This window comes from Ochlerotatus camptorhynchus, unplaced genomic scaffold, assembly GCF_037179485.1.
Source record: "Ochlerotatus camptorhynchus isolate MF236.1 unplaced genomic scaffold, CSIRO-AGI_Acam_v1.1 ptg000062l, whole genome shotgun sequence".
In the NCBI taxonomy this organism is placed as follows: domain Eukaryota; kingdom Metazoa; phylum Arthropoda; class Insecta; order Diptera; family Culicidae; genus Ochlerotatus; species Ochlerotatus camptorhynchus.
The window spans coordinates 12,642,038-12,786,216 of NW_027040552.1; the positions used below are offsets into that span (position 1 = coordinate 12,642,038).

At 40.6% G+C, this 144,179-nt stretch overlaps 1 protein-coding gene and 1 pseudogene across 1 annotated transcript; one reads left to right on the forward strand and one right to left on the reverse strand.

The window, feature by feature from the left end:
- Positions 1–313: 313 nt before the first annotated feature.
- LOC135717620 (uncharacterized) lies at positions 314–59,678 on the reverse strand. Its single transcript, XM_065239746.1, has 5 exons — positions 59,583–59,678; positions 57,433–59,516; positions 38,571–38,827; positions 13,509–13,691; positions 314–381 (listed from the first exon to the last, which is right to left on the reverse strand). The coding sequence occupies exons 1-5, from the start codon at positions 59,676–59,678 to the stop codon at positions 314–316; spliced, it is 2,688 nt and encodes an 895-aa protein (XP_065095818.1).
- Positions 59,679–85,733: 26,055 nt separating this feature from the next.
- LOC135717566 (splicing factor U2af 38 kDa subunit-like) lies at positions 85,734–86,664 on the forward strand (annotated as a pseudogene).
- Positions 86,665–144,179: the final 57,515 nt, after the last annotated feature.

A 144,179-nucleotide genomic window follows, 5' to 3' on the forward strand; every position in this document is an offset into this window, starting at 1 on the left:
ATGGACCGCTTTCGTGCTAAGGCACACGAAAACTGGGATGAAGGCTTTGAGAGCAGCTGCTCAGTTACAGCAAATGCACGAGTGGGAGATTTACGAGGTTTTGACAGTTGACCAGCTGGCTGGGATATAGGGACAGGGTTGCTTCGAAAGCAGCGAATGCAGTTTCGGAAAGTATAAATTGCAAGTGCCTTACCCCGTAACGGCTAGAATTCTTGCTGTATTTGAGCGAGCGTCATTCGGGGGCCAGAATGGAGCGACAGGTTATGGTATGCGACAGCTACCTGTCGCGAGAAAGAGTGGCTACTAGGGATAATCATGGGGTGTCGAACGGCGAATCGGCGAGATTTAGCCGGCTACCAACGCTAACTATGTCTTGCTGATCTAGGAACGGATGGTGCAGTTTCAAGGGTAATCCGCAAGAGTTTCCAATAGCACGACTAAATATCAAAAAAAAAAAGGGTAAGGTTTTGGGCAACCCATCGCCACAAAGACGTTATTCGTTTTCTCCAGCAACTCCTCCGATAGTTCCTCGAACTTCAAGTTTTGTTCGGTATTCAAATGTTGATCAAGCAAGGATAATCAGGGTGGCCCATGGAACAAGTGCTGCATATGGATCTTTTGGCATTACTCCCCAAGATACAAGATTTGCTGGATTCTCCGTGCCTTTGACATGGTTCCAGCGGTGACCTTTCGTCAGCTTCGGAATATTCGAAACACGTTCGCAACAAATGTTGGATACACGTACGATGGCCGCTTCAATAACGATAGTACAACTTTCGAATCTGACCAGAACCAAGCTTCGGTTCTATCCATCCCGAGTGCTTTGACGGTCGAACCATTTAGTTTTGCTGCTATGGAGGTACCACATAACTCTAACCTTGTGAAAGTAGTCTTCTTCTAACTAGCTGGACGAGATTTGGCCGCCAACAGTTCCAGCTTTATCTGCCCCTGATGGATCTAGCATAAATACACACACCGTAAAAAGCTCGAGTCGAGTCCTTAAATTGATATGGCCTCGTTAGATCGATTCGTGATGGTGCCGATTTCTGCTGGTGATTTGCCGGTCATGCTGTTGATCTTCCTTCATGATTGTATTAGTAAGCTTCGTTGACATACGCTAGCTAAACAATGCCACTATGGGCAAAAATGGGTCCAAAATTACCCAAAATTCAATATCTCAACAGCACGCTGAATTCCGGCCATGAAAAACAACTTTTCCGAAAGGAAATCGTCCGGAGAATCGATTGCACGTAGTCCCATAGACCGTAGAGCCTTGTAGGTATGTGTTTTTGACCATTTAACCCCATTTTCCCCTACGTTTTGGAGGAAATGTTTTTTCACAGCTCTATTTTTCGTAAAACATAAGCACTTTATGCATGGTTTTAGAATACTATGTCTTTAAACAACAGTTCATGAGATGTTAGGGGAATACGGGGTACACTTTATAGGGGAGTAAGGGGTAAAAGTGAAAAAAAAAAACAATCAATGTTTTTTAATACAAAATCCTTTTTTTTTTAATATCTTAATATTTTTTACTTAAAAAAACTTTTAATTAACTTTCATTTGGTATTTTAAGTTCCGTCATCGGCCAAACAGTTCAAAAGTTATAAATTTTTGAAAAAAATCGAAAAATTTTTTTTTTTGACCGTCCTAATATATAAATAGTCACCCTAATGACAAAATAAAAAATAAGGGTCGAATATGTTGCGATTAGGAACAAAACTACCAATTTTTACAAAATTCTGAGAACCACTATATCGTTTTGCTGTATACAGACAAAAAAAGTGAAAACTCTTTTAAAACAGATAGCAGTAAATTAAAACTTATTTAACACCAATTAACCTTAAAATTTCAAAAAAAAATCTTATTTTTGCAGGCAACCTTTGGGTTCATTCAAACAATTGCATCGTTCAACATTTTTATGAATTAAAATAAATTTAGCGAGGGTTCACTTTTACCCCTTACTCCCCTATAAAGTGTAACCCGTATTCCCCTAATATCTCATGAACTGTTGTTTAAAGACATAGTATTCTAAAACTATGCATAAAGTGCTTATGTTTTACGAAAAATAGAGCTGTGAAAAAACATTTCCTCCAAAAAAGTAAGGTAAAATGGAGTAAAATGGTCCAAAATACATACCTACAAGGCTCTTCGGTCTATGGGACCACGTGCAATCGATTCCCCGAACGATTTCTCTTCGGAAAAGTTGTTTTTCATGGCCGGAATTCAGCGTGCTGTTGAGATATTGAATTTTGGGTAATTTTGGACCCATTTTTGCCCATAGTGGCAATGGTTGGTCCACAAACCTTTGCAGCAACATCGGGGAGAACTTCAATGCGAGCGCGATCGCCGTAGTACGCTTCTCAACATCTTCGCCACCCTTAAATGCTGGGATTTCTGAAAATAAAAAGAAACCTACCCTTCTCGAACACTGAGCTGTTGGCAATCTAGACATCTGGAAGTTGATTGAGAAGCTCTCTTGACTCAGCATTTCTAGTTGGGAGCACGCATATTTTCTCAATTGGCCGCTTCAAACTGCCAGACACCGTTTTGATGGTCACAACTCGAACTACTCCGTCAGACCCTGGATGTACTTTGAGGATCCGACCCATCCACCAGTGGATCGGAGGAAGATTATCATCTCGCACGATAACTAATTGACCAACATTGATCGCTAGCGCTTGGTTCTGGCCTGCAGTTGGGTTAAATATTCCGTTTGCCATCTTTTCAGACGGTTTGTAGGTATATCCTGGTAATCGAATTCTGGTAGCTGTTCCAGAGATGACCCAACCAGAAAATGACCTGGTATGAGGGGTTCCATATTGTTTGAATCATCGGAGAGCGCTGTAATTGGTTTTGAGTTTAGGCAAGGCTCTACCTGACAAAGAAGAGTATTCATATCCTTTAACGATACTGGATTATCGCCAAGAACAGTCTTGTAAGCGGTCATGGTAGTCGACACATTTTCTGTGATAATCGACTGCCTTTGCCTCCGACACTTGCAAAACAAGCTATCATAGTACAGTACCAAACTCAAATGTCATTTGACAGCCTCTGTCATACGACACTGTCGCCGAAGACCGTCACGAATGTATGTATTTTAGTTTTTCTTACAATAAAAGCTGCTGATGTTGTGCTTGTGTGAATTCTGAATTAGCAAGCAACGATGTCCTAGTAATAACATTTTTGATCAGAAATGGTTTAATTTACTCCAAATTGAGGATTTAGAACGAAATCACACATGTCATATGATAGTTATTTGATAATTTTATTTTTGCTAGAATGTTATTCTACCGGTTGTGTTGTGTGAGAGAGACGACGGTAGAGCATGAGTGTACGAATACAAACAGACTGTCGCGCACGACAACACTCGGTACACGGTCAATCATACCTACTCAGCTACTGAGAATAATTGACTCAGAGAATTTTCTTTACTCAGATTTGGAGGAAACTGGATCCGATTTGGAATCGTTAAAGTATTGTGGAGCGAAAATTTTTAAATTTTGCATCACTCTAGTACACACCTTTAGGCAATCCGATCGGATATACTATCCGGTACACTCCCGGCCCGGGTCATCTCGAGTTTCAAAAAATAAAACAAAAACAAGAGTCAATGTCAACATACCGGGTTGCCAAAAAAGCCAATATTCACAAGCAAACAAACATCAGTTCAATGACTTGCTCCTCAGCACTGCAGGCACAGTTGAGGCACAGTGATGATGAAGACGAATATTGATGTTGACAAGAACAGACGCGATACTGGACATCCAGCCACGAATGAAGAAAACGAATGTTGTTATGTCAAAATTCAAATTCATCCAGATAGTTAGTCTATCTGCTAAGATTTTTTTTTTAATTTTCAGCTAAATTAAGTCTAGTAGAAATGATTTTTATCAGCACTGGTTGGGATCTACCCAGGATTGAGCGATCTTCGCGAAAATACCGATCTGGGTGGATTGATTTGATTTACAGAGATATTATTGATCCATCAATTTAACCGTTACCAAAAAAATCGTTCTCGGCGGGATCGATCTTTTCTTCATAATGATGAATTATATGCCGACAGTTTCAATGAAACAACAAAATGAGCATAATTAACTCAACATCAACGTTTACTCGTATTTATTCGTGAGATCTGTTTATATGTCAGAAGAAACTATTTCAATGTTCTCTCGGCTGTCGACAGAGCAGGCCACTCTTGATGTGTGTCACGCGATCGTCTGTTTACTCGGCAGCAACCATTGTGTGTTCTTCCTCATTGCTCCTCATGAGCAGTTTTTTTCGGTCAATGGAAAGCAACCGTTTCGTGATGAAGGTGTGAGTGATGACCACGTTTTTCGTCCATTGCTGCAGTAGAAGCGCTCTAGCCCCCGTTGGCGGTACTGCCATGGGGGGGGGGGGGATAAAGTGTTTATTGTGTTGTACCTTTTAACTATAGTTTTACGATGCACTGTATATTGAGCAAGAATCTTCGGCTCTATAAAGTTAATTCAATTGAGTCTTAGCAAATAAATTAATAAACAACAAAAAGAAATTATTAAGATTCAGTGGTTAAGAGAAGAAAAAAACAAACGGAATCAAAGGAGCAGGATTGCCGAAAAAGTTATAAAAATGTGACGGCTGTAATGCGTAATAATGAAAGAGATTATCAAACTTAGATTGTCAAATCAATTATGTTCAAAAATAGGAGCAACAATGCTGATGCTGATTTTTAGTCTATGTTCATTTAGTTTACCAAGTGGTTTGGAGCTTAAAGAAATAGTTTTTGTTTTTTGATGCACACTGAAAAAAATTGTAATTCATTTATATTTTTGAAAACAAACAATCGATCCAAAAAATCCAAAATCAAGATGGAATAGATCGACCTACCAAAGATCGATCCAAATCGCCCAAGTCTAGCCTCCGAAGAAGAAAGGCGATCGCGTATACGACATTCAGCACCACCGGCCATCATTAAGAAAATAGAGGAGAATTTTCATCGTAAAACTGCTGCAATATATTTGTTTCAACTTAACCCCATTGTATGGGGTTACACACAGTTTCCTTATAAAAGTTTAAGTTTCTGCATTTATAATTATAATTCAATATTTTTTCATGATGGAAGGCGCTCAAAGTACAACTTTGAAAAAAAAAAACCGTTTTAACGTTTCCCCTGTATATTTTTTATGTATTCATTCGATCTGAAGACCTTACAGTCCAGCTATATTGAGCTTCGGCTAACGGCTAACATACTATCGTTGTTCTAATGGCATTTGCAAAATATATAAAGCTCTAATAAATAACGAGGATTATGTTGTTCAGTCGGTCTATCGTGCTCATCTGAATAGTCAACGTGTTCATCAATAATCAATTCCATAATTTTTCCATAGCTATCGTATTGCCTTTCAGATTTGAAGACATTTCATATCACTTCGTCGCTTTACAGCTCAAGATTCACTTTGCAGATTATCAGAAAAATATGAACTTTCCTTCTACGAAATCTTTTATCCATATTCATACGCCCAGCATTGACGTCGTAGATTTTTTTTGAATCACCTCTCCAAACATTGGTACCATCCATTCAAAAAATGAAAATCTTTTAAGAATCGGTGAAAGTTTACCACTTTCCCGGCAATGTCATGCCGGCGAATGTCGCATAAAACGGTGTAGTTTATTTGCGGATGAATAGCGTAAAAATCGAAGAAGCAGAAACCGTTCGCCACATTTAAGAGAAGAGCCTGTTGCTTTTTGTCGGTGCTGGGAAGCATTACATGAATAGCGGAATCTTGGTTCCGGTTTTTCTTTTTCCTTTCCTGCTGAAATGCACATAAGAAAGGATATGCTTTTAGGATATTAAACTTCAACCTCACCGTCGTCGTTGCCATTGAAAAGAAAACTCAATGGAGGTGCCTCGCAAATCATATTTCATGATAAAAATGGAAAGTTTGAGATAAATTTTATATTTGAAAAACTGAGCCATGGTAGACATCCTTTCATAGCGCGGCTCGAGCACTCAGTGCACTATCAACGAACGTGGGGGAAATTAGTTCGTTAGAAATGTAAGAGGGATATTTACATAACAAGATTTGCACTTTGTAAACTGTCCACTTCAAAAGACAAGCACCGGTTTATCTTATTTCCGTCGAGTGTGGGTCCGGCGTAGTCCACATCCTCTAGGTCCAATCACAATCTGTCGGTCGTGCTACTCTGAGGACAGTCTAATTAAGTTCACGTCAATGCTTCTCAAGCAGGACGGCACAGCCCAAGCGCGTGAGGATGTTTGATTTACTGGTGCTGGCTAGTGTGATGCAGTCAGTGCCAAAATATCTGAAGGCTGAATTAAATTAGCTATCCGTAGGCGCTTTACAATCCAGCGAACGGGGTTTTTCTCCGTGGATCGGATTCACCTTGGGACGACGGCTGGTTGATGGCATTGTGCTGCCCGCACTGCACCGTTGCTGTTATGCTGTTGGTTCGACTCACGCTGAGTGGCTTCCGATAAGCTCATGGTAGTTTCACGTTTGTTGTTCTGTAGCCCTTGTGTGTTTGCTTTTGACTGAGTATGTGCGAAACTGTGATGGTCCAGTAAATTAAAAGTCATTAGCAGCTCCCCCTGATAATGGGTACAGGTATTCATGGAGTAGAATCTGGATGATCGGAAGCTGGAGCAGGATTTTGCTCTGATATTTTAATTTAGGTGCTAAACATAGCTTATCATCCACCTGTGGGAGCTGTTATTCACGTTCAAATTCTGCTATCCGACCTTGTAGGTACCGTAATCCGAGGGCAAATTGATTTCCAAAGATTTTCAAAGAAATTCCCTACATTTAGGTGCACCTGTGCATTTCAATAAGGTACACCGGGGCAAGTTAAAACGCGTGGGGAAATTGAACCGGTACCCGTACCTCTAAGCGGAAGTAAATTTTCACTGTCATTTTTTTTCAGAGGCATTGTGTGGTACCGAAAACTACTAGATTTGAAATAATCTCAGTGATTATTTACTTCCGGTAAGAGATACCCTACCGTTTGAGGTGAAAGTGGATGGGTTCAGAATGACTCACTTCGTCGATTTTTTACAAAATAATGCAACGCTCAATCGATAAAAAAAAACTCTTCCGTGCAAAATTAGAGAATTAAATTTTATATCTCTAGCGATTTTTACAAGATTGATTTATTGTACATATTTTCTGAAAACTATTTTCTAAGTTCAATTTTTGGATCACAATCGAACCACAAACATAGTGGTCGCCAACTTTGCTCATCAATTACACAAGGATTTTGTATGAAAGGTCAACTGCTCGAATTAAATGGTTAATTAGCAAGAAAAACCACCAGTATGATCAAGCTCGCGCGTGACGTTTTTCGTTAGCAATAATTGATGAAGATTGTAAAATATCTTTTGGTATTTCAATTCGAAATGTTCTGCGAAAACGATCGATAATTGAAAATTGATGTAATAACTTCCCTGATTTCCAAGAATTGAAATGGCTTAGCTTCTCTGAACTTCGGCAGGACTTCTCTGAACTTCATCAAGACTTCCCTGATTTCCAAGAATTGAAATGGCAGATCTTCCCTGAACTTCAACTGAACTTCCCTGAACTTCAGCAATACTTCCCTGAACAGGACTTTCCTGAACTGCGGCAATACTTCCCTGAACTTCGACCGAACTTCCCTGACGTTCGGCAAAACTTCCTAGAACTTCGGCAGAACATCCCTGAACTTTGGTAGGCCTTCCCTGGACGTCGGCTGGACTTCTCTAAACTTTGGCAGGACTTCCCTGATTCCCTGAATTTAAATGACAGAGCTTCTCTGAACTTCGACGGGAATTCCCTGAACGTCGGAAATACTTTCTTGAACTACGGCACGCCTTCTCTGAACTTCAGCAAGGCTTCCCTGAAGTTAAGCAGGACTTCCCTGAAGTTAAGCAGGACTTCCCGGACCTTCGGCAATACTTCCCTGAACTTCAACAGGACTTCCCTGAACGTTGACTGGACTTCTCTGAACTTCATCAGTACTTCCCTGATTTCCAAGAATTGAAATGGCAGAACTTCTCTGATTTCCAAAAATTGATATGGTAAAACATCTCTGATCTTCGACAGGACTTCCCTGAACTTCGGAAATACTTCCTTGAACTTCGGCAGGCCTTCTCTTAACTTCAGCAGGACTTCCCTGAAGTTGAACAGGATTTCCCGGACCTTCGACAGGCCTTCCCTGAACTTTGGCAGGACTTTTTTGAACTTCATCAGGACAACCCTGATTTCCAAGAATTGAAATGGCAGGACTTCCCTGAACTTTGGCAGGCCTTCCCTGAATTACGGCAGGACTTCCCTGAACTTCAGCAGGACTTCTCTGAACTTCATCAGAACAACCCTGATTTCCAAGAATTTATATGGCAGGACTTCCCGGACCTTTGGCAGGCCTTCCCTGAATTACGGCAAGACTTCCCTGAACTTCGGCAGGACTTCGTTGAACTACAGCAGGACCTCCCTGAACTTTGGCAGGACTTTCTTGAACTTTGGAAGGCCTTCCCTGAACTACGCTAAGACCTCCCTGAACTTCAGTACGACTTTCCTGTCCTTGGAGTCTTGGAATTGAAGTTGTCATTTCAGAAATAGAATTAATATAACTACACAATAATATTGTATTTGCCAAAAATTCAATATTTTTCCATTTTGCGAAATTGCAATGCTTGTTTGTATTGATGCATTTTGAATTTGGGTGTGGTTCGAACGAGTATGGAGTCAGTATCAACGGAAAAGCCTTAACTTTCACCTTAATAAGTAGTGCTATAAGCGGTCACCGAAGTCGACGCATCATTCTGGCATTCCTTTGCTTCCGACACTTGCAAAATATGCTATCAAAATACAGTACCAAACTAAAATGTCATATAACAGTATATGTCGCCGAAAGACCGTCTTGTATTGATGTATTTTATGCCGTTTTAGTTTGGTGAACCAGGTTCGAAACTGGGTTAGTTTCTTCTAACTATCACTCGCGCGGTGAACTGGGTAAATTGAAATGTTGTTTACATTTATGAATTCATGAATTCGATTTTCATTCTAATTGCATGAATGGTAAGATACAAGCTTTATAAGCCATCATGACTGCAAGGAATCGGCTACAATCTGAAGGATTTGGGACAATGGAAATCGACTGATCTGCGAAGAAATTTCTGTAAAAATGTATACTTCTAAATTATAATAAGCGAAGTTAAAAAAACGGAGATTTAGAATCATGTTCATGATTGGACCACATTTACGGGTGTTTGGATCTTCTGGAGACTACTTATCTTGGAGTAATCGGTGTCTCATATGGTTCATACGGCATATGGCCATAGAGGTAACTCTAAGACTAGAAGGTCCCGAAATACCGTGCTCAACTTTTTGGTTCAGCTCTGGTACTCTCTTAGGTCCCAAGCTAATCGATTCACGCCTCAAAAATCCACTAACCCCTCATGTTATCTGTCAAACTTTCATAGCGAATCAAAACAAACATTGTGTAGTAGTAGAATTTCGACCAGAATGGGGTACGATGATCGTTTGCTTGGGACCAATAGGCTAGTCAAGTAGTGAGCCAATTTAAAATCGTTAGTTTCGTATTGATTGTTGATATGGCGCAGCATTATATTATCATAATATGGATCAAAAGTATATATTTTCACAAAAATTTCTTTGCAGTACAGCCGATTTCCATTCTCCCGGACCCACTCCGGATTGTAGTTGATATTTTCTGATACGTACCACAAAAAAAAACTCAACATTTGAGCTTTGGCGGAGATTTCCTTTCGTCCACCTTTTTCCTTTACTCTGTAAAATTCGGATCCTTCGTATTTCTGGGTTAGCAACACACCAAAAAATTATGATTATTAAATGAGACGTAATCGAAAAACGGACTTAATATTGCATGACGTAATTATAAAATTAACTTAATTTTACGTTTCAAAAGACGCACACAAAATTAGCGGTCATATCAGTACTAACATTTGAAAACGGCACAAAAGCCATTTGTAAACAAATGGTTTGTGGGCCCTTTACTCGCTACCCGAAGAACGCCCACGCAAACCAACAGCATCGTAAGGAAGGGGAAAATTTCCCCTACCCGATGTTGCTGTTGTGTCGCGTGGGTGTACTTCAAGTAGTGAGTAAAGGGCCCACAAACCATTTGTTTACAAATGGCTTTTGTGCCGTTTTCAAATGTTAGCACTGATATTATAGCAACTTTCCATCATAAACCTCACAATATTACTTCATGACATATAATTTTACATGCGTGTACTCAAAATTATGCGGGCACACTTTTTTTTCGGTGTGGGATGACTTAAAATTACACGAACGAACGCTGGGCCAACGCAAGCGAAAACTTCAACGTCGTCGGCCGTGAGTGGTTCGTTTATGTGAAAAATTGTGTTAAAGTGTAAAATGTGTGATGTGGCTACCGAAAATAATGATTTTTATATTAAGCATGTTCGGTTGCATAAAAATAATAAACATTTTGAGTGTCCCATTGAACAATGCACGGTGGTTTTCAAGTCATTTGCGGCATACAAGATGCACCTCCGTCAGCGCCATGTTGGTCGAAAAAAAGACGTACAGATGGAATGTCCGGATTTGTCATGCAGTTTTGAATGTTTGGAATTCAAATTAATGACAAAACACGTCATGCGGCATATTTCAGAGCGACATCCGGAATTTTGTCCGCTGAAATGTCGAACCGGTAAACCATTCGTCACAACCAACAGTTTAAAAATACATAATATGTATTATCACCGGAGGATTGCAATGCAGAAAGATCTTCCAAAAGTTCAACTCCCTCTGGTGCAGGAAGCATATCCTGAAATCAGTGCTGACGATCCGGTTCCGGAATCGTCATCAAGTGCAAAATAACTTGGTGGAAAAATTAATTGAAGTGCGAAAAAGCATGGAAATGGTGTTCGGTACATTGTTTCTAAAACTAATTTCGAAAAACCAAGTCACCGGATGTCGTGATCCAATAAATAGTGGAAGCTCTATAAAAGATCATTGGTTACAGAACTTAATATTAAATTCCATATTTTTTATATACCGGTGTTTTCCATTTTGGAATATTTTTCATAACATTAGTTTACATGAGTTGATTTATAATGTAAATGTAATGTTAGCAAGAACTCGACTAATAAAAACTTCAACATTCTAAAGCTAAAGTATGTTTATTCAAAAAATAGTTTGACACCTTAATTCTGTGGTTATTTTGTGTGTGTATTTGAATATCTGAAGTCCCTTTTACTGTTTGTCTTAATTTTTATTTTAGGACTACTGAATTCAAGCGCAACATGTTAAAAAGTCAATCAACCATACGTAAACAATGACAATGAATGTCGATTTTTCACGGATTAAAACTAATTCAGGCAAGCCGACATCAGCATCTGGTAAACGAAATTTACTTTACCAGATCCTGCTGTCGATTTTTCTGAATGAGTTTTAATCCACGAATCATGGACGTTCAAAGTCATTGTTCACAATTTATTCCTTGCATCTTTTCACAGGTTGTGCAGGAATTCGAAATTGCGGATTTGGTTAAATCTGTAATGTAAATCCCTTTTCCTATAGCCATTAGACGGAACATTCCGTAGGCATCTGAAAAATACGTCTCATTATAATTTTACATGTCAACAAACTTGAACGCGTAAAATTACAATTTTGCTTCATTTTACGACATGTAAAAATACTAACGGACGTAATTGTATGTCATTTGAGTCGCTTACATGTGTCGGTTTTAGGAGACTTAAAATTACATGAAGTTTTCGAAGTGTGAACTCTGCAGTACTCCTGTAGACGCGAAAATTACAGCGGAACTGCAATATAAGCTGATTTAATTCGATTTGGTTTTCATTAATTTCCTACCTCTTCCTCCGTATACTTGTCCACGGCTTCCGAAATGAAATCCGCAATCCTCCTTTTGTTTACATGAATTTTTATTTCACCATCGTGTAAGATACCGGCCAATGTATCCGCGAATTCGAAATGGAGCTTCATTGGGTTCTGAGATGATTTTGAGCTTCACTGGTTTAGTTTTGTGTAAAAATGGTACGTTAAAAAAATCAGTTCAGACATGAAAAAGTTTTTGTAAGAAAAACTTTTTTCCTTAAAAGTGTCCATCTCGCGATGTATTGACGGTTGGTAGTAAACATAATAACCTATCTTGAGGCAAAGTTTCATCCAAATCAAACATGGCCATTTTTTTAAATCGACTTTAAATTTTAAAAATCATTTTTTTTCAGTGTAGGTCTCAAATGTTTTTTTTTTCGATAACTTGGACGATTTCCTAAAAGTCATCCATATAACACATTTTTGTAGGAGTTGTCATTTTTCCATAATATTTTTTTTTTAATCGGCAGAAAAAGTTTGGCCCTTCTTAAATGTTAGTCTAGATAAATTTTGGAAAAACTAAGTATGCAAAGTGGCATATTTAGTCAAGGTCCACACATCCAGAAAGTTTCATTGAAATCTGAGAGGGTGCTGCCAGTTCCGAATACGATTTGGCGCGAAATGCGTCTTGAGTTGCTGGGGCTTTCAGAGCTGCTCGAAGAAAAGCATGCACAAAGTGCTTCCGCAAATATATTATCCATTTCTTTTTAAATTTCCTTTTACCGCCTTGAAAACAAAATTCAATCACAAACTTGTTTTATTTCCACAAGACTGTTGTTTTTATCCAAACACAACACTGATTCTGTTGTTGTTTACCTTTTTGACATTTCGCCCATACCTTAAATTTTGAATGTATGCGTGAAACTGATGAACCTTGAAAAAAAAAATCGGCTTTGAACCAAGTCGTTTTCCAGGTTGCTTGGTGGCGCAGCTAGGTAGGTAACTGGCGTTCAAACCTAAGAGAAGAGGTGACAATTGGCTTCTTCCTCTTTTATTTCTATCTCTATCTCTATCTTTATCTTACGCACATGAAATCGACCAATCAGGAGCTGGTTCACGTTTGACAGAAAATTGGTTCATTTTCGCCCTCGTATTGTCACCTCTTCTCTTAGGTTCAAACTATCGGTTTGACAGCTCTTAGTTTGCAACCCAGGTGAGGGTTCGCTTCAAACTAAAACGGTACATAATAAGAGCTGCTAACGTTGTGCTTGTGGGAATTTTGAAAATAGCAAGCAATGAGGTCCAAGTAATTACGTTTATGCTCAGAAATGGTTTAATTTACTCAAAACTGAGGAATTAGGACGAAAACATACATTGTCATATGATAGTAATTTGATTTTTTTCTTTTTGCTCGAATGTCGTTTGTGTTGTGTGAGAGAGACGACGGTATAGAATGACTGTACGAAAACAAAAAGACTGTCGCGCACGAAGCGAGCGAAAACGTCAACCATTTCAACCTCTGGTTCTGCATGATTACTTATCCATGATAAGTAACCATGCAGAACGTCCGGAGATAAACCATCGTCTGGGTGAAAATCTTATTAATAACGTATGCATTAAAAAAATGAACTAATTTCTTCTTCTGGGTGAATGCCTGCTGCTCAGAAACGTTTGGCCTCGACTGACGCTTCCACATAACAATAATGGCCATCTTGACCCTGTACTTCTTCACCGTTTGGCCGGTTGTTTCTACCCTTTGGTCCAAGAAGCGGAACGATGAAGCCACCTTATCCTTGGTCTTCCGCTTCAGCTTCTGCTGCACTTTACGGTCGCGCAGCACCCAGGCGTCCATTCGACGCTCTCGCCTTTCTTCGGGAGAGGATGTTGTAAATGTCAGATCGGTTATATCCGGCGGACACGAAGTGCCTCACGATGTCCAACTTCTTCGCTCCGGGGTGGAGCTGACAGTACGAACAAACCTTCAACCGTAGTTGCTTGACTGTTTTCGCCATGGCTGCTGCAAATCAACTGATAACGCTGTCAATTTTTTTGTACACAACAGGGTTGCTATGATTGGCGATGCATAGGTGCATTCTCCTCCAATCGCATGAAAAATCGCTAAAATCAGTCAATTTTTGTTAATGCATTCGTTAAAGACAACCTACCAAACAACCATGTAGAACGATAGAGCTCTCATAGCTGCAGATTTTAATATATCTAGTTCATCCATGTACATATAGCGGCGCCGGTTGTGTAGTGGTAAGCGCGATTACCTCTCACCCCAGCAGGCGTGGGTTCAATCCCAGTCGGCGCCGCCGGGATGTTCTGAGGCATAATATCTCTGATCACGCCTTTCTCGGTTCATGAGTTTATGAGTCCTCGGATGAGTCGATAGGTAGGGTCCAGGTGTGGGAGCTGCCTCCCTGGCGTCGGTAGCATTGGTGCTCAGCACGGAAAACAAGATAGACGGAAAACAAATCAGAGGAAAAAAAAAATACTTATTTATATTAATTTATTCCAATATTTACGTTAATAAGTAACTAATTTGCCCCCGGCTTACGGTACTAATATGAAACTGCATGTGCTGTGATCGCATGATGGTTTACGAGGGTGAGAATATCGCTTCGAGCAGCGTCTATGGGACAAGATAATGGTCTAATCCACGTGTGCCTAATAAACGAGACGATACAATGGCTGTCGATGCACTGCTACATAATAAAGTGTTGCTGCAGTGTGATGTAAAAGCTCATCGGCTCATTGAGTGACTCAACTAACGCGTTGCAACGGCATGTAGGCAGCATATTGTTACAATATAGATAGACAGATTTAATAAACTTGCAGACCGCGTGAAGATAAGAAGATGGAAGGGCTTTGTTTGTTTACCAGTTGATCACTTGTGGGTAAACAAATTAGTAATTAGAAGATTTTTTTCAAAATATTGTTCCACGACAACGATCGAGTGGTAGGAAACGTCATTTTAAACTGCTCCAGTGATGAAATGTTGTTCTACTCTATAAAAAAAATTCTTGAAACAAAAATCCATCGAATTAAAAATAATGTGTACATAGACTCTAGATTTTAACATCATTACACGTAATTCAAACATTTAAATATATTTTTTTAGACATTTTAGCGCATGATTGGATCAACCTTGTTTACGTGGTATATATCAGAGAACTTCGAGGCACTCCCGTTAAATTTAGAAAAATTTCAGGTACTTATTGGAAGTTCTGGGGAACTCCTGGGAACTAATTCAGGGAACTCCTGAAAATATCAGGGAAGTTCAGAGCTTTTAAGTTCACCTTTGAAAACTTCAGCGATGTTTCAAAAACTTTAGGAAAATCCGTAACATTCAGAGATCGTTCAAAAATTTCAGAAATGTTCCAAGAATTACAGGAAAGTTTGGAAAATTGAGGAAGTTTATAGATCCATAAGGGTAAATTCTGTAATATCCATAAGCAGAGATCGTAATTTTTGCCTTCTTGAGAAGAGAAACGTAATTTTCCATCTGCTAGAAGAAATAGATGAGAATGTGAGAAGCGAGAGATTATTATACGCTCCTAGCAGTTTTCGCGAGAAAAAGCAACAGCGATTTCTTTCTTTTTTTGACAGCATGAGCTGCATGAGATTTCATAAATACAAATTCGATATCGTACGGATGCACCAAACTTCACCTCCCTATCAAATTTAGCTTTCCAAATAAGTTGTTGAACAATTGAAACCACTAGAAAAATAATCCTAGTTGAAAACGGTTTCTTGTTGATTTTAAGCACACTCTTTCGGCAATCAATCTGTTGATAACAAATCATTGGATAGAGTAAATTCAACTGCAAAACGCTTGCCAAATCATGGCCTTCTTCGTGAACTTGTCGGCAAACACGAACTTGAATCTTCTTGGCACATCCCCACGTCCAGTCTCGATGTAAAACTTTTGGCAGGGAAGCTGCTTGAAATCGAGTTTGACGTATGTTTCGTCATCGATCATAGTGCAGCCCTTGTGTTTCGTCACAGTCGTACAAGAGCCTTGCACGCTTTTTGGCCATGAAATTCTGCTTCATGCGCCGGTTCGAATGTTTACTGGCTTTGTACGACTTGTATCTTTCCCTGGCAAGGATGTTCCGCACCGTTTGAAAGCTGGCCACATCTCGGATTGAAAGACCGGGATTGGCTTTAACGTACATCAACACCTTGCTGCGCAGCTGACGATCCTTGGTTCCATTTTTTTTCGTAGGTCCGCTGATTCCTTTCCTCATTCAGGGTTTCTTTGTAGGTTTTGAGCACTCGACGATCTGTTGTTTTCGGCATCTTCAGCATTTTAGCCAGCTTGGAACCGAACCACTCCGGATTTTCCAGGTGTTTGTGCACAATATTTTTGCTTCTTTCGAGTTCCATTTGACGTTACTTCTGAACGCGATAGACTAGTTTGATCAAACTTGCACTAGTTGTTCTCTATTCGCCTTGACACCAGTGATTTTTGACAGCTCATATGTGTGAAGCGTGACGTAAACAAACCGCGCATAAAGTAATAGGTTTTTGGCAGAGCTTTTGAAATTTTTTGAACTTTTATTGAAATAAATGGTAAGTATTATGTGTTAGAGTAACATCTCTAGATGATTTTTTATTAATCGGCATCAAATTTTGTGTATTGCTTTTGCTTTATTTTTCTATTTTTCCAAGTGATGTTTTCTGAAATAAACAAAAATGCTCAACGTTTTTCACAAATTTATGAAAAAAAATATCTGTACTTGATTGAAAATACGGTTTCAAAGTATTGCTAGAAGATGTGTTCATAACATGTTAGTGGAATTCACTTCGAGAAGTTTATTCCAGTCAAGTAAAATAATGATTTTAAAACAATATTTTTAGGCTCTACCTGACGATCTCCAGTCCGAAATTCGCGTACAAGTGCAGCTTTTTGATATGTTGCACTATGCTTCCGGAGGCAGCAGATTGATCGTCGAGGGAGAAAGAGTTTGCAGGGCTAATCATTTGCTGCTGGTAGGTTTTCAGACTGTGTACGACGATGGATTACAACTGAATGCATCGTGCCTGAAGTCATCGTCGCCAAGCTCGGAGCCTCACAAAATCTACATTCGTACTAGATGTTCATTCGAAAATTGGACCTTCCAGTGCTCGTGCAAAGCTGGCTTAGGTAAATGCAAGCATGTAATGGCCGTTCTAAATCATCTATTCATGTAAGATAAAATATGTTACTATTCCAAACATTTATTAACAATTTTATGTTTGTAGGCATCCTTCCATCCCTATTCTGACTGTTACAGATTTGCAACAGAAGTTGGGAAAGGTAGCGTTGAAGGTGGCAGGAGATATGTACAAGGCCACAAGGATTAGTGAGTTTTGTCGTAAAACTCGAAACAGTTCTGGAAAGGAACCTGAAACCCCAGGAGATCCAAACAAAGTGCATCTCGAAATACAATTAAAAGAAGATGAAGCGGCTTCAATTTTGGATTCTTTTTTACAAAGTTTGTCAAATTATACAGCATAAAATTAAATTTTTCCATAGATACTTTTTATAGAGTTTCCTGATAGCAGTCCATGCTACGAACTAAATGGCAGACCTAGGCCTCAAGAGAATATTGAGAACTCGATTAGGGATGAAACTATGAACGTTAGTTTGTTAGATGAGTTCTTAGATCTTCAGGATACCGATGCTTCAATTTTAACTAAATTTTTGAAGGCAACTTTCTGCAGTGAATGGCATACTCCAACCAACATTGAACATTTGTATTTTATTGATTCATTGGATGCACACCTCAGCATCTTCTATGAGCTTCAAGTTCGTGTGTCAGAGAGTGAATCCATTCAAATTTGTTTGAATACAATAGATCAACGTATTTCCCCAGTTTGAATGACCGAAAGAACACGTCGGATTACAGCTTCTAACGCATATTCTCTGTAAACGTACTATTCATCAAATACCGAAAAGCTGAAGAATTGGAGAAAAAAAAAATTATCAACATGGTTGTGCCAAAAGAAATACACACATTTGCCATTGATCATGGTATCCGTTGTGAACCATTGGCTATAAATGCTTACATGCGAGATTTTAAAAAGATTGTGACTAAATGTGGATTCACAATCCCACCACATATTCCCTGGCTTGGATGCTCCCCTGATGGGATTATAATCGATGAAACGAAGGTCATTGAGGTTAAATGTCCAGTGGTTGGAAATACCCTTTCTCTCAATGAAACCTTAGAAAAATTGAAGTACCTAACAAAGAATGAAATGTAGCTCGGCGGATTTTATAATTTACTTTGAGTTTGAAGACAAGCGTTATGTTCAGACGATTCACTATGATGAAGAATATCTACAACCAATTATTTGTTTTCTTAAAGAAGTTTACTTCAATGCCTTCTTAAAAATATTGTATACGTCACATAATACATCTCTTGGAGTACACTTTATGTACATAGTTGTTATTTTATAAAAAGAGAAACAAAACAACCATTTTTTGAATATGCTGAAACCTTTATTCAATACTTTTCTAAAATCTTTCATTTGAGAGGATTGGCTTGGAAATATTAGCAACTGCACAAGCAATGATCATGACATCATCCAAAATAGGCAAGAAATTTGTATCAATTTTGTCGATTAGAATATCAAATTGCTTGATCCGCTGAATTGCTCGCTCTACATGTACTCTTGCTGCTGCTATCGATATGTTATCTGTAGCATCATGTCTACTCAGTTGTGTTTTTGGGGAGGTTAAAAACGGTGGCCTTACTAATTCCTCTGCTCCTGCACTCATCGTCAATCAAAAATCCTTTGTCAGTCATGACTGCTTCACCTACATTTAACTTTTCCAAAATTCCTTCCTGAATAACTACTTGTTTGTCGGAAGCCTTTCCTCCGTACCCACGACTAATGAAAGAGATAGTACCGCCAGGTGTGACTAAAAAAAAAATTAGTTGTGGTTAAATTTGTTTCAAATACACTACATTTTAAAACAGCGTTTGTTTACGTTTTCTCACACACGCGTGAAACTAAAACAGATGTCGCCACCGTACTGTTGTCAAGGCGAATAGAAGTGTAAAGAAACCACTGTCAAAGATTTTCGATTACCAACACTAGAAGCGTACTAGCGCCGCGCGAGGGGCGTACCAATTTACTTTTAGTCAGCATTTACCATTGACCGAGGAGCTCATAGTGTGGGGCTTCAACATGAAAATCAAGCAAGTCGATAGCAATTCAACTTGGGTCCAAGTCAAACGATCTGCAAGAAGCCGTTTAGGATGGGAGACTTTCACTTTCACGCATTTTTTAAATAACTCTTTTGAACAGCTCAATATCAAATATATTCAATGACAATTTTATTCACTCCTACTCTCTATCACGAATTAGTCAGGTATGGGGTACATTTGTTTAAACCAATAACGTATTCAATTCTCTCGGTACGTTTCGACTAGAGTATTTTCGATATGTTTAAATTAATGGGTTAGTAAGTCTTCTTGCCACGCAGTGGGCATCCTTTTCGGATGCAAAGGGTTAAAAGTACAAATTAAAATATATCTTATATTTAGTTTATTTCAAAATGTATGAGCCAATAGTAAAATCATTATATTTTACAGAAAAGCGGATTTAACGGTATAGATTTATTATATTCCTCAGTTTTCTTCTTCTAATTCTTAAAGCAATTCAATCCTTGTCTTGATCCAATGACTTTGCCAGTGCTTTTTGAACGAGGTCCTGGTTTGATCTTATTTTGAGAACATTCTCAGGGTTAGTTCCAATGATGCAGTTTCTGACCTTAGTGAAAACTAGATTGAATTGACTGAAATCTCGCTCTACACTACATTCTGTAACCGCTGCTCCCAGTATTACAATCAACAGTTTCCAAATGTCTGGATCATCATTGCGTTGTTAAGTCCAGAAATCAATAATTTTGACAATCCTCTGAGAAAGGAAGTCATTCAGGCTGAACAGACTAGTAGACGTGGTCGCTGCGTTTTCATTTGAAAAAGAGGTTGGTTGTGGACAAGCCACTGGTTCCTCAATGGGCTGGATGGAATTGGTAGTGAGCTTTTTAAAAATATTTACGAGAAAGCTCTGAAAATTTAATATTCATTAGTAAAATTAAAACCTTATTAAAAATATTGCTTACAATAATGCTTTACTTCCGCTGTTATGACACATGCTTGACGCATTGTTGCCTCACCGCTCTGTTTCTGACGCTTGCTCGGCGATCTATTATCAAAGCAACCAACTTTGAAGACAAACGTTGCTGACCGAAGGGATATGGAGACAACGTACAAGATATCTGAAGGGCGAAGCGTCTTTATAAAATTCAAGTGCAAAGCAGTAATGAAAAAGCGTTGGTGAAAAACCCAACGAAGCACACTTTCCATTATTCCAATGGAAAGTAGTGGATGTGTCGATGTCAGCTGCGGGGGGCAACATTCGATACGTGCGTGTGTTTGATCTGCCGCCAGCAGTAACAAATTTGGATTTACCACGACTGATGGAGAAATTTGGAAAAAAAAATAATCGATTAGAGCGCGAGAAGTGTCCAGCAAATCTTGGGTTGGGTCATCTGTTTACTGGTGTCCGTGGAATTCACATGGACGTCAATAAGGATATCCCATCAATTCTTCGATTTGCCAATCGGAAAGCGAGGATCTTTTATGAGCAATTGAAACTGACTTGCTACTTGTGCCAATCGGATGGCCACCTGAAAGCAGCTTGCCCGATGAAAAAAGCGCGTCTGGGCAAGAACACAATCGAACAACAACAATCCAGCAGTAATTTGTGTGCCGTTGTAGTTAATTCTGCTTCGTCACACGAAAACAAGTCCGAAAAGAACCTGTTATTGAGGTGTTAGAGGATGGAAAAGAAGAAGAAATAATCGCAGACACGGATCTCGATAAGCAATCGCACAAGTGGCAATATCAACAACAAAAGCAAACGGTGCTCCACTATAAAAAAGCCACATAGATACGGAAACTGAACCGAGTACGTTCAGCTACATACGAAGCAAATGAAAGAGTAGCAGAGGATACAGCAGTCTACTAATGAGATTCACCTCTTTCGGGCAGCAATTCCAATTAATTTGTAACAAGTTGTATATTTGTTATTTAGTATTTTTGCTTCGTAGAGTATTTTAGGAAAAATAAATTAACTAGAAAAAAAGCTTCCACGTAATCTTCAATTAGAGAAAGAGTAAAAAACATCCATATTATATACATACTTAAACATTGCTTGATAATAACAAGCTGACAGTTGAATATTACCCACATACTCTACCCACTCCCACACAACACTAACACCATTAAGTTACTCGATACTGTCCTCATATTCCTCTTCTGACACTGTTTTCTTTTCCATTAAGGATGACATCTTCACCATATTCTTACCGTTATATATGGTAATGTTCTGAATTCCCCTTGAATTCTTCTCAGTACTAGCTTCGAACGCAAATTAGGGCTCCCTTGAATAACTAAAGGTTTGTAGTCATAGCTTAATTGGACTTCTAGGCGTTTAACGCTTCTGTAGCAAGTCTTTTTTTTTGGCTCTCAATTAAGTGGTCTAGATGCAAAGTAATTAATTTAAAGCTTTCTATGCCAACCAATGCATCTGAATTATAACAAGCACAGTAATACTCTATGCCCAGGGAAGTTGAGAAAATTTCCAACCTGGGAATGGAACATACTGAGTTCTTAAGGTGATACGATTCAGCGCCCACAAATCATAGGCACTTTCACTGCCACTTCGCGTTTTCTAGGGAGTTAATCTCTGGAACTATTGCGATTTCAGGCACTAAATTGTCATCACAGTTTTGTTATTGTATATTTTCCGGTAGAAGATAATGGACTCCTGGAAAAAGCGAAGTGGAACCAGAGCCCGGGGTTCTGGATCGTATCACCTTAAAACAATATCTATGTTCTGCCTCCCGCTTTTCATTAGTCCGCCAAAAGATCCCTTCAGACCTATCGCATTTGTCATAGTGGTCTTTGGTTTGATCCCGTTAAAAAAATATGGGACTTTGAACAGTTATCTGAAATCTATGACTTGGAAAATTGGTAACTACACTGCAATGCTCATTTCTGTATGTCAAACTTTGTAAACATATCAAACAGAAATGAATAAATAGTGTATTACTGAATTATAAGTGGGGATGGCTGGCATTCACTAGCCCGAGAATACCCTCCAGATGCTAGCCTCTTTACCCACCATACATCAGTACACACTTATCGAGTCAGTAATTTTTACCGAGTTTTTGAATTGCGGAACTCTTAGGTAAAATTTAAAAAATCTGTGAAAAATTCAAAGTTGAGAAAATGTGTAACGAAAATTTACAGACTTACTTCTGTTAGCCCCGTGTAATGATGAAAAATAAATTTTGTCGATTTTATCCAATCTTTACGAACCATCCCTCTCCAAAGGGGGAGTTTTGTAAAAAGAGATGATAAAACCGATTTGTACCTTCCTAAAAAGTTGTCCTAGATCGCTACTTACTCTCTATATGCAATTTTCACACTGCCGTACTCTAACCGGAACTATCAATTCTATACTTTCATCTCCTCATCTATCGTATAAAAATTATCACTTTAGTCTGTTATTGGAAATTAGCATCTTCAACTATGTAAATCGTTGACTTCACGCAGAAGTAATAGCACAGACAAACAGACGTAATACTCACAATCACATTCATCGCAAATAATCTTTTAGTTGGGAATGTTCTTGCATTTGTCATGGTGGCGCCACTGAAGCATTGAGCAAGCCACTACTTTTCGAAAATCCCTTTTCTCTTTTGTCAGATGACGAGACTGACTCTGACTTGGCTGCCCAACTAACAATTTTAGCTGCAGACTAGCTTACACAGCCGAAAATTGCCTTATGCAGCTAATTTTTGTCTGTATAAGCTGATCTGCAGCTAAAATTGTTTGTTGGGTGAGGAGGGAACTTCTTTCCGTTTTTCTGCATGGAAACGAAAACGCATCCGTTCGCGGAAAGTTGAGAATGAAGAACCCCAAATCAGCTTGCCCAAATCAAGGAGTGGTAGAAAAAAAGAAGTTTCAACTCCTCCTGGTTTCCGCAGAATTGACTATAACCAGAATTTTCCATCTCTCCCAGGGACATCAAAGACCCCTGATGGCCCATTTTTAAGAACAGAAGCCCCTTCTTCATTTGGGTTGTTGTCATTTGATAAAATTGTGGACGATATTCTCAAGTACCTCAATATTTCTGATCCTCTCAAAAGCATTGTTCTGGCAATGCTTCCTTCTGTGAAGACCCCCTTGAAGCAATTGACATTGAAGTGGCCCCTCATTGCAGCAATCATTTCCTTCGATGGATAATTTTCCAAACGAGGTCGGGGATTTGATCACTATTCTATAGTGGAATTGTCGAAGTCTCATTCCTAAATTAGATTCTTTTAATCCTAAATAGAGATAATAATAATAGATTCTTTTAAGTTTTTAGTTCACAACAATGATTGTGATGCATTTGCTGTTTGTGAAACTTGGCTCTCTTCAGATATCGATCTTCCTTTTTATGATTTTAACATTATTCGACTGGATCGTGAGGATTCGCGTGGATGAGGGGTATTTTTGGGGATCAAAAAGTGCCATTCCTTGTATAGAGTGAATCTTCCACAATTTCCAAGTATTGAAGTTGTCGCATGTCAGGCTATTATTAAAGGTAAGAGCCTTTGTATTGCTTCTGTTTATATTCCTCCTAGAGCCGTTGTTAATCGAAAACAACTTTCAGATATATGTTCCGTACTTCCTGCTCCACGGTTGATTATGGGAGATTTTAATTCCCACGGTACAGGCTGGGGGGAACTGTATGATGATAACCGTTCTATTATGATGGAGAAGTAACACGTCTGGCTGGTCCATCCTCAAATGGAAGTAAATTAGACCTCACACTTTGCTCTAACTCATTATCGTTGGATTGCACGTGGAATGTGATCCAAGATCCCCACGGTAGTGATCACTTGCCGATCAAAGTTTCAGTTGCCAGTGGGTTCAATCCGTCGGAACCCGTTAACGTCACGTACGGTCTTACCCATAATATCGATTGGACAAAGTTCAAGGATGTGATAGAAGATGCCCTAACGTCGGTAGAAGGGCTTCCACCGTTGGAGGAATATAACTTCCTCTCCAATCTGATCTTGGACAGCACGCTTCAAGCTCAAACTCGGCCGGTTCCATGAACGTCTTTCCGTAGGAAACCTCCTTCCCCTTGCTGGGACCTGCAATGCACTGAGGTTTATCGAAAAAAGTCCGACGCGTTTAAGCTTTTCCGGAAACGTGGAACACCCGTACATTTCGAAGCGTACTCTGCTCTTGAACGCGAACTCAAGAGCCTCATCAAAGCCAAGAAACGCGGATACTGGCGGCAATTTGTGGACGGATTATCGCGCGAAACGTCGATGAATACGCTTTGGAATGCGGCGCGAAGGATGCGTAACCGGTCTTCGAACAACGAGAGCGAGGAGTACTCGGCTCGTTGGATTCTCAAGTTCACGCGAAAAGTATGCCCTGATTCTGTGCCGGCATAGATGATTCCTCGCGAAACGACGAATTCGGTAGACGAGATCAGCCAGTCTTTTTCAATGCTGGAACTCTCACTCGCGCTCCTTTCGTGTGGCAATTCGACTCCGGGGGTTGATAGAATCAAGTTCAACTTGTTGAAGAACCTCCCAGACGTCGCTAAGAGGCGCATATTGAACTTGTTTGGTCAGTTCCTGGAGCTTAATATTGTTCCGGATGATTGGAGGCGGGTGAGAGTTATAGCCAATAAAAAGCCTGGAAAACCCGCGTCAGATCACAACTCGTATCGTCCCATTGCGATGTTATCGTGTATTCGAAAATTGTTGGAGAAAATGATCCTTTTTCGCTTGGACGAATGGGTTGAGACGAACCACCTACTCTCAAATACTCAATTTGGTTTCCGTAGGGGCAAGGAAACGAACGACTGTCTCGCGTTGCTGTCCACAGAAATTCAGTTGGCTTTTGCTGAAAAAGAGCAAATGGCTTCTGTCTTCTTGGATATTAAAGGGGCTTTTGATTCAGTACCGGTTGAAGTCCTTTCAGACAAACTCCACGCTTGAGGCCTTTCTCCATTAATTCATAACTTTTTGTACAATTTGCTGTCAGAGAAACATATGAGCTTTTCTCATGGAAACTCTACAGCTTCTCGATTTAGTTACATGGGTCTCCCCCAGGGCTCATGTTTAAGCCCCCTTTTGTATAATTTCTACGTCAGAGAAATTTACAATTGTCTAAGTGACAACTGCACGTTGAGACAACTTGCAGATGACGGCGTAGTGTCTATGACAGGGCCCAAAAGGGTCGACCTGCAAGGACCCTTACAGGATACCTTAGATAATTTGTCTACTTGGGCTATCCAGCTAGGTATCGAATTCTCCACGGAGAAATCTGAGTTGCCACGGAGAAATCTGAGGGTAAGCTGATCACTTATTCCATGTCTTTCAAATATCTCGGGGTCTGGTTCGATTCCAAATGCACCTGGCGATCACACATTGAGTATCTGAGACGAAAATGCCAACAAAGGATCAATTTTCTCCGAACAATTACCGGAACGTGGTGGAGAGTTCATCCCCAAGATCTTCTAACGATGTACCGGACAACCATTTTATCGGTTTTAGAGTACGGTAGTTTTTGTTTCCAGTCGGTGGCTAAAACACATATCATCAAACTGGAATGGATCCAGTATCGCTGTCTTCGTATTGCGTTAGGATGTATGCACTCGACTCATACGACGAGTCTTGAAGTGTTGGCTGGCATGTTGCCACTCTCTGATCGGTTTTCGGAATTGTCCCTCAGGCTCCTCACCCGTTCTGAAGTTATGAACCCACTGGTAATCGAAAACTTTGAGAAGCTTCTTGAGCTAAACCCACAAACTCGTTTTATGTCATTGTTCTACGTGTAAATAGCACTGGATGTCAGCCCTTCACAGCATAATCCTCATAGTGTATACTTCTCCGATCATCTCGATACAAGATGAACCTCTCGACTCACACGAACTGTCACGCGACAACGAAACGAGAATTACAGTCTCGATTCGCGCGACGAGTGGAATAAACGGAATAAACATAATTACCTTTCGTCTAAAGCTAGACAAAACATTGTGGAAACATACACGCGAAAACAAACCTTCTCTAGATTTCGAGAAAACAAGGGGGGTCAAAATTAGACCAACAATTGAAATAGGCGCAACAAAAAACGTAAACAATGGAGTAATGAAATTGGGATGTTAGCGGAACGCTTTAAATAAAACAGCAAAAAAGGTTATCTTCCATTTAACTTAAGTACTAATCCCCTAGGTAAACATGTCAAGGTGGTTATGTTTTGATAAGTTTTTAGTGGGAATGACAATGATGAAGACTGTACATTGTAATCGAAATACGAATCTGTCATTGATACCAAAATTAATTAAGTGGAATTAAATAGAAAATAACCTTTTTGCAGTTGTAAACAATGATTTTAAACACAAAATTATCGAAAATCAAAACACTCCTACACAAACTAACAAATCCATTCGATAAACGAAGTTTGCTGTTAGATTGCTTGGATCTGCTTTGATTCTCGAGGAACTTTCATTTAAAGCCATTGTTTACGCTTGGTTGTTCTGCCTATTTCAATTACTGGTCTAGAAGTGTCCCTAGGGATCAAGTGTGTCCAGTTGCCCCTATAGAATCTGCATTTAATTACTCAATCTTATCCTGCTTTACGCATCATACTCAGGACCTAACCAATTTAGTTACCACCAAGCCCTCTTATGTTTAAATGAAAGCATTCCGTCGTTTTGAGAAACTTCGATATTTTGTCTTGTTCCGCTGCTAGCTTGTCGAGCGACCTTTCAAAGTTGAAATGCGCATCTCTTCTCTCGTTATCTGCGGTCAATTGTGACATTCAGTCAAGCGAAATATTTTCCCTTCAATATCATTGGGCCACGAGGTTGAACAAAAAACTTCAAGTGGCACTTTCGTTGCGCAACCACCACCGAGCGACAACAATGGCAAAATAGAAAAGAATATCTCCGTAACGACCGCTGCTTGTTCTTAAAGTTTTCCAAAATGCAGAAAACAACAACAACAGTCAATTGTGGCAGTGCGGTACATCACGCGTGAATGTTGTTATACAATTGCCATTATATTGCATGAGCTCTGCTCCTTTTCCTACGGTGGCGGAAGCAGTACTGGTACAAACTACACAACTTGAATACGAACCAAGTAATCCCACAGAGTGCACTCGTCGTTGGTTGGATTCTTCTGTTATGGGGTTTCTTACAGATTCTCCTGTGTAGTAGAACAAAAGTGTGTGGTGGTACCACAGCCAGTGTGGGGCAGAACAGGGAAGGAAGGATACAAGGGCACAGCAACGACGACCAACAAAACAGGATTTGTAAACATTTATTTTTCTCGAACCACTTCCGGTCGCACGCTGCATTCATGGTTGGGCTCTGCACTCCATGCATACAGGGAAAGCGGTAAAATTGCGAGGATCCCTGGGAGATTGGAACGCAGTCGGAGTCAGAGACTCGCGCGTCCAAACAATTGTTCTTTTGCGCTTGCTTTCCCGCGATGTACTTTTGTTTGGTCTGTTTGCGAAAGCGTTCCGAGAAGGGCCGGGAAGAGCTCCATTCCTTTCCAAAAACTCCAAGTACAAACGAAGTGGAATGCCCGTGCCCGTGCCCGTGCTTCCATTTCGCAGGGAGTGTTGTATTTATGGGAGATAATTTGTATGAGAAAGTGCTTGTAGGAACACAATTGTCTACGATTTCCTGGCTCCTAGTTGGTGTAGTTTTTGGTTTTTGCCGCTTCCTTCCGAATAGGGCAACATATTTTCTCAAAAGTGCACCCAAAGTGCTGTTGATTTATCTGTTATGGTATGATTTTTCCCCGTTTCGTAGTTGGTTCGAGTGGTCATTTATTACACACTGTTTTTCCGACATGCTCCACGAGCTTAAGAGTTTGTAATTAGGGCAATAAATCTGGCTATTAAACATCATACCAGTCATGTTGTGCCATCAATACCGGCAGGGTACGAATATGTCGGAGAATATCGAGAGATTGAATCAAAGATGACCTCGTTGTTACTTTCCACAAATCAATCCACCTAGGATAGCTTTCAATCGAATTGAGTTTCGAAATGCCAGCTGGAAGCAGATGGTAGTTACACAAAACTACGAATTCCACCCAAATTTGATTGCGTTCCTGTTAAGCGGGAAAGGAATAATCAAACAAAGCGGATCAATGTATGAAATTGAAATGATGTTTACATTCACCGGGCTCTATATTTGCTCAAGCTGTTTGATAGGCGGGGCTCAATTTGTTGAATTATTTTCCTACCCCAATCATCCTCGTTACCTACTTATTAGTGAAATTGAATCTGGGAAGGGAGGAGTGGAATTGACTGAAATTCAAACAACATTTATTGGTCAAATACTCCCAAGGCAGACAGTCAGGTAATTTATATAGATTGCATTTCGTTTCCCACAAAAAGATGGATTTTTGTAAATCTTCGTTTGTTCCAAATTCAAATTAAATCACATTTCATTTTAATCTAGGAGCTCCAGCTACTACAGCAACTTACCAGACTTAATTGTTAATTGTCATCTTAAAACTAAAAACTGAAACTAAATCTTATCTAAATATAAAGAGAATTAATCGTTTCAATTGAAGATTGCGTCGATTTTTGCCGGAAATTATTAATTATTTTGTTGGGCATTTGTTCTAAAGTCTCACAATTCGAAATTCTTTGTACCTCGGTAGTACTGTACCAGGGAGGCAACTTCAAAATCATCTCCAGAACTTTGTTCTGAATCCTATGAAGTGCTTTTTTCCTGGTAGTGCGACAACTAGACCATATTGGCATAGCGTAAAGCATGGCCGGTCTAAAAACGTTTTCCTGTGTATAAGAGGAAACAAACATTTTATAAATTTGTTACATTTGGCTTGAATGCACTCAATGTGATCTGTTAGAGTTAATACATTAGAATTTTGAATTTGTAAATAGCAACAGTTTTAAATGACATGGATTGTAGTGTTAATTGTATTTGTGAGCACACAGAGGGAGAGAATCTAAATTATAACGACGATAGCCGATGGTCAACATTTGGATAGGTAGATAAGGGATCTGCACAATTTGTTAATAACCAATATACACGTTGAAAAGCACAGTACGACCTGTTTTGTGTCTCATTTTTTCTTTGGTCCTTCGATGACTGAATCGGTGCATTTGAACGACAAAGTCCTTCCGAGAAAAGGGACTTGGAAGAATTTTGTGTGATTGGTGAAGCACTTCTAAAGAGTGCATTTTTCGGTGCTAGTTCACTCGGCTAGTGAAGAAAGACCTTCGAGTACGGCAAGGCGAGTATCGCCAACATTTGGTCCTTCGAACCGGATCGAAGGCAATTCGGACCGAGAAGTGCGCCTCGCGATGGTGTGTGAAATGACCAATCCAGAGGCGTCGCGTGCCTCATTTGTTTACCTCTGCACCAAACTTTGTTCGTTATAGTTTACTACCACATATTACTTTTTGTTTTATTTTTCAGTGCTCCATGAATTCGTGGGACATATTCTCAATTACACTGGAGTCGCTTTTTACGCGGGGGATACGTGCCGCGTAAAAAAAATCGCGTAAAAAAAATCGCGTAAAAAAAACTACCGAGATTTTGATTTTTCACATGCTTAAATATTTTTTTATAAATCGGATGTTGATGCCATTCGTTATTATAGCATGCTATGGTCCATATAGACATATTTTAGAAACTTCTGTATTTACACCAAAAATTGTGATTTTTTTAAAAGTATGCCATTCGATTACCCATACCTTGAAACGGATAATGTGATTGGAATCAAGTCGATAGGTTGTATCGTTGTTGAGAAATCGTTAAAAACGTACCGCGTAAATTGCGACTAAGCGGCACTAACCGCGTAAAAAAAAACCGCGTAAAAAAAACCGCTTAAAAAAAACCGCGTAAAAAAAACCGCGTAAAAAGCGACTCCAGTGTACACTACATAACGTAACATTTGAAGAGCATATCATCTTGTGTAAACAAAACTTATATGGCCCTTTGCGCGCTAACCGAAGCAGGAGGAATTGTAAAACTTAACTAATTCTCGTTTTTATCACAATGCTAACTCGTTCGACTGAAGTGTAATGAAGAATATCCGTCAAACACTTCCGAAAACATTTTTTGTCAAAATCTAGAGAAAATTCATGAAGTCCCCTGGGTAGCAAACTTGAATTAATCAACTCTTTATTCATCAGAACAACACTATCAGAATGAACCAGGGAAAGCTCATAAGTTTTGACAGGCGCACCGGTGCAACCATCGGTAATTGAGAGATTTACAACTGACAAGGCAGTGAGAGCGAGCTTTTGCGCTCACTTTCTCCATTACTCTCTTTGCCTGCAATCAGATATCCAAGTGCAAAGAGAGAAATGCACGCTATAGGCACCAATACATCACAAATGTTCTTCTAATTTAAACTCACACATTCAAACCGGTCTACCAGTATGATACACGTCCAAAGCGTACCAGACTGCTGTTTCCGTGTTGCTCCCGTTTGACGCGTGACTGCTGAAATTTTCAGTTACAACTAGTGGTGCAAACCGCCATGTATTGTGGAATATTTGTCGTATGTTTCAAGAGGTGATAGCAGGTCTGCTTGGCTTACATCAGGCATTTGCACATTCACAAACTTGCCACCCGCCACCCAAAAAAGCTCGCTTTTAGGTGCACTATTTAACAAGCTTTGTCATGATAGTGATATCGACATGCTTAGAAATCAATTCATTAGGGATTAGGCAGACCATCCGAACTGAATTTAATCCTTTTTTTAAGCAAACAAAGGTCGAAGATTTAATTGAGCCACACTATAAAATAGTGTATTCATGGTCACTTGTGGTCTGGAGTAAAGAAGTACAGCCATAATGTGACCATAATATCTATAAGAATCTTAACACATTTTTTGAAATTATTTACACCTGTGTCGTGCACAGGTTGCACATGTGGACGCGACGCCACTGGACCAATCTGACCGAAAACGCGGGTCAACGGGGCTGCCATTACATTGGCGAAAAACAAGTGCGATAGTGCGACAAGGTTTCTACCACGTCGGGTACACCTCAGTGTGGGAATTAATTAAATTCAATAAGCACTATCCTGCTGTGTGTGCTTCGCGTTGACATAGTACCAAGACGGGTGCTATTCGGCAGCCTTAGTGTGATAATTCGATCACTGATATCGATCGCGCTACAACGGTGAACTGAGTGAAGATAGTGTTTATCGCTGCTAGTGTCGCAGGAGAAAAGCAGAACGATAGATATACGGTACATTTTCGCCGTCGGTACTTAATAAGTGCGTGTATTTTGTGCGGAACAAGAATATTGCGCTTGAGAGTGCACTAATCTGAGTGTTACTCTGTTGTGTGGAGAAGAAAGGACATTGTGTCTTGCCATTGTGGATCGTGGCCATTACTGGGAGGAGGTGATCAACCCTTCACGTCGCTGCCATTGGATCAATTTGGTGCAATACCGTTGTGTCTGGAGGAAAGCATCATATCCATTAGATTGCTCCCGATGAGTCCGTTCCAAGTAATTCTGCATGTGGCTAGCAGTAGCTTTTATAACGTAAAAAAGGTAAGAGGTTGTATCCAAGACTCGACCATAAATTTGACGTAGGATTACGTGCTCGGTATCAATATTTGGCGACTATGTTAGGGAAACCACTTTTTGCAGGCAATCGGTGATAATTTTGATAACCATTTCACAACAGTTGGACATTTGTGTAATTTTCAATAGTGACCTATTGAAAATTGATGAATTATTCAATTTAGCAGCTTTGAAGAAAAATTACCAATCAATTGGCTTGTTTAGAATTAAAATCCATCCGCTATTGACAGAGTTATAAGTGGTCAAAACCTGACCACTTTTGGTAACACGGTCGATTTTGTTTTTTTGAATTGCATCCCCAATATGTTGCCGAGAGACGTAATCCTATGTTAAAATGTAAAATTAGCGGGAGACGATGTCATAACACTTGAAAGCAATTTTGTGAAATATGAAGTGAAACAAATCCTCGTTCTGCATGATGATTTTGTTTGATTGTATTTATTTGTAAAGTCGCCGGTAAATACCAGCTAGCGAATTTTTTTTTTTTTATGATACCTCCTTACTTGAAAACAGGCAAAAACTCACACACAGGCTGCTTTTTCATGGTATATAGAGTGCTAATTCAATAATCAATTAATTACCTCAACATTATGCCCCTAATTTTGGCTCATACATAAATTCAGCAATCTACTAGATTTTCAAAAGCAACCAAAAATATCCATAAATAGCAGATTTTTAGCGATGGGCCCAATCTTAGATCCATAGGCCAACATTAGAGCCATTTCCCCTACAAAAATTCTATAATCCATATTAAACTTCCTATGTAAGCGCCGATCGAAACAAACTTTTTGACGTCACTGGGTGATTGAGTCAAAAACAAACCGTGCGAAGCGGAATGAAAGCCGAGGGAAAAACGGATTAATCATTTTGTCAAGCTTCTGCTTTCATGTTCCATCAGATGTCACTGCTGTTGTTGGCGGTGGCATCGATCGGAAACTACACATAATTTGTTTTCCAATAACTGTTGACAGAGGACAGTGTAGTGCAAAATATGTCTGGTACCTCTATATATGCATTTAGATTAACAACCGAAGTCCCTCCTTCTTTACACATTCTGCACTCAAAATAGCTCACCCCTCACAGGATTTCCTTCCGAATTGTATGAATGAGGCGGGGCAGAAAGTATCGTTTGAGCAGAATATGTAAAAAAGGAGGGACTTATAATGTTAATCTAAATGCGGTACTAGACATGTTTTGTAGTGTCATATATGGTTAACTACCCCATTTCCGGCTTATTAAGCACAACCCGCACTTAGTCTTTCTTATTCTAGCGCAGTTTAGCACCAAACGGAATGTTATTATTACTGATGGCTTTCAAACTTATTTACCTTTCCATACGTAACGTTGATAAAGAGAAACCAATCGTTGAGATATTGTCAAAAGTCTAACACTGCTTCTTGACGCCAAACTCGGCCTACGAATTCTTAACTCGGCCTAACGCATTGAAACGCCATTGAAACGCCAATGAATTCACTTCGGCCTATCGGATAAAGAAAAAAAATGATTCGATTGGAGAACTTCTTTTGTTTGTGGGAATTATGGGTACAAACCTTCATATCACGCGTTCTCATTGACTTCTTCTTCTTCTTTCCTTTATTTAACGTCGGTCTCTATTCCGTAATATAGTGACAATCACCGACGGACATCGATTGCCATCCATTGACGGCAATCGAATGTGCAGGAAGGCAGCTTCCACATCTGCGTAGGATATCGCACCCATTCACAACACACATGGGCCGGGACCAACGGCTTTACTTCCCTTCCGAAGCAAGACGTGACCAGAGATTTTTATGCCTCAGAAAAATCCCACCGACCTCGGCTGGGATTGAACCCAGACCCATTGGGGTGTTAGAAAGCAGTCACGTTTACCACAACACCACCGTCACCGGCTTATCATTGACTTCATTCGGTAGCTTATTAACTAACTTATTGTACCAAACGCCTAATTGACTTGTTAACTCTGAAATCATGGATTTATTTGAAGTTTTCTGCTCGATAGGCCTAAAATCGGCAATTAGGCCGAAGTAGTTCTCTACCATACTCTATTTTGTAATCTATGAAAGAAAATCACAAATTGGGTGTCATAAAAAACATGGCAATTGAGAGATTGAGCTCGTAAGAGCTAATTTTCTCACAAATTTGAATTTTTTGGCTTTCTGGGGGTTTGTAGTAAAGCAGGTAAAACTGTATGAAGAAAAATCATTTATATTAAACATAAAATATTTTCCGGGAAAACAAAATTTCATTTAATGATTGTCCCTGACTAATTAATTTAACTTGTCGTTCACTTTTTTACCGGAATATGCACCTAAAGCGAATTATTCCCACTTCTTTCAAATTCTATATGTGGATTTTTATCACTTCCTACCAGCGGAACAGCGCCGTCTCTGGAAAATGGCCGGACGATATGATTAATCTCACCAATACAATCAGGCCTACAATTCCACACCTTCTATAGACAGGTTGAGCCTTGATAGCTAGCTGGTTGCGGGAACTGATGAACTTGACAAATGTCCAAATAATACTCTTTAACAAATTTGTGGTGGCCCGGAAAAGGACCGTTTAGTCGTGATGGCTGAGTAATGCTGAGCTAGTAGGGTGTTCAACACGGATGAGGCTGGCGATCTGTTAATTGTTTGGAGCAAGGTTGACGCGCTAGGCATTGATGATCCACAGCTACTTACACTGGCGTGCACAGGGTGGGGCAACTGCCCCACCTTTTACAAATAAGATTTTTATTTCCACATTTTCCAAGTTATAAAAAAGTTTCTAGATTTCTTGATAACTTGATTCGAAGGTAAAATTGAAACCCTTTTATTGCGTCAATTCCTTTGAGATGGTATCTGAAAATTGCACCACAAAGGTGAATGAAGGGACAAACTTCAATGAATTTTTTTGATCAAAAAATTGCACCACATTGGTGAATACAAAAAATTTCTCTTGTAATTTTTTTTTAAAGAAAAGATTAACTGAAAATTTCTGGTGGAAAGTTCGCAACACTGTGGTGAATGTAAAAGCAAGGATTATTAATTTTTCTGGTGCATAGTTTGCGTCGTTCTGATGAATGCAAGCTTCATTTAAAATTTATGGTGGAAAATTTGCACCATTCTGCATGAAGAGGCAAATCCTGAAAATAGAACCACAAAGGTGCATGGTGAAACAAACTTCACTGACAATTTTTGGTGCACCGTTCTGGTGAATGGAGGAGCCTGCTCTTTTGAAAATTTCTGGTGCGAAATTTGCATCGCTTTGATAAATGGAATGAACAAAAAATTTCTGGTGGAAAACTTGAACTAGTCTGGTAAATGAAGGCACAAGCTTTATTTAAAATTACGCTAAATTTAAAATTTCTGGTGGAAAATCTGCACCGTTCTGGTGAACGGATGGGCTAGCTTTTCGGAAAAATTTTGGTCTTAAATATGCTGAATAGAGAAACATATTTTAATAATAATTTCTGGTGTAAAATTTGCACCATTCTGATGATTGGAGGGAAGCTGCTTTACTGAAAATTTATGATGAAAAGTATGAAAATAGGGGTAAGCTTTATTTGAAAATATCTGGTGGAAAATGGAAATCGGCAACAATCAGAAGATTGGATAAACTATTTTTATTGAACATTAACGGTGGAAAATTTGCATCGTTCTGGTCAATTAAAATTTTCTGGTGTAAAATTTTCTGGGAGCCTGTTTGTATTGAAAATTTCTGGTGTATGATTTGCAACATTCTGCTGCATGGAGAGGCAAGCTGAATTGAAAATTTCTCATCTAATAATTGCACAGTTCTGGTGAATGGAGGGGCAAGCTTTATTGAACATTTCTGGTAGAAAAACTACTACTTTTTGGTGAATGGACAGACATATTAAACTTGATTTCCGAGAAGAACGTAAAGGGTATTGAATTCTGAGGACAGTTTCAAAAGAAAAGATTTCTGGGGATGATTTTATGAAAATTCTGCGACTAATTTCTAGTCAATCCTGCAGATAGTTACAAGACAATTTCGAAACGAATACCGAGAGAATCAAATATTGAATGAAATTCCAAAGGGATGTTGAGGAAAATTTCAAAGGAATTCCGAGGATAATTTCAAGCTAATTCTGGGAAGAATTTCTGGAGAATACAGAGGAAATTCTTCTGAAAGTTTAGGGAAATTTCAATTCCAAAGTGTTCTGAGAAAATAAAATAAAATATATATATAAAATATTCCGAGAAGAACCTCAAAGAAATTGAATTCTTAGGACAGTTCCAAAATATTTCTGGCGAGAATTCAAAGAAAATTCTACGGATAATTTGTAGTGCATCCTGCGGATAGTTCCAAAATAATTTCGAAAAGAATACCGAGAAAATCAAATTTTGAGTGAAATTCCAAAAGGATTTTAAACAAAATTTCAAGCGAATTCCGAGGATAATTTCTGGCTCATTTCGGGAAAAAATTCTGAAACTCTAAAGGAATTTGAGTTCCAACGTGTTCTGAGAAAAAATCATGAAGAGATCTAGGCATAATTCCAGTGGACTTCTGAGAAGAATATCAAAAGAGCTCGTAGGAGAGTTCTAAAAAAATCCGCGAAGAACCTCAAGGATATTGAATTCTGAGGACAATTCCATAGTATTTCTGGGGAGTATTCCAAGAAAACTCTACGAATAATTTCTAGTGAATCCTGCAGATAGTTCCAACATAATTCCGAAAAGAATACAGAGAAATTTCAATTTTGAGTGGAATACTAAAGGGATTTTGAGAAAAATTTCAAGAGAGTACCGATAATTTCTAGCTCATTCCGAGAATAATTTCTGGATAATACTGAGGAAATTCTTCTGAAACTCCAAGGGAATTTTAGTTCCAAGGTGTTCTGAATAAAAGTCAAGAAGAGTTCTAAAAATAATTCCAGAGGACTACTGAGATGAATTTCAAAAAAGCTCATAGAGTTTTAAAAATTTTGAAAAGAACCTCAAGGAATTCTGAGGATGGACTTTTTTGCAACCGTACAAAGTCTAAAGACAGCTTTTGAATTCCTTAATTGAAAAGTGGATATTAGTATTCGCTGCAAATTTATTTATTTATTTCGTCAACCAACGTAGACTAGTACATATTAGAATACAGTTTTGTTTTCTTAAATTTATTTATTTATTTCGTCAACGCGGTCGCGATCTTCTTCAGAAAATGTCGTATAGATTTCTTGAAAAATTTTTGCAAATAGATTGCAGTTTTTTCCGAGCTATCACCGACATTTTCGTCTAGTTGCATTATTGAAGGAAAATTGTCAGATTTTAATTTGGTTTTTACGTAATTAAAGAAGTTCTTTGGACAGGACTTTATTTCATGTTCTGTTTTTGCATTATATTCTTCAAATGCAGTACTGATAGCTAAATTCAGTTGATCGCATAGATCCAAATAAATTAATAAATTATTGCTACTATTGTGTTTTTTATAAATTTTATGTGCTTTTTGCTTCCGATTTTTCAAGTTTTTTATTTGTCTGTTATACCAGACTGGATTTTGTGTGTTTCTGTTGCGTATTTTTTTCTTCAAAGGAATTTCTTCCGAAATTATTTCTGTTAAAATTTTGTAGAACACGTCTATACCAATTTCGACATTTCCTACATTCCTTAAAATTAATTGCCAATTGACACTGTTTAATTTAAATTTTATTTTTTCGTAGTCTGCTAATTTGTATTCAAAGACTTCTTCGTATTCGCAGTCGTTGGGTCTTTGGTTTTCATGCACAAATAAAGAATATTCAATTGCTGTGTGAAACGCTTCATTTTTCCACAGTGGATTTAGTGATTCGGTCACACAGAAATCTTCATAAATATTCGTTAGTAAAAAGTCCAAATAGCAATTTTGTTGGTTTTTGATGTGGTTAATTTGGTTCAGTCCTAAATTAGCAGTTTTGTCAAAAATGAACTGCAATGTTTCATTATCCCCAACGACTGGGAGTAAGATACATTCATTTTCAGAGTCCAGAATGAAGTCAGCATGGCGTTGATTAAAGTCTCCATAGATGTGAACTTTAACCTCAGGAGGAAGGTCAGATAGAATTTGTTCAGCACTTTGGAAGAAGGCTTCATAAGTGCTTTTATGAGCATGGTCTGGTGGAAAATACACTGAGGCGAACACGTGCGTTTCACCGGCTATGTGTGATTTCACCCAAATATGCTCAAATTCTGTAAATTTTGGTGTAATGATGAGTTCTGAGTTAAAATTGGTCGAAAGAGCTATAAGGACTCCACCGCCTGACTTCTTCTGAGTTGCATGAAAATTTCTGTCGTCTCTGAATACATTAAAGGCGTTTCCAAAGATTTCTTCACTTTTCACGCTTTCGTCCCAGCTTGTTTCAGTTGCCGGAATGACCGAGAAGGATGAGCATAATAAATTTTGATAGATTTCCTTCATTTTAGCTGGGCTTTTCATGCGATTGAAATTTTGACAGTAAATCAAAATTTCAGCCGCATTCTGTTTATGTGAAGAAATTGTTGGAAGTACGTTGGTTGATAAAATATTTTCATTATTATTATTATTTACACTTACATTTCCATTTTCTTCTGAAAGTGTCCGAAGAGTGTTGTCGTTTGATGAGGTTTCTTCCGAAGTGTGCGTCAATGTCGAGGAAAATTTTGGGTGCTGTAGAATTTATATGCGGCTTCCCGTGTGTGCTGCAGTCGTTGTGTGCGTTCACTAGATAAGAACGCACGGTGGGATTCCAGGTCTGCCAGGGCGTCAATGCGTGGGATTCCAAGTTCTTCGTGGACGTCCAGAAAAATTTCGCGCAAAAGTTGTGTGTCCGTTGGTAATCTTTCGGCTGCTAGCATTAAAGTTGAACTTGTTTTCGTTATTCCGCGGACACATACTGAAGGCGGTTGGTTATGCAGGAAAGACAGATAGGTTCGCACAGTATCCATGATTTTAGGGTCCCGCAGGCGTGCCTTCAAAAAGCGTCTGTCGCCGGCTGCAGATTGTTCCGTAAGCCTTACGACAGGCGGGCGCATAGGGTCTAGGAGTGGTGGGTTAGGTTTTTCTATGCGGTAAGAGTTAATAGTTTCCCCTTTTTGAAAATTTATAAATTTCGGTGTACTGTCTTTACTTGGTGGTCCAGAAAATTGTATGCGTGCTGCGGCTAATAATTCTTTGTCCAGGGGTAATGATGTCCATGTGATATTTCCATTTCCGTTGTTGCTGATGTTGTTGTTGTTGTTGTTGTTGTTGTAGTAGTTGTTGTTGTTGTTGTCGTTGTTGCTGTTGTTGTTGTTATTGGTGTTGTTGTTATTGTTGATGGTGTTGTTGTCGGAGGTGGCGTTGTTGTAGCGGCTGTATTCATTTCCTTGGATGATGTTTTTGGTACTGCTGGTGTGAATTGACCAAGTTCAACGTACTCGCAACGGTAATAGTTAAGTGTGTAACTACAACAGCATGTAAGGGCTAACAAAACCTTGAAATAGTCAAAAATAAACTGTACCCTTCAAAATATACAAAAACGTCCCTCACAAAATTTCAGAAAGGTAACTGCCTAAAAGATGATGCCAGTACCTTGAAGAATATATTTTCTTTGGTTTATATTTTTAACCTGTAAAGAAGAGCATGCTGCAAAAAATTATTTTAACGATTCCTACAGGGTTCAGAAATTGGAAGAAAGCGACCGAGATGCTGGGCAAACACAATCGCAGTAATACCCATGTTGGTAGTATGGACGCATGGAAGAATTTCAAAATCATGAAGGGTATCGACGAAGAACTGGACCACCAAAAAAAGAGGTATGATTGCTGCTAGTAAGGCAAAGCGGCTACAAAATCGCTATATAATGGAACGTTTCATCGATATTATGCGCATATTTTGCAAAGGAGGCCGACCACTTCGTGAACATTCGGAAGGAGCGGAAAGTGTGCCACCCAGTTGGTGGCTAACTACGATCCTGTGCTGGAAAAAACACTTGGCGGAAGGTGCCAAAAATTGCCAGTACACAAGTGACCGTATTCAAAATGACATGATTACATCGTTGCACAATGTAATGTTGCGGAACATTGCGAAATCCTTGCGAGGAAAACCAGTGGTAATCTTTGCAGATGATACGAGCGATTGTGGGCACCACGAGCAGTTGGCGATTGTCATCAGGTATATTGATAATGATCGGCCGACGGAAACATTCGTGGGTGTGAGACGGGTTTTGAAAACAGACGCGACGACCATCTTCAATACTATTGCTGAAGTCCTGACAGCGATGCAGATTTCTTGGGAGCAGGTGTTGGCAGTATATTTTGACGGTGCCAGCCCAATGGCTGGCAGCACTGCTGGAGTACAAGCCAAGTGCAAGGACGAAAACAGCAATATACTTTTATGAAGAGCTTTGAGTGTGTTGGTTTATTTTCTTTTGACAGATACGCGTATTTCGTCCCCTACTTGCAGACTTCATCAGTGGCAAGTACTGAACACCACTGATCAATATTGGATTGATCAAGAGCAATATACTGTTTGTTCACTGTTATGCACACTGTTTGAACTTTGTACTTGTCGACGCAGTGTGCATGCGAAAGGAGAATGCGATTCTTATTGGTCATTCATGTCGGTTTGCCGGTGCTATCACCACCATCTGAAGTGACTTCAGCTGAATCCAACCACCAAGGCAACAGAATTGCAGCAAATGTATCATTTCGGTTAAAGCCGAACTGATAATCATCGACATTGTCGATGGGATTAAATTGCCAATTCCATTGGCTGTCTGAAATCAGTTTCCATTGAAGAAGATAAACCACCACCAGAGTAAAAAATAAATAAAATTAGCTAAATTCAACAGTAGGGAAACAGTGGTGGGTGGACATCACCATCTCCCCCGCACTGTGTAGTACTCCCCATCCCCAGATTAAATGCACCTAGAAAAAAACAATTGCCCCTCCTTCATAAGATTCCTGTGCACGCTAGTGCCTACTTACGAGGAAACTGATTTCGATCGCGGTGCGGCTTATTCTTCCTTCTATGGATGCTCGCTGCTTTCAGGATGCCTTTCGTGGTGTACTGGATAACGATGTTCAACGCCACACGCCAAAAGCACTGCTGATACTGATGCTGCTGCTGCGGACAACATTACACACGGTGATTAAATGAGCACCGTTTAGTGAGACAGGATCGAATTCGAGTTTTAAATCTGTGTTAGGGAATACGCTGTTTGCAGGTAATCGTTGATAATTTTCATCACCATTGCAACAGTTGGACATTGTGCATTTTCAATAGTGACTTATTGAAAATGAATAAAGTGTTCATTTTAGCAATTTGCCAGATAAATTTCCAATCGTTTGGCTTGTTTAGAATTAAAATCCATCTGCTATTGACAGAGTTATGTGTATGTGATCAACACCTGACCTCTTTTCGTAATGCGGTCGAATTTGATTTTCTGAAATTGCACCCCGTTTGCAATTTGCACCGTTTTGTCGTGATGGTTGAGTAATGCTGATCTATTAGGGTGTTTAACACGGATAAGGCTGGCGAGCTGTATGTTATATGGAACTCACAAACAGGCTGCTTTTTCATGGTATACACAGTGTGATATTCAATAATCAATTAATTAACTCAACATTTAGAGGCAGACCTTTCATAAATTTTGGTAACATACACAAATTATATAATTCATATTAATTTCCTATGCCGATCGAAACAAACATTATGACGTCACTACAAGGGTGACTGAGTAAACGAATCGTGCGAATCGAAATGAAAACCGAGTGAAAAACGAATTGCACCAATACATTCAGGCCTACAATTCCACACCTTCTATAGACCAGGTATAGCTTTGATAGTTAGCTGCTTGCGGGAACTGACATCCGATTGATAACCTTTACAATATCCAAAACATACTCTTTAACAAATTTGTGGTTTGTTTGTTTAGTCGTGATGGTTGAGTAATGCTGAGCTATTGGGGTGTGGTTGGCGAGCTGTTAATTGTTTGGAGCAAGGTTGACACGCTTGGCATAGATGACCCACAGCTACTCATGAGGAAACTGATTTCGATCCAGCGGCTTCTTCCTCCTTCTATGGGTGCTCATGTGGGCTCTGCAGCTCACTGCTTGCAGGCTGCCTTTCGTGGTGTACTGGAGAACAATGTTGACGCCACACGCTGAAAGCACTGCTTCTGCTGATGCTGCTGCTGCTGCTGCTGCTGACGTTGACGACCGGTCACCACCACACACGGTGATTGAATGAGCATCGTTCAGTGAGACAGGATCGAATTCTATTTTTAAATCTGTGTTAGAGAACGCGCTGTTTGCAGGTAATCGGTGATAATTTTAATCACCATTGCAACAGTTGGACATTTGTGTATTTTTCAATAGTGACCTATTGGAAATTAATATAGTGTTCAATTTAGCAGTTTGGTAGATAAATTCCCAATAATTTGACTTGTTTAGAATAAAAATTCATCTGCTATTGACAGAGTTATATGTGGTCAAAACCTGACCTATTTTCGTCCTGCGGTCGATTTTGGTTTTTTTTTAAATTGCACCCCCCAATATGTTGCCGAAATACGTAATCCTACGTCAAAACTGGGCGATCGTTTGGCTAACCTAAGGGACTCCTTGCGATTCGCAATGCATTGGAGAAGTTTGTTCGCGAGTACGATCAAGATCGCGATGCCAGTCAACTGTGTGTACGATTAGATTCGTTGGATCAATTGAACGCAAACTTTTTGGATTGTCAGGATGCCATTGAACAGTTGGATAAACCAGAATCACTGCATGAGCATATCATCGAACGTGTGGAGTTCGAACAGCGGTACTGCAAGGCAAAGGGCTTTCTACTTACGAATCGCACTTGGGATCAAAATCAGTCGATGAACAATTCTATGCTGGTTCCGCAACATTTCACTCCAAACGTCTACCAAAAATTGATTTGCCGAAATTCAACGGAGATTTTTCTCGTTGGATTTCATTCCGGGACACATCTACGTCCATGGTCCATGCAAATGGTGATATACCTACAGTTGCCAAATTGCATTATCTTCTCCAATCTCTCGAAGGGGATGCCAAGAAACCCTTCGAATCAGTTGACATCGAAGCCGGCAACTACGCTACAACATGGGATGCTCTGATCAAGATAAACGACAACTGACGATACCTCAAAAAGCAACTCTTCCGAGCTTGCCAGCAGTCAAGCAGGAGTGTTCGAAACGCATTCACGGTTTGTTCGACGATTATCAATGTCATGTTCGCGCCCTCGCCAAACTGGGTGAACCCGTGAATCATTGGGACACGCCGCTCATCAATTTACTTTCGTACAAGCTGGATCAAGCAACGCTACGAGCCTGGGAAGAGAAGACAAGTCAACGGGACGACGTGACATACGAGGAACTGGTCGATTTTCTCTATCAACGAGTTCGGATTCCCAATTCCGTTGGACCTGATTCGCAACAATTCACCTCAATGAAGGTGGCCGGCATCGATAATAAAGAATTCAAGTCAAAGATATCAGCCAATGTAGCAACAGCTTCGTCTCCACAGTATTCATGTCCACTGTCTTGTTCAATTCGAAGCTGTCAGCCAGCGACGCGAGCTGGTTTCCCAGAAACGATTATGTTGGAACTGCTTAAGCTTCAGTCACCAATCCAAGAAGTGTGGTTCCAAAGTCACTTGTCGAACTTGCCACGATAAACAGCATTCTCTCTTGCACGATCCTGCTCCGATGAAGGTATCAGCGATTCTATCCAGTTCAGCTGAGTCTCGAAGTTCTGCCGTGTAACCGAATCTTGCTGTACCATCAGCTTTCTCGGTTCAACAATCGCTTCCTTCCACGTAACCAATCGTTGAACCTTCTGGCTCCCGCCAAGTCAGCATGGCAGTCCAAACTGCATGCACCATGACATTGCTAGAAACGGTTGTTCTTAACATTATCGACGATTACGGTCCGAGCTCTCCTCGATTTAGCATCGATGTCAAATTTCAATTCGAAACCGCTAGCTAAGAACCTCTACAGTTGCTGATCAACAGTCAACGTGTCCGTCGCAGGCATTGGATCATCCACACAGAATGTCAGTACTGCCATTACCGCAACCATCGAGTCGGTAGATCGAACGATCTCGATGAAATTGCAGTTTTTGGTATTGAAGCAGCCATCATCGGAGCTCCAAACAACGCCGATTGACATTTCGGCATGGAAAATTCCGGATGTAAAGCTAGCAGATCCTCACTTCAGTATTCCCAGAATTGTCGACCTCGTCATCGGCAGTGAAACTTACTGGGAACTCCACTCGGGTAGGAAGATTTTTCTAGGTGAAGGTCTTCCGTGGGTAGTCGAAACACCATTTGGTTGGGCGGTTACTGGTTCCGCAGCTCGCATTGCTACCTGCATTCCACGGTTCTGTTATCTCTCCACCGTAGATGAACGGCTGGAATCCACTCTACAAAGGTTTTGGGAAATGGAAACAATTCCATCGGATCCGGTCCAGTCTACCGAAGAAAGTCGTTGTGAGGAGCTGTACGCTGCAACGACTACACGTCAGGAAGGTACATCGTGCGTCTCCCACGGGTTGAAGATCCCAAAAAAGTCAGCTAGAGCGAGATCCTGCTATCAAGGACTCGTATCATGGAGGAGTATATGCAACTTGGACACATGAAGAAGCTGGAAGAGCCTGTAGATAACCACAGTCAGCACTATTACATTCCACATCCCTTCATATTCAAGGAATCCAGTACGACCACGGAAGTCAGGGTTGTCTTCGACGCGTCATGCAAGACTTCGTCGGGCTATTCCTTGAACGACACTCTGCTTGTTGGACATGGTCAAATCTAAACTGCTCTTCGGTAGAACATGGGTTCTTATGGATGTGAAGCATCATTCTATTTAAAATAATCTTTTCAAAAAGTTTACTTATTGAAGAAAGCAAACTTATTGGACGGTAGCTAGAAGCTTCAGCTGGATTTTTATCCGATTTCAAAATTGGAAAAAAAAATTGCACTTTTCCATTTATCAGGATGTTGAATGGAAACATCTGTTAAATAATTTTACCAAGAATTTTTTGATGAGGATATAGAACGTACCATCATCACCTGGAACTTCCATATTTTGTTACTTTTTTGGTTATAGATCTTCGTTCGTCCAAATCAGTCCCGCAGGAATCATCAAAAATATTCCCGAGCAACCAGATTCTCAATAGGACTAGAAAGACCCAAACTAAAATTATGGGAGCTCTCGAAATGCTTAGCTAGTTTCTGAGCTTTTTCCAAATTTATTATCAAAATTTTACCACCTTCTTTAAGCGCTGGAATAAGTTTTTGAGGTTTTTTCAAAATGTTTGCGAGTTTCCAAAACGGTTTGGAACTCGGGTCTTATTTTGAAACATTAATTTCAAAAGTGTTGTTCCTCAGGGTAGAGAATCGATTTTAATTTGTTTTTGCAAATCCTGCCAGATAACTTTGATGGCAGGATCGCGTGTTCTTTGATATTGCCTCCTACGGACATTTTTAAGACGGATCAAGAGCTGAAGATCGTCTTCTATTATAATTGAATCGAATTTAACCTCGCATTTTGGTGCTGAGGCAGCTCTTGCTTCAACTATAGAAGTTGTCAGAGATTCAAGAGCATAATTATTTTCATCTCTGGTTTGCAAAGGAATGTTTGAATCGAAGTTATATTCCATAAATGTTCGATATTGCTCCCAATCAGCTCTATGGTAATTGAAAGTAGAGCTGTTGGGATAAGAAATTATTTCTTGGGATATTTCAAAAGTTACTGGAAGGTGATCAGAACCGAAGTCAGCATGGGTAACCAATTGGTTACAAAGTTGACATGAATCAGTTAAGACCAAATCAATAGTTGAGGGATTTCTGGATTTCTGACTGGATATTGAATAGTGCAGAACAATCATCAAACAGAATATTACCATTGGAATTGCTTTGAGCATTATTCCATGAGCGATTTTTTGCATTAAAATCACCAATAATAAAGAATTTAGACCTATGACGGGTAAGTTTCTGAAGGTCACCCTTGAGAAAATTCTTTTGCTGGCCTACGCATTGGAATGGCAAATAGGCAGCTATAGACGTAAGTTGTCCAAATTTTTTTCAACAGAAACTCCCAAAGTTTCAAAAACTTTGGTTTCAAATGAAGAAAGAATTTTATGTTTGATTCGTCTATAAATAATGATGGCAACGCCACTACAGGGTCCATCAAGACGATCATTTCTATAAATTAAATAATTTGAGTCCCTCTTAACCTTATGGTCAGGTTTAAGAAACGTTTCAGTAATAACGGCAATATGCACATTATGAACTCTCAAAAAGTTAAATAGCTCGTCTTCATTATCTTTAAGAGATCGAGCATTCCAATTTAAAATGTTTAAAGCTTTAAAATCCATTACTGAATTTTAAAGTCATGACTATATTATTATCAAATTTTACTTCAGTTTGAATAGCATCAAACATGAAGTTAGATTTAAGCATATCAGAAATCATGTCAATTAATGAATTCTATAAAAAAAAAAAAATTTTAGGGGCAGTAATGCTACTACGTTGATTAGTATTTCGATTTCTACCCGCTGCAATAGCAGCATAGGTAGCTCCATTAACTCGCTGAACATTGTTAGCAGCGAGGGGAGTAGGTATAAATGAAAAATTTGAAGCAGGGGTGATATTTGTACCTACAGCAGAGTAATTTGTACATGGAGCGTTTCCTACCTGACGGTTAGAACGAGATTGTAGAATCGCTTTGCGAGTCTTACATCCTCAAGATTTGTGGTTTTCACCACAATTTGAACATTTAAATTTCTTAGGATCTTCCTTCACAGGACAATCGTCCTTTGCGTGAGAGGAATCACCACAATTCATGCATTTAGCTGACATGTAGCAATTTTTAGTTGCGTGACCCCATCCCTGGCACTTGCGGCACTGAATGAGGTTTTGGAAATTTCCTCCAGTCTTTCTGAATTGTTCCCAGTTCACTCGGACATGGAGCATAAGGCTAGCTTTTTCTAAGGCCTTAAGGTTGTTTAGTTCACTAGACTTGAAGTGAACTAAATAAAAATCATTAGAAATCCCGTTGCACGAATCGCCAGGACGGGATTTCATTTTCATTTTGATTACTTGGAGTGGCACAACTCCAAGTAATTTTGCAAGTTCTTCTTTGATCTGATCCAGGAATTCACCACTGGGCAGTCCTTTCATGGCAACCTTGAACACATGTTCAGTTTTGGTGTCATAAGTAAAAAATTTGTGCTGCTTCTCAGTAAGATACTTGAGAAGACATTTAAATCCGTCCAAGGCTTCAGCCATTACACGGCATTCACCCCGACGTCCAATTTGTAGTGAAAACATAACTTTCACGAAGTTCAAAAGTTCCATGCGAAGAGCATGGAAATCGGAAATGGTTATCACAATAGGGGGAATATTTTCCTTCTTGGCATTAAGCCGGGAAAGTTTACTAGAATTTTTCAGAATGGATCGATGATCATTTTCATCATCCGTGAGCAAATCAAATTGATTGCTCAAATTAATTTCATCAGAAGGGGGATCAAGAGTTTGCCCCTTTCTTTTGCCTTTAGGCGCCATGCCAGCAGTAAATTTTTTATCCAAATCGACTTCCAAGCAGATTACTATAAGAATCTGAAGGATCGAAGAGGAATTTTCCAAATCGATATCCAAGAAGGATTACCTCGGGTAGGGTCCTAAAAAGGATCGAAGAAGAACAAGAGTTTAACAAGGTAGAAATTTTACAGGTTGAGCACTGAAAAGTGCGGTTTAAATTTGTTGTAGCTTTACGTAGTAGTAACACTCCCTTCAGCAAAAAGCAAATAGATTCGCATGGCAAGAGAGCACGATGCGGACTGATGAAATGTAAGGTTAATGTTCCCGGCTATCGACCGCCGTTGGAGATGTTCTCAAAACTGCGCAAGTGACCCCTTAAAGTGCATATCCTTCAAAGTGTTTTTATCACACATGGCTGGAAGAAATTGGATCATTCTGGTGAGAGCCTTTCTTGTTTATTTGATTACATGTTATTTTAAAGAGGATTGGAATTAAAATTGTGGAGCTCAGTTAGCTTGACGGCTACCGCTTTTGCTTTCTGAAGATCGTGGGTTTATTCCCAAGCTCCTCCAAAACAACACAATTACAATGGTCGGATCACCTGCTTCTGCGAATCTGACCCATCTCATACTCATCTATCCAACTCCGCAGAATATTTGGGGGCGTCGGGGAGTCGCTGGCCTGTCGTAAAGTAGATTTTATATCAACAATATTGTTGCGTCGGTCGGATTAAAAAGCCCGCACTGATTCTGATATCGGTTTTATTATCGTTACAGCTTCAAAGATAGGGAGGGTTACAATTTGTTTAAGTTAATATAATTCCTCAACAGTACTTACTAATCAGTGGCCTTTCGTGATCTAGGGCCTTTTATCCGAATTTAGGTTAAGTTAGGTTAGGTTTCACTGAACTAGAAACCAATATTTTTAAGGCATTCCACTGCGTCCTAGCAAGAAGTACGGTCGACTTAGTTCGCGCTCCGCTATTTTGGAAGTTTTCTCGCTATTCGCTTGATTTAAATTGTCAGTTTTTTCTCGCTTAGAGTTCCCAGCTAAATAATTAACTAAAAGTGAGTTTTTTTCTGAGAAGAAAGTGTGTTTTCGGCATCATCGGAAGGAAAATTGTTTTTACGATTGCCAATTCGCCAACCATTTTGCGCACCATCGGTGCGTGGTAACGCATACCTGCACACGGATCATCGTCATCGAGTGTCAGCATCTGCCTCCGCATTTACACCGCTCATCTATCATCGTGTGTTCAGCTGAGTGCCGACCCTCACATAAGCACACACCAACGAAGACCGCCCGCACACGCTGATCGAAGATCATCCACGGTGCGCGTCGCTCCGCTGCTGCCGTTCAAACGCTCGGTGGTAGTAGTATAGGATTATCAGATAAGTTTTTGTTCTTGTTTCTCTCTTTCGCCCACAGTTAAATTTTAAGTTTGTGTTCTGTGTTTGTAGTTTTTTTTTGTGTATTGTGTCCGAGTGATTATCGTTTCAGTGGTAGAGCGTTTTTCGCTCCCACTAGTACGGCAAAATGGACTTTTTGTCGCAAGACGAAATGGACGTTTTGTCGGAAGATGACACCACTTTGCCACGCGATGGCAAGAAGGGTCGAAAACGTACGTCATCTCTCCCTGGTTCATCGTCTCAGTCTGGCAAAGGACAGGTTCAGATAAACCCCCGATCGCGAGCCTATCCAGATGACTCGACTGGCCCATGGGTTGTCTACTTTCAGCCCAGAAACAAACCTTTGAATGTAATGCAAATTACTAATGATCTGACGAAGCGATACTCGGCCGTGACTGAAATCACGAAGGTTAGGCACAATAAACTTCGTGTCTCCGTCTCTAACCTGAAGCAGGCTAACGAGATTGCTGCCTCCCAGCTCTTCACGCTCGAGTACAGAGTTTACATCCCAGCTCGTGATGTGGAGATCGAAGGTGTGGTCACCGAAGCGAGTCTGACCCCCGAGATCTTGGAGAAGCAGGCGGTTGGCCGTTTCAAGAACCGTTTGCTTCCTCCGGTGAAAATACTGGATGTCCAAAAACTGGGCTCAGTATCTGTCAGCGAGGGTAAAAAGAGTTTTACCCCCACAGACTCGTTCCGTGTGACCTTTTCTGGTTCAGCCCTTCCTCACTACATCGAGCTGGGAAAACTTCGACTACCTGTGCGTTTGTTCGTTCCCCGGGTCATGAACTGCCAAAACTGTAAGCAGTTGGGACATACGGCCTCCCACTGTGGCAGCAAGGCACGCTGTTCCAAATGCGGAGAGAAGCATGGGGATGACACCTGTGCAGCTACCGCACCAAAATGCGTGTACTGTAAGGGAACTCCTCATGGTATCTCGTCATGCCCGGTGTACAAACAACGCGGGGAGAAATTACAACGCTCACTTAAGGAACGTTCCCGGCAGTCTTTTGCAGAAATGCTTAAGACGGCCACGCCATCGACCAACGACAAAAATCCCTTTTCTCTTTTGTCAGATGACGAGACTGACTCTGACTTGGCTGAGGAGGGAACTTCTTTCTGTTTTTCAGCACGGAAACGAAAACGCATCCGTTCGCGGAAAGTTGAGAATGAAGAACCCCAAATCAGCTTGCCCAAATCAAGGAGTGGTGGAAAAAAAGGAAGTTTCTACTCCTCCTGGATTCAGAAGAACTGACTATACCCAGGATTTTCCACCTCTCCCGGGGACATCCAAAACCCCTGATGTCCCATTTTTAAGAACAGAAGCCCCTTCTTCATCTGGGTTGTTCTCATTTGATAAAATTGTGGACGATATTCTCAAGTACCTGAATATTTCTGATCCTCTCAAAAGCATTGTTCTGGCAATGCTTCCTACTGTGAAGACCCTCTTGAAGCAATTGACATTGAAGTGGCCCCTCATTGCAGCAATCATTTCCTTCGATGGATAATTTTCCAAACGAGGTCGGGGATTTGATCACTGTTCTACAGTGGAATTGTCGAAGTCTTATTCCGAAATTAGATTCGTTCAAGTATTTAGTTCATAACAATAATTGCGATGCATTTGCCCTCTGTGAAACATGGCTCTCTGGAAATTGATCTCCCTTTTTATGATTTTAACATTATTCGATTGGATCGTGAGGATTCACGTGGAGGAGGGGTACTTTTGGGGATCAAAAAGTGCCATTCTTTCTATAGAGTGAATCTTCCACAATTTACAGGTATTGAAGTTGTCGCATGTCAGGCTATTATTAAAGGTAAGAGCCTTTGTATTGCTTCTGTTTATATTCCTCCAAGAGCCGTTGTTAATCGAAAACAACTTTCAGATATATGTTCAGTACTTCCTGCTCCTCGGTTGATTATGGGAGATTTTAATTCCCACGGTACAGGCTGGGGGGAACTGTATGATGACAACCGTTCTACTTTTATATATGACCTCTGTGATAACTTCAATATGACAATTCTTAACAATGGAGAAGTAACACGTTTGGCTGGACCATCCTCGAATGGAAGTAAATTAGACCTCACACTTTGCTCTAACTCATTATCGTTGGATTGCACGTGGAATGTGATCCAGGATCCCCACGGTAGTGATCACTTGCCGATCAAAATTTCGATTGCCAGTGGGTTCAACCCGTCGGAATCCGTTAACGTCGCGTACGACCTCACCCGTAATATCGATTGGACAACGTTCAAGACCGCGATAGAGGAAGCCGTGTCGTCGGTAGAAGGGCTTCCACCGTTGGAGGAATATAACTTCCTCTCCAATCTGATCTTGGACAGCGCGCTTCGAGCTCAAACTCGGCCGGTTCCAGGAACGTCTTTGCGTAGGAAACCTCCTTCCCCTTGGTGGGACCACCAATGCACTGAGGTTTATCGTAAAAAGTCCGACGCGTTTAAGCTTTTCCGGAAACGTGGAACACCTGGGTATTTCGAAGCGTACTCGGCTCTTGAACGCGAACTCAAGAGCCTCATCAAAGCCAAGAAACGCGGATACTGGCGGCAATTCGTGGACGGATTATCGCGCGAAACGTCGATGAATACGCTTTGGAACGCGGCGCGAAGGATGCGTAACCGGTCTTCGAACAACGAGAGCGAGGAGTACTCAGATCGTTGGATTCTCAAGTTCGCGCGAAAAGTATGTCCTGATTCCGTGCCGGCACGGATGATTCCTCGCGAAACGACGAATTCGGTAGACGAGATCAGCCAGCCTTTTTCAATGCTGGAGCTCTCACTCGCGCTCCTTTCATGTGGCAATTCGGCTCCGGGGGCTGATAGAATCAAGTTCAATTTGTTGAAGAACCTCCCAGATGTCGCTAAGAGGCGCATGTTGAACTTGTTTTGTCAGCTCCTAGAGCTCAATATTGTTCCGGATGATTGGAGGCAAGTGAGAGTTATAGCCATTAAAAAGCCTGGAAAACCCGCGTCAGATCATAACTCGTATCGTCCCATCGCGATGTTATCGTGCATTCGAAAATTGTTGGAGAAAATGATCCTTTTTCGCTTGGACAAATGGGTTGAGACGCACCACCTACTCTCAGATACTCAATTTGGTTTCCGTAGGGGCAAGGGAACGAACGACTGTCTCGCGTTGCTTTCCACAGAAATTCAGTTGGCTTATGCTAAAAAAGAGCAAATGGCTTCTGTATTCTTGGATATCAAGAAGGCTTTTGATTCAGTATCCGTTGAAGTCCTTTCAGACAAACTCCACGCTTGTGGCCTTTCTCCATTAATAAATAACTTTTTGTACAATTTGCTGTCAGAGAAACATATGAGCTTTTCTCATGGAAACTCTACAGCTTCTCGATTTAGTTACATGGGTCTCCCCCAGGGCTCATGTTTAAGCCCCCTTTTGTATAATTTCTACGTCAGAGAAATTGACAATTGTCTAAGTGACAACTGCACGTTGAGACAACTTGCAGATGACGGCGTAGTGTCTATGACAGGGCCCAAAGGGGTCGACCTGCAAGGACCCTTACAGGATACCTTAGACAATTTGTCTACTTGGGCTATTCAGCTAGGTATCGAATTCTCCACGGAGAAAACTGAGTTGGTCGTTTTTTCTAGGAAGCATAGCCCAGCACAACCGAAGCTTCAACTTTTGGGTAAGCCGATCACTCATTCCATGTCTTTCAAATATCTCGGGGTCTGGTTCGATTCAAAATGCACCTGGAGATCCCACATTGAGTATCTGAGACGAAAATGCCAACAAAGGATCAATTTTCTCCGAACAATTACCGGAACGTGGTGGGGAGCCCATCCGCAAGATCTTCTAACGTTGTACCGGACAACGATTTTATCGGTTTTAGAATACGGTAGTTTTTGTTTCCAGTCGGCGGCTAAAACTCACATCATCAAACTGGAACGTATCCAGTATCGTTGTCTTCGTATCGCGTTAGGATGCATGCACTCGACTCATACGATGAGTCTAGAAGTGTTGGCGGGCATGTTGCCACTATCGGATCGGTTCTCGGAATTATCCCTCAGGCTCCTCACCCGTTGTGAAATTATGAACCCACTGGTGATTGCAAACTTTGAGAAGCTTCTTGAGCTAAACCCTCAAACTCATTTTATGTCATTGTACTACGTGTACATAACACTGGATGTCAGCCCTTCACAGCATAATCCTCATCGTGTATGCTTCTCCGACTTCGGCAATTCAGTTAGTTTTGATTTATCCATGACGCGGGAGATTCGTGGGATCCCAGAACATCATCGTTCTATGATTGTTCCGTCAATTTACGCTGCAAAGTTTGGCCAAGTTGATTCCGCAAGATCGTTCTTCACAGATGGATCACTAATAGAGTCGTCCGCTGGTTTTGGTATTTTTAACGAATTTCATAGTGCCTCTCGAATGCTTCAAGCTCCTTGTTCCGTATATGTTGCTGAGCTGGCGGCAATATACTATACGCTAGAAACGATCGCCTCACTTCCACCAGATCACTATTTTATTTTTACGGATAGTCTCAGTTCTGTCGAGGCTATTCGCTCCATGAGGCCGGTAAAGCACTCCTCGTATTTTCTCATGAAAATACGAGAGCTTTTAAGTGCTTTATCTTTAAGATCTTTTGTCATCACCTTTGCATGGGTCCCATCTCATTGCTCGATTCCGGGCAATGAGATGGCGGACTCACTTGCTAAGGTGGGCGCTATGGAAGGCGATATTTACGATCGACAAATCGCCTACGATGAATTTTTCTTCATTTATCGTCAACAGTACCTCGTCAGCTGGCAGAATAAGTGGAGTGAAGGGAGTTTGGGACGATGGCTATATTCGATCATCCCTAAGGTGTCGAAGAGTCCTTGGTTCAAGGGGTTGGATGTGGGTCGAGACTTCATTCGTATGATGTCTCGCCTCATGTCCAATCACTATTCGTTAAACGCTCACTTGTTCCGTGTTGGGCTGAAGGACAGCAGTCTCTGTGAATGTGGACAAGGTTACCAGGACGCAGATCACATTATTTGGTCTTGTGCTGAGCATCGCGGAGTCAGATCTGAACTGTACGATTCCCTTCGGGCTCGAGGTAGACAACCTAATGTTCCAGTTCGGGATATTTTGGCTAGACGCGATCTGGAGTTTATGAAACTCATATATGTTTACTTTAAGAATATTAACATTAGATTGTAAGTTTTATTAACCATGTGTTTAGTTTGTATTTTGTACGTGTGGGTTTTTTTATGTTTGTTTTCAAGATGAATAGAAATTCGTTCATGTTTTAGGATTAATTAAATATTTGTATCGTAAACCACATTTCAAACCTCCCTCTCCCTTTTCCCATCCAAAAAAAATGTAAATCCCCACTAACCTCGAGACAACCGCGAGTATCCGGTCCAGCTCCTTTAACTTTAAATGTAAGAAATCAATAATGTATAACAAAAATGATAACTCGGCTCTGTAAAGTTTATTCGATTGAGCCTGTACAAATAAAGTAATTAATAAAAAAAAAAAAAAAATATTTTTAAGGCAATTAATTTTAGTCTACATAAGTTTTTTAGTTATAATCAAGTTACCGTTATCCCTACTTTAGCTGAATATAGCTTAATCTAGTTTAATGATTGTAGTAATAGGAAAAACAAATTTTATCTGTAGCAAAATCATGCGTGTTCACTGCTTACTTGCACTACCTTTTTTCTCCTTTTTCCGGAAGTCGGCTCCTTCGATCGTGTTGCCAGACGCTTACTCGCTGACACTGACAGCTTCGACCGTTGCGCTACACCCTTCAGGAACGTCCTTGATCAGGGTGGCCACCTCGTCGTCTTTGGCGCCAACAAATATCCTTCCTTTCCTTGTAACGGGGAAGATGGGTGTGGCCGGCAATGGTAAATGTCATGCTTTTTCTGTTCTGAACTTTGATTGGAGAATTAATCACTCACAAATAGTTATCCTTAAGCAATCAGAATAAGAATGTTGAAGTAGATACATGACAGTTTCCAGTATGCAACCTACGAATTACTCCGTTACAAACGCAACGCAACGCATATTATTTGTACACTTTGTCTCTATAACTAAGAAGTACAAACTGAAATCTTTATAGTGTAAAACTAGTTTATCCATCACTGGTGGGGTGACACCTATCGGATGTTAAGGGTGGAAAGTATTAACCAATTACTTAGGAGGAAAACTACACCAAAAAGGCTTCCATTCTCTAACATAGATTAGATCGATTTTAATGATCGAGCTTAGTTCTACTCTATCACTTTGAGTAAGATGCATACAATAAATATTTCACCAAAAAAAAAATGATACCCACCGAAACCCACTTTCGGAAATATCGATTCCAGCAAATCCCATCAAAATGTCATTCATTCGAGAATAAAGCCATTCTCTTAATGCCACATGATGGATGTATCAACGGCCTTCATATGGTCTTCCACATCCACATGTACCGTGTTCCCAAAGCTAGTTTTGTAAATTTCCATTCATCGCACTCTATTGTCACATGGCGAAACGTTCTCCAAACTGACACCAGCCATCGAAGTCCATATCGTCGGGTTCATGCAATACTGTCACAACTCAAAATTTCCCATTTTTCCGTTCTATCGCTTAAAAGGATAAAAACGCCAAATTATGTCACGGTATTACACCGTATTTTCACAAACTCTACATGAAAAATCAAAAACAACGTCAAATTTTCGACGATTTTTATTGTGAGTTGTGACAGTATTGCATGAACCCGACGCTGTGCATTTTGTCTGTTCTCTCCCCAAAAATAACAGTAGGTAGGTGGGAAAACCTCCCGCATACGCTGCTGCCGAGAATTAGGCTTCAGCAGCATCGGGACACCATTCAATGCATTGTTCGACGAGGTTGGTTCGCTTCTGGATTTTTTTTGTTTTGTTTAGGTGGTTAGTGTAGGACAGTCCATAATGCACCCCTGAGGTTAAAATGGCCCCACGCGGATTTTCAAAGCTTTCTCATTACTAATCGCAAGATGGTATGTGCCAAAATGCTAGTTACTTAAGCTGCTCTGCACAGGACCATTTTATCCCAGGGGTGCATTATGGACTGTCTTCTCCTACGTCCGGTGACTAGAGGGAATCGAGATGGACTAGGCGAAACCGACTCCAAAACAGCTTTGGTACGCATCATGAAACAAAATAATGAAAAATGGTGACCGAGGCTCGTTGTATGGAGAACGCGATGGCCATCAGATTCAGGGGAAAAAAAGAACCCTCCAATCAGTTTGAAGATATCAGCCTGTTGTGAGGGATACGCAGGCAGCTCATGTGTCTCAGCCTATGATTCCGATTGTCCATCGTTTGGGAATCGAGCGACCCCTCGGTCTTTGGCAGGTTTTAGCTCTGCAAGCCTAAATTCGCGAGCTCGGCAACATATCTCGGTCACGGAGTATTAAATTCGCCTTGATGAGTTTCCAACAACATCCGCCGCCGCGGCGTTTGCATGCACATACATAGCAGTTCAGCCACAGAAGTTAGGGATCTCTGTTCGTCGTCATTTTTTTTCCTCTCCCGCTTCCGTTGAGGTATTATCGCTTGTTGAACGTGGAAAGGAGATCCACGGAAAGCATCACCTGTGCCTGTGCTGATGCGACCGCGCTTGATGATGAAGGCTTCAGTTTTTCACGACGGCTACACCGATCTGAGAGTTGGCCTTAATGAAAGATTACCTGCTCAGATAGCAGCAGCCGCGAGGTGGGTGAAGTAGCAGCGGCAGGAAGAGGCATCGTTTGCAATTTTCCCTTGCAATCTAGCGCCAGCAGCAGCAACAGCGGGTTTAATCCGGATTTCTGTCGGGGGAAATCTGATAGGTTTTTAATTGCTTCAGCTGAAACCGCACTAGTCGCGAATTAAAGCGTGGGAATGGCTGATGCCACGTTTAACCCTATTATTAAGGAAAGTTACTTAATTCTGCTTTAAAATCAAATGCTCGACTTAGCTGTTGGTGCGGACGGTTCGAGTTTCACTAATGTACTTATTTTTTCGAAAAGATATTTCAAAGATACATATTGCAACGGTGGTAATAATAATATGTCGAGCTGCAAAGTACCGTAATCAGGGAGCAAATTGATCACTTAATAATGTAAGTATAAAAATAAATTTCTACGTAAACAAATTGAATGGTATCAAGTAACTATGGGGTCTCTATCGTTCTGCATGCTTCCGTATCATACTGAGTATTTTTTTTATGTTTAGGACATTTTGATATTAAAAATCTAAATATCAATATGGGGTGAACCACCCCCAAATGGCTTTCGAGTTTTATTAATAGTAACGGTTCTTATTGTATTTGTATTAGACTGGCTCACAAAAATAAAAGATCTAATTTTCCACAGGCCTACCCTATATGATAGTTTTAACAATTCCCTCAAGCTCTCGAAACTTCTTTATATTTATGTAATTTATTTAATGCTAACGGAACTGCTCTGAGGCACTCTGTTCCTTACGTTGTCGAAGTTTTTGAAGTTCTCATAAAGCTTGTTGTACTGCCCTGATTTAATTGAACTGCCCTAAACATGTTTAAGCATCCACGATCTTCTGAGCTTGTGTGAAGATATCAATAATTTTCTTAACATTTCTGAAATTCTATGAAAATCTGGAAATTTCTTAATATCCTGCAAATTTTCTGAAACTAATAAAACTGAACTCCTATTTTGGAGCTTACTAAGCGTCTTGAAATGCTCTTGCATTTTGCTAATCTTCAAGATAGTTTTTGAAGCTCGGATCTTCCCTTAAGTTCCATAGACTACTATGAAGTTTTCGAAATGTTTCTGAAGAACTCCGCACTTTTGTGAAGTTTTTCTGAAATTCCTTCTTTAATTCCCGATTCAATTTGCTCCCGTAAATTTCGTGGAATGAAACGGAATAGTTAATATAGTTCTACAATTTTCACTGAAGATTTCAACATTTTTTTGAATTTCGTGGAACTGTCCTTAAATTTTCGGCACTAATTCATAACTTCATCGATAGTCTAGACATTCCTGATGTTATTAAAACTTCCCAAATGATTTATGAATTTCGCCACTTCGTCAAATCGTCCGCTGGATTGTCCTTCGTTCCTACCCAACGCCAATCTTCTGGATTCGTGATGCTGAGGATCTCGCCAATACGATAGGCAACGAACGGCTTATACCTTCGTTGGTCCGATTTCACCCATGATACTACCGTATCCGAGTCACACCACAGGAACCGCTTCGCTACCGGAAAGGAATGGGCATCGCAGATCGACTTTGTCAATCGCGCACCGAGAACAGCCGCTTCTAGCTCCAACCGTGGTGTAGACAGGTACTGTAATGGCGCCACCTTCGCTTTGGCCTCGATGAATGCGCAGTGAACGACTTCGCCGTCCTCGAACCTGAAGTAGGCCACGCATCCATATGCCGCATCTCCAGCGTCAGTGAAAACGTGTAACTGCACCGTTTCATAGACCTTCGAGTCCAATCCACCGAGGTAACACCGTGGAACACGAATCTCATCGATTAGATGGAATAGCTGTGTCCACTGCACCCACCGCTTGTAGTGAGCTTCCGTGAGCTTCTCGTCCCAACCTATGCCGCTACGCCATAAATCCTGCATTATGATCCGTCCGTGTATCAACAGCGGAGCCAGGAACTGCTTCGGATCGAACATGCTGGCAATGCACCGCAACACAATCCTCTTTGTTGGCCAAGCACCTTCCCGAATGTAGGGCTGAAGGTCTTGGCGAATCTCCTTTGAGAAAACGAAGTGATCACCTTCCGGGTCCCACAGCACTCCCAGGACTCTCTCCGTAGCGCAATGCTTGTCTACTTCTAGTGGTTTCACCACAGACTTCTCCTCTCCGAGCTGACGTAACACTTCCTGTGAGTTGGAAACCCAGTTCCGAATCTCGAACCCACCGTTGGCGTGTACACGTCGCACATCCATCGCTAGTCTCACCGCTTCCTCTACTGTATCGGCACTGTCGAAATATTCGTCGACATAGTGCTTTCGGACGATAGCTTCGGCAGCCTCCGGATACTGCTCGGCATGTTCCCGCGCGTTCAAGTTTTTCACGTACTGTGCGGAGCAAGGCGAACAGGTCGAGCCAAAGATAACCACATCCATCACGTACGTTTCCACCGCTCCGTTCGGACCCACGAATAGGAACCGTTGTGCCTGACGGTCTTCTGCACGAACCCATGCTTGATGAAACATTTCCCTAATGTCACCTCCAAACGCCACGTTTCTCTCGCGGAATCCACTTATAACAGCTGGTAGCAACGTTATCATGTCTGGACCCTTCAACAGCTTATCGTTAAGCGACACTCCATGAGCCCTCGCTGTCGCATCCCAGACCAACCGCACCTTGCCAGGTTTCTTCGGATGTACCACGTAGTTCAGCGGTAGGTACCAAGCTTTACTCTTCGGCGTCTCCTTTAACTCCTGCTCGGTGATACGATGCGCGTAGCCCTTGGCAAGATATTCTTCCAACTGCTTCTGCAAACATTCCTGCACTCCAGGATTCCGGTTCATCCGAGCCTCCAAACATCGCAACCGCTTCATGGCCATGTCTAAACTCTCCGGAAATCGAACATCATCTTCTTTCCAGAGTAATCCTGTCTCGAACCTGCTACCCACTCTTCGAGTGGTCTTCTCCAAAATCTCGCGTGCTCTACGATCTTCCTTCGATTCTAAACGAATAGGTGACACTCCGACGTCTTCAAGTTGATAATGTTTCTTCATCGCCTCATCCAGATCCTTATCCGCTTTGCTGCACTTCTCACACGAGCACCGATGGTGTCCCAGAAAATGCACCTTTCCTACGACGTTTGGTTGTGGACCATAAGCCGTCCAGCCGAGCTTGCACAAAATGGCAACTGGTTTACCAGATTCTCCGATTCGTGAGTCCAGCGGGGCGATCAAGTGAAGATTATCGATCCCCAGCAGCACCTTCGGTGTAGTTCTCTCGTAACTGGGAATGTCGATGTCTTCAAGGTGCTTAAACTCCTGGACCAACTTCGCTGAATCCAGTTTCTGTGCAGGGAGGTTTAACCTGTGCACCGTATGAGCTTCCAGCAGATCGTATCTACTCGACGAGTCTCTGGCAGATATCTCAAGCACCACTTTCTTCGACTGATACTCCGTGCGCTGTACGCCGTTTGTTCAAGTCATCTGCAGTGGTTCCACTGGTCCATCGGCACCCAACGTTCTCACCAATTCACTGTCCACCATGGTAACCGAAGATCCTTCATCGATGAGTGCTAGAGTATCTACTCTTTTCTTGCCGTTGTACAGCGTCACTGGAACCATCCTAAACAGAACTGCACATTTCGACTGACGATGACTATTACACTGCACCCGAGTTCGCGAGTATCCGGCTGGTCCACCATGAAGAAGGGCATTGTGGTTTTTCGGACAGCCATCTACCTTGCAACGAACTCTTATACGACATGATCGTTGTCCATGGTCGTAAAGGCAGAGTGGACAGAGGTTCAACTGAGTCACCGTTTTCCACCGCTCTGCAACACTCTGTTTGAGCAATTCCTGGCAGTTCCTTCCGTAATACCCAGACTTTTGGCACACGGAACACTTCAACTCTCGGCGCTGGGGTTGGGGTGACGAATTCTTCCCAGCTGACATCACACTCCCAACCGGCCGCTATCTCCATCCGTGACGTGAACGAAAGCCTTCGTTTGTGGTCTATTTCGCATCTTACCCTTCTCCTTTGCATCTGCTTTCTCGAAGGTTGCTTCCAACGCCTTCTCTACGAGACCTTCCATGAATGCACCGAATGTTTCCAAGTCGACTGACTGTGCGCGTCGCTTGTAGTCCACCCACTCCATGGTATAGTACGACGGCAGCTTCTGAACTAGACTCTGCATCAAATTGGGCTCTTCAAGTGGTCCACCAGCCCGGCCGCTTTGAGATGCTGAGTAAACTCTTCGACGGCACTTCCGAACTCGATCACCGACTCCAAACTCTCCGAGCTTGGTCCCTCTAGCTGCTGGATCTTTGTCGCCAATCTGGTTGACAGGATCTCCGGATTCCCGAATCTCTTCCTCAGCTTCTCGATGATCAACGGCACGTTCTCCGGCAAAAGCAGACGATTTCGAACCGTATCCAATGCTTTCCCCTTCAGAGCATCCTGTAGACGGACCAAATTCTCTGCGTTGGTGAATCCACAGGACTGGTTTGCCTGCTCGTAGGCGCTGATAAAGATCGGCCACTCTTCTGCTGCTCCATAAAACTTCGGCAGGCTCCTCGGAAATACCTGTCGAGACGCTATCTGGAGCCGTGTCGGTCCATCCGCAACCACTTTATCGCCTTTGTAGTCCCCACCGTCGAGGATTGACTCTAGTGCTTCATCATCTTTCTCGAAAGACGGACGAGGCAGTCTCGGATTTGCAGAAAGCAATGATCTCATTCTTGTGGACTTTCCTGGTACTGGCTTCTGGGGGTTACTTCCATTTCGATCTTCCAGAAGTTCCTTGAAACGATCGAACAGGTCCTGGATATCATTTTCGGCGGACCTTTTCTTTGGATCTTTGCGAACCGCACCTAGACTCTTCGGGAGCTGCTTCTCCGGCTGCGGTTCCCCGATTCAACTTCGGCCTCTTAATCTGATTCGCCATCAGAACCGTTGATAATCTGTGTCAGCTCCATCCGTCGCTCAAGCGCCTTCTTCCGTCTAGCAATCCGCTTCCGTTGAAGTTCGAGGATTTTTTGCTGATTTTCCTCCTCAATCTATCTATCTATCTATCTCCTTCATCTATGCGCCTCATTGCTACAGCGATGGCAAGAAACGTCAAAAACGGGCGCATCAAAGGGGCGCGTTCACGGTAGTTATGCTACCGCAACCCTTTCAGGTCTGACTGCAACGGCAACAGTGATCGTTTGCAAAACTGTATCCAACGTGGTGGGTGATCCTTGGTACTGGCCAGAAGGAGTCACTGTCCGTGTGTTTGAACATGTTCAAAAAAACGGTTCTGCTGCATCACGTCCGAACCTGCCATGAAAAATAAAAACAATCATCAATCAGTCAGCCTCTCATAGTGGATTTAAAATAAACAGTTCCATCCCGGGATGCAACAACCCAAGCCATTTGGAAGCCCCTTATCCCCCCATCACAGTCGTGTCTCTCCGGCCAGTGCTCAGCAGTCATCCTGGACCTGTGTATGGGGACGGGGTCTTCCAGGCCATCACTTCAGGCAAGTTCACTTCCTCTGTTTGCCATTATGTATCTGATACTCGCTACGTTTCCAGCCGAATTCCTTCATCACATTATCCTGCATCATCATTCATCAGACCACTGGGTATGAGTATGGAGAGGGGGTCTTCTAACCAGTTACTACAGGCAAGTATGCGTTACGAACTATGCACTTCTTGATCGTCTACTGCTTCCAGTTGCTTCATACCACCATGTTTTCGTGTGGAAAACAATATTGCCAGCGTTCGGAGTCAACCCGATCAACAAATTGCATCGCTTGGAATCAAATCAAAACCAAATCCGTCTGAACAGTTCATCTCTATTTATTATCAGAACGTCAGAGGCTTACGGACCAAAGTTGTTCAGCTACGCTTTCTACTGTCTGGCTGTGATTATGACGTGCTAGTTTTCACAGAGATTTGGCTACGAGAAGACATCGGCAGCGCTGAAATCTCTTCGGTTTACACCTTATTCAGATGTGACCGCAGTGAATTGACCAGTCAGTACTCGCGTGGAGGAGGAGTGCTCGTCGCGGTCAAAAACAACATCGTTTGTGAACCTGTCACTTTGCCGAACTGCGACCAACTGGAACAAGTGGCAGTTTGCGTAAGGTTGGGGCATCGTTCGCTTTACATCGTCACCATTTACCTTCCGCCGAATTCATGCTCCGACTTCTATTCAGCTCATGCAAAAGCAGTTCAGCATATGTCAATCCGTTCTTCAGAAGGTGACATTATTCTATCACTGGATGACTTTAACCTGTCGAATTTGCGCTGGCATTTGGATGGTGATATAAATGGTTACATTCGCTTAAACGTTTCTTCGGAACACGAACAATTCCTCATCGAAAATATGTTTGTTAACGGCTTCCATCAGATAAACAGTTTCGTCAACATGAACGGTAGACTTCTCGATCTCGTGTTCGTCAACCTACCTGAGCATCTAGACGTCATCGTAACCTCTACTCCACTGTTACCCGTTGACAATCATCACGAGCCATTCATTTTACTACTCGCCGAGAGCAGCGACGATCTGGCTGCAATGGACGACCAAGACGAGAGTTTCAACTTCGATTTTAAAGCATGCGACTACGATCTCCTAAACAACGCGTTTGCTGGTATCGGCTGGGATCTTCTACTGCAGAACAGAACAGTGGACGAAAAACTTGCAGTTTTTTATGAAAAGCTGTACGAAGTTTTTATCGAGCATGTACCTCGGAAAAGGCAACCCATTACCTCAGTTTTCAGTAAACCATAGTGGACTACCGAGCTGAGACATCTCCGGAATAATCTCAGGAAATCACGCAAACGGTTCTTCTTAACAAGGACTGATAGCGACAAAGTTAACCTCCGCGAAGTGGAAACGTCGTACAAGGAACTTCTTTTCTCGTCATATAGAAACTATGTATCGGGAATTGAATCTTGTGTGAAACAAAACCCTGCACCTTTCTGGGATTTTGTTAGGAAACAGAAATCTTCCACCCGGATTCCATGTAACGTTCATTACGACGGAACTCATGTTTGCCTCAACGCTGAAGCTGCTGACCTGTTTGCGAAGTTCTTCGAGAGTGTGTTCACTAATGTGTCACCTGTACGTCGACATGACAGCTTTGCCCATATTACTACGCATAACATGACGCTTCCTGTTCTCCAGTTTTCTTCAGAAGAAATTCAAAAATCTCTTGAAGATGTAGAAACGAACAAAGGGCCTGGGACATACGGCATTCTTCCACTGTTATTGAAAAAATGTTCGTCCACACTAACATCTCCAATCGCTCGATTGTTCAACCGTTCGCTGCAGGACAGGACTTTTCCAACTGCGTGGAAAACGGCATCGATTGTACCAATCCATAAATCTGGCACCTGTAATCACGTGGATAATTATCGTGGGGTATCTAAACTTTGCTGCCTAAGCAAGGTTTAGGAAAAGTTGGTCCACAAGGCCTTGTATAATGCCTCTTCCTAGATTATCTCGGAGAGCCAGCACGGGTGCATGCAACATCGGTCTACAACAACAAATCTGATGTGTTACGTCACCAAACTGTCTCGTGAAATTGAACAAAGAAGGCAAGTAGACGCGGAGTATATTGATTTTGCTAAAGCGTTCGATACTGTACAGCACATTCTAGTCACTGATAAAATGAGGCACATAGGATTCCCCGATTGGATAATAGAGTAGCTTTTGTCGTACTTATCGAATTGAAATGCTTATGTGGTTGTTAACTCTGCACGATCCCATTCATTCAACATCATGTCTGGTGTACCGCAAGGTAGCGTTCTCGGTCCTCTAATCTTCAACATTTTTATTAACGACCTGTGCATACTACTTTCATCATTCAAACTTTCCTTTGCCGATGATCTCAAAGTGTATCGCATCATTGCCTCGTCTTTAGACTGTGACGCTTTGCAGGAGGATATAAACGTCATGGTTATCTGGTGCGGTGACTACGGCATGCGCGTTAACAGCAAGAAGTGCAAGATAATATCTTTCACTCGCTGTATCGGTCACTCACCATCAGTACTATATGGACGCAGATACACTCGAACGGGTAAATTCGATCTGCGATCTGGGAGTCACCATCGATTCAAAGCTGAGGTTTAACGATCATGTAGGGATTATATCAACCAAAGCTTTTTCGGTATTGGGATTCATCCGTCGACACGCTTCTGACTTCACCGATGTATATGCTCTAAAAACACTCTACTGTTCGTTGGTGCGCAGTATCCTGGAGTACGCTGCACCAGTTTGGTCGCCGCATTACGTAACACAGACTCTGACGATCGAACGTGTGCAGAAAAGGTTCATAAGATTCGCTCTTCGTCAACTTCCTTGGAACGATCCAGAAAATCTTCCTCCCTATGTCGATCGATGCCAGCTGATTAAACTCGAACCTCTTTCTGCCAGGCGAGTCAACATGCAACGCTAGTTTGTCTTTGACCTCATCAAAGGATCCACCGATTGTCCTGCACTTTTCGAACAGATTCCACTGAATGCTCCACCCAGACGCTTCCGCCACTCGCCACTCCTAGCGGTTCCTTATCATAGGACAAACTACGGCCATAATAATCCATTCGAATCGTGTCTTCGAGCATTCAATGACGTTAGCGATGAGTTCGATTTGAATTTGTCTAAAAATGTGTTTAGTAATAGGATTAAAGATAAGGTTTATGGTTAATTATAAGTTAATCAGTCTGTACGACTAAGTCGAAGATGGTGCAATAAATAAATAAATATAATTAACCAAACGGAAATGATGGCTTCCAAATTTATTTACCTTTCCGTATGTACCGTAAGATTTGATAAAGAGGAACCAATCGTTGAGATATTGTCAAAAGTCTAACTCTGCTTCTTGACGCCAAACTCGGCCTACGGATTCTAAACTCGACCTAACGCATTGAAACGCCATTGAAACGTCAATGAATTCACTTCGGCCTTTCGGATGAAGAAGAAAATTGATTCGGTCGGAGCGCTTCTTTTGTTTTTTTGGGAATAATGGGTACCAACCTTCACCTTAGCTTATTAACTAAAGTATCGTACAAAACGCATGATTGACTTGTTGACTCTGAAATCATGGATTAATTTGAATTTTTCTGCTCGATAGACCCAAAATAGGCGATTAGACCGAAGTAGTCCTCTATATCCCTATATTAGGTTCCTAACGGCCAAATCGCGTGTAGCTCCACTCAGTAGCAAATCAATACCGAGACTGGAGCTCTCCACTGCGCTACTCCTAGTGCATCTCCTGGCTCAAATTCTAAAGAGCACGTCACTCGTGGCTCCAGTGTATCTTTGGACAGATTCAACAATAACACTGGATTCTCTGCTCCGCCGTTGACCTAGATGACTTGCATCAGCAACAGAGTAGCAGAAATTCAGGATTTGACCGCTTCAGCCTCCTGGAATCACATAGTACGTGTCGCGTAAACAGAATCGCGAAGATCCAGAATTACGGAAAGTTGTGACGCTGCCTGTCTGTACAGAGCCAGAAGACATTATCGATCGCTATTCAAACCTCACCCCTCTGGTTCGCGTTTGCGCGTGGTGGCACCGTTTTTGTGAGAACACTCGCCGGCTGAAGAGTGAACGTGAAACCGGTCCGTTGTCGGCGTCGGAAATCGATCGAGCGTTACTCGGTCACGTAAGTCGTGTGCCAGAAGATGCGTTCGGTTTAGAAATGAAGCAACTCGCTCGAAACGAAGCCGTAAGCAAGAAATCCAAGTTTCGTTTCCTGAATCTGAGACGCTTCGATGGATTGATCAGAGTTGGCAGCCAGCTTCATCATTCTGCCCTCGCCATTGACAAACGGCATCATGTTGTACCACCGTGCATCACTGAGTTATCTGCACTACTGTCTTCCCGAAGTCGTTGGAGCAATTAATGGGCAATCTCCCACTGGTACGAGTAACTAGAGCATTCTCGTTCGTGAATATCGGGGTTGACTTTGCTAGCGGGCTACGTGTGCTTGGCCATCAAGGTGGAACACCTTGACCTCGTACACGATTTGAAATCATAGGCATTCATCGCTAGCTTGCACCGTTTCAATGGAAGACGTGGCAAACCCACCAACATATACTGTGACAATGCATTGCAATGGTCGCAAATTTGTGGGAGCTCAATGTAAGTTAGTGGATCTCCGCACACTATTCGCTTCTCAACAACATAGCCAGTGAGTGCGCTACGATTAACATCGAATTCCACTTCGTTCCTTTCAGACCGCCATCGCTAGATGGAATCTGGGAAGCGGCGGTAAAGTCAATGAAGTTCCATCTACGCCGTATCATGAAAAACGCTAAGCTGTCAGAAACTGAATTCAGAACTGCCCTCATCCTAGTTGAGGCTGCGCTGAATTCAAGACCAATAACTGGTATGTCAGAGGGCTAGCAAGACTTGAAACCCTTAACTCCAGGACACTTCCTGGTGGGAAAGCCGCTCAATGCTATTCCGGAGCCCAGCGTGCAAGATGTTCCAGAGTACCGCCTGTCCCGCTGGCAACGTGTCCAGCGCCTGTCTCAGCAGTTTCGGCAACGTATGCATAAAGGATTACTTCAGTAACCTTCACAACTGCTACCGCTGGTCGAATATTACGCACGCTTCTTTAAAACTACCGAAATTTGGGTAGAATTCACCCAGGTCGATCAAAACTGAACCTACGCAAAACTGGGTAAATTATGTTGGGAGTGACAAGTTGACAATCTATATATTTAAAAATGAGTTTCTATCTGTGTGACCCTTATAGACTTGGAAACTACTGAACCGATCGGCGTGAAAATTTGTATGTATGGTTTTCGGGCCCGGAAAAGGTTCTTATGATGGTTTGAGATCCCTCCCCCCTCTGTAAGGGGGGCTCCCATACAAATGAAACAGAAAAATATAGCATTCTTTTTTAAATCGGCGCATAAACTCAAGCTAATATTGAATCCCGAGCAAGGCTGGGCACACTCAGCTAGTCCCTTATAAAAATATCCAAAAAAGAGAGCTTAACGACGTGTGTGGGGTATCATCCAAATCATTTGTGGGATAGTTTACCCATCTGCGATGCAGTTCGTTTATGGTTTTGTATATTAAGGATGGGCTTGTCCGTGCAGCTTCGGTTAAGACCAGTACCGGAGTTACGACGAGAGCTGTAAGCAAACTCTGTCTGCTACCGGTGGAGATAGATGAAGAGACAATCCAGCAGCAATCCCCGTCATCATTTGACTCCAGCGCCAACGAAGAATAACGGGGGAGAGACAACTACGATAACGGAGGCAATCGGTAGAGGGTTCCTAATGCAGTCCCAGTGTCTTTATGCATTGGTCACGATCGAAATCTACAGATGGTTGTAGTGCTCGATTATCGATTATCGAGACATCATGGAGAACTGCAGGAATGTTGGAGGCCCATTCCCTTGGTAAATCCTCCCTTGGAATGAAGAGTGTCGAGCTGGTCTCGAAGTTCGATGGCTTCTTCTTCGCTGTCTGCTTCGGAGAAAAGGTCGTCCACATAAAAGTCATTTCGCAGTACTTCAACAGCTCGGGAAATTTGTCTTGCTCGTCGTCGGCCAACTGTTGTAGAACTCTTGTGGCCAGAAAAGGTGCGCATACTATCCCATAGGTTACCGTTTTCAGTTCATACGTATCCAAGGGTAAGTCGGGAGAAGTTTGCCATAAAATTCGCAGCAACGGGGTGTCGCGTTTATCAACCAGAATCTGACGAAAAATCTGCTTTGCATCAGCAGCGGGTTCTCGATCGCATAATGCTGGACCTCATTTCCTCCTGGACGATGGGTCCCCCCATTAGTGCATCGTTTAGCGAACGTCATGGGCTAGTTTTACACGACGCATCAAAAACGACGCGTACTTTGGTGGTCGTACTTTCCTCTCGGACAACGGCGAGGTGCGGAAGATAGTAGCAAGGTTTGCGTGGTGTTTCGTAGTCGTCGACCTTTTGCATGGGTCCCAATGCGTGGTATTCATTCATGAAATCGACGTACTGTAAACGAAGTTGTGGATCGGTTGCCATTCGCTGTTCCATTATGCGAAATCTTCGTACGGCAGTGCGACGGTAGTCGCCGAGTGAAGTTAAGACGTCAGGTTTCACCGGTAGGCGAACGAGGTATCAACCCTGCTGATTTTGAGAAACGGTTTGCTGGAAGTGTGCTTCACATGCGGCTTCCTCGACGGAATAGGATGGTGACGAGGTTTCTTCTTCGATTGTCCAAAAACGTTCCATTATCTGAGACAGATCGGCGATGAGTGATCTATTCGGTTGTGGACTGGAGGCTTTTCCAGAAGCCACCCAACCGAACGTGGAATTTATAAGAGGTGGAAGTGCATCGCCAATTCAAATTCGACCCGAGACATGGAAGATGTCGTAGAAGACATCTGCGCCCAATGAGGTACAGAGAGAGGTAAAGCAAATCGTGAAATATTGTTGTATTAGTAAACCAAAAAATCAACGTAAACGCAAGTAGTGACGTCACAAATTGCTTGTATCGTACAGGGGTTTTACTCACACAACTTAATCGATTGCTTCACCTCGGTAATCCAGCTCATTGATCTGCGCCTAGTACTAGATCGATTGATTTGCGGCTATGGAAAGTTGGGTCAGCAAGCTGGATTCCGGATGGAATGCTCCAAGTAGAAGCATCGACGGAGGTGGATGGTAAGTTCATAGTCAACCGTGACAGAACCAAGCATTCAACGGTGGTGGAGTTGTTACAGACTCTTGATCGGATGTGGGAGATAACTGTGAACTTAGCGTTGACCGTCGATTCGCCGATACCGGAGATAGGAACGGAAACCCTTTTTTGTTGGATTGTGACGGTTTGGAGGAATCGCTCTGAAACAAAACAACATTTGCTTCCCGAGTCTAGAAGAGCTCTCACTGGATGCTGGGTTCCATTATCATCGACGAAGAGGACGATAGCGGTAGCGAGGAGGACAGTGGTTTGTTTATATTCGGTTACCACGTAGTTAGGTAGCTCGGTGACGGTCACAGAGGCTGATGTTTGTGGCTGTTCCTCCGTAGTGTGAGTTGTTGTTGGTTTCGATGTTGTAGGATGATGGTTCGCGCCTGTTGACGTTTCTCCATGGCAAAGTTGAGTGTGATGACGGTTTATGCATTTTAGATAGGAACTGGACGACGGGCATTCTCGTACCAAGTGGACCTTGCGTAGACAGTTTCTGCAGAGCTGCAGTCGACGGATTTCTTTTTCCTTGTCCTCGAAGGCCAAATATCGCGAACTTTTCCAACACTGAGTGGGGCACATGTAGAGTGGGTGATGTTCGGAGCAAATAGAGCATTTTCGATCGGTGCTGACGTGACTGACGGTGTGACATGCCGCCGCGCGATGGGTGAACTTTTTCGGCTGACTGGACGACGATGACGACGGCGGAGTTTCTACGCCTTTTCCGTGAAGCGTTTGGAGGACGGATACTCTACTCTGAATGAAGCTGGTGAGGTCCTTGAACGAGTCATCGTCCTTTGCTGCTGATGAAATTCCTCCCAATCGCGACGAGTTGGGGCATCGAGACGAACGCTGAGCATACGAATGAGTATAAGATCCCAGAATTCCGTTTTCTCTCTTAACTACTGAAGCACCTTCCCGTTAGACTCGAATCTTTCTACGAGCGCATGAAAGTCTGTCGCTGACTCACTATCGAAACAAAGAAAAGAAAATGGACTCTCCGCAGAATCGCTTCATTTCGAGCAATATGATTTTTGTGTAAGTCATCGTGTTTCTTGTGATCGAGTCACGATGAACATTCCTCTTTTCAAACATGACTGGACTATCACTTGTTTCGTTCGTCAAGTGCTTAAGTTCATTTCATTTGAAGCAAAGACTTGTTTCAATTGACGCAATGAATGACTCTAAAACTGCTTTCTTCGTTTTTTCCACTTTCACTTCAAATCGGAGCTTATTCGACTTGTCACGACCTGACGATGCAGGCATCAAAATATAGCATCCGGATAATATCCACACAATATCGGTTGCCGATGGGGATGGCATCCGGATTATATGTAGTAATAATATATTATTTTATATTAAACGAAAAATTAAATTAACGAGGCCATTCTGGAGTCCAAGATGGCAGCCATCGGGGTCAAGGAAAGTCTCAAATACCCTACAATACGGGTATTTTCGGAACGGGGACGATGCGAAGGTGCCGAAAATCGATATTCGACGTTATTTTGGAATCCAAAATGGCGGCCATCGAGTTTCAGAAAAAGTGTCAAATACCCTACAATTGGGTATTTTCGGAACGGGGATCCCAACTAACAATTTTCACAATGTAAACGCTTTACTCATTTCATTTATACAGTCTCAAGCTGTATTCAAACGTTATACGATATGAGGAAACCTTTACTCAACCTCTATACAAGCAAATCTGGCGAACTTAGTCAGCTACTTATGGCTGTTGGAACGGTCGGGAGAAGCTCTTATTGCATATCCACTAACGCTTCTATACAGCTGTTATCCTGCTGTTTAGTTGTGCGTGAACTTGAAAGGCGCTTATTCAACCTTTTCCCGGTTGTCCAATAATCACTACACAGCTTTCTCTTGAAGCCGGATTAAATAATGTTAACGCTTTTTTATGAAGGAATTTATTGAGTTTATTTTGCTGTGAATCAAATTAATCGAAATTAGTTACAAATCATCACCAAATTATTATTTACCCTGCACCGGAACCTGGAGTCGAACTCGAGACGACCTCATTGGCAAACCTTGACACTACCAACTGTGCTACGCCAACACTTTGAACTTATGTAAACAAATCAACATTCCCTTCTACAACAAAATCGCTGAGTAGAGGCTTTATAATAGTGCACATGAATCACTTTTCTCGACTAGTTATAAAAGAGCAGAGTAAAAGCTGTAAAACTGCACATGTCTAAAAATAAACCTAGTTGACTGTGAAAATGCTTCCGAAGTTGCTCTAACACAGTTTATAAGCTGAGAACAGGTTGTTTAATTGTTGAAAAAGCATTTTTGATGTTTATGTTATTCAGCAAGAGTTGTTGGTTGTGTAGAAGCCATGAAATGAGTAATATATTCACTTTGTTAGCTTTGTTTTTCAGCTACAAGTGGAAAGTTGATTAGTGTGTGTATAGAAGTGATATTAGCGTTTATTGGCTGATGTTATTCAGTGCGACTGACAAATTGAATGATGGTTGTGAGAATGTTGAGTAAACGCTCTCCAAAACTATTTTGCTAGCTTTTGCTTGTAGCTGTATCTGCAGCTTGTTTTCAGCTACTTTACAGCACAACGCTGAAAAAGTTGGCTTACAAAGCTGAAAATGTTAGTTGGGATGCCGCTTAGATGCTGAAAATCGATATCCGACGCCATTTTGGAATTCAAGATAGTGGCCATTGGTGTTATAAAGTGTCAAATACCCATTGGCATAGATGCCAAAAATCGATATCCGATGCTGTGTTGGAATCCTGTATGGCGACCTTCAGGATTCAGAAAGTTTCAACTATCCTACAATATGGGTATTTTCGGAACGGGGATGCCGACAATCGATATTCGACGCCATTTTGGAATCCATTGTTGGTTCATAAAATTTGTCAAATACCCTACAATATGGGTATTTTCGGAACGGAGACAACGCGTGGCTGCCGAAAATCGATATTCGATGCTATGTTGGACTCCAATATGGCGGCCATCGGGTTTCACAAAAAGTGTGAAATACCCTAAGATCTGGGTATTTCGGAACGAGGACGACGCGTAGATGCTGAAAATCGATATTCGATGCCATTTGAAGGCTATTTGACACTTCTTCTGAAATCGGAAGCCACCATTTTGAATTTTAAGATGGCGTCGGACATCGATTTCTTTCTTCTAGATGTCAGCCCAATTCCAAAAAATCTACATTGATCGGTATTTGACAGTATTTCACAGTTTTTCTGTACCAAATCCGCCATCTTGGATTTAAAGACGGTGTGACATCATTTTTCGGCATTTACGTCTCATCCCCATTATGAAAATAACCATATTTTAGGATATTTGACACTTTTCCGCAAATCGGAAGCCGCCGTCTTGGATTACAAGATGGCGTCGGATATCGATTTCCGGCTTCTAGACGTTACCCTGATTCTAAAAAAACCGTTTGTATGGGTATTTGATAGAATTAACAACTTTTTTTTCAAACCGGAAGCCGCCATAATGGATATCAAAATGGCGTCGGATATTGATTTCCAGTCTCCAGACGTCACCCCGACTCCAAAAATACCCATATTGATGGGATGGAATCAGTATTTCACATTTTTCTGAAATAGGAAGCCGCCATATTGGATTTAAAAATGGCGTCGGATATCGATTTCCAGCCTCTTGACGCCATCCCGATTCCAAAAATACCTATATTGATGGGTATTTGACAGTATTCCCAACTTAATCTAAAATCGGAAGCCGCCATCATGGATTTCGAAATGGCGTCGCATATCAATTTTCGATCTGTAGACTTCATACCGATTACAAAAATACTAATATTGATGTGTATTTGACTGTATTTCCACTTTTTCGTAAATCGGAAGCCGCCATCTTAGATTGTCGGATATCGATTTTCATCCTCTAGACATCATCCCGATTCCCAAAATACCTTTATTGATAAGTATTTGACAGCAATTCCCACTTTTTCTTAAACTGTAAGCCGCCATCTTGGATTTCAAAATGGTGTGGCATATCAGTATTTGATCTCTAGACGTCACCCCGATTTAAAAAATACCCGTATTGATGGGTAAACAAACCACCCGACAATGATTAATTTGACATCCACGTGCACAGATCTCACAAAAGTCATAAAAACTGCACGAATTCGGATCGAACAGCTTCGCTTCAATGCATGCAAAAGTAAGTTCATTTGACAATGAAAGAAGAAATGAACACGAGTCAAGCCAAAACAAACAACATGAAAACTGATCGAAAGTGGTTCTTTTGATGTTGACGGGGATCTGCTCGAAGAGAAGACAGAATGACTTTCAATTGAAAGTGATGGTTGACAGCTTCATCGTCGCTTGACGATTTTCGATTGAAAGTGACTTTGTGGGGCCCTGCTGGCAATGCTCCTCAAGCAAATTCCAGGCTACGGAGTAGTTCGCCGCAGTAATAGGGATCGCCTGTACCAGTTTGAGGGCGTCGCTAGAGAGAGAAGAACGCAGGTAATACAAATTTTGAATGTTCGAGAGTTCCGCTGAAGAGTGAACCAAGGACATGTACAGGTCGTAAAAATTCATCCAATAATCCAAATTCCCACTGAAGACAGGCAGTTTGATATCCGGTAGGTGCACATAGGGTGACGTAGGACCTTGGAAGTTCAAATGAGAAGTCGAAGCAGTGGGTGTCGGGGAAGGAGGTGTCGGTTTATTAACGGACAGGAGGAAACCCTTAACCTTATAGTACGACGGTTCGTAACTGGCTCGATCCTTCAGAAGTTGTTCGATGCCGGCCTCGTCGATAGTTTCCAGCTCAGACTGGACGGCGCAGAAATCAGTCCACAGCTTCGTAAGGCTCTCCAAACATACTGGGACTTCTAAGGAATGTTGTTCGTCGTCATATTTATCCACAAACGTTTTAGTAAGCACGAAGGACGTCTGCAGGCTCTTCATGCGATGTTTGAGAGTTTTCAAGCGGCGATCCATAGACATGGCGACGAACATGGTGGGGATGGATCTCCTCGAAGCAGTCTATGTGCCTTGTATTCAGTGTTGGAAAAGTTCGCGATATTTCACGAAGTTCACCAAGGGAAAAGTTCGCGGGAACTTTGATGAACTTTTCCATCACTGCTTGTATTAGATGTTTCAGCAGCAACTCGAATGTTCTCGGGACTTCCAGGCGTGGCCAGGCTTTAGCTCCAAAGATGGCGGGTTCACGGGCGTGAAGATTCCAGGTGACCGGAGTTCGTCGGCCGATCCGGCTCGAAGGATCAGAAGTCGATATCAAAGCAGAGAGCAGCAGAGGTTCTAATTTACTCCGGGCACTTTTTTCACAGATCACACAATCTTCAGAATAGTTCAGTTCATTTATTCAATTTTACTACGTTTCACTCCATGCACTTTATTTACTGTTCAATTCACTTTACTTTTAGGATAAACTACGATAATCCACTTTTGTTTCTTCTTAATTTTATTTAATTTCAATAATTTCACAAACTATATACTTGGTTCACTTTGGTTCTTCACAATCGGTTTCGTCCACGTTGTCGTAGTCGAGATATAAGAGAGTTTTTCAAAAATGGGATAACTTTTACTCATAAAGGGTATTTTATCCTTACCGTGCAAGCGTGAGGTTTGTTACGAAATAAAATCAGTACTTTGTAAACAGTCAAAGAGTCCGGGCGTTTCTAATTTGTTTTCTTCATCGCGAGTTGTAACTTGAAAATAATTTGATACAGTTTATAAAAAGAACACGAAGGCCGGTTTGCGAATCTGTAGTGTAGCGGTTCGGGATCAGAACAAAGTTTCTAGATTCAACAACGATGTATTCCACTAATGTTTACGTCCATTCTTCTCGAAAACAAAAGAAGCAATCCAAGCGAATCTATTTTTTTTTCTGATTTCATCCGTACGCCGAAGTGAATCCAGTGATATTTCAATGACACGTATGCCGGAGTTGGAATCTAGAACCAGTGTTAGATTTTTAACAATATCTCAACAATTTGTGACTCTTCACCAAATCCAACCGTACGTATACAGAGGCAAATAAATTTAGAAGGCATTTTTTGAATGAAACATTACATTTGTCGTTCAAATCCGTCCGAAAAAATCGACGCAAGGTAAGGGTTGTGCGAAGTATAACGGAAATGAGATCTTAAAACGAATTGTGAAACTTTAAAACGCAACATGCCAATAAGCATCGCAAGGGACAATAATAATCCTTTTACCGCTATGGAGTTAACCAGAACGACCTTGCCTCCGTACTACAGCGAAGGCTCCGCCAGTTAGTTGTTAGATAACTAGCTCTCAAGCTACGCTTCAAAAAAGCGACCCATGTTCCGTGTTGTTTCCCCTTCTCAAACATGAAAATACATGTGTCACTTTGTTCGTGCGACATCTCATTCGGAATTGCTGCTGCGGGTTGAACCAATGTCCTCCTCGTAGTCGTCGTCATCATATGTTGTGTGTGTGTGTGTGATGTGAGCCCATCAAAGCAGAAAGCCGGGACAGCAGTAAACAGAACTTCAAAACCATTTTACCGATGAATGGATGAGCGCTGCTGCATTTTTGTCCACTTGGCCTCTGCCACCGACGACCGTTCTGTGGCAACAGTTTCAGTGCGGGTCTGACATTTCAGTGCTTGTCCATATATTCATGCTCGTTGGCAGGTCCTCTTTCTATGATGGAAAATGTTCTGCTCCTGAAAGCAAACCACTTGCATTCGGACAATTTCTAAAAAACAATTGAAATATAAATGGTCTCATATTGTCATTCACTTCTCGGGAATGGTTTTCTCCTCCGGTTTGAAAAGTGAATTTGTATCGGCCAATCTTTCTCTGATATGCAATCCTTGTGCCACACTGTATAGGGATGCATTCGATCGGGACGCTGTACAAATCGAGTACATTTTGATCATCCTACTGCACGAAAAGCTGGGAGCATAAAACAGTAAGTGGTGAAGGCTTTCCCCGAGAACAAAGAGCATGTTTTGTTATGACGGCAACTAGAACATGGAGAAGGTTAATGCAGTTTTATAGTAAAATCTGCTTCAAATGCCTGCCACTGCCTCTTCTACAAACTGGATGACATCCGATTCCAGGGAAAATGGACCGGCCAAAAACCAAAAGCATCTCCCAACCCCACCGTTGAGACAGACGATAGATAAATTAACATGCACAAATTGTTTTGGTAATGGTAAGAGTAATAAAATCCTTTCCCTAGTGCCAGACCAGACCAGGACAGATCTATTGCTCGTACTTTGCCATTGCAATCTATAACCACCCATCCCTTGCGCACACACACAACATCCCTACGCTGCTACTTTGGCTTGAAAACGTGAAATAGGAGTTACTGACATGGGAGATATTTTACGAGCTTTCCATGTTCGTCAGCCTGGTTAGTCGTACCACCTACTATGGTAGGATTGAGTGGATATTCCCGGTTCGGGTGCTCTGACATTGTGTAATAAATGTTCTGACATGTTGGTAATGATTTAAGGTAATGAAAAGTAGGACATGAAGGTTCGCAGGTGCCTTCAATAAATGAGTAACGATTTTCAGCGCTTTCAGCTGCGCGTTGCCCACTGAGGGTGAGTTTGGAGTCTAGCAGAATAGAGGCAATGTTGATGATTGATACCATACTATTTACTGGATTTACATACTAATATCAACATAGACCTCAAAGAACACTCAAATGTGAATTCAACTGTTAATTTTGAATGTTCTTCGCAGCGAAAATGAGGAAAATCATTGATCACTTACCGGGAATCACTTTACCGTGACGATAAGTGACAAGTTTTCACCGTGAAGTGACATCTGTAATAAGCCCCATCTTTACTTTTACATTTAAAAATTACGCTTGACGAAAGATGTAAACTCTTTAAAATAAGTTTTTTACATAAGTTTATTGACCTTCTTAGAAATTAAAATTCGTAGAAGCTATGAATTAAAGGGCGAACACGAAATTATTGCGACACCGAAAATGTCATGCCAATTTTCTTATAATGTTTAGAATCAAACCCAAATTTTAGGGTAGTTTTATACATATATTTACTTCAAAATTCAAAAGAAAAGTTAATCGATGGAGCCATGAGTGTAAAATTGAACGCATTTTCGCTTGATGCCCTCCATCAAAGTCTTTACAGTGTCATCCGGTACCAGTTTCTCAGTTTTTTTTTTCATTTTCTTAACATGTCCTTCTCGTCTTTGACTGTCTTCTTGCTGTTCCGAAGTTCCCGCTTCATTATTGCCCAGTACTGCTCCACCAGGCGCAGCTCCGGACAGTTTGGCGGATTCATGTCCTTTGGAACAAAATGGACAGAATTGGCCTCATACCACTCCAGGACACTTTTAGAATAGTTGCATGATGCCAAATCTGGCCAAAATAGCGGAGCTTCGTCGTGCTGCTGCAAGAACGGCAAAAGGCGCTTCTCGAGGCACTCAGATTTGTAGATCTCGCCATTTACTGTGCCCTTTGTCACGAAAGGCTCACTCCTCAGTCCGCAAGAGCAGATGGCCTGCCAAATGAGATATTTGGAGGCGAACTTCGACATTTTCTTCTTCTTAAATTTGTCGTCCACATCGAACTTGCTCTTGCCGGTGAAAAATTCCAACCCCGGAATTTGCTTAAAATCGGCTTTTATATACGTTTCGTCGTCCATCACACAGCAGCCATACTTTGTCAGCATCTTCTCGTAGAGCTTCCGTGCCCGAGTTTTAGCCGTCGATTGTTGCCGCTCATCGCGGTTTGGGAAGTTCTGTACCTTGTATGTATGTAGTCCAGCTCTCTTCTTTGCATTCTGGACGTAGCTCTGCGACATGCCGATCTTTTTAGCCAAATCACGGCTTGAGACGTTGGGATGTGCTTTAATCATCCGCTTCACCTTTCCCTCCGTCTTTTTGTTCTCCGGTCCCGGTTTTCTTCCAGCTCCTTTGCCGTGGTCCAACGTCAACCGCTCCTGGAACCGCTTCAACACTCTGGAGACGGTTGAATGGTGAATGTTCAACATTTTTCCCAACTGCCGGTGCGACAGGTCAGGAAATTCCAGGTGTTTGGAAAGAATTTGTTCTCTCAACTCGCGTTGGTTCACCTCCATTTTCGTTGAATCGAAAAACACGACTTCGAGTTTGACAGCATGTACACAATACACATCAATGAGAAAGTGTGCAAAATTTGGTTGATTTTTACCCAATGGTAAAAAAGTTATGCCCTGTTGAATGTGTCGCAATAATTTCGTGTTCGCCCTTTATGAGATTGATTTCATAGATTGTTGGGAAACTTTTTAAAAGTTTAGGGAATATTATATAACTACAAGAAACCTTATAAATCTTCAGAAATGTCATAGCCATTAGTTTTTTTTTAAAGGAACTGCGTCAAAGTTTCTAGAAGTGCTACAAATTTTAAAGGACTTCAGTAATTACTGCAACGGCTCAGCTAATGTATGCATTAAAACAATGGACTAATTGCAGATGGCGATAAACTACAAAAGGTAATTCAATGGAACACATTTTTCTTAAACCCTACGTTTATTAAGCCTTCTACGAAAAATCGTCGACGCTCTGCCGGGTGGCCTTACGGTAGTTAGCCGGAACCTTAGCTATGACCGATGAAAAGATAGATGTCGGCATGCTCTTCACCCTTGGCGATCAGCTGCTGCTCCGTTTTGGCCACGAAATTATTGGTATAGATCCTCCGTTCGAGGTTCGCCCAAAAATTTTCTATCGGTCGCAGCTGGGGGACGTTGGGAGGGTTGGTGGCTTTACCGGAAAGTTGATTTTCACTAGTATCTTCAGCCGCTCCTTCTGGGTGATTGCCTGCTGCTCAGACAAGGCCGGCCTCGACTGACGCTTCCGCATAACAATGTCCGGAACCAGGCTTCCGTTCGACGCTCTCGCCTGAAGGGATAGGATGTTGTAAATACCGGATCGGCTTTATCCAGTGGACACGAAGTGCCTCACGATGTCCAACTTCTTTGCTCCGGGGAGAAACTGGCAGTACGAACAAACCATCAAGCGTAGTTGCTTGACTGTTTTCGCCATGGCTGCTGCAAATCCACTTTTAATGCTGTCAATGTTTTGACGTAGGACTACGTCTGTGATTTCTATATGGGAGTACACTTTGTGAAAACCGAAAATGGAACATGTAACAAAATTATGAAAGATTTTGAACGTTAATAACTCAGCTGCCCCTGGACCAAATTCAATAATGTTATCACCAATGGATCAGAAATATTTCTATAAGTCACTATTGAAAATTGCACTAATGTGCAATTGTTGCAATGATAGTTAAAATTATCACCGATTGCCTGCGAAAAGCGATTTCCCTAACACAGATTTCAAAGTTGAATTCCATCCGGTCTCACCAAACGGTGTTTTTTCGATCACCTCGTGGTGAGTGGTGGTGTTCTCCAGTACACAACGAAAGGCTCCCCGGAAGCAGCTAGTTAACAAGACTGGCCTTAACCGCTGATCTGATTTAGTTCCAATCACCGTGTGTGGTAGTAGACTGGCCCACAAAAATAAAAGTTCTAATTTTCCACGGGCCAACCTCTAGGTTTGTGCATTTAGGTGAGAAAACCATTCTCAGAAAGTTTTAGCTCATTTGGTTGTAGGATGAGCTGGCGCTTTTAGTTTGAATTTTGTATGGGGATTTTGGAAAAAAATACATGAAAAAACGACACTCCTACACTCTATCGATCATTAAAAAGTTTCCTTATTCTCGATTTGATTCAGATTTTCAAAACTTGTAGTTCAAACAATAAGCAACAACTTTGCTAAAGACTGCATTATGAATCCATTAATTAATTTATCTTTATCAGGGAGACTTTCAGCCTTGGGCTGGATCGCCTCCACGTTTATTATGAATCCAACGTCAACTTTTCGCTAAGATGTTGTCAGCGTTGATGATGATGATGGTCCCACCTCTTACCCCTACAAAGGTTTGAGCTGGACGATTTATCTTTAAGATAATTAAATATGACAATTCAACCAGGTTGGCAAACAAAATCGAACTGGTTTCAGCTACAGATATAAATTCCCTCTAGAGTTTACAGTTGCTTCACAACAATATAAATGCGGAAAAGCTCAGGCGTCCACCTCTTAGTTCGCCTTTTTGTCCACCTAAAATATTCATAAGTATTACAAGCAATCAAGAGTTACTGAACAATAAACAAAGCATCCAATTACACTAGTAACCCCGCAATCTGATGCTATAATAATTTTCAGCAATGTCAGGAATGCTTACGAACCCCCGACATTTGCCAGAAAACTTACTACTAACTCAAGGTATCTTCCAAATAAGCTTCAAAATTGCATTTTTTTTATCAAATGTTAAATTCAGTCCTCTATATCCGTAATACGCGCGCGAGGCTCAAACCTTTGTAGACTACTATTTTTTTACTACTACTATTAAATCAAATATCAAAAATCCATCATCACCATCGTGGCGAACAAAATAGTTTATGCAGTGCTACAATAATTATTAAAAAGTCGTTCTAACAGCTATCCATACAAAGTAATCCGTTAAAAATAACTTCGTCAAGATACATAATTTGTCAATTCATAAAAAAATCACTGGATAACCGTTCAAAAGACAGTTTTAACGTGTGAAATGCAATGTCTCTTAAATTCTGCTAATGTTGTTGAACGTTTAATGTGTCTAGGCATCGAATTGAAAACATTTATTCCTCTAAAAAATAATGAATTCTGTGAAGCACAAGTCAAGAAATGTGGTGTTCTTATTTCAACCGCGTTTCTAGTATTATATCCATGAAAGTCACTTCCTCTTTCAATTCGATCACACAAATATCGAGGCAGCTAACCGTTAACTACTTTAAAAATGAACACCATAGTCAAATATACAATTCTTTGCTTCACCGACAACCATTGTAAGGCGTCTAGCATCAAAGTTGAGGAAGTGACTCTATTACATCTCAAAATCAAACGCATTATTTTATTCTGCAAGCGCTGTAATCTCGATATTTGTGTTGCATTGGCCAGAAATAAAATGGAAGAGCAAAAGTCTAGATGAGAAGAGATGATTGATTTGTATAGCTGTATTTTACTGGCAATAGTTAAATCGTTTTCCAGTCGACATAGAATTCCATACTTCTTGGCAATTTTCTTGATGACATTGTCAATGTGAGAGTTGAACTTAAGTTTGTCATCAATAATCACGCCAAGATATTTAATCTCCTGAACGCGATCAATAGTCTCATCATCAATTACAACAGAGACGTTCTCATTTAATCGATTCCGCGAAATTACCATAAATTTAGTTTTACTTGTATTCAATTTTAACTGCTTACATTTCAACCATCTACTTAGATACTGCAAATCTTCAGTCAAGTGTGAGACGGCAACTTCTAAATCCTTAGCTGCAATGAATAACACAGTATCATCTGCAAAAAGATTAATGTCGCAAAACCGTAAAACACGTCGCAAGTCATTATTATACATAATAAATAAAAGGGGCCCTAATACACTTCCCTGGGGCACTCCAAGGTTGTTCCCCACGGGACTGGAAACAGAATCATTAAAAACAGTCCGTTGAGTTCTGTCAGACAAATAGCTTTCAAACCATTTATATGCAGTACTCGTAATTCCCAAGCGCTTGATTGTACTTAACAGTAAGGGCCTAGAAATTGTTTCAAAAGCGCGTTTCAGATCCAAAAAAACAGCAACAATCGTATCTTTACGCTCCAAGTTGTCTTTTCACTTCGCTAACACCAAATTCAATGCAGTTTCACAAGAATTACCTTCCCGATATCCCGATTGTTCTGGTATCAACGAACTATTACTATTCAAATACTCCAACAGCTGGCCTTTAACAACAAGTTCTAAAATTTTCTCTAATGTGTGCAACATGTTGATGGAACGAAGGATTCCTTCCAAATTTGTGGCACATGTCCATTCTGCAATGATTTATTAATAAGGTCCAGAAAGATGTGGCCAATGACATGAAAGCAATCTTGAATAACTCTAGCATTAACATTATCTACTCCAGCCGATTTTCCTAATGAAAAACAAATAACTCTAAGTTCATCTAATGTAATTGGGTGAAAACAATAAAATCTGCAACTCCTATTAACTGGCTGTTTTATTTCGTCAGGTTCATCGACCAATTCAATAGATTGATTAATCAATGAAACGCTATCTACGAAATAATCATTAAACTTAGCTGCAATTACTTGTTTTGACTGTTCTAATGTGCCATTAAAAGTTATGGACCGCGGTTTGCAATTACTAGGTTTTAATAAAGATTTCAAAATTTTCCATAACTTTTTGCTGTTGTCTTGATGCTGATCAATCTTCCTTTGAACATATTCACAACAAGTTTTCTTTATCGATTGTGAATACTTATTACGCGCGATTGTGTACCTAGTCCAATGATTGTCATTATTAGATCTACAAAACTTTTTGAACCATGTGTCCCTTTTCCGTTTAAGACACAAAAAATCCAAATTGTACCAGCTGTTCGAGTTTTTCAAAGAAACAAACTTTTGCTCAACTAGTTGATTGGTACACGTTTTCAAAGCGTTATTAAGAACAGCTGTAGATTCATCTAAGTTACCGGCCGCGAATGGAAAATCCAGGCTTCTCTCAACAAGATTCGAAACAGCTTGCTTCGAATATTTCCTCCAGCACTTCAATTTTACAAAATTATCGTTATCGTTAACATGGTCTAAGACATTAATCACTAAAGTCTCATGATCGGTTATTTTCAAATCAGTATCCGTAACTGAACAAATGGAATCAAAATTGGAATAAACGTGGTCAATTAAAGTTCTACTGTGCCTGGAAATACGCATATATTCATTTACCGTTTGCTTTAAATTAAAAAGCTCAGCCAAACGCTTCAAATGATTCGAATTATGTTTGTCACACCAATTAATATTAAAATCACCAGCAAATATATTTAATTCACTAGAATCAAGGAATGTCTCGAGCCAGTTCTCTAAAACTTCAACAAAACGCTGGTCACTAGAACTGGGAGAATGATACAAAACACCATAATTACCCATCTTCATGCCACGTACAATTGAAATGCCCAAGAACCAGTTGCCATCAATAACTTCGTTGGTACGAAGGTTGAATTGAACTGATTCTTTGACATAAATAGCAACACCGCCAATGTGTCTAGAATGTGATAAACAAGCAGCAACAATATATCCCGGAATACTATACTGATCAAAAGCTTCAGTTTCTACAATATGAGTTTCAGATAAGAAAACTAAAAGAGGACGTTTTTCCTCAACAATCTGACGTAATGCTACGTAGTTTGTTGACAACCCCGCAATATTCAAGTATAAAAAATCGAATTGATTCACATTCCTGGAACTTGGCTGCTATTTATTGAAATGCAAGCTGCTTTTCTTCTGATCAAAAAGTCTTTTATAGAGCAAACATTCCGAGCTAAATGCGGCATGGTTGACGTCCAAGTTCATTTTTCGTTCTTTATTCATTTTCAAACAATTAATACATTTCAATACAGTTGACGTACACTCCGACGTTTTGTGTTGTTGGCTGCACCTAGAGCATCTATCACAATTTTTGCAATCCATGCTCTTGTGTCCTAATTGTCCACATTTGAAGCATCTCAACACATTAATCGCGGGACTATCGAGCACCGATCAAACCCTACATTTACTTTTTCGCACATAACAAACATTTATAAGTATCGACATCGACTTCAATTACAACACTAAACTTGTTATAAGTGAAGCGTGGATTTTCAAACATGTTCACTACTTTTACACCACTCATCGGGCCGCCAGGGGCCGCCATATTGGATTTTGTTCCGCCATTTTGGATTTGTGGGAGTCATCTTGGGTTGAAATTCACAATTTTAATTTCATCCGGAATGTTGACATGAATTTCGGAATGCCCCAAACTCTAGAATTTCACATATGTTCTAATCCTATGATTTTCGATGATTTTGACCTTGGTTGATATTGATGCTGGTTGATTTTGAGAATCGAAAATCACGGCTGATATTGGACGAAACTCAAGTGTGATTTTCGTGGTGATGGTGGCTTGTTATATTGGTGCCTGTGGTTTTAAGTGATATTGATCTGGAAAGATTGCTGATTTTGATTTTCTGATCTTGATTTTAGCCAACTGCAAACTTCGTAGAAATGGACGCAACTTTTTACAAATTCAGGGATCTTGATAGAGGCTCAGGGATAACATAAATCGATTTGGAAGAAGTTCAGGGAGCTGAATTTGAGTTCATGGAATTGAATTATAGACTTTTTTAAGAATTACAGGAACCTTCGTATAAGTTTTATAAAACTTAGATGATATCAATGAATTTTTTGTATGATTTCAATAAAATTCTCTGAATGTTTTTCAAATTCTTGAAAAATGAAAAGGTTTATGCAGTATTATTTTGAAGAAAACACACTTCTTCACAGAATTTCAAATTTTTTCAAATCAAGACAAAATGAATGGAGCATCCTTTATATGAGACGTTTTCTTGTAGAAAAAAAGTGATTAAAAGATGAAGGCCAGTCATTAGCCTTAAATAGGTAACTAATTAAGAAATGCAACGTCGCAGCAGAGTTAAGATGAACTGGAAAAATTTCACAATTGCTCCATGCAATACAAAAATAGATTGCTCCGTTATTTATTTCTTAAATTATCTGGGGTGGGTCAGCTCTAGGTCTTAGGGGGCAGCCCTTACTTACTTTGCCAATCAGGGACTTGTTGTCCTTTACTGTCCGAAGAAGTTGTCTCCACCCTACTCGATTCATATTCATATGAAGCATTAAATTCGATTTTTCAAGCTTTGCAATAATAAAAACTTATTTTATGATCAAAAGTAACAAAATATTGTCCTACAGCAAAGTTCGAGTGGAAGGAAACGTCATTTTAAACTGATCGCATAATATCATCTTTTGAAAAAGCACATGTTTCTCTGATAAGTGATAGTTTTCAAATAAAGGTCGAACACGAAATTATTGCAACATTTACAACTGGCTGTATGTTAACAACACACTTCAAAGATAAACTAAGCAAAGTTTGGTTAATTTCCGCCTAGTAGAAATAATTGAAATTAAAATTGAAAACTATTACCTATCCCTACTAGGCGGAAATCAGCTAAACTTTGCATACTTTCTCTTTGAAGGGTATTGTTTACATCTTGTAAATTGCGTTATTGTCTGTTTCGATGTGGCTAAGGTGGAAGTGAGTCAAGTGAAGACGGGTGAAAAAAATTGTACGATCGCATGGAAAATCCGGAGCTGTCCCATCGTGCTTTAGGAAAAATACACTGGAGTCGCTTTTTACGCGGTTTTTTTACGCGGATTTCGGAATTTACGCGGTTTTTTTTACGCGGATCTCGGAATTTACGCGGTTTTTTTTTACGCGGATTTTGGTTTTTTTTTTACGTGGATTTCAGAATTAACGCGGTATATCGTTATACACTAGAGTCATTTTTAACACGATTTTTTTACACGGTCTTTTTTTACGCGGTTTTTTTTACGCGGATTACGGAATGTACGCAGTTTTTATTTTACACGGATTCCGGAATTTACGCGGGACGTATCACCCGCGTAAAAAGCGACTCCAGTGTACTGCATATCAATAATTCAACCGTTTAAAAAGTTATAAACAGGTTCAAGGACCGGTTGCCATTGGATCACAAGCACGTATCAGGAAGGCCCGGAAATGTGAAGGGTAACTTCGCCCAAAATCCGAACATTTCAACACGTGATGTTGCCAAAAAAAAGTCGGTGTTTCGCAAAGTTACATGCAGAAGGTCAATAGAGCTAGATTACATGCATGTAAGGTTCAAAACTTCCCAAACCGCGATGAACGCCAGCAAACTGTGGCCAAAACCCCTCGCACAAGGAAATGTTGACCAAATACAATTGCTGTGTGATGGATGATGAAACATACGTCAAAGCTGACCTCCAACAAATGCAAGGACAAGAGTTTTACACCAGAACAGATAAATTCCAAGTGGATAACCGTTTCAAGAAAAATAAAATGTCGAAATTTGCATCAAAACACCTAACTTTTTTTACTCTCCTTCCAGAAAAATTTGCTTGGTTGTTACTGCGGGAGTTCAAAAAACATTGAAACGATCTTAATAGATCAGCTAACTGTGAAATTACATCAATGAACGATGGCTGAATATCTGGCCTCCATTTTTGGCACGGAAAAATATAAGGTCAACTGTTCGTTTTACTTCAAGATTGGAGCATGTCGTCATGGGGATCGTTGTTCGCGGACATGTTTGTTACAGAATTTGCATGTAAATCCTCAGAATTCGGCTAAATTTGCTGATGGTAGTCATTTAATAGCGAACGTTTCGGATGAAGAAATGCAGGAACATTACGACAATTTCTTCGAGGACGTTTTCGTCGAATGCGAGGACAAGTATGGTGAAAATGAAGAGATGAATGTTTGCGACAATCTGGAAGATCATTTGGTTGGAAATGTGTACATAAAATTCCACTGGGAAGAAGATGCTGAACGAGCGGCTAAAGATGTTAACAACCGTTGGTTTGGAGGACGTCCTGTCTATTCGGAACTTTCGCCGGTTACAGACTTCCGCGAACCTTGCTGTCGTCATTACGAAACGGGTAAATGTACCCGTTCGGGATTTTGCAACTTTATGCATCTGAAACCAATTTCTCGCGAACAACGAAGATATTTGTATTCAAGACGGCGTGGACGTTCCAAATCGCGCTCCCGTTCGCCAAAACGTGGAGGAAGAGGAGGTGGTGGTGGTGGTGGAGGCGGAGGAGGAGGAGGTGGAGCTGGTGGAGGAGGAGGTCGTGATTGGTCTCCTCGTGATCGTCGTCGATCGAGAAGCCGGACCGTAAGGGACCCGAACGTAACGATAATGGCCGCAAAGGAAGATACTAAAACGACGAAAGGATCCAAATGGTCGGCATTTTTTTTTTTGTGTTTCATTGGTGAAGAAGTTTACCGATTATTTAAAAATGTTCTGTGTTTTGGATACTAAACATTAATTCGTGGGTAATCTGGAAAGATTATTTGTCCATCAGCCTAGACTAGGTCCGTTCAATGATAAAAATATAACTATTTCCAGGATGTTTCATTTATCAGATTTTATTAACATGGCTCAGTAAAGCAGAAACGAGCATGTAACTACATTAAACATTCATTGAACAGATCTATTATAAAGTAATTTGGCAGGCTATTTGCACCTGTGGAAAAAGAAGTAAAATATTCGTCACGAAGGGCACCAATTGATGGTTGGTGGTCCAAAAACGTCAGCTGCCATTTTTGAGGCAGCACAGTGAAAAACCATTGTTTTGGCCAAATTTAGCTTCATGTCACTATTTTAAAAGCGTGCTGGAATTGTATGAGGCACCGAATTATGGTGAATTTTGTCCCCAAGGACATGAATCCACCGATCTGTCCAAAACTACGATCAATCGAAACCTATTGGGCCATGATGAAGCGGGAACTCAGAAGACCAAGGCGAAAGTAAAGGATGCAAATGACATGCTGAGTAAATGGGTAAAAAATGAGAAAAAGTTACCGGATTCGACTGTACAAGCTCTTATGGATGGCGTGAAGCAAAAGTGTCGGGCATTACCAAACAATTCCAGAAAATTGAACCAATATATGTTTAATGAGCTAAATACATGTATAGAACCACTGGGTTTTTATCTGATAAATACGTGAAATTTGAGAACAAATTAAATATGTTGCAATAATTTCGTGTTCGCCCTTTAGATGTGTTGCGTAAAAGTGGAAAACCTTTAACTTTCCATATAAGAAGACTGAAAACTATAACAAGCTGTCACTTGATCAAGTTCTGCTTTTCAACAGTAACGTCAGCATGATCTTTCTTTTGATAAAAGATACATGCCATTGCCCACGCATGAATTCAAATGATAAAAAATAAATAATACAACCATCTCGATCTATATCCATGAACTTTGGAATGTGACTGTCATTTTTCTTCACGCTGCAATGATTCAAAGTACCGCAAGCAAAAGTACATTTCCCTTGCCAAGACTGTTTGTTCGCCAGCAGCCATATCGATGGCAGTTTCCGAATGCCCCTATTATGTCAGTTCAACCACCCGCTCATCCTGTATACCTACAAACATTCTCCTTCTGTGACCCCGTCTTGCATTGAAACGTTCCGGGGGCACCATCCGTCCCCCCCCCCCGGCTGCTGTTGTCTTTCGCTACTCGCTGCTTCCTTATTTTCCTTCTTATGCTTTCTGCCCCTCCCCCAAACACAACCATCAAGTATACATAACCGTTATTGGCAGATCGCTTCTATTGCTTTCGGTATCATTATACCGAGCCAGCCAGCCAGCCAGCCATTGAGAATCGGAGACATTCACAACCTCCTCCAACCAGACACATTCCCGGATCCTGGAGAGAAACAAACTCAACAAGCTGGATGTTCCAGATTCCATCCCGCGTGGCTTGGCGACATACTGCGAGGGCGCTCTGCTTGTGAGACACTGTACTGATGGACGGAGGGAAGCAAGCCATTGAGATTATACTAACAAACAACAAGACGGAAAACGATAAACAATCGTCCTATGTGTGTTGGTTGTTCATTTTTTCTTTATATTTTTTCGTACCGTATGGTGTCTGTCCCTTTCAGCGACACTCGGATGCTGCAGTTAGGTATAGTTTGATTTTTTTCGGCTTGGTTTTATTTTGATTTTACGATCATATCGAGGAAAGTTTTCCTAGGACTTCAAGCCCACACCATTGAGCTTTTTCTGTTTGCCCGTTATTTATGCTCTATTTGCGTCGTTTAGTCGATTTGGATAGTGCCGTTGCTTCCGAATGTCGTGCTATGTTTGTGATTTGTAAACTGTTTGTCTCATTTTTTGCTCATTTTCAATAATTTGGTAATGTACCGCCTCCACTCATGGAGTTTTCGCCAACGCTGTGCTAGGATTTCTTACATAGAAGCAACAATTTGGCTTTTGGTGAAATTTGTTGAGCTATTGCCAGCGGGCAACGCTTCAATGATGACTAGGTGTTTAACCTTGGCGAACCTGAAATAGAAGTTATTTTAGCTATGACGACAAACTTGCAAACGACGACGCCATACTTGGTGGAAAAGGGATGAGTCACCATCGTCCTATACACGCAGGATTGAGTTGAGTTCCCCGGGGCTGTATCAAGTTGGTTATTGTTGGTGGCTCGTTACGCTCAGCTAAAAGACAAAATGATGTGATTAGCATAGTCTTTTGAGCCTTTTCACTCCCAGCGGTGGGGGGTGAGTTTTGCTAAAAATGTGTCGAAAATTTTTCAACGAGCTTGGCATCGATCAGCATCTTTGATGAAGATTTAATTAATAGGCGATGACGATGTTATTCATGTGCTAGCTTTTCTTATGTATCTAATGGCGTTTTAAGTGAACGTTCAACAAAAACAAGTGTTTCTGACGTTCTTTAGACAACATTCTCGAGTTAAAATCCAAAGTTTGGGTAAGGAAAACATGACAGACATTAAATGCTAATAACATGATCAATTATGGTCAAATAACGATTATGTTTGCACCATAAAACGAGCCAATAGTGACTTTTAGAAAAGAGTTAACTGTGGACAGTTCTGAAAAACATCATGGTCGTCACGTGAGAAGATTTTAATGAATTTAGACAAGGAACTGCATGCAATTGCAATGTTTGGGGCTGCACCAATAGAAAGAACAAAATGCACCAAAAAAAATAACAACTAACCCATACAAAACCGGTAGATATGCCAATATGTAATTTGAAATGCTCAATACAATAATGTGGAGGCACCATGTATATGTCAAATAGCACCAGTAAACTGAATTATTCTCTGATCTATCATAGCCATCACGATTTAGATTCTGCTACTGCTTGACCAGAAAACGGTTCTGTGGTTCACCGACAAAATGGTAATTTCCTAAAAGTTTCCTTTGGATATCAGGGATCACTGGGAAAGTAGTCCTAGAAATCCATTTGTTTTTTTTTTTTAAAATCAGTACAATATCCCCCTCCAAGAGCAGGTGACGATCAGCGGTAGCGCATTGGAATCCTTACATTTGGTCCTCTATGGTGCATGCAGGTCTCAATCTGTCGATAGAAATGTTAGTCGTTCGGCCGTTTACACAGATTTTGTAGTATTTGTCGGTTCACTCCAAGACTGGATATGGTCCGGCGTAAGGTTATAGTGACGGTTTTATCGAGTTGTTGCTTACGAACACGTTCTTACATGTGTTGAGATCGGCATGAATGAAAACCATACCTTTTCCGTGCCAGGCTGTATCGGGTGGACGAAGTTTGCGCATTGGATTGAGCATTTTCACCGGAAAACTCGGAAGGAATCCAAAGTGTTGTCCCATAAACCATTTCTGCAGGTTATGCTCTGTTGTCGTTCTTATAGATGGTTCGCAGGTCATGAAGAATCATTGGTAGATGCTCGGTCCAGTAATCGGGATTATGGCAGAGCATGGCACTGTAACTATTTGTTTTGTATTACTTCTGCGTGAAGTTAACGATTTTCAAAGTTGAAGATGGTAATTTCAAATAACAGACTAAAGTGGTAATTTTTATACAATAGATGAGGAGATAAAAGTATGAAGTTGATAGTTCCGTTAGAGTACGGTAGTGTGAAAATTGTATATAGAGAGTAGAAAGCGAGAAAAGACAATCAATCCGATCAAACCGATTTGTACCTTCCTAAAAAGTTGTCCTTGCTCGCTTTTTACTTTCTGCATATAATTCCACACTGCCGTACTCTAACGGAATTATCAACTCTATACTTTTATCTCCTCATCTATCGTAAACAAATTACCTCATCTATCGTATTTGGAATTGACCATTTCCCGGTAAATCATAAATTCCCCAAAGCCACATCTCACGGGATGGCCCGTTCCGACTGGCCAACCACAGCTCCAATCGGTTCCCTGTCTGATCCGTTCGAAAGTAGATAGTCATACCTTTCAAACCCTGTTAAAATGTGGTAACCAGTCATGTCAACAGGAATCGATACACATTTTGCTCGGGGTTTTCCTGGGTTTTCCGTTCCGGCTGGCCAACCACACGTCCTGTCGAGTTTCTACCTATTTTAAATTAAAGTAGATAGCCAGTGATGGGAAAAATTCAAAAAATCCAAAATCAGGAACAGTCGAAAATCACTGCTGATCTTGAGAGCAGCAAAATCACAAAGCAGAAAATCAAGGCTGATTTTAACCTTATCTGATTTTGAGGTAACAAAATCACCAAACGGAAAATCAATACCTTGGTATTACAGTCAACCACCGCCATTTTGGAACCCAAGATGGCGACCTCCAGACAGCGAAAATGCATCTAAGCCCGTAAATACCCTAATTTCATACACGCTTAAAAATAATAATTTTTACACGAGACGTAATCCATCTTTGACGTAAATTAAGGAACGTAAACAAGCATTGTGGGATATGAGAATATATTCTCCTGGTGAGAATCACCCAGTGCCACTGGAACGCAGCAACACAGCACACAAGACGGCAGCAGCAACAGCAACGTACGTCTTGTCCGGCCAACAGACAACCGCGGAAAGAGGATGGATCAAGCTCTAGGCGAGTAAGAGAGGTGACACAGTCGGAAGAAGTGTTAGTTTGTTTACTAAAACGAACCATGCCCATTTTGTTATGGCAACACTGGGAGACCACCGTGAGTTCCTGCCCACCTGTCATTTTCCATCTCGGATCAAGCTCAGCATTAAACAGCAGCGTGCTGTGATCGAACCCACGGTAACTCAAGCGCGTTCATGCTGAATGAACAAGAACAGAGTGATGTTAATTTATTTGACACAAGAACGAGGGGTACGACGCAGTGAGTTATCATCTAAGCTAGGGTGAACCCCACAAACATGTAATGTAAAATTAAGTGTTCCCAAACCGAAACATACGCAACTCGACGAAAAGTGCAATTGATTGAAATTATTTTCCCGTTTCTTTCAACTGATTTGTATGTCATTTGGGCCGCTTGCATGTGTCGGACTCAGGGCACAGAAATTTACATGACTTTTTTTTGTAGTATGTGGGTTTAGACACATATTCGCTGTCCAGAAGCCGCCATATTGGATTTTGGTTCACTATATTGAATTCCAAAATGGTGTTGGATGTCAATTTTCTACTTCTGATCATGGTGCTCATTCCGTAGGTACCCATATTGCATGGGTTTAGATTCATATACGCTGTGGAAGCCATCTTGGTTTGAAATCCACCATTTTTGTTTCATCTGGAATACTGACTTGAATTTCGGAATGTTCCAGACACTAGAAATTAACATGATTTCCGATGATTTTGATCTTGGTTGATATTGATGTTGATCGATATTGAGAATCGAAAATAATGGCTTTTGATATTGGTGCCTGTGATTTTAGGTGTTATTGATCTTGATAAATAGCTGGTTTGGTTTTTTTTTTATCTTGATATTAGCCAACTCTAAGATAGCCATGCCTTTCAAATGGTGGCTGAATCGAAAAAATTGATCATCGCATTGTCGAGAACCAGCCATGTCAACCATGAATTGGCACCGACCATTCTCACCATTATCATTCCGGAACCATCCTGGCATCATGATCCACAACATAACGACATCAATTGGCTATGAACACACTACGAAAAAGTAATGTAAATGTGCCCTGAGACCGATACATGCAAGCGTCATTCTTTGCTCGACTGTCGAGCTGTTCAGTCCGTATTTTCTCTCGAGTTCTCGATTCGATTTTGTTTCGTTTTGTGCTGTCGCGTTGCGCCGTGGAAATGTCACCACCTTCTCGCGTTCTGGCAAGTTTAATTGAACTTGCAAACACGAAACAGAGTGCCAACGTGCCAACGAGCCAGCAGCGGGCCCTTCAAAGAAGGTGCTAATCAAGCCCAGCGCGTCGCAGGATGACGCCGGAAAACGAGTACTGCAAGCCAACCAGTATGCAGTACTCCCGGAAGAAAATGGCGATGGTGACGCCGTTCCCATTGCAAGACGAGAGCGGATTCCCCCGCTTTTCACGCCGGTGAAGGATGTTGCCAAGCTGGGTGCCGAACTGGCAAAACACAAGCTGCTGCCTCGCTTCAAGCTTTGCAGCATCGGTACGAAAATCATGTGCTCCAGCCTGGAGGAGTACAAACAAATAGGAAGTTTCCTGAAGAACAACAACGTGGACTTCTTCACGCATGATCTGTAATCGAGCAAGCCACTGAAGGTGGTTTTGCGTGGATTACCGTCGTTCGAGGCTGCTGCGGTGAAATCCGAGCTGGAGCGGCTTGGGCTCCAACCTGAGGCCGTGTTCCAGATGAACCGGCGTCCCAACCAAAACACCAGCTTCCGTGATCAGTTGTTCCTGGTGCATTTCACGAAGAGATCCACCAGTCTTGCGGCTCTGAGATCCAAAATCCGGGACCTGTTTCAAGTCATCATCAGTTGGGAGCATTACAAACCCCAACATCGTGATGTAACGCAGTGTATGAACTGTCTCTCATATTGCCATGGCACCAAAAACTGCCACATGAAGACAAACTGCGGCAAGTGTGCTGGAACTCACTCAACTGCGTCCTGTGAGCAAGTCGATGACATCGAGCCAACGTGTGTCAACTGCGGTGGAAACCACCAAGCCTCCAATCGCGGATGTCCCAAGCGAGTGGAGTTCATTAATATCCGTCGGAAGGCCACAATCAACAACCAGCTCGATCGCCTTCGTAATCATCGTTCGCCTCCTGTACTAACGGAAGTCCAGTACCCAGCTCTCCAGCCCCGTCGACATGTTCCGAACCTAGCCCCGCTTCCGCTCAACAACCAACAAGCCAATCCCGCGAGTATCCAAATGGTTCCCAACAGTCGGACAGTTCAGCATCGTCTCGCTGTTGCTGCGGCCCAGCCAATTCCAAGTTCATCCACCGCCCCTGGTTTATCATACGCTGGTGCTGTTTCAGGTGAATCTGTCGACGATTCTCCGTTCACCTCGGAGGAACTTGTGACGCTCGTGGCCGAGGTCATCATCATCATGCGTACCTGCAAGACTCGATCTGAACAGCTTCATGCTGCCTTGTCACTCGTCACCAAGTATGGACCGTGAAGCTATAAAAATTGCAAATTGGAACGCTTGCTCACTGACGAACAAGCATAGAGAGCTACTCGATTTCCTCAAGACCAAGGAGGTCGACATTGCTAGTATCACAGAGACGCACTTGAAGCCCGAACTGAACGTATTCCTTCCCGACTTCCGGCTCGTCAGACTTGATCGCACCTGCTCTGGAGGTGGAGGAGTGGCCATCGCTGCAAGACGGAACATCAGTTGCCGGCTGCTACCAAACTTCCAGCTGAAAACAATTGAAGCCATCGGAGTGGAGGTGAGCACATCACTTGGCCCAATCACCATCATCGCGGCCTACTGCCCCAAGCAAACCAACATCAGGAACGGGTCGTCAGTGGCTCTCCGCAAAGGCATCATCAAACTCACCAGGAGGAGCGGGAACTTTATCATCGCTGGCGATCTAAACGCAAAACACCAAGCTTGGGGCAACGGTCGGAGCAATAGAAACGGCATCATCCTCAATGAAGACCTGCAAGAGGGCCACTATACCATCTTGGCCCCGGACTCTCCCACCCGGTTGAGTCGGTCTGGGGTCCATGCGACCATCGACATCTTCGTAAGCAACATGGGACACAACATCTCGCAACCTGTGGCATTCCAGGAGCTGAGCTCGGACCACTACCCAGTGGTGGCCGAAGTTGGATCCTCGGTAAACCGATTCGAAGCTTCCCGGCGCAACTACCATCGAGTCAACTGGGCGCAATATCAACACTGCGTCGACACAACCATCGACTACGATGTCCAACCGGGAATGTCGGAAAATGTTGACCGGTGTCTACAAACCATCGAGGAGGCAATTTCCCGGGCCAGGGAACAACACGTGCCAGTATCTAGACAGGTGAGTAACACTCTGAACCTTGACAGCCCTACCAAAGATCTCATTAGACTCCGTAACACCATTCGTAGGCAGTACCAGATGATATTTCGACAACAAGATCTGCCTGAACGGCACAGTGGTGGAATGGTCCAAAGAGGTCGTGTACCTCGGGCTAACACTAGACAGCAAGCTTCTTTTCAGGGAGCACGTTGGCAAAACAAAAACCAAGTGCAACATCTTGATAAGATCGTTGCATCCACTTATCAACAGGAAGTCAACCCTGTCCCTGAAAAATAAGCTTGCTGTCTACAAACAAATCATCCTTTCTGTAATCGAGTACGGTATGCCAATCTGGGAGAGATGCGCAAAATTCCATCACCTTAAACTCCAAAGGATCCAGAACAAGATCCTTAGGATGGTCCTAAACAGTCCCCCGCGGACTAGAAATTCTGAGATCCACCTCCTGGCTGGAATTCAAACATTAGAAAAACGGAGAGTATTCATCCTGGAAAGGTTCATCAGATCATACGTGATCTAGCACGTTAGGTTAAGTTATACTCGTAGTTAGGTAGGTTATCACTTTTTTCAATTCAAATAAAACACATCCCCAAAGGGATATTCTGTAAACTAGTTGAAAAACGCAAATATTAAATTAGAGTATCAAATTAAACAAAGATGAAGAGCCAGGTAGGCTAATCAATTAAAATGATAAATCAATGTACTACCATAATCAACAGAAATAAGCATAATTTTACTACTACACATGCAAGCGGCTCGTATGAAATTTAAGTTCAGTTGAAAGAAACGGGAAATTCTCGTCGTCGTTGCGTATGTTTCGGATGCGAAACACTTAAGTTTACATGAAATGGTTGTTAACGTTCCATGATTTACGTCAAACGTGAATTACGTCACACAAAAGTTCCCCGTGCTTTCCTTATGGGGAAAGTAAAGCGAACTCTTGTATTCATACGACGCAATAGGTCTCTGTTCGAGCGATACAGTTGGTCCCAGTATTCGACCAGTTTGCCACTTACGATCAGATTTACACTCTGAGTCTTTTCGTCATTGACTATGGCTTATGAAGTTGAAAATCCCAGTGTCTTCAAAAATACTGATCAGACTGAGGAGTTATTGCTTGTTATATGCTCACTATAGCTGGAAACTGGAAAACCCACTAGCTTAAATCGATTTTTCTCTCGTTCTATACGTTATACAGTAGTGCGCATTATAGCGCATCATTGTGCGATTACTGCGGACTACTTCCGACGCTATGTATAACGTGAACGAGAGTAAAATCAAATTTCGCTAGTTGGTTTATTCAGTAACCACAATATTAGGCTATCTCGATGACATTTTTTTTGATAATTATTAAAACATGGTAAAAGTGTGAAGTATGAACAAGGTGACCCAAAGGATTTATTTTATTGCAATAAATTACTGTTCACTTCCTGAGTATTTGACCACCGATCTTAACGTTGCGAAAATGCATGGAAGGATGCTATGCTTCATCAACCCCTACAGCACAAAAACAGCAAACAATGTATCTCTTTGAAATCAGTTGGAAATTTCAAATTAATTTTTCAACAAATTTGAAAACTTTTGCTCCAAACAAACCATAAAAAAAATCACTTACCACCTCAGAAAGTCAACAAACAAAAAAAAAACAACGGGAAAAACTTTTCATTTTTAACGATAGTTTTTCTGCACAAATCTTTGGAATGTTTAATCTCCAGCATTTGCCTGTTCCACGTTCGGTTTGTTTTCCACTGCAGCCAAGAGCAAAAACAAATCTGGTCGAGAAACCAACACCACCAGCACCACCGTTGTTCCTAATTAACTAATGGCAACAATTTTCATAATTGAAATTTAAAACCCATGACGATTGTACATCCGGCGCCAAGACTGGAGCAGAATGGTCGTTTGGAGGAAACGGGAAATTTCCATGCGAGTTTTGCAACTTGGAATAACATGACTGATTATAAGAACTAGTTTGTTTTCGGTTGAAACGTAATGGCAATTAGCTTTATAGTCCGTGAATTCTACATTATGCCATTTTCAAAGCCTTCAGATGACTGATTCTCGGATGCACTTTGTGTTGTATTACAACATAGAAATCGTCACATGTTTATTAATTCAAGAGAACTTTTCCTTTGAAATATTAAACAGTCGAAATTCCTCCAAATATTGTCAAGCTCTTTAACTGTTGAACCTAATCTCATCTTTGTTGATTCCCATTGGAACCTATTGAACGCACATTCCCTTGATGTGGAATTTCAATTCTATCATCTATTTATCTCTTCCAATCGCGCAGATCTAAAACGAATGACAATAGAGTCTGCTCCATTCAGCTGCTACTGAAAGCTCAATCAAATCCTATTTATACCTTTTGTGCAGGTGCGTTCAAGAGGAATATCAAGGATCTAGGAAGGTGGTGTGTCAATTTCTAGCTTTGCAATGAGCTTTCAAGCATTAATCACTGCACGAAATTAGTTGCGATAAATGTTCAGAGTGTGTATGTGTAGAAGCACATCTAGATGCCGTCATAGATTATCTGAGCAAGTGACGTAGAACTTAATATGCTGTTTTAGAGTAGGTGTACCAGTTATGAATATACGTTCCTATTATGGTGTGCTCCAATTATGACTTATGTAATTGCCATAGGAACACACTAATCTATGATCATAACTGGCACATCTATCCTACATCTTATTTTCAAATTCCGGTTATGGTCAGTCCTCAAAGTTATTCCTATAGAATCCTATCACCATGAAATCAGTCCACCCTGTCACACGTTTACATCTCAACTGAACTCCCATCACCACTGATCCATTGGTGTTGACGGCACCGTCGAAAAATCGTCTTTTCTAGAAAAGATTGACAGTTTCTTATGGGATTTTCGGTGGAGTGAAAGGATAGTACGAAGTCCGCCATGTTTCACGCACAGTCTGACATTTGCTTATGGATTTTACCATAGGAGTAAAGAGCTACAGAGTCGCCGTAAACTCCAATTCTTCATCCGCAATCATAGGACACTCACACTAGTATAGTAAACAGGGGTGTATCCAAGTCACTATCAAGTCGTTATCCCTTCCCTATTCAAAAAAAAAATCATTGTTTTCAAAATTTTTGCCATAAAAACATCATCCAATCTGTTGCATTTTTTACAAACTCATTTCAAGGATGTAACCTGCCTAAATCTTAAATCGGCCATTTTGTTTCACCACGAGGACCGAAAACACCGAAAACACCGTGATCAAACATTGAAATTTGCTCTCTAAAATGCCTTCACCTAATACCGCTCGCACTCCCTGTTCCGATCAATCTAACTCCGCTCTCTCTGGGATTAAGCTTCCAACAATTTCGCTTCCGGAATTCGACGGGGATTATCAGCATTGGCTCACCTTCCACGATACCTTCGTCGCTTTGATCCATTCGAACGCTGATGTTCCTGACATACAAAAATTCCACTACTGGCAGCTGTCAAAGGAGAAGCTGCTCAATCCATCGAGTCGATAACGATTAGTTCCGCTAATTATAGTTTGGCTTAGGATGCGCTTAGGAGTCGCTACTCTAACGAGTACCTCATGAAGAAACGCCATCTTCAGGCACTCTTCGACATTGCACGAATGAAGAAGCAGTCCGCTACTGCGCTTCATGGGTTGGTTGACGGGTTCGAGAGGCATGTAAAAATCGTTCGGCAGCTTGGGGAACCTACCGATTCGTGGAGCACCTGCTCTGTACGAGGCATGGGAGGACCATGCGTCTACTGTGAAGGATCCAAACTACATCTGCCTGATCGAGTTCCTGCAACGGAGAATACGGGTTTTGAAGTCCATTTCCGTCAATCATCAGGCGCCATCGGGTTTCTTCGAAGAAACAACAACCGATGATTCATCTTTCGTCGTGCTCGTCCACTGCTAGCACAATGAAACGATGTCCTGCCTGTAACCTACCACATCCGTTGGTCAGATGTTTTAAGTTCCAGCGTCTTCCGCTTTCTGAGCGTCAGCAGATCGTTAACGCGAAGCGTCTGTGCCTCAACTGCTTAAAAGCTGATCACTCCTTCCGTAACTGTCCTTCGGAAATGAATTGCAGGCATTTTCATCGTCGTCACCACAGTCTTCTGCACTCCGCTGCTTCGGATGCCGGCAGCAGGTCCTTGAGCGACAGTGCAACGCTAGCTACTACCACTTCGGCAAAGCCAGCGGTCAATCCTAATCCGTCTCCTCCAGCAGAAAGGTCCGAACAATCTCTGGTAACAGCAGCGGAAGCCATTCCGGTGGTTCAAACTAGCGTCCCAGTTCAACAGCCAAGGGAAAATGTGTTCCTTTTGACCGTCATCGTGAATATCATCGACGCCTTTGGTCAGGAGCATCCAGCGCGCGCTTGATAACAGAGCGGCTAGCAAGCATTCTTCGTCTGCGGCGTAGCAATGTCAATATTACTGTCCAAGGAGCCGGCAAATAGTCGAAAACTGTTCGGCAATCGGTGTGTACGAAAATCCGGGCTAGAAATCAGCAGTTTTCGTGTGGCATCAGCTTTTTGGTGATAGACAAGGTGACGGCAGATCTTCCGTCACAAAACATCCCTACGGCAGGGTGGAATATCCCGAAGGAACTCGTATTGGCTGATCCTTCCTTCAATAAGTCGCAGCCGATAGACCTGGTAAGTGGTGCAAAGCATTTCTATTCATTCTTCCCCAGCACTGCGCGTCCTCGTTGATAGCGTTTTCGGCTGGATCGTCGCTGGTGCCTCTGCGCAAGGTCACCCAGATTCCTCTTCTGACATGTTTTCGTCTAGCTCCGTAACCATTTCGATTGTGTCCCTCGAAGAAAGTATCGAGCGCTTTTGGAAATCCGAGGAACTGGTCCTCAACAATGGCTACTCCGTGGAAGAACGGCACTGCGAGACAGTTTTCCAGTCTACAGTCTCACGCAATGAAAATGGTCGATACATCGTTCGAATGCCCCGTCAACCTGACTTCGACATAAAGCTTGATGCGTCAAAAGCCAATGCTCTTCGTCGTTTCGAGCTCTTGGAGAAGCGACTCGAGCGGAACGCAAAGCTCAAGGAGGACTACCACGCCTTCATGCAGGAATATCTTAACCTTGGCCACATGCGCCTAGTCGAAGAACACGAAGAAGAACCTACCATGTCGTATTACCAACAATCAATACGAAACTAACGATTTTAAATTGGCTCACCACTTTAGCAGCCTATTGGTCCCAAGCAAACGATTAACGTACCCTATTCTAGTTGAAATTCTATTGCTACACTATGTTTGTTTTGATTCGCTATGAAAGTTTGACAGATAACATCAGGGGTGTGTGGATTCATGCAGAACATGCAGGGGTGAGTGAAATAGCTTGGGACTGCTTGGGACCGTTGTTCTGGTACTGAGTGAGCCAAAAGTAATAATGATTTTCTTCGGGACACAGTGGTCTTAGAGTTACCTCTATGCTAATATCGCGTGTGCGGTTTGGTGAGCGTGCGACAATAAGATGAATTTTAACAGTACTGGCTCTGTCATACCGAGTCGGACTCCAGGATCCTCTTAACGTCCACCAAACTGAACGAAGTGTTTTGATTATATATGATACCTGCTTGAATTCAATCCCTCGACAGCCCCGTTTCGTTCTAGGTTTAAATTGCAGCAACGTAGCAATTCAAATTTCACCCAACTTAAATATTGCAATCACCTAGCTCCAACAAAAAATAACTTCCATTTTCCCCATTTTCAAACAACCAGGTATTTAGATAGTCATTCCCCCATTCAACCGGTATCGCTTTTATTTTTCATTGGCAAACAATGTCCTTTTTTGCGTGCTATCCAAACATCAAACATTCAAATAGTACACACTTTGCCGCAAACATCAGTGCAATTTGTTGCACTCTTTTAATTGGGCGTTCATTTGCATTAAATTAAATTTTCCGCGGTCATAGTTATTAATCTCACTTCACCGCCCCTCAACCATCGAGTCAGATGTTTGCTCAATTTAGAATTATGTTGATTTTTTTTTTTCTCGATCGAAACTCTTCCACTATTGCTATTTTAACATGAAGCGAATTATTTTTCCCTCGTTTAAAACTATTCCAACTTCAGAACATAACCCCACCGGAAACCGCAAATTGAAGGCCAGGAAATTTATGTCCCTCGGTTGCCGGGGCGGGCTAGTGAAGAATGGAGAGCACGTTTAGTATTTAATCACAAATTTTCCACCATTCATGGTCAGGTTCGGGTCCAATTGGGTGGCATCACTATACTGGCCGGTTTTTCTGCATGAAACCGATATGAAAAATGCCCTCGACGGCTCCACTGGGGAGGAAATTGAATTTTCAATTTGTGCTGCCATTCATAAATGAATAGAGTAAAGTCGGCTTAAGGTCGGCTTAGATCGACTCCCATAACTGGGCATCGGGCACATATCAGAAATCGATGACCGTGTGTGTGCTCCTGTTTTTTTGGTTGGTTGGTAACAGGCTTGCTGCCACCACCACCACCGGCTATCCTGTCTATCTATCGGCTATCAGCATCAGCATCAGCATTAGCAGGACAGCAGTTCGTGCTCGTTTGAGGAGCATCAAATGCAGGGGGAATTGCTGCGAAATGTATGATGCTATGCGGAATTTGTATCTAAATTTTCGGTGAATCAGTCGGCAAAAAAAAAACGATGGGTTTGCTTAGTATTCTAAATAGCAAGTGTTTTTATTACTGTTTGAATAAACATCTAATTATGCATTGCAGCGAACTTCGCTTGGTTCGGTAATACATTAATCTATTTGGTGTGTGATTAGAGCAGCAGTGCTATTAATGGGAGATGGTTTCATTGTACCGCAATCGTTGTATAATTATTCAGTGTCAATGATATTCAGCGAGATGGGGTAATTTTGCGTAAACATATCTATTTCAGCAATTATCGTGTAGCTCTGAGAGTAACTAGTAAATTGCAGTAAAATTAATTGCAAAGGCGTTTCAATTAAAAAGACAATCTATTTGCTTTTTGCTGAAGGAAGTGTTACTACTACCTAAAGCTACAACAAATTTAAACAGCACTTTTCAGTGCTCAATATACCTGTAAATTTTCTACCTTGTTTGAAGCTTATTCCTCTTCGATCGTTGTTTAGACCCTACCCGAGGTAATCCTTCTTGGATATCGATTTGGAAAATTCCTCTTCGATCCTTCAGGTTCTTATAGTTATCTGCTTGGAAGTCGATTTTCATAAAAAAAATCTGCCTCCATGGCGCCTAAGCGCAAAAGAAGGGCAATCTCTTGATCCCCCTTCTGATGAAATTAATTTGAGCAATCAACTTGATTTGCTCACGGAAGATGAGAATGATCCATCATCCAGGAAAAATTCTAGTAAGCTTTCCCGGCAGTGCCAAGAAGGAAAAGATTCCCCCTATTGTGATAACCACTTGCGATTTCCATGCTCTTCGCTCGGAACTTTTGAACTTCGTGAAATTTAAGTTTTCACTGCAAATTCCAAAGTATGTATTTCCATTTGATTATTTGAGGGACACCTCCATCAATCTGTTTCAATTTGTTTGGATTTATTTCATTTCATCACGAACATCATAAATTTGCTCTTTTCATAAGGCATTCTTGCTTGTTGTTTGACATCCACACATGGTGAAACAAAAAGTTGGTTTCCCATAGAGAAATACCGTTGCGGTGGTGAAGGGCAGTCCCTTTGTTTACGTTGTGTGGTGACATCTACTATTTGCAAGTGGGTACGTGAAACTAAGGTTATCTGTCACCTTGCCAGGGACTTGGTCGATACAGACCTGAATGGGTCATAGCTTCTCTTCAGGAATTTACAGCTCAACAAGAAGATATTGATACCATAGAGGTAACTCTAAGACCAGAAGGTCCCGAAAAAACGTGCTCAACTTTTTGGCTCAGCTCTGGTACTATCTTCGGTCCCACGTGAATCGATGCACCCCTCGAAACATAAGAAAATCCACTAACCCCTCGTTTTATCTGTCAAACTTTCATAGCAAATCAAAACAAACAAAGTGCAGTACGAGAATTTCGACTAGAATGGGGTAAGTCAATCGATTTGCTTGGGACCAATAGGCTAGTCAAGTAGGGAGCCAATTTAAAATCGTTAGTTTCCATCGGTTGTTGATATTGTGCTGGTATGGTGTGGCTATAATGGCTTGCGGGTTATTAATAAGAAGTGTAAAATTATCATCTTCGGCCGCTGCAATAACCTAATTTTTCATCAATACAGGATGGAAACGGCATCATTGGAACGTGTGTCGTCCATCTGCGATCTCGGAGTTACCATCGACTCGAAGCTCAGATTCAACGAACATGTGCGCATTACGACTGCCAAAGTTTTTTCTGTGCTGGGATTCATACGTCGCCAAGCTTCTGAGTTCACTGACATCCACGCTTTAAAAATGCTTAGCTGCTTGTTGGTTCGTAGCATTCTGGAGTACGCAGCTCCGATTTGGTTCCCTTATTATGTAACTCATGTTCTCACGGGTACAGAAACGGTTCTTACGTTTTGCACTGAGACAACTTCCTCATAGGATTGGAGCCACTATCTGTCAGACGAGTAACGATGCAGCGGCTATTTGTCTTCGATGTCATTGGAGGATCTATCAACTACCCTGAACTTATCGCATAGATTCCGCTAAACATTCCTCAAGGAAAAAACGTAATCCTCCTAAACAAGCTTAAGAAAATCGATTCGACCTGTGAGTTCCATTTCAAGTTTTTAACCAATTTCAGCATCCATTAAAATATAACTTAGCAGTTCGATCACGCATCGTCTCTTTTTCCTTCTCCTTAATATTGTTACCACCACACATGCTGGAGCTAAAAGTGCACTGTTACCGAGTTCTGGCAAAAGTTTTATTTAGGACTGGAAATTGATACTAATAACCCAGTGAGACAAGCCCCAACTCAGTGGAGTAGGTAGGTATGTAGGTAACACAGTCACAGATATACAGTACTACAACAAAAGAGAAAGTTTTCCGTATCCATCGACGACGATGATGCCGGTCATGTGGGGGACCAGAGGGCCACGCTGGAAATCGTTGTTTGAAAAGTTTGATTGTTTCAGCAGTTCAAAGTTTTCCGGATGAGTCTTTTTTTTTCTGATAATGTAGCAGTCCGGTAGGGCCATCATGCTCGGTGATGGTGGCAGCAACAAATGTGTCCGCGGCTGGAAAGTGTCACAAAGTGTGCCATATCCTTTCCTATGGGAGTATCGATGAGGGATTTTTCAGGGCAGTGATGGGCTTAGGAAGAGTTCCGAATGTTATTTGTATTCATTTGAGGTCGCAATCGGTTCATCGTGACAATCCTGGTAATCGATGGTTGCTGTGTTGTATAGAAGTTAGAGTCTAGAATTGAACATAAAGTGTGGGAAATTCAGAAAAGTGCTTTTGATGTTAACAGTTCTTCTTTTCCTTTATTTAACGTCGGTCTCTGTTCCGCAATCTAGTGCCAATCACCGACGGACATCGATTGCCATCCATTGACGGCAACCGAATGTGCAGGAAGGCAGCTTCCACACCTGCGTAGGATATCGCCCCCATTCAAACACACATGGGGCGGGACCAAAGGCTTTACTTCCCTTCCGAAGGAAGACGTGACCAGAGATTTTTATACCTCAGAAAAATCCCACCGACCTCGGCTGGGATTGAACCCAGACCCATTAGGGTGTTAGATAGCAGTCACGCTTACCACTACACCACCGGCGCTGGCTGATGTTAACATTTAACTCATATATAAACACAAAGGATTTCAAGACAAGTGCTTCTGCTTATCAAGAGCACAAAATAGGACTTTGAATTTTTATCCAATGCAAACTATCGTGTTACTGCCGGTATGTAAAGAACGCAGCTCATTCAATGCACAGTGGGAAAAATTCGGCTATTGATACCCTTAATTGATTTTCCCAACCAATATAAGAGCAGGAAAATTCCCATTTTACCCCAATTTCACTATGCTCTGTGTGTAAAACCATACATTTTCCATTATTTTTCGTATCTTAACCTCACACCCTCATCAAATCTACGCCAATCTTATGTAAAAATGGCCAAGGATTCGATTGGCATATTTGGCAAAGTTAAATCCCGTTTTGCCACAATTTCCGTATATTTAGGACTGAACACTGTTAATTTGATCCATTTCATGTCTTTGAATAGGACATGATTGACGAACTTCAGCTCAATATACCATTAAATGTTCACGGGATCGATTGCAGTAGGTATTAATCACTGTCGAGTACTGTAAATGCGTGCTTTACCCCAATTTAGCTATAAAGTATAAGATTTGCTCAAAACGCAACGATTGCAAACTGGGAGTAAGAAAGCTTTTGATCATGAGTAATATTTGAGTTAATATTGAGTAACTCTGAGTAACTCTAGTTGCTTAATATGCTATGCACGGTAACACAGCAAGCTGTTTTTTTGTATTTCTTCTCCTAGTGTAAAAGAAAGATGGTCAACGGATACATATATCTAAATTCCACTGCTTCCCGTTATCCTACGGTGGTTTATTCTGGATCACCATCCTTCAATTCCATGGCCATCGTACTTTTTCGTGCCAATCCTTTGTAGGCCTTTTCATCCGAATTTAATGCAGCCTGTTATCGGTGGAAGTTGACCAAAGCATTTACAGATTCAATATATGAGTCATTCTAACCGATTTCTGTGGTATTTGCTGAAATACATTTGACCGCAGTTTAATACTTCGTTAGGCATCTAAGTCACGATTACGGCTTTGTGGTGCTAGAAAAGTAATTACTGTATTCATTTAGGTTGCTGAATTTTCAGGAAAATTAACTATAAGCCATTATATTTACCAGTAAGTTATTAGCGGTACTAAATAGCAAAGCAAAACCTTGTGATCGCCTCGTCATATTTAAAATATCATTTCTCGATCAAACCAAATAAAGCTCCCATCTATTTGGAATTCCGAACTCATTCAAACTTATTTGTGATGCATACTGTCGAGCAGCTTTAGGACGAACATTCTTGATTTATTTAGCTTAGCATTTAACTGAGGATAAGCAGTTTGAACTTCAAATGGAAGATTACTTCGTGGATAAGGATTTTGAATCTGATACTGAAATGGCCACAGTTCAACAGTAATATTTTGATTAATATCAAAATTCGATTACAGCGAAAGTGGTGATCAAGAGGAAGATAATAATAACTGCCAGAATATACGTATCTTATTTGTTTATTATTATTTGTATATTTAGTATATAATCTTCAGCTGACTAACAGTCTTAATGAAGTTAAGATGGGAAAAAGCCTAAATAAACCAGCTTCATAACCATATATTTTCACACAACATATAAAATAATTAAAAAGGGAATCATACAAACAAACAAAACGAAAATAGAAACACAACATAATATTTTAAAATCGTGGTCCATAGCATACCAAAATATCGTCTTTGGACATGCGGTTGTCAGGTGATAGGCCAAGTCCTCGTCAAAAAGATGAAGTCACTGGGGGGAAAAAGAACAGGTAGCACAATCTTTGCATAGTTATAGAAATTGGACAGCTACTCACCAATTTCTAAGGGGTAATCAACTCTGCACACTGTGCCGAAACACATCATGGCACCCTGCTCGGCACGCTAGGGCACTAATTGACAAGAATGACACAGAATATATTATAAAACTGCATCACTGTTTTTTTCCTGATGATTTTCCAATGGCTTCGCACTTTGTTGCCAGTCACTGATCTTTGCTTCAGGATGAATTTAATAAATTCATCGGACTAGACGATCGTATCCCGGATTAGAAGTCAAACCATAAGGACTTTGTTCGGGTCTCTCCAGCAGCCAGTACTTCCTCTAATTCTCTGGAAGAGTTGTTAAAGTGCGGTGATAAATAGCAGTGCGGTGATCATAACCAGCAACAGCAATTACTACATCACGCCCCGTAACGTGGGTAGATCACCTTTTCGTGGTACGTTACGGGATGTAAGATCCACCACCGATTCCTAGCTTTGGTTACTTCAAACTAGGGGAACAGGATTTTTCAGTAATCAAAGAAACAGTCTTCATCTATGTGAATCCTAATCTTCTATTCGTTGCTCCATAGTTTGAAATGGTAAGACTAGACTTCTGATGCATGGTCAATATCGGTGTCATTGCTTAATTTTGTTGCTAAGGAATCCCATTTTGACTGACAAAGTGGTGCTCCTTTGGAGGGTGTTTCATCACTCGGAAGGGTATAAATAGCGGAACCTTTCAATTAAAGTCGGATGCTTGCGATGAAGGCAGGAATAACAACTGTATCAAAATCGAATACTTCATCATTTTCATGAATTGTAAAAATACATACATTATGTATACCAGTAGCTAAGAAATTCTAAGTTGCTATAGGAGTATCGGATTTTGCCTCAGTAGTAGACAATATAATCAATAAAATTATTTTCATATGGAATTCTCGATTAATCCAAGTGATTAGTTGCTGATTAGACACAAATTGAGTTTCATTGGATTCTGAGATGATTTTGAGCTTCACTGGTTTAGTTTTGTGTGAAAATGGCAAATCAAAAAAAAAATCATTTCAGACATGAAAAACTTTTTGTAAGAAAAACTTTTTTTCCTTAAAAGTGCCCATCTCGCGATGTATCAACGGTTGGTAGTGTATATAATTACCTATCTTGAGGAAAATTTTCATCCAAATCAAACATGGCCATTTTTTTTAAATCGACTTTAAATTTTAAAAGTCGGTTTTTTCAGTGAAAGTCTCAAATACAATTTTTTCCAGTATTTTTTTACAATTACTTGGACAATTTCCTAAAAGTCATCCGTACAACACATTTTTGTAGGAGTTGTCATTTTGCCATAATATTTTAAAAAAAAAAATCGGCAGAAAAAGTTTGGTCCTTCTCAAATGTTAATCTAGATAAGTTTTGGAAAAACTAAGTATGCAAAGTGGCATATTTAGTCAAGGTCCATACATCCAGAAAGTTTCATTGAAATCTGAGAGGGTGCTGCCAGCTCCGAATACGATTTGGCGCGAAATGCGTCCTGTAACATTTCGCATATAGGTATATAAATAAAACGCAAGTTTCAAGCAGACGAAAAAAAATACTTTGTCAAAATTTCTAGATTCTGATCAGCGTGTAGCGTCGCAAACCCACACCGAAAACTGGTCGAAAAAACGATGGAAGATAACGATCGTATAAATTGAGTGAGAGTACGGCAGAAAGGAGGGGAACACGAAAAAAAACGGGTAGAATGAGAGAGAAAGAGAGCACGAACTCAAATTGCTCTTCACGGTAGCGGGTCCTGAAACAAGCTGTTCGGATCATTCTAAGTTTGATTTTCGGAGCGGTTGAACGATTGTTGGCAGTTTTAGGATGGCACCAAAGCGTCTTCCCCATCAGCGGCACGAAAAACAGGAAAAGCGATTGTGATAAATCCGTTGCGAAGTGATTGACCGTTTGCGATATCAGTGATTGTGTTTTTTAATACAAAAAAGGCAAAAGAAAAGGTAAGCCATGTTATGAAAATTACCAGCAAAAAAAAAATAAGGTAAGCTGGAAAACGAAGCAAAAAATCGTGGCATAAAAGGATATGGTAAGCCACGTGTGAAAGAAATGGCAAAAAAATAATGATAAGCCAGTTTCAAAATGGCAACAAAATAAGGTAAGCCATTTACGACAGATTTCTAACCTATTTGGCAAGAAAAAAAAAAAAAGATGAGCCAATGAGTCGAACAATGCAATAAGCTATTATTGAGAATCGTTGTTGTCACAAATCGGTCTGGAAAAAAAAGAACCAAAAAAAAAGTGATTTCCGAAACTCATATGACATTCAAATTGAATTACAGGAAGAAGAACTCTTAACTGGAAGCAGCTGAAAAAGAGCTGGAGGAAGCTAACTCTAGCAGGGCACAACTCGAGGAAGAGCTGGAAAAGGCCTAAGAAACAATACGTGCACTGCAGAGTAGTCTATCTACTGCTAGAAGTGAGAGTGACGAGGTCGACAGAGTTGATTTTGCGAACAATCTTGGACCATGCAGCACCAACCGTTGGACTAAACTCCAAAATAATCGGTCGGATGAACTTTCGCAGTTCATGGCTTTGATGAGCCAGATGTCTGCTTCATCGATCAGTGTGCCGAAATGCAAGCCTAGTGTGGCAGGTGAAGACATATCGCGGACCGTCCATTAAAGGCATACGCAATGACAGATGACGGATTTCACGCCAACTCGTCTTCGGAGTTGGCAGCACCCTCTCAGAACCTTATGAAACTTTGTGGGTGTGGAGACTTAGCAATTTTAAGCAACTTTGAGTACTTATTTTTTCAAAATTTATCTCGCCTAACATTTGATAAGGGTCAAAGTTTTTTGTCGATTTTTTTTTTAAATCGATATAGCTTAAAAATGACAAGCCCTACAAAATAGTGATGTATGGCGAACTTTTAGCAAATAATCTGAAATTTTATAAAAAAATTTAAATAAATTAAAAAATTGGTTTCTACACTCTAAAAAAATATATTTTAAAATTAAAAGTCATTTTCCCAAAAATGGTACCCCTCAGATTTGCTTGATATTTTTTCTCATGAAAGGCAATATAATTACCTAACTTTTCTTCATACATCGCAAAGTGGGCGCTTTTAAGGAAAAAAAGTTGTTCGAACAACAACTTTTTCATGTTAATTTTTTTTAGCGTGTTTCACTCAAAGTCGAATAGTAATACGCGCACAACCTTATTAAAATCCGTTGAAACTTAATGAGCATAAAGATTTTGACCTTTTGATAATCTGGGCGTGCTTAAAACAAAAATCTAGCCTAACATTTGAAAAGGCCTAATACAGAGGATTTTCCTGCATTTCGAATGGTGTTTTAATAAATGAAAACTCTAGTGTTTTTGTTTAGTGCATAATTTATTTTCCTATAATTCTCCATACATAATTTGAGTTTTTCATTGATTATTAGTCTATCGGAAACAGAGTGAAATTTTTCGGAGTTTCCTTTGAATGTGAAAATCGCTTAGTAGAAATTATGTTTTGAGAAATAGGTACAAAACAATGAAATTTTTGTGTACCAGGTATAGTTTTTACATGACTGAACAGCTCCTTGAGTTCATCGGACATCTTTGTGTATTGATCATTTGATATGAAGCAGAAGTTCAATTTTGTTATGCTTGTATCTGTTTGTTTAACTGCCCAGTCATACAGTTCTTGTGGAGTTGTGATTGTGTTTCCATAATCTCGAGCAAGACTTGCTCTCTTTGCCATTCGTTTGAGAGTTCCTCCAATTGCGTCACATGGGCCTTTCCCATGAGACGTTGCGAAGAAGTGCCATTCTGCTTCCAATCCATACTTGGACTTGAAGTTGCACAAACTGGCAAAATTCTTTTTATTTTTGTAATGAGCCGCTGCTCCATCTGACATGAAAGTAATTTTTGTGAAACTAATAGATTGTTTAATGAAATCTAACAATTTTGATATAAATAATTGAACTGCTATTGTATCATGGGTCAATACTTCTGAAATAATAATAAAGCTTAAATTTTCCAACTTGTTTTCTTTTATGTAGTAAATTTCGAAAGGATGTATCGTAGCTTGATTATTGTTTCAATGATACCCCTGTGCTGAGTTTTGAATAATAAATGAATAATTTTCAGAAAAGTCGCAAATCACTAAAATTTCACCGTTTTGAAGAGAATTTTTTTTATTACTTAGGTAAGATGATTGCTCTTTATGAATAAAATCATGGGTTATGAGCTTTTCAACTTTTTCCGTCAAATATTGAACAAACTCATCTGCAGGTTTAATAATAGTTTCCAAATTACAACGGTCGGTAGTCAACCACTGTTGAAATAAAACTTCTTCCATATCATCTGCTTCTAATACTGATGTAAGTTCCCTCACGATACTATCTGTGGAAATGCATTCTTCACATGTACGATAAAAACAATCTATGGTTCTAATAGGACTACTGCAAAGTATTTTGTCTGCAATTTCTTTATATGAATCAAATTTTACACTATTAATAATCAATTTAACATTTTCATGTATAGTACAGACACATACATTATGTGTACCTGTACTATCCAATAGTATGCAATGCTTTGGTCGGAGCTGAGTGAACGAAGTAAATCCGATTTTAACACTTTTGTATTTCTCTTCAAAAATCATAAAAGCCTCTTTAAGAGACATCATCAATAAACGTTTCTGAACATGCTCTTTATATCCATTTCGATATTCAGAAACATAATCATTACTTCCTGGCATAGGCCTACTAATATCATCACTGTCAAAGAAATTTAAAACAATTTGTTTTTCAGTATCATTAAATCCATGACCACTTCTTGCTTTCTTACTACAAAGAATACCTTGTTCTCTGACTAGCCTTTTCATCTGTTTAACTGTATGATGGGGTGCATTAAACTCATTAACTATTTGATTCACTGACCATGATTTAGGGAGCACTGATAACACTATTAATTTGTCATTTGTACTCGTAGAAGGCAAATTAAATTTCTCCTTTAACTGCATGATCAATTCGTCAAAATCATTTGATTTGTTGACATCGTCTGAATCCATCCCAAATATATTTTTACGCACTGCCTTTGTGATCTCTGCAGATTTTTGAACACGATAATTCATACTTCTCATACTTCTCGATGAAATTGGTGATAACTGTAAGGTTGAAGCTATACAATTGAATTGTTCCACATTATATGGACCTTGGATCTGATCCGCTGATGGGATTGATTCTAGCGATGGATCTGTATCTGTAAAATTAAAGAAAAGAAAAAAAAAATATTACCACACATTAATATATAACGCTGTTAAGGTGATAGTACCATGAACGGGGGTGGTTTTGATAATAGGGGTAACTTTGGTAATGCAGCTAAGCCAAAAATTTATGACTTAAGGCACATCGTACGCAATATTTTGGATAGGAAACCGATGTTCCCTTCCAAAATAATGAATACGAAGAGCATTAAGTCATAACTTTTTGGATTAGCTGCATTATCAAAGTTACCTCCATTATCAAAGACATCCCCGTTTACGGTACATCGAAGCCGCATCTGAATTTTCCCCATGTTTGTGGAGCACGAGCTGCATAAACCGCATATCGTACAGTCGTGAAAATTTGATAGATTGTTCACCGAGGTTGGCCTACCAATCGATCAAATTTGTACGATAAGCGGTTCATCCAGCTCGTGCTCTAAAAAAATGTTGAAAATGAAGTTGTATCTTCGATGTACAATCCTTAAACCACACAGTTGAAACAGTTAAAGTTATTATTATTTACCTAGTGTATCATCAAATTCCTGATGATCTGATTGCTGATGACTTGTTGATGGTTGCGGCTCTTCAAACTTCCGAGCATGGCTTGATTCTTTTCCATCCGATCGCCTCTTTTTCGGGAGAGGTGTCCTATTGTGCACTAAAATTCCACGACACGATTCACAAATACGCATTGTTACATCCAATTGATGATCAAAGCCCCATGAATGTATTTTCTCTATGAGACTTGATGATAAATTACGTAAATTATTGCGGCTGCAATTGGGATTGTTTATGTTGGCACTACATTGCACCCTTTTAATAATCAATTCAGCAGATTTTTCCATTGTTGTATATATAAACACTTTTTCGTTTCAACAACTATGCAGCACTACACTTTCAACAACTATGCACTACAGCAACTATGAGCATTGTTGTGATATCACCAAACTTAAATATTAGATTATGTCGGTAGAAACAGACTGCGGTGCTTTAAGTTTATACCTTATATCTCTCATGTGACTACCTGCGTTGTTATATAACTGCTATATAGCAGGTAACTTAACGATTATTTTAGGCATGCCTTAAATAATCGTTAAGTTACCTGCGCTATTATATGTATTCACTTGAGAGATGAGGTATAAACATATATGCATATTGCTTACTAATGGACACACCTAATATATAAAAATAAATGAATGATTATTTTTCTAATTAAATTAATCACAAATACATGAATTGAAATCTTTTCATGAATAAAACATACTAAGTGATTTTTACTTAGTTTACCTGTTGATTTGGAACAATTTGAGGGTGGTTTTATAGAAGTTGGATAGAGTGTATGCATATATTATAATACAATCCATCACAGGAAAGTGCAAACCATGCTGAGATGGCTGTTCCTCATTAGAACGTTTTGTTCTGAACTCTTATTGGACGATTTGCAGGTAACTTCTCTGTACCCTTTTCAAATGTTAGGCTAGATTTCGCCCAGATTATCGAAAAGTATACCCATAAAGTTTAATCGAATTTTAATAAGGTTATGCGCGTATTACTATTCGACTTTGAGTGAAACACGCTAAAAAAAAATTAACATGAAAAAGTTGTTGTTCGAACAACTTTTTTTCCTTAAAAGCGCCCACTTTGCGATGTATGAAGAAAAGTTAGGTAATTATATTGCCTTTCATGAGAAAAAATATCAAGCAAATATGAGGGGTACCATTTTTGGGAAAATGACTTTTAATTTTTAAATATATTTTTTTAGAGTGTAGAAACCGATTTTTTATTTTATTTAAATTTTTTTATAAAATTTCAGATTATTTGCTAAAAGTTCGCCATACATCACTTTTTTGTAGGGCTTGTCATTTTTAAGCTATATCGATTTGAAAAAAAAAAATCGACAAAAAACTTTGACCCTTATCAAATGTTAGGCGAGATAAATTTTGAAAAAATAAGTACGCAAAGTTGCTTAAAATTGCTAAGTCTCCACACCCACAAAGTTCCATAAGGTTCTGAGAGGGTGCTGCCAACCACTGGATGAGTTGGCGTGAAATCCGTCAGATGGTATTCAAGTAGTGTGCACATTTGAAGTCTTCTTAGAGATTTCAGATGATCGACCAATATTAGTCGAAAAATGTTACGCGGTCAAGGAACAGCGATCGCTTCTAAATAAGCAACACAACCTCGACGCGTTATAGTGTACTTCTCCTCGGGTTGAAAGTGCCTTTAGAATATACTCTTATGACCGGAAACACAAGTGTCAGCTGGTTGGACGTTGAATTTATTGGTGTGGCTTCAAGTGTGGCAGAATATTTCCCGAAATTTAACATTCCTCCAATCAAGATACCCTATGACACGACTAAACCGGCTTACCGCAATATCTTTATGAACGTTCTTGCTGCTATGAAACAGGCAGTAGGCCAAAGACAGGTATCATCGAAAGAGTTACGAACTCAATGGATGCAGCTTTTTGTTCGTCCATGCTCGTGGTAGCCAAAGGCCAACACGATTTTCGGTTGGTTATCGATCTTTGGGGTCCAAATCGATATGTTCTTCGTAGCCCGTATGCAATGCCAAGCTTAGAGAACATATTGGCACAGTGGGAGGGTGCTAAATGGTTCAGTACCATAGACTTACCACCAAGTTCTTTCTTACACATAGAGTTAGACAAGGATTCTCGACATTTAACTAACTTTATGACTGAATTTGGGATGTTCCGCTATGCACGTCTTCCCTTCGATTGAGTAATGCTACGGACGTGTTCCAAGAGGTTATGGAGCGTATGGTTTTGACAGGTTGTCAAGGCGTTGTAAACTATCTGGACGACATTTTGGTGTTCGCAAGGTCGAAGGAGGAGCACGACAAAAACCTAGCTGAAGTCCAGACCAGACTCGCAGATCATAACGTAAGGATCAATTGGCTTAATAACTTGTGTGGATAAATTCCTAATGCACCGTGCAACTAAGACAGAATCACTGAGGGCTTTGGCAAACGCAGACAAATTTTACTGGACGGATGCAGAAGAAACTGAGTTCGTATCACTGTTGAAGCAATCAAGATGCTGGGGTACTACAGTAGCACTGACCATACTGAACTTTTTGTTGATGCATCTGCAGTAGGCCTAGGTGCATTGGTTCAACATGATTCAAATGGAACATCGAGAATAATCGCTTGTGTTTCAAAGTCCCTCACGAATTCTGAAAGGAATTACCCTCAATCTGGCTGTGGTGTGAGGTATTGAACGGTTCAACTTTTACCTCATTGGCAGACCATTTGTGATACGTTCAGACGCAACTTCAAACGAATTCATTTACCACTCAAGTTACCGCATCGGAAAACGAGCTTTCACAAGAGCGGAAGGGTATGCCTTGAGACTCCTACCATATGATTTCCGGAGTGAACGAGTCAAGGGCAAAGACAACGTGGCAGACGCGTTGTCGAGATTGATTCGGACCGTGCCCTTCAAGGAGGGCAGTACCACTCATGTTCTGTGCGTGTTAGATACAGGCTGTATGGAAATAACTTTGAGCGAAATAGAATCAAGCTCAGAACAAGACGGAGAAATGGAGATGCTACGAATCGCTCTGGAAAATGACGTGTGGCCAGCAGAACTGCGTGGATATGAAGCTCAGAAGAAGGAGATCCACAGACTCGGATCATTGATGTGCAAGCTTAAGCTCCCTAAAAGCTTAAGGGGCCGAGCACTGGACTCAGCTCATAGTGGACACATTGGCGAGGTGGCCTTGAAACGCATCATGCGTGAGATTTTTTGGTGGCCTAAAATGAATGCTGAAACTGAAAAATTCCTCAAGAATTGTGAAACGTGCGTACTACTATCGAGGAAAAACCCTCCGATTCCAGTAGCATCTCGAGAACTACCTGAAGTCCTATCGGTACCGGGTTTTGGATCGGGTGAGTTCCTTATGGTCGTCGATACTATCTCACGATTCCTGTCTGTGATTGAAATGCACCGTACCAATGTTGGGGTTTTTAGACGGTGGCCCAAGTAACAATTTCGGTTAAGGGTTCTTTAGACCACGATTTAGACTTGTAGCATGCTTTAAAACCTCCATAAAACTTGCAATGTTACAATGGGCCGCCCTTCCAGAGCTCGGCGTTTTGCGACTTTTGGCAAGAGAAAAATGTTAAAATGCTCAAATCAATCCCACTAAGCCCGCAGTCAAACGGTATGATTGAAAGGTATAATCAACCAGTGATAAAGACTGTGTCTGCAGCTAAACTCGAAGGCCGGAACTAGCGGGTGGCTTTAGAAACCTTTGGGCAGAATCACAACACTTTGATTCCACATTCTAGGCTAAACGTAACGCCCTTCGAAATCCTTGTCGGATGGAAATTCAGAGGAACATTCCCAAGCCTCTGGAGTTATGCGAATGAATGGAGACTTTTTTTTATAGAGCTGGTTCGTCTCTTATGATAGGGAACTTGATCGTGTCAATGTGTGGGAAAAGGATGCGGAAGAAAAATTGATTAGCTCCAAACACGAGGAGCGTTGCCTTCAGGTATCCGAGTTGGTGACAGGGTTTTCTTGAAGCAGCAGAAGAAGTCTAAATCAGATGCTACATTCTGAGAAGTTTACAGTCATAGCACAGGACGGCTCTAAAGTGGTTATTTGTAGCGGGAATGGAGTACAATACGTAAGAAGCATTAATGATCTGAAAAAGGTTCCAAATTTTTCTTCGCACGACTTGTAGAGTGCGACGGGTCGTGTAGTCAATACGCATTCATGTGATGTGGATAGTAACTATGACCCTAAAGCAGGAATCAATCCCGGAAACCGAGTAAGCCTCCGTAACAGAGAGTCAGTTAAGAAACCATCTAGATACAATGACGACTACATTTATAAAATCTAGAAGATAAAGTTAGCTTTGTAAGAGCGCAGCTACGACACCATTGAAGTGTAAATACATGAAATAAAAATCAAAAAAGCGAAAAAAATAATAAATAATAAAACAGAACAAAAAAATCCTTTATGACAGAGTACAGAAGGGTAATATTGTGGGATATATGGTGGGTAAAATAATCATTTTATTCTGTACTTTCACTATTGTATGGATTGGGTAACAAAATACGAATTATTCGTTAAGTTCTTATCAGCGTATAAATAAAACGCAAGTTTCAAGCTGTTTCAAGCAGACGAAAGAAATACTTTATCAAAATTGCTAGATTCTGATCAGCGTGTAGCGTAGCGCAAATTCATAACAAACGCAAACCCACACCGGAAACTGGTCGAAAAACCGATGCAAGACAACGATTGTATAAATTGAGTGAGAGTACGGCAGAAAGGAGGGGAACACGAAAAAAAAAAACGGGGAGAATAAGAGAGAAAAAGAGCATGAACTCAAATTGCTCTTCACGGTAGCGGGTCCTGAAACAAGCTGATCGGATCATTCTAAGTTTGATTTTCGGAGCGGTTGGACGATTGTTGGCAGTTTTAGGATGGCACCAAAGCGCCTTCTCCATCAGCAGCACTTTGGAGGGCATTAGAAAACCTTAAAACACAGGACTATTATCATCCTATGAACATAAAACACCAAAATTTCGCACACTCGCCACTTCCTGCATCATCCTCAATCCTATTTATCTTTGCGATTTCAAACCAAAACATTCAAGGTCTCAGAAATACCGGGTTGGGATGGGTATCTTACAAACAATCGCAGCTTGATCTATGACCGGCACAATCGGCACACCTACAGCACTCTTGCGGCACACTTGCGACACGCTGACAATAAAGATGACCCAAGATTGGTGTGTGGAGTTACCTACCCCTTGTTACAACCATATAATGTTATATTTTCCTCTTATTCAAATGCATTAAATAAAGAACTTTGGTGAAGAAGCATACTGGTTTAAGCTTCAAATTTTAAAGGTATTGTTTAAAAAACGAAGAAAACAGCAGATTTTGAACTTTAATATCTCTCAAAACGCAAAAAAAATCGAAACCTGTCATTTTCAGTAAAAATTAAGCAATACTCTATAAGCAAAATTTCAAAATTATAGAAAGGAATATTTTGGTCTTTTTGAGATTTCTTCATTTTAGTAGAGCATCTTTTTTTTCTATAACTTTTTTCAATGCATTGAAATAGCGTTTTGACTTTTTATCTTATTATCTATATTAACATATTATATTCCTCTATTTTCACCTCCAAATTGGGATAAAGGATACTTGGCGGTTGAGGTCACTGTACGTTAGTTAATTGCATCAGATGTCTCCCGTTTTATCCAGCTGTTGACGATGTTCATGGATTTCTTCGACTGCTCAACTGTTCGGTAAAAATCAGGCATTTTAATTCATTCATTACAAAACAAGGAAACGTAAGACATCTGTAATTGACGTTGGCTCTAGAGATATTGTCGTTATAATGTAATCGAAAAATGAGCGCTGAGTCAAGGATAACACCCAAGTCCCGTACACGCTCAAGAGGCTGGTCGGAGATGTTATAGTCATGTATAATCGGCTTCAGTTTCCTGTGGAACGATATGACGTTGCACTTATGAACGCTCAATCTAAGCATATTTGAAGTACACCATTCAGCGAAATGACCGATTAACTGTTGTAATGCGAGGCAGTCCTGAAGATTATTCACCACCGTGTAAATTTTGAGATCATCAGCATAGAACAATCGGCAACTTGTGGGCAGTGTCTTAGATAGTTCATTGAATGTAGTAAACAATAGAGAACCCAAATTACTGCCCTGAGGCACGCCTGATAAGTTGGTTAGATTAATTTCCAATTTTCACAATTTGAACTAGCAGGTCAATGATGATGAAACACCTAGTCTTTCAAGACGTTCAAGCAAGATCCCATGATCAACACGATCAAAGGCAGATTTAAGGTCGGTATACACAGCGTCAACTTGTGTGCCATTGCCCAACGAGCGCAAATTAACCCAAAGGACCAACCTTTGTTGAGAGTAGATTTGGATGGTTTGTTTCAAGAAAGTCTTCCTACCACCCAATGCCCTAAGCTCTGGTATGTTGTAAATCTACTCTAGAAAGCCTTAATCGGAACATCAAGTTTTGGAAATTAGAGGAATGGGACAAAGTCAGCTTTCACCCAGCGATCACCTCTGCGAAAAGTTCTACAAGGAGACGGTCACAAGAGATTCCACTGGGCGCTACACGGTGAAATATCCCAAGAAAGAAGGTTTCCAAGCACTGATAGGCGAGTCTTTTACCAACGCAAAATCACGGCTAGAAAGTTTAGAGCGTAAACTGGACAAAAACCCAATTTTGAAGGAAAGGTACCATGCATTTATGGCAGAATTTATTGAATTGGGACATATGCGAGAGGTACCTGTGGATCAACCCGATCCTGTTACCGTTTGTTATCTTCCCCACCATGCGGTTCTGAAAGAGTCAAGTACAACGAGGTGTGGAGCGTGTTTGACGCTTCTGCCAAAACAAGCACTGGATTTTCCCTCAATGATTCGTTGCTAGTCGGGCCTGCCATCCAAGATGAGCTGTTGGACATCCTGATCCGCTTCCGCAAAAATTTGATTGTCCTGTTAGCCGACATAGAAAAAATGTATCGGCAAGTTGGAAGCCATCCAAACGATCGTCCTCTCCTGCGTGTGTTGTGGCGATTCAACCAGAATGACTCTATCACTAAATATGAGATGACCACAGTGACTTATGGATTGGGTCCATCGTCTTTTTTGGCGACACGAACACTACATCAGCTTGCCGAAGATGAAGGTGAGCCGTTTCCTCTCACCGCAGCCGCCGTGAAGCGAGATTTCTATATGGATGATTTTGTTAGGAGCAAAGAGAGTATCACAACAGCGATCCAGTTGCGTAAAGAGATGGATGAGTTGCTGAGCCGTGGAGGATTTTCCCTGAAGAAGTGGTGCTCAAACTTTCCCGAGGTCTTGGAAGGAGTTTCGCCCGAAAATGTAACCCATCAACCAAACCAAATACACGGTCCAGGAGAAGTTGTAAAGGCCTTAGGAATTGCTTGGGAGCCTGCAACCGATCTATTCTGCTTCAATTTTGGCCCATTCTCTACGGACGGCCGAGTCACCAAAAATCGAATTTTGTCGGTAATTGCCCAACTATATGACCCTTTGGGATTAATCGCACCTATCGTCGTAAGCGCTAAGATACTCATTCAGCAGCTTTGGATGATGTAAATTGATTGGAATGAGGAAGTACCTGGAGAGATCCGGATTATGTGGGAACGTTTTGTGGAGGACCTATCATCGTTAGCCAATATTCGGATTCCACGGTTTGCCTTTGACGTGGGGGAAGTGCAGCTGCATTGCTTCACGGATGCGTCGGAGTCAGCTTATAGAGCTTGTGTTTATGCACGTACTAGCAAGAACAACGGGAAGGTGAAGGTGATGTTACTGGCAGCGAAATCTAGAGTGGCACCTCTACAGAAACGTAGCATTCCGAGACTGGAATTATGCGCCGCTCAACTTGGCGCTCGATTATCTTCTAGAGTCATCACTGCACTGAATATGGAATCAATTCCTATTTTCTATTGGACTGACTCCATGGTGGTTGTATATTGGCTTCGTGCACCACCACAGACCTGGAAAACATTTGTGGCGAACCGTGTAGCAGACATTCAAACCCTAACGAACAATGCTTCATGACTACACGTACCCGGTGTGGATAACCCAGCCGATTTAGTATCCCGAGGAATGACTGTGCCGCAGTTCTTGACCAGCAAGAAGTGGATACATGGACCCGATTGGTTGAAAAGGAGAGAGGAATATTGGCCTAAATTGGATACTCCGAGAACAACACATATTGATGGAGATACTGAGCGGAAAACAATCACATTGCTGATGCAAAATCCACCACCACTAAACCCTTTGTTTATTCGATCGTTTTCTTACAATCGTCTATTGCGTACGACTGCGTATTGTTTGCGATTTATTCGTCATGCAAGAAAGGGAATGAAAGAAGCTACCATCACCCTTACTCCTAGTGAACTTGAAAATGCAAGGGATTGTTTGGTTAAGATTGTCCAAGCTGACTGCTTTAAATCCGAGCTGAGTCTGCTCAAAAAGGGAAAACCGGTATCCAAAAGCTCCTCACTCACACTTCTGAGCCCTTTCGTGGATTCATCGGGGATAATCCGAGTCGGTGGCCGGCTCAGACTGTCGAAGGAGTCTTACAGTACCAAACACCAAATTCTACTACCTGGTTTCCACCGATTTACCAGAATGCTTTTGATGTCATACCACTGCAAATTGGTTCATGGTGGAATATCGCTCACTTTGGGAGTAGTCCGTAACGAATATTGGCCTACAAATGGAAGAAGGGCTGTACGCCAACCATTGATTTGTGGAGTCAGTCTAAGCCGTCTAAGCATGTCTGATGCAGAGAAGCAAGCTACTGATTTAATTTTCAGATCTGTATGACAAGGTTGCTAATACTCATTTCAGCTAAAAAAATGTTTTTTTTTTTTTTAATTTTGAAATATATTGGATAATCCAAAGCTATGTTGATCATTATAACATTAAATTTTGAATAACAAATGATAAGACAATCTTATTAAAATGTCGTAATAATACCTCTGACCAAGGAAAAATGATTTATATAATTTTCATAAAAGTTGACGATACAAATACTAATGAGGGAAGGAATTCCGCATTTCCTTTTCCCAAGTCCTTTTCCTCTCCTTCCCTTCCCTTCTTCTCTTTTCAGAAAGCGAGTAATGGCGCTATAACCATATGCCATATAGGGCTAGGACAAGAGTTAGTGCTCAGGTCCCAACCGCTAGAAGAAAATGGTAGCGAGCAAGGGCGCTATAACCTAGGCGAATACAGCATTCCCTCCGTATAGGTTACGTCCGCACACCGCTCTCTGTTGTCCTTCGACTGAGGTCGGTTGGATCGATTGAGGGATGGCAGTGGGTTGGCGGTGCCGTCCACGCTTGTACGGAGGGAGGACTGTACGCTCGAACACAAGGGGTAAATACCTGTGTTCCATCCCAGGAGATCGGACAACCAAGGAGTGTACATTAACTTTCTTAGCTCTGTCACTCCCAACGATTTATATAGCCTATTTTCAAATCCTGCATACGGAGCGGTTGGTACGGTATGTCCCCGCTCTTTGATTACCTGTGGATTAAATGTTAACCACTGTCTATACTTATTAAGTAGACATGGTAAACATTCACTTCCACAAAAATTAACTAAACGCTACACAGTAGGCCTGGCCGCTTTATTGTTTGTTTCACATCCTTGATGTGCAGCAGGCATTAATAATGACAAGAAAAATGATAGATGTATCATTTTCCAGGATTCTTTCAAGTACTGGCTGTGTATGTGTAGACTAGACTAGACTAGACTAGACAAATGGAAGAAGGGCTGTACGCAGCGTAGTACGAACTTGCTATCGTTGTTCTCGTGCCAACCCTCGCCCACTGCAACAACCTGTTGGACAACTACCCCTTGCCAGAATAACCCCAAGCCGCCCTTTCGCATCCACTGGAATCGATTATTGTGGTCCTGTGTTTGTTAAGTCCGCCAACCACAAGACTGCTCCTACCAAAGCTTATATTGCCATATTTGTCTGCTTCAGTACAAAGGCTGTACATATTGAGTTAGTGGGAGATTTATCCACACCTTCGTTTCTGTCTGCTCTTCAACGCTTCGTGGCTAGACGAGGTAAGCCCACCGATGTTTATTCGGACAATGCCACGAATTTTGTCGGCGCCAAAAATGAGCTGCATGCCCTTTACCAAATGCTCTCCAATACAAACGAAACTACTCGAATTGCTACCACCCTTGCAACTGAAGGAATACGATGGCACATGATCCCACCTCATGCCCCAAACATCGGTGGTCTATGGGAGGCCGCTGTGAAGGTGGCGAAGAAACATCTAGTTCGTCAGTTAGGCAACACATCTCTACTGCACGAGGACCTAGTGACGATACTGTCGCAGATTGAAGGAGCCATGAACTCATGGCCATTGGCACCGTTGTCAGAGGACCCTAATGACTTCGAAGCCATCACTCCAAACCATTTTTTGATTGGTTCACCACTTCTGGCCCTCCCCCATCCGGATTTGAAGGACGTTCCGGTAAACCGACTGAGAAACAGGTACCAAGTCATCCAACAGAAGCAACAGCAGTTTTGGTACCACTGGCAGACAGAGTACCTGAAGGAGCTGCAACGGCAGTTTACTAGTAACCAGCGCCAAGTTGATCTCAAGGTCGGCCAAGTGATGATTATGCAAGATAACCTCCTGCCACCCGTGCGCTGGCCACTAGTGCGAATCTTGGAGTTGCATCCTGGACTAGACGGTGTAACACGTGTGGTATCCGTGCTCACGTAAACCGGTGCGACGCTGACGCGAGCCGTGACGAAGCTATGTCCGTTACCTATGACGGATGAGGAGGATCGAGATATGCAGGGGAATTCAACCCACAATCCCGATGACATCGCAAAGGAGTCCTCGGAGAGGCTGTGAGTTGAATAACATGAAGAAGAGAGAAGAAATATTGAATTTGATTAATTTAGCTTAGATACTAGTGAAATATTTCATTTCAGATGGCCGGCTATGATTAGTTTTAGATTAGATTAGAATTAATTTGAATTTTTGAAATAGAATCCTAAAAACTACAAGCAAGAAAATCACAAAGAATAATTTGTCAATGAAACGCACTTCTGTGCAGTATTGTTAATATTTTTTGCGTTGTTATCAACTGTTCGGCAGTTCCTTTTCCTTTTTTATAACTTTTGTTCTTTAAGCCTATAGTGCAGAGGTTTAGCCGGTCACCAGCAGCCATAGTAAAAAAGTGTACCTAAACGCGATAGTGAATAAAGTTATTTTTCCTTGATTTCGTGGATTGCAAATAAACCAATTAGTTTGTAAAAATATACCTACGCTTGATTAGTGTCGAAGTGAAACCAAAAATTATAGCCCGTGATTCGATTCCCTGATAAAACATAAGTTTTGAGCTCTTTATTCAGATCACTTTTAGCTCTAAGTCTAAAACATTGAAGCGTATCTACGTTACGATTGACAAAAGTTACATACTCACCCAGGCAGCCATTACAGCCATTCAACCTTTTGCATAGCTTTAAAGTACTATAATCAAGCGGTGCAATATGGTTGTGAGTTTTAATCTCTTCTGAAACCCTTTTCCATTTGTCAATGCACATAAACCCTTCGTCTACCTCTCACCTACATGAGCTCAGTGTTAAAGACAGCTATAACGCTACGCTGAACCATCACACCAAAAGTGGCACTTTGCCATCCGTCCAACACGCTCTAGACTCGCAATGTTAAGCACGTTTCAAGAGGTCGTCAGTTGGCGGAAAATTGCAATTCCACGCAAGTAAAACCCAACTCGCTGTCCCTCTAATCCTGTTGTCTAACGAACTCTGCTAATTTCCGCCCGGAGCTTGCTTTTAACCATCGTAGTCTACCCTCAGCATGAAGTTTGTCCTTTGGAATGTTCTCGCTGCAGTCACTTTTTTTTCTATTTCTGTTTAGTAGCGAAAAAATCAAGAGAGGAAAACTTTTTAATTATTTCCACGGCCACCGGTTAGCTGAAGGACGAGCTACCGATGAACCGTTTGCTGGGTCCATACCCATCTACAGGGTTGGTCTCACTTTCCGTGAAAATGCAATTTCCCACTCATTTCAATCAAAAATTCCATACATTCTTCTGACGATTCGCGCTAGTTAAAAATGAGTTTCAACTGAAAATAATCATTTCTGTAATTTTGGCCCACCCTACTGTTCACTTTCTCTAACCAACCACAATTTGATCGTTAGCCTAAAGGTCTCGTCGCCGTCGTCGTCGCCACCGTCATTTTGATGGTGGAAAAGTTGAAAAGTTGTGAAAGCCCATTCGAGCGTTACCTGTTTCAATTATTTCGGGTTTAAGGGCAACTTTTCATCTTTCGTTTGAAGGTCGAAGCCCGTAGATTGGCGGTGAGATAGTATTCGATGCGCGTGATTTGTGACTTTCTTGAGACGTTGAATGTTGTTGGTAAATTAACGGAGAGGTATATTAGGGAAGGGTGATAGCCTGGTCTGTTTAGGCATGGTATTAACAAGGGTGAGGCAGGTGGTTACGTTGCCTTTCCAGTATAGGAATTCTTGCGGGTTGGCAATTGTCTCGACTTGGCATAGAAAGCTCTCAATCAATAACTGTTGCATTGCTTCAAAGTACATTAACTAGAGAGCCGGCAAATGGCTCCAATATGAAGCGTTAAAAGCTAAGAAGGAGGTGAATAAGAGAAAGACTGGAGAAAATTAGGATTAATATCGTTTGAAAACAAATTCGTCTGTAAATGAAACATAAAAATCATCTGCTCTAATTAGATATAAAATCTCTTGTACCCATCTGATACAAACAGTTTGATTTCATGTTGGCCACCTACGGGAATGCGTATGCACTCCTATAAAGACAGAAAACTACATCTCCAACTTCATTACGGAAATTTTTAAGGTGATGAAATATTGGTTCACTCTTAGGGATGTAAACAGATGTTTGAGAAAAATCTCGCAAAATGAAAAAAATATTTGAAAAATTCAAACAATTTGATCTTGTGAATATATGGTAGGTTCCTAACTAGATGGAAATAACTAAACTACATCACCGTGTGCTGCGTTGTTAAACTGTTTTTTCTTCAACAACGATTGTAAACTAGATGCAGGATGTTGTTAAAATATCTAAATTTATGACAAAATTTACTCCAGTCTTGACAAAAAAATAACATGTTATGTAACAATCCTATAAAAAACTATCAAACTAAATTACATTTTTTGAAACAATAAAGCTGGTTTATAACATAATACAATACAAAGAATAACAGACTTCTAACACCGTGAGTTACTGGAAATATGTTTCTTTTGAACAAAATTATAATGAAATATGATAGATTCTAAAGTGGTTTTGTTATATAGTATAATAAGATTCATATGAAAAGTGGTTAATTCATGAAACTGATCCTAGAGCTCCGTGTTTTTTTTTTCGAAACCGCTCATAGACGTCTTATCACAATTAATTCGGAGTTTTGACTGGAATATGGCCTCTGGGGACTACAAGATGGTCCACGGAAAGATCCGGAACATCCGTAAAAGTGGTAAAGTCATGAAACTGATCCTAGAACTCCGTGAATTTTCCAAAAACACTCATACACGTCTTATCAGAATGAATTCAGAGTTGTGACCTGAATATTGACTGTGGAGACCACAGGATGGTTCAAAAGAAGATCCGAAACATCCGTAAAAGTGGTCAATTCATGAAACTGATCCTAGAGCTCCATGTTTTTTTTTAAACCTTTCTTAAACGTTTCATTACAATTAATTCGGAGTTTTGACTAGACTTTGGACTCTGGGGACTACAGGATGGTCCACCGAAAGATCCGGAACATCCGAAAAAGTTGTCAATTCAAGAGACTGATCCTAGAGCTCCATGAGTTTGCGAAACCACTCATAAACGTTTTATCAGAATGAATTTGGAGTTGTGACCGGAATATGAGATGGTTCACCAGGAAGATTCTGAACATCCATAAAAGCCGTATTTTTGAAGACAAAAATATTAGCACCAAAACCATCACTTTTAGGTTTATGTTGTCTTGGGGAAAGCTTATTTGTATTTTTAGCTGATTTGAAATAAGGGTGGTCCTTAAAATTGGTGAATTGAAAATTCAACCTTTTTTTATTACTTGAGATCGACTAATGCAGTTTTTTTTTAAAGTTGTAGAACAATCAATTTGAACCAACTTTGCTCGTGGCATCAAATTTTTATCTCTTATAGTTCATGACTTATGGTTATTTTAAACAAGTAGGTTGGAGTGGCCTCTAAAAAATATTTCTTTAAATATTTTTATTGGTGATCAACGTATAAACAATATTTAAAGAAAGCCGATTTTCTGGAGGCCACCCTAACCTCTCGTAAAAACATTGTTCTAAATACTTTTAGAACTTTTTATGACGCATATTTTTGCAGGAATCACTAATTTGAATCTCCTTTATTTAAAAGTTATGGCTAGTTTTTGATAAAAAAAAAAGATTTTTTAAATTAAATTAAATACTTTAAACAAAAAACGCTCTCACAATTTTTCCACAAATACTGAAAAAAACACGATCTTTTAAATGAAATCGAAAGTTTGAAAATCGGTTTGCTCCATTTAGAGACATTGTCATTTTACTAGAACCATTTTTTCGAAGAAAATCTCCATTAATTTTCTAATCATAAAAAAAGGTAGCAGCCTGATTGCTTCAGCAAAAAATGGGTCATCATAAGTTCTAAATGTAACCAAAACAAGGTTTTTGCGAGAAATGAACTTATGAAAAGATATTCGAAGAAATCTGTTTTTATGGGCCATTCTAACCTGCTTGTTTAAAAAATCATAGCTCATGAACCATAAGCGATAGAAATTTGGTGTCTTGAGCACAATTGCTTCGAATTGATTGTTCTACAACTTTTAGAACATTGCATTGGTCTATCTCAAATAATTAAAAAAAAAGTATGTATTTTCAAATCTCCAAATTTGTGGACCACCACCCTTATTTCACTAAAATAAAAAGATCGGCCAAACAATATGAAGAAACTTTCCCGAAGACACTATATACCTAAAACTGACGGTTTGGGCGCAAACTTGTTTTGTCTTCCTAAATACGGCTTTGGGACCATTGTGCAGTGGATGGTCCTCCGAAAGATCCGAAACATCCGTAAAAAGGCTGAATCCATGGAACTGATCCAAGAACTCCGTTTTTTTTTTCGTAAACCCTCATAGACGTCTTATAATTATGAATTCAGAGTTATGATCGGAAAACAGACCATGGAGACCATGAACGCTCCTTTGGAAAATAATAGACAACTCATCAGAATGAACTCGGAGTTGTGACTGGAAAATGGACCCCAGGGTCCATTGGATAGTCCTTCGGAATATCCAGAACATCCATTAAAGTGGATAGGTAACTGCTCATAGACACATTTTTTTTTATTTACTATCATGGATGATTTCTAGGTGGTATTTAAGTAATTAATAACTTCTAGACACTTTTAACGGAGTTTTTGAATATTATTCCTTGGATTTCATGGACTTATTTCCTTTGACTTCTTGGAGATGTTTCATTGGAGTTACAAGTTAACGAGGGACTAGCTTCAATGTTTATATTTTTAATTCATCACATCATCGAAAACATCGTCTTATTGAGTTATTATTAATATTAATTTATGAGTGGTGTTGAAAAAAAAACAACCGTGGAGCTCTAGGATCAGTTTCATGAATTAAACACTTGCAATGATCTTCCGGATTTTTTAATAGACCATCCTGTGGTCCCCAGTATAAACTGTCTGGTCAAAACTCAGATTTTATTGTGATAAGATGTCTATGAGTGCTTTCTAAAAAATCGTGGAGCTCAAGGATCAATTTCATGAATTCATGAGGGATGTTCCGGATCTTCCGGTGGACCATCCTGTAGTCTCCATATTCTTTATTCTGATCACAACTCCGAATACATTCCGACAAGACGTATATGAGTGGTTTTGAAAAAACCGCGGAGCTCTAGGATCAGTTTTATGCATTGACCACTTTTGTTCGCATGTTCTGGAACTTCTAGTGGACCATCCTGTAGTCCCCAGGGTCCATATTGCGGTCACAACTGCAAATTCATTCTGATAAGACGTCTATGAGTGATTTCGAAAAATCCGAGGAGCTCTACCCAAGTAGCAATTTGGGTTTTATGAGGGTTCTGAAGACCATGATTTAGACTTGTAGAACACTTTAAAACCACGATAAAACTTGAAATGTTACTTGGGTAGGATCTGTTGCATGAATTGACTTTTACGGATGTTCCAGATATTATAGTGGACCATTCCGTAGTCCCTAAGGTCAATTTTTCGGTCACAACTCCGAATTCATTCTGATAAGAAGTTTATGAGTGGTTCCGAAAAATCCGTAGAGCTCTAGGATCAGTTTAATGAATTGACCACTTTTACGGATGTTCCGGATCTTCCGGTGGGCCATCATGTAGTCCCTAGGGTCCAAATTAAGGTCATAACTCCGAATACATTCTGATAAGACGTTTTTGAGTGGTTTGAAAAATCCGCGGAGCTCTAGGATCAGTTTCATTAATTGACCACTTTTTCTGATGTTCCGGATCTTCCGGTGAACCATCTCGTGGTCCGCAGGGTCCATATTCCAGTCACAACTCCGAATTCATTCTGATAAGACGTTTATGAGTGGTTTTGAAAAAAACCGCGGAGCTTTAGGATCAGTTTCATGAATTGATCACTTTTACGGATATTCCGGATCTTCCACAGGATCAGACTTGTGTCCTACCAAAAACTGAGTCATCTCAAAAGGTGGCCAACTTTCTGCTTAACAACTTCTCAGAAGACATCAGGAAGTTATCTCTTCAAATTGCCCGACAGTCAGTGTTTAATCCCAATTAGCTCTAATCCCATATGGTACGTGTATTCGTTAATGCCGGTTCCCATAGTGTGGTCCCTATTAACCGTACTATAGGAATCTTGACTGTATATAGTTCCTTCCTCCAGCAGTTTCCGAAAACTTCCTTAATTTACCCTTGTCCGGAAATCCTTCGATCTCAGTGAAGACATAATCCCGCACTTTCGCGGTCAAAGCATCTGTTAATGTAAGGCAACGAATGTTGCTTTCCTCGTTTAAACGTTTCAGCTTCCTGTTTTGAGTTTCCATAATGTTGTTTTGCAGAATCAGGTTATCAATTTTTGACTGCTGTCCTCAAACACAAACTGTAAGCATTTAAAAAATGAAAGAAATTTGTAATATAACGTTTCATAATCGCTATATGATAGATTCTAATCAAATATAGATCAACTGAGATGCAGGAAATCTACCTTTACCTTCCGAATGGGATCTAGCCTCAAACATAGGAGCTGCTAAAGACGTGTGCTGCTCAAAAACAGCTGTTAATGTTCTGATATCTAATTGTGGGGCTGATGAGCTTAGTGCAGGCATATGTTTTTTTGCTGGTAAGGGATTTTTCACCAGCAACCAAAGCGCTCACTGGGCCATATTCTACTACCGTAAAACGAGGTATCTTTGATAATGCGGGTAACTTTGATAGTATAATATAAAGAATAAATTTACTCGCTGTGCTTTTTCCAAATAAGAAACATTGGTTCCATATTGTAGCTTAGGGGATTTCCGTTGATATCGTATATATTTTTATGTAGTATGTGTTACATATTTTACAATAATATTGAAAAACCATTTTCGTGTTTTTCGCCTTTTTGAAAAAGCACTCAAATCATAACTTATGAAATGTATTTCCGATACAGCCATCAGAAATTCAATATTATATTATTATTGCTTATGAAGTTTTCTGATTATATATTCATTCAAAGTTTCATATTTAAAGAACCAATTTGTTTAAGTTTCACTCATTTTTTTTCTACATTCATCGAGCATTATCAAAGTAACCCCAAATCAAAATACTGAAGTTCGGTCACAAAACTAAAAAAATAGTGCAAATACTTTAATTTCGTTTAACATATTACGAACGAATTAACTCTTGGATCCTCAGTCCTTGTTTTAAAAATATAAAATTTGAAAAACATTCATTTTTGTTTAAAACATTTAGAATATACTTCAAAAAACTATCGATGTTACCCCGCTTTACGGTACCAATGAATCGGAATACAATGGCGGAGAATGATTAACAGCATTGGTTTAACGGGCAAAAGATTCGCTGATACCAGAAGTTGGAAGATCCGCTTGAGCACGTTGATCATCATTTTCCAATGAATCTGAATCGGATCGAGAATGTGTTGATGTTAATTATCGTCGGCTTCCATATCAATCAATGGTATACGAATCGCGGCCCGTTTTGCTGCCAAAGTTCTTACCGTGGTTGACATTCTCGCTAGTTTCTTATTTGACGAGATTGACGCAACGGCGCACCGTTTGGTAAATGGAACAGCTGATATGGTTTCCATTTCCTTATGATTGCCAATCTGCTGAGTTGGTTTGGTCATTTTGTTTCGCACCTATGGCTGAAAGAATGTTAGGTTAGATTTGAGGTTAAGTTGGAGAATCAAGTATTACCTGTTTAGGCTCCAGCAAAAACTCCAAATTTTTAGTTTTTGCCTTATTCTGAATGTTTTTGATCTCCTTTTTAGTCGCGACCTTTTTTGTCACTGTTTTTAGATGTTTTTTTTTTCATTTTACGGGATAAATAATACACAAAATTACGCTAAAAACTGTCAGCAGACTTTGCGGAGCAAGCACGAGAAGAAACAATGACGCTCTCTGGCTGGTGGTGGAACGGATGACAACAACGATGATGCATGGTTGCCATCTATTTTATTTATTTTAAATTTGGAAAAAAATCAGTTTTCATATTATTGAGCACATGAAAAGCAGTATTAAAAATAACCACGATTAATCATATATGCGTAAAGAATGGAAGAGTGCTTTTTAAGTAGGTCATATTTCCTTTCGTTGGTTAAGGAAATCGCTAATTTCTTTTCCTTAAGGTGTTACTCTAAGGAAGCCTTAGCGTGAATCTTTAAAGGCAAAATGTCAGCTTCCACAAAACAAACAAACTTGAAATTACTACTCCTTGTTTGCTGTGCTACTACAAACAGAGAGTAGCAATTTCAAATTTGTATGTTTTGTGGAAGCTGACATTTGTGCCTTTGAAGTTTCACGCTCAGGCTTCCTTAGAGTATCACTTTTTTTTTTTTTTTTTTGCGATACCAATTTTTTTTTTTTTTTTATTACAAAATTAAACAATTTTTACTACTAATTCTTAACCTAGAAAACAAAGGCAAATTTTCCAAAAACCTTCCTGTAAAAGACTCTTTGATCCCATCTTCGGCTTCTAAGCATGTTTTTGAAAACGAAGATTGAAGGGTTCCTATAATGCTTCATATTGTACATAATTCCTTCAGTAGCTAGCCATAGAGCCGCTTTCAGCTCTTTACATTTTTCTCCTATATGTATAGTAAAAATTTCAGTAGCACTTTTGAGTCTAACGTTCATCTGATTCCTGATTATTTCCTCAACCCAATTCTAAATTTTACGAGATAAATTACAATTTTTGATTCTATGTAAATTTGTATCTAGTGCATTACAAACATCGCAATTCTTTTCCGTCTGTCCTCTCACATTATATTTGGACAACTTTTCTTTATTTGGATAGATGTCGTTCAAAACTTCAAAAAGCATTGACTTGGCTTCTGAACTGTACACATTTTTACTAAAGTTTTCCCACACAGTGACCCAATCAAAATCAGGGAATTTTGCCTGAATTTTTGAAATGTGAGGCTGTTTAGCTAACAAGGAACTATATATTAGAGCAACAGTATTCAAGTAAACCATATTTTTATATTGCTTTGCAATATTTATCCAATTCGTAGTGTTACGAGAAAGGTTATGTGTATATTGGCAGTTCAGTAGAAAATGATCGGGATCCTTCAACATGTTATTGGAGTCGAATAAAATTTGCTTGATAAATAATGCTATCATTTTTTCCTCCAAATTAACCAAGGCTAGACCACCTTTTTCATAGGCCAGATAAAGTTGATTGCAATCTACTTTAAAAATTTGAGAACCCCAAAGATATCTCATTACATTTTTTTTTTAATTCCTCTAAATGTCGTTTCTCAGGTGGTTACATCTGTCCAATATACCATAGTTTGCTTAATATAAAAGTATTAATGATCCAAGTTTTTTGAATAAAATTTAAATTTCTAACTCCGATAGATCCCAGACTGCATTCGCAAGTGTTTATCAATCGTTCATAATTTTTTCCAATCATTTCTGTCCAATTATTAGTTATTATCATTCCTAAAATTTTTAACTGTTTAGCTTCTATTATTCGTTGTGGTCCTAATGAAAAATTGTTTATCCGCAAAAATGCTGATTTATTTACATTTAGTTTGATTCCAAATGTTTTACCATATTCATCAGCTATGTGTAATACCTTATCAAATTCAACATCAGATCGAATAATTATTGTTACATCGTCTGCGTATGCTACAATTTTAATGAACTTATCATCAATTAAAATACCTGTTATCGAGTGATAAACTTCTCGTATGAATGGTTCTAAGTACAAAACAAAAAGAATCATTGATAGGGGACAACCTTGTCGCACAGCTTTTTAAAGCTATTTGTCAAGTGACCATTGAAAAGTACACTAGAGGAAGCATTTATGTATAAATTTCTAATACAGCTAACAATCTGAGGTGGAAAGTTATAAGCTTCTAAAACTTTCTATAATTTCGCATGATCCACATTATCAAACGCCTTCTCCATATCTAAACTTAATATTGCTGTTTTAAATCGTTTTGACCCATTTGCTTTTGCTATAACTGTTCTCAACTGATCAAGTGTATCTATACAAGACTTGTTGTTCACACATGCAGTTTGCCCTTCTTCTACAACTTTTCCTAAAAACTACTGAATGCGGTTGGCAAGAATTTTGGTAAAAACCTTGTAATCACAGTTCAGAAGGCTAATAGGTCTAAAGCCCGAGATGTTTTTAGAACAACCCGATTTTGGTATTAATGTTATGTATCCTTCGCAAAAAGAAGAAGGAGGGATAACGTCGCCATGCAATAAATCATTAAACAGTTTAATCATATCATGTTTTAACAGATCAAAGTTTAAAGTTTTTGAAGTTGTTGCAAAAATGATTAAAAATGTACTTTTTCAATTCATTTGTACTTCTAATGATATCGCTACCATCGAGAAATTTCCCAATTGTTAGACTTTTTGAATTTTTATGGCGAGCTATAACTTGATAAATATTAAATTTTTCATCATTCATTATACTGTTAACTGATAACTTCCCTTCTAGATTTTTTAATTTTTCAGTTTCAATTTTGAAAATCATTGCTTTTGTAAAGTTCATTTCCATGCTAACGTCTTCATCATTGTTTTGCAAACTTGACAGTTCTATTAGTGTTTTATATAAATCAGATTTCCTTTCAGTTATTTGATTAGATTGAATTCTATACTTTTGCTTTTTTAAAATTGTTTCACTTTAGATTTAAAATGATTTGTCCACCAACTGTGGAAGCTATTTTGATAAGATATTCTGTGCTGTAAAACTTCGTATTCAAAACAGAACTCGTTTTCAATGAGATCGTTATTTATGAAGTCTGTATTAATCTTCCAATACCCTTTTCCGAAATGATGTCCTAGATCTGTCTTATTAATACTTATTTTCATTGCAATAGCCTTATGGTCAGAGAATGGTACACTAGATGTTTCAAATGATACAACTGATTCTACAAATTTCGAAGAAACGTAAAATCTGTCAATTCTAGAAGCAGATGCACCTCTAAAAAATGTGTACTGAACAGATTGCCCTTTAATGGCTTTTTCAATATCTTTCAGATCTAAACTTGATACTAATTTTTTTAGGCTACCGCAATAGTTTTTTGTTGATCCTTTTGTGTCGGTTGCATCTAGAATACAGTTGAAGTCACCTCCAACTACATGGTGCATCACATCGGATTTGTTAAAATGAATCGCAATGTTTTCGGAAAATAAAAGATCTCACTCTTTTTTATACTGGAAACCTGCATGCCCGTACACATTTATGTAATTTATACCGTTAACTTTTACTGATATTATTCTTCCACTAGGGTCACCTGTTATATCATCATAATCCAATCCTTTCCGTATTAACACGGCAGTTCCTTGAGATTTTCCCACATTGACAATAGCAACATGTGAGTAAATAAATGAAAAATTCCGAAAAACTACCTCCTGACAGAAAACTATATCCGCATTGCTGTTTATTATAAAGTCTTTCAGCAGCGAAAGCTTGACCCTTGTCTGGATAGCATTAAGATTGATGGAAGCTATTACTCTACTGTATAGCATGACAGTTACGATTTAGCTCTTCGATTACCTTTGACTGACGACGATCTGCTTTTCTTACTTGCCTGACTTAGCGATTCCTTGGCCGCTTTTCCGAGCAGTTGCTCGTTAACGGGATGGTCCTTCGAGTCTCCGTTTCCTCTTTTATGCCTTCTCATCTCCATTGATTGGCTGATTCTGGGAGGGTTTGTATTTACCCCAGTGCCTCCGGTTTCAGGTGTTCGCATAGGTGATATGTCCATTTCCTCGAAGCGCTTGGCGAAGTGCTCGGACTTTCCAGACGATTTCCCTTGTTCCACATTCATTTCCCATGATGGCGGCAACTCTTCTACCTTGTTTTGTGTTCCAGATGGGTTCGATTCTTCCGATACCGGCTTCGGTGTGATTCCGTCCACAACGTCAGCGAAAGACCGAGGTTGTGTATCATCGCTACGCTTCTGATGATCATCGATTCTGCTCTGTACGGAGGAGCGTTTGGGACACTTCGCCTTAACATGACCCTCTTCCTTGCACAGGAAACAACGATTCCGTAGACCTTCGTAAAAGATTCGACACTTGAAGTGTCCGATGTACACAGCAGGTGGAATTTCAGCCTTAACCTCCATGTGCACACCACGAGTTCCACTGTAGGCATCGAAATCCAGATCTACAGGAAGTTTTTCACGCACGACCTGTCGAACTGTCCCGAATTTTGTCATAGCTTTGACGATTCCCGCATCATCGACTTCCGGAGGGAGGTTGAATATTCTTACATAACGGAGAAAACCATCCGCTGATGCCACAAACACATGTGCTGTAGTTCCATCGCTGTACTTGAAGGTTTCCGATGAACGCAAATTCTGTGTTACCTCTTTAACCACTTCCTCGTCGGTAAACTTAACGAAAAAGGTATTTTCCGATGGATCTCGGTAAACCGAGTGAACGTCCATATCCTTGATTTTCAAATCCTTTGCCACGAAACTTATTGCGTCCTTCAGTGAGGGCATAACGCCGTTCTTTCCGAATTCGAATGCAATAGTATTATAATAGTTTGGTTCCGTTTTATTGGTTGAATAGAAACAATACCAGTGGCCTTGACCACTGGTAGAATATTTGAAACAATCGATCGATCGATCAGAGCAAAGCACAAAGCGTGTGCGCTCGACCGCTTCTCACCGACTACTGACCTTAATACCGCTACATAAGCATTATTTGCTCGGTTTGATGAATGGAATCATAAGCTGGAATAGTGAACTAAATGTTGCGGAAACGCTTATAAGACAAATTTAATTGTCTTTGGCGCACTTATTCCTTCGTCCGTTAAGGAAAAGTGCGCCGAATACACCAAGACGAAAAAAGCGCACTTTTGAGGAGTACAGTTTCAATTGCAAAATTCAATATTTTTTATAGCATTGCAATTCACAATGCAGTGATAGGAAAAATCCACTGATCTATTTTTCAATCGATAAAATCATTCTAGAAACTTTCGAAAAGTACTCCAACATATAATCATTGTGTGAATTGGATTTTTATTTATTTATTGTTTGTGCTATGAAATCATTTGACGTCAATAGTATTTGTTCATATATTTTGATATTTTGGCGGTTATAAACAAAACTCTTAGCGTCAAAAGTGTTTGTCCAAGCGTCCAATATATTTATTATGGCCTCAGACAGCCTAGGTATTACCAAGTCGGAGGCAGCGGGTTCGATTCTTGTTCCGGTCGAGGGAATCTCTCGAGTTGAAAATTCTCTCGACTTCCCTGTGCATAGTGTATCATTGTGCTTGCCACACAATATACTAATTCATGCATTGGTCGGCATAGAAAACTCTCAATTAATAACTGTGGAAGTGCATCTAGAACACTAAGTTGAGAGCAGTCGAAAAGCTCGTACAAAGAGCGTCAAAGCCATCTGAATTAAAATTGGATCAGAATACTACAAAATACTAGTTCTCCATGATTGTTTGGATTCAGTTGGTAGATGTGAAGTTCTCTGTTCAAAGTAATTTAACGGCAAATTCGGGTATGCTACGTGCCTTCACCCAGGAAAAGTGATTAACAAGCAAATCCGCTATCCCTATCAACAATCCAACCTTATACCCCGTTCACATTACAGCGTATATCACGTAATATACGCTGTCTTGCAATGAACACTCATACATAGGATTTCCAGTGAAAACTAGATGTATGAGTGCTCATTGCAAGACAGCGTATATCACGTGATATAGGCTGTAATGTGAACGGGGTATTAGAGACAATCAGACCACAAGAAAACTCATGTTGCAAATTCATAATTCAGAAACAAAGGAACCTGTTCTTTGAATCAAGGGCTTGAGTGTTCTCACTGGCATTCCAGATTTTGATATTATCAAAGGGTTGCCACCAGATTACATGCATTAGGTAAACTTGGGTATCATAAGGAAATATAACTACTTCTAAAAGGGGACGCTGAGAACAATTCGCAACAATACTATATCAGAAATTATAAACCGTTGATAGAACAAAGACTACAGGCTATTCGTATACCAAGCAGCTTCCCTAGGTGGATAAGGAGTATAACCGATTATTCCAAATTCAAGGCTAGCGAATGGGAACCGATACTTTTCCACTGTATTTACCCTTGTTCTATTGACTTGCTCCCACCCAAGTATATGAGTCATTTAATGCTTTTGAGTACAAGTGTATTCCAGCTTCTTGAATTCAAAGTATACAGAACCACACTTTCCACATGTAAAAAATGCTTGGATCTGTTTGTAAGGGATTTTGAAAAACATTACGAAACGAAAAATATGGTGTACAATGTGCATTTAACCTCCAATATTACAAAAACCGTTCGAAACCTTGGAGCGCTTTGGAATTCGTCATTGTATCCGTATGAAAATGGAAACAGCATGCTTATAGAATTTCAGACCTCGAAAAATCATCATCCTGTCCTTCAGGTATCACATAAATTCTTATTGAACAGGATATGCCATTTCACTGAAGTGAAAAAATTACTAATCTATGATTGGGTATCAAAAGTTTGGAGTCCCCAGCACCATATCGTAGAGTTTAGTAACAATAATCGATGTATATTGCCGGAAAATGTTGAAGTCAAGTTAGAACTACGAGATACAGACTTTTGCGAAATTGGAAAGTATTATTACAAAGGGATTAAAGTATGCACCAAAGATGTATGTAAGAGATTTAACTACGATGATTCATTCATTTCTCTAACTGGTGTTTTCTTAAGTATCCATCGGTTGCTAATCGATTCTAGAAAAAAATCTTATGTTCTAGGAAATTTCCTATGTACAACAAAAGTTTTCGAAAACATGTTCATCTATGAGAATCTAAAATTAGCTTGTATCAATGATACACTTCGATTATGTGTAAGTGTCGAAATACCAAATAGGGAAGGTGAGAGACGGGCAACCAAGTATATTTCTCTTTGTAAATCAAAAACTCAAATTGATTAAAGTTCCTATTCCAAACAAACAGTATTAGTTATTTGTTTAACGACAATGGATTAAATTCTGATATAAATCTGTTCAAAAAATAACAGATATAATAAAAATAAATTGTGTCATTATAAGATATATCTGTGTTAGAATATATTTTGAGTGAAAATGACTGATCTAAATTATATCATAATAAGTTATTCGTATCAAATATTGTTAAAATTTTGTTATTTTTCTAATATGCTCTTCTAGTCGGGTTTCCATACGATAGTTCGGGAGTTTGTAAAACGATCTGAGAATTTCATAGAGGTCTCAAAAATTTCAAAAATGATCCAATAGCTTCAGGAAAGTCCCAAAGATTTCAAGAAAACAAGCTAGAGTACAGTTCCATTAACTTTAGGAAAACTGCAAGATTTTTTTCAGTTCAGGGAAGTTTAAGAGCCTTTTTGTCAGTTCCATTTATTTCAAGGTGTTTCCAGGAACATGATCAATTGATGAATTTCATGGAGCTCCGTCAACCAATGTCCACCTAACTCGAATAGCACTAGCTGTACGTCATTCCGATACCGAAAATACCCATATTGAATGGTATTTGACTATTTGACAGTATTTTCCAGTTTTCTGCAACAGGAAACCTTACTTTACCTTACCAATCAGACTACTGTCCGAAGAAGTCGTATCCACTCGATCCATGGCCACCAGTCTTCACGAAACATAGACGGCGTTCAGCGTGAGTTTCGATTTTTTCAGTACACGTTCATTGAACACGCCTGTTACCTTTGAACTCAGGTGCACATCGAACGTGATACTACGTACCTGCATGCAAGTGTGAACATTGAGGCTTGCTATGTTGCAACAGAAAGGGCAGATGAACGCTTCTTATACGCCAGTAGCCTACATATCTTTCAGAGTAATAACAGACGAGAGGTGAACATGCCAGTCTGATACACACAAAGTTCATGGTTCGAGCTTGAATTATTCCGTTATAATTCTTTTTAATATCATTAATTCTTTCCAACGACAACGCCTGTTTGCTGCACTTGAATAGAAACGATGTTTTTAAATCGCTGAAGCAAACGATGTGCGGACATAAACGTTGTTGAGGTGTGTGTTCGAGAGAACGCTTATGTAATGCACATCAGTGAAGTTGGTGACGTGGTTGAGACTAGAGCGAGATGGAAAATGACAGATGGGCAGGAACTCACGGTTTCCCAGTGTTGGTGAGTTCTTTGCCGTTAATGTTCACGAAAAGTTCACTATTTTGCCATACAGAAATTCAAAACAAAAATTTTTTTGGGTGGATTTGGATCAATTTTGACCTGTTTCATATGACCGGAAGGTGTCACAAATGCCGTGCCAAACTGATTTCCTACGCAAATAATCAACATTTTATGTGAATTTCGCTAATAAACACGAGGAGCATTTCTTATAGCAAAACTTGCCATAACAAAATGGACATAGTTCATTATAGTAAACAAACTAACACTTCTTCCTACTGTGTCACCTCTCTTTCCTGCCTAGAGACTAGAGTACTGATACATGGTCAATATCGGTGTCATTTTTTGATTTTGTTACTTAGGAATCCGATTTTGACTGACAAAAGGGCGTGCCTTTAGAGGGTGATCTAACTCTACGAAGGGACATTTCAATTAAAATCGGTTCCTTGCTATGAAAACAAGAATGACCGAATGCTCCACCATTTCTCAATAGTAATGGAGTAAGTAACGCCAAAGTTCGTCCACTTCTTTTTTCAAGGTTCAGTAGAACATTATTTATTATTTTATTTAATGAACCAAATTACCATATTCATTTGATTGTGAAACACAACATCAAATAACCAGTAGGAGAATTATTTATGGGATTTGTTGAAATTTACTTATGCCAGCACATGATATCATCACAATAACAGCCGCTTCCGGGGTACTTACCAGCAATAACTTCCTTCCAATAATAGATATTCGGATGAAAATTAGTTTTCTACCACGCTGAAAATGTATCGACTTTGCTAGTCACACAATAACAATGGAAAGCAAAGCTAAGTCCAAAAATTAACGGCAGGTTGCTGCGCTTGAGTACGAACGATGTTTTTCAAACGCTGAAGCAAGCGATGTTCGAACGTAAACATTGCACTCATGCTGGGGTGCAAGTTCATTTGCCTGAGTGCATGCGTGAACATAGAGTGAATGCTCAGACAAGTGCAAAAGCCTGCTTGCACATCAGTGCTATGCTGCACCTTGACGACTGATGGCCACACTTCGCCAGTCTCGTAGTTTGCGAAGGGTCCGCAGGTCGCCTTCTACTTGGTCGATCCGCCTTGCCTGCTGCGCTCCTCTTCTTCTTGTTCCTGTTGGGTTACTTTCTAGAACCATTTTCACTGGGTCGTTGTGCAGCATTCTTACGACGTGCCCTGCCCAGCGTAGTCGCTCAATTTTTGCAATGTAGACGATGGATGGTTCTCCCAGCAGCTGGTGCAATTCGTGGATCATTCGCCTCCTCAACGTTCCGTCATTTATCTGCTTTCCACCGTAGATGGTACGCAACACCTAGGGGCATCCCACTCTAAACTTCATACCTAATATCAATAAAATATTTGTAAATCCCGCGTAAGTATTCTTAGGTGTTTTTAAGTATTTTAAACCATGGCTATAAATTTCCATCGAAGTAACACTTATTTTTTGATGACCGGTTGCTAGTGTATGTGTTTGTTGTTGACTTGTTGTTTTCGGTCGTCTTGTATTTATACAAATAGGAGTGTTAAGTATTTTGATTATGAGTATAAATTAGTATTATTTAAGTTATATTTTTCAGCGATTCAACTTGTAAAAATGCTACAAGGGCTGGTTACAAATAATGATGTTTTCAGTACAAGTTTAACGGTATTTACCGATCGACTGAACTCAAAGTGTGTATTGGCTCACATATACCCTCTCGGTTCACACAGATCCTGCGATGATGAGTATTGGTATGTTCAGATATATGCTTGCATTAGCTGACCGGTGTAAAATTTGCGGTGGCATGAGAGAGACAACTAGTACTTTTCTCTCTCTCTCTCTCCCTCTCGTACCTTCGCAAAATCTCGCCTTGCGCGTGAAACATTGCTCAGGGCAGAATTCACCTTATTTCTAAACATGTTAATTACCTAGCAGTGAATCATCTGACTACGATTTTGTTTTTGCAGTATCGAGGACCTGATGCCGTGAAAACTTGTTGCAGGCTTGAGCAAATGCAGGAAGAAAAGTTTGTCGATCTACCGAGTGTTGAATGGGATTGATCGTGATTCGTTTCTGACCGGAAGCTTTTCGCCCTTTTGACTCTCCTTTTGAATAAACTACTGTATTGATTATTTTGAAAAATTATATTATTTTTAATTTTTTACTTGTTTAAATTATACGTAGGAAAATAAAGAAAACTAAACCCGTTCATTTAAGTAATTCTGACTATGTTGCTTATACTGTGTCCAGTGGCCTTTATGGTTTATTATCTACTGTAATAAGCATGTTCTGCGCTTAGAAGGTGGAAAGCTACGAGATCTGTCCGGACGTAAAAGAGAATATGGGTGATAGTATGGTCACATGGTTTCGTACAACCAATTATGTTCTTATCAGGCATGGTCATAGTCAAACAGCCAAGAACCGAGTAGAAAAAGAACAACACAAAATTCACTATTAGATTGGTTATACAAATGATGGAACTCGAACGAGTAACAACAAAAGGTTTCAATGCCTATCATAATTAATTCTTTCTGGTATATGGTGAATAGATTACACCGTAAATGGTCCAGGACACCTATAACTGTTCACGCTTCTAATCAAATTAATGCTAATTGTTTAACAAATTAACCAATATCCACACAAAACGCCTGACATTGGATAAACAAGCAAATCAAATTGACATAGCAACCAAGCAAATAAGCTAACGATAGATATTTCTTAAGTATTTTTAAGTATTTTTGGGTATCTTAGATATCACTAAGATTTTTATATGTATATTAGGAAAAATACAAAGTTTAGAGAGGGATGCCCCTAGCACAACACCTTCCGTTCGATAACATCAAGGGCGAGTTGGTCCTCCTCCAGTCCAGTTGTGGACAGTCAACTTCGTGCGGCGGCGAATTTTATTCGACCGGAGCGTCCTCCAGAGTCCAAAGTAGGTACGAATACCTGCCATAATGCGTCTTTGAAATTCTCTGCTCGTGTCATTTTCGGCGGTCACCAGTGAGCCCAAAAACACGAAGTCATCGAGCACCTCGATTTCGTCACCGTCAATCTGAACTAACATTGTCTTTACTAGAACCTCTTCCTTTCATGTATTTTGTCTTTCATGCGTTGATGGCAAGTCCAATCCACCTAGCTTCGCCTTCAGTCTGATGTACGTTTCCACCATCGTCTTAAAGTTCCGTGCCATGATGTCGATGTCATCGGCGAAGCCAAAAAGCTGGATGGAAGATCATGAAGATCGTGCCACTCGTGTCTATCCCGTCTCTTCTGATCACACCTTCTAACGCGATGTTGAATAGCAGACATGAAAGTCCATGACCTTGCCGTAACCCCCTTCGAGATTCAAAGGGACTCGAGAGTGTCCCCGATACTCGAACAACGCACATCACTCAATCCATCGTCGCCTTGACCAATCGCGTCAGTTTATCCGGAAATCCGTACTCGTGCATTATCTGCCATAGCTAATCTCGCTCGATTTTGCCGTATGCGGATTTGAAATCGATGAACAAATGATGTGTGGGAACGTTGTATTCACGGCATTTCTGCTGAACCTACCGAATCACGAAAATTTGTCCGTGGTAGTGCGGGCACTCATGAATCCCACCTGGTATTGCCCCACGAACTCTCTTGCAAATGGTGACAGGCGGCGGCATAGAATTTGGGATTGTACCTTGTAGGCTGCGCTCAGCAGTGCGATCGTGCGGTAGTTGCAGCAATCCAAATTGTCGTCCTTTTTGTAGATTGGGCATACGACACCTTCCATCCACTCCTCCGGTAATATCTCCTCCTCCCAAATCTTGGCTATTACCCAGTGCAGCGCTCTAGCCAGTGCTTCACCACCGTATTTTAATAGCTCACTTGGTAGTTGATCTACACCAGTTGCTTTGGTGTTTTTCAGCCGACCGATCTCCTCCTAAACTTCTTGAAGATCAGAGGCCGGTAGCCTGTCGTCTTCTGCGCGTGCTCCAAGGTCCACCGTTGAGGTGCTCGTGATAGTACTGCTTCCACCTCTCAATCACCTCACACTCGTTCGTGAGAAGGTTACCCTCCAAGTCCTTGCGGCACGTAGCCTTTGCGCGAACTGTTTAGCTTCTCGTAGAATTTTCGTGTGTCGATTACGCGGTACAGATTATCTATCGCCTCGCGATCTCGGTCTTCCTGCTGACGATTCTTCCTTCGGAAAACCGAGTTTTGTCTGTTCCACGCTTGTCTGTATCGCTCCACATTCAATCTCGTGCGGTGTTGCAGCATTCTCGCCCGTGCTGCATTCTTTTCCTCTGCTAACAGTTTGCATTCGTTGTCAAACCAGTCATTTCTTCGGTCCGGGATCGCAGTTCCTAGTGCCGCTGCAGCAGTATTACCTATGGCTGAACGGATGACCCTTCAGCCATCTTCAAGAGAAGCTGCGCCAAGCTGCACTTCCGTAGGTAGTGCAACTTCCAGCTGCTGCGTGTAATCCTGGGCAACTCCGGCATCCCATAATTGCTCAATGATGAGTCACGGCGTTCGACTTCGACGGGTGTTATGCACCGTCTAGAGTTTTGAGCGCATGCATACTGCAACTAGGTAGTGATCCGAATCTATGTTCGCAATGCGGTGCGTGATAATGTCGGAGAAGAATTTCCCGTCGATTAGAACGTGATCAATTTGGATTTCTGTGGGTTGGTCAGGTGATCTTAGGGTGGCTTTGTGGATATCCTTGCGAGGAAAAAGTACTTCGAACTACAATACCCCGAGAGGCTGCAAAGTTCACGCATCGTTGGCCGTTGTCATTCGATACGACAAACAGGCTGTTTGGCCCGATTCCGGGTCTATACATTGCCTCTTGTCTTACCTGAGCGTTCATGTCGCCAATGACGATTTTGACGTCCCGTTGCGAACAGCCGTCGTACATCTGCTCCAGCTGCGCATAGAACGCTTCTTTCTCGTCGTCGGGTCTCCCTTTGTGTGGGCAGGACACGTTGATGATGCTGTAGTTGAAGAAACGACCCTTAATCCTCAACTTGCACTCCTTCGCGTTGTTCTACTGCCAACAAATGCGTTGACGCATCTTATCCAGCACTACAAAGCCGGTTCCCAGCTCGTTGGTAGTGCCACAGCTCTGGTAGAAAGTAGCCGCTCGATGCCGACTTTTCCATACCTTTTGTCCCGTCCAGCAATGTTTCAACAGGAAGCCACCATCTTGGATTTCAAGATGGAGTCAGACATAGATTTTCAGTCTCTATACGTCATCTCGATTCCGGCAATACTCATATTGAAGGATATTTGACAGAACTTCCCAGTTTTAAAATAACCAGAAGCCGCCATGTTGGATTTCAACCTCAGACATCGATTTCCGGTCTCTATACACCATCCAAGTTTCCGAAAATACCCATATTAACGGGCATTT

Excerpts from the sequence above, each read along its gene's own strand:
- LOC135717620 (XM_065239746.1), bottom strand. The coding sequence starts at position 59,678 with ATGGTTCCAGTGACGCTGTACAACGGCAAGAAAAGAGTAGATACTCTA. Across the intron at positions 59,517-59,582 it reads CCATGGTGGACAGTGAATTG|CGCACGGAGTATCAGTCGAA; the intron begins GTGAGAACGTTG and ends AACGGCGTACAG. Across the intron at positions 382-13,508 it reads CATTATTGTTATGTGGAAGC|ATCAGCAAGACATAGTTAGC; the intron begins GTCAGTCGAGGC and ends ATCCGTTCCTAG.